The following is a 144,179-nucleotide window of genomic DNA, read 5'->3' as shown; positions in this document are numbered from 1 at the left end:
TGTGTGACAGACATGTGTTAATTTGCTTTATTTACATTGGGGGTGTACAATGTAATTGCCTTTGATATGTGGGTGGGTGTGATAGTTGGTTGGGCCTTTTGGCAGGGGAGGATGGGCATTACGAACATGATTGGGGATTGTTGGGACCCAGGTGCAGGGGGGCATGGATTGGACATGGGTCGGGGCCTGCTGGCAGGTGCCCCACAGTGCTGGGGGGTGGGGGTGGTGGGGAACATGAGTTGGACATGGGTGGGGGCCTGCTGGCAGGTGCCCCACAGTGCTGGGGGGTGGGGGTGGTGGGGAACATGAGTTGGACATGGATGGGGGCCTGGTGGAGGCTGCCCCTGGTGACTGGGGGGGTGGGGGTGCTGGGAGACATGGGTGGGGGCCTGGTGGAGGCTGACCCTGGTGACTGGGGTGGGTGGGGGTGCTGGGAGACATGGGTGGGGGCCTGGTGGACGCTGACTCTGATGACTGGGGGGGGCTGGGGGTGCTGGGAGACATGGGTGGGGGCCTGGTGGAGGCTGACCCTGGTGACTGGGGGGGTGGGGGTGGTGGGAGACATGGGTGGGGGCCTGGTGGTCGGTGCCCCTGCACTGCTGGGGGTTGGGGTGGTGGGGAACATGAGTTGGACATGGGTGGGGGCCTGCTGGCAGGTGCCCCGCAATGCTGGGGGTGGGGGTGCAAGGGGACATGAGTTGGTGATCATTAGTGCAAGGAGACATGTGCCTTTGCTGGGGGGCATGCCCATGTTGGGTGGGCTGCCTGCGGGACATGACCAGGGATGCAGGGTAGTCCCCTGTGGTGTGGGCTGCCTGCAGGGGCGGTGGAGGGTGTACAGGGAACACCTGGGAGGACCCACACTGGCAAATCACATGTAGGACTCCCCGGCACCCCTGAAATACACGTACCCTGCTGAAATCGCGTGTGGAACTTTGCGCGCACCCCTGAAATACACGCGCCCAGGCCAATCGCGTGTGAAACTTCACCCGCACCCCGGAATACACGTACCCTGCTGAAATCGCGTGTGAACTTCCCGCGCACCCCTGAAATACACGCGCCCAGGCCAATCGCGTGTGAAACTTCACCCGCACCCCGGAATACACATACCCTGCTGAAATCGCGTGTGGAACTTCCCACGCACCCCTGAAATACACGCGCCCAGGCCAATCGCGTGTGAAACTTCACCCGCACCCCGGAATACACGTACCCTGCTGAAATCACGTGTGGAACTTCCCGCGCACCCCTGAAATACACGCGCCCAGACCAATCGCGTGTGGAACTTCCCGCGCACCCCTGTAATACCCGCACGCAGCCCAATCGCGTGTGAAACTTCCCGCGCACCCCTGAAATACACGTACCCTGCTGAAATAGCGTGTGAAACTTCGCGCGCACCCCTGGAATACACGCGCCTAGGCCAATCGCGTGTGAAACTTCACCCGCACCCCGGAATACATGTACCCTGCTGAAATCGCGTGTGGAACTTCGCGCGCACCCCTGAAATACACACGCCCAGGCCAATCGCGTGTGAAACTTCACCCGCACCCCGGAATACACGTACCCTGCTGAAATCGCGTGTGGAACTTCCCGCGCACCCCTGAAATACACGCGCCCAGGCCAATCGCGTGTGAAACTTCACCCGCACCCCGGAATACACGTACCCTGCTGAAATCGCGTGTGGAACTTCCCGCGCACCCCTGTAATACCCGCACGCAGCCCAATCGCGTGTGAAACTTCCCGCGCACCCCTGAAATACACGTACCCTGCTGAAATAGCGTGTGAAACTTCGCGCGCACCCCTGAAATACACGCGCCCAGGCCAATCGCGTGTGAAACTTCACCCGCACCCCGGAATACACGTACTCTGCTGAAATCGCGTGTGGAAATTCGCGCGCACCCCTGAAATACACGCGCCCAGGCCAATCGCGTGTGAAACTTCACCCGCACCCCGGAATACACATACCCTGCTGAAATCGCGTGTGGAACTTCCCGCGCACCCCTGAAATACACGCGCCCAGCCAAATCGCGTGTGAAACTTCACCCGCACCCCGGAATACACGTACCCTGCTGAAATCGCGTGTGGAACTTCCCGCGCACCCCTGAAATACACGCGCCCAGGCCAATCGCGTGTGAAACTTCACCCGCACCCCGGAATACACGTACCCTGCTGAAATCGCGTGTGGAACTTCCCGCGCACCCCTGTAATACCCGCACGCAGCCCAATCGCGTGTGAAACTTCCCGCGCACCCCTGAAATACACGTACCCTGCTGAAATAGCGTGTGAAACTTCGCGCGCACCCCTGAAATACACGCGCCCAGGCCAATCGCGTGTGAAACTTCACCCGCACCCCTGAAATAAACGTACCCTGCTGAAATAGCGTGTGAAACTTCGCGCGCACCCCTGAAATACACGCGCCCAGGCCAATCGCGTGTGAAACTTCACCCGCACCCCGGAATACACGTAGTCTGCTGAAATCGCGTGTGGAACTTCGCGCGCACCCCTGAAATACACGCGCCCAGGCCAATCGCGTGTGAAACTTCACCCGCACCCCGGAATACACATACCCTGCTGAAATCGCGTGTGGAACTTCCCGCGCACCCCTGAAATACACGCGCCCAGCCAAATCGCGTGTGAAACTTCACCCGCACCCCGGAATACATGTACCCTGCTGAAATCGCGTGTGGAACTTCCCGCGCACCCCTGAAATACACGCGCCCAGTCCAATCGCGTGTGAAACTTCACCCGCACCCAGGAATACACGTACCCTGCTGAAATCGCGTGTGGAACTTCCTGCGCACCCCTGAAATACACACGCCCAGGCCAATCGCGTGTGAAACTTCACCCGCACCCCGGAATACACGTACCCTGCTGAAATCGCGTGTGGAACTTCCCGCGCACCCCTGTAATACCCGCACGCAGCCCAATCGCGTGTGAAACTTCCCGCGCACCCCTGAAATACACGTACCCTGCTGAAATAGCGTGTGAAACTTCGCGCGCACCCCTGAAATACACGCGCCCAGGCCAATCGCGTGTGAAACTTCACCCGCACCCCGGAATACACGTACCCTGCTGAAATCGCGTGTGGAACTTCCCGCGCACCCCTGAAATACACGCGCCCAGGCCAATCGCGTGTGAAACTTCACCCGCACCCTGGAATACACGTACCCTGCTGAAATCGCGTGTGGAACTTCCTGTGCACCCCTGAAATACACGCGCCCAGGTCAATCGCGTGTGGAACTTCCCGCGCACCCCTGAAATACACGCGCCCAGGCCAATCGCGTGTGGAACTTCCCGCGCACCCCAGTGATACACGTAGCCCGCTTGCCGTGCTGGTACAGGGTTAGCGCAGCCCTTTGCGCTGGATTGGGGATTTGCGCGAGAGGCGTTCTTGGGGGCGTAACTGGCGCTGCTGCAGGGTCGCTGCGCCACTGTGCGCCACGGCTGGTTTTGGTGGCTGGAATCCATGAATACGCTGTGCGCGGAAATGGGTTTTGGCGCACGCGGCTGGTGCAGGGATTCGCACGCGCACACTGTGCGCCAGCCGCGTGCGCCACTTGTGCGCTGAATTCTATGAATTACCCCCTAAATGCCCTGCGGCTCTGCTTCAAGGCTACATGCGGGAGGGAGCCGGGCATTCTTCCTGTCGCTGCCTACGTTGTGTTTCAAAGAACTCTTGTTATCCTCACGGCCCTGCGGCCTTATCCTTTCCACGTGCAGACAACAATGTTTTTCAGTCGAGTAGTGCAAGCAGAAAATATACTGCGAAGCAATAGGGACAGAAAGCAATGAGCATGGTTAGAAAACAAAATGGTGATTCTTGTTACATCAAAATGGTCGTTCATTAGCAAACTCGAAAACCTATATTCTGTCATATCGTGCATGAGACGGTTGGCCCACGGCCACCAAGATACGTTTGCGATCACTAAGTATAGGTATCCATTTTTCTAGACTGACAGCCAGTACTGTAGAAATTTCAAAGGCTCGTCCACGGCGAGACGAGAATGGCGATACTTCAGCACAAACTCTAGACGATGTAGCTAAATCCTTTGTGCTATTTTGGGGGCAAATAATGAACTCAGAAGATATCAGGAAACTAGCGAGAGTACTGGAGAGGACCATCAACCGGACCACTGACATACTCTATAATATGACTTTAGAACAGAAAGCAATAAGGTTAGTAGCCCTTCAGAACCGGATGGCATTAGATGTCATCCTGGCTGAGCGTGGTGGGGTATGTAAATTAGTGGGGTCCGCTTGCTGTTTTTTCGTGCCAGATTCCTCCCCAACTATTTTCAAGGCAATACAGAATCTGCATGTCCTTAGTTCAGAAGTGCATGTTCCCGAGGGAAACTGGGATCTTAGCGCTTGGTTCTGGGACTTCTTGCGATCTTGGGGATGGAAACTACTTTCGGTCTTGCTGATTGTTTTGGGTATTCTATTGTTTCTTTGTTGTTCTGTACAATGTCTTCCAGGTATGTGTTTGATGCTAGGGGGATATTGTGCTCAAGCGATGGGTACATTAGGACACAAAGTATACTCCCCAGAGAAAAGCTCCAATGAATATGTGCTGAAAGAAATCTTAGTATCTGATCTCATGGCAATCGAGGGCCAGATAGCTATCTGATACTTTGTCCTTTGAAAACTGTTCAGTTATAGAATAAAGATCTGTGTATCTTTGTAAGCCCGTGTTGGTGTATTTCCTTTTGGGGTACTCAGCCTCGATATTCTCTTTTTGCTTTTACAACCGCTCCCCTCAACCGACATAAAAGACTGTAAATCCCTCCACGTCAAGATCCAACTCGATGCACAACCCAACATAGTGTTCCTTCTTTTTATTTTATTTTTATTTTATTCTTATCTACAGGCTGCCATCCTACTACACAAACTATGCAACGAAACTCACTGACTCCATCGCCAACCTTTCTACCTACCATGATAACCTAATCATCCTGGGAGACTTCAATATCTGGTTTGAAAGAGAGAACAAAACCACAGCTAACTCCCTCTGTGCCCTCCTGGAAACTCCAATTCAAGCAAATAGTAAACATATCCACGCACAATGCCGGGACACAACTTGGACGCAACATTCTACAGAGAAGGACTCTCAGCATCCGCCCCACCGATACCAATGGTATGGAGTGATCACTACCTGATACAATTCTCCATCAAACTTCAAACCGGCATAGTGCCTGGAAATACAATATTTCATGCTAAAAGGAAAAGAAACAGGAAGAGTCTTGACTTGGATCCTTAACAGATCTGCTGGAATCAACTCAACCGAATGCCACCAAGCTGAACTGAATGACCCTGGACTCAGTGGAAAAAATACTCAACACCTGGATCACAGAGGCCCTAGACCAACTAGCACCAGCAAAACCTTTCAAAGCCAAAGCAAATAAGATGGCAGCAAGGTGGTTCACTGAAGAGCTGAGAGAACTCAACAAAACAAACCGCAAACTCGAAGAAATATGGAGAACCATTACAACCAGCAAGGCAAAATAATCCAATCGGCAACAAATCCGCAAAAAGAGCTCTTCAGAATCATCAAAGAGTTCAAAAACCCTACATCCTGCAACAAAGGCATCATCTCATCACAGGCACTACATGACAACATCACCAACTACCTTAGAACAAAAATGTAAACAATCCAAGAGATCATTCAAGTAAGCTGCGCAACTATAAACCACAGAACCACTGACAACTGGCGATGCACCAACCATAGCAAGATTTGTCTGATTTGAACCAACAGAAAAAGAGGTTTTCTCCACACTAATAGAGGACACCAACCTCGCCGGATCTACAAGCGACCCTTGCCCCACGGTCATCTACAAAGAAGTCCTCAACCACAGCACCCCAGCATCACACTTCCGGCTTTTGATGAACCACCTATCCCTAAACGCAAGAAAAGTACCGAAAGCATTCAAATCAGCTTACATCCAGTCACTGATAAAAAACGAAATGGAAAGCATCGAGACCCCCATATTTACAGAACTATACCCAACCTGCCTACCCAGTGAAAATACTGGAGAACCATTGTTAGGAAAGATATTTCATATTATAGGTAATTTTCCTTCCATGTGGCAACCCCTAAACTTTTTGCTGTTGTTTTTCACCCTGATCTAGACTTTGCCAGAGAAGCGCAGCCTGCCGCCGCACTCCTCTGGGCATTCGCTCCATTCTTACGGGGAAACTGACATGCCTTTAAGACAGTCAGTACCGGGAAACGTTGTTTTCCGTAGTTCTTTTTCTCATGTTGCAGCTTTCGTGCAACATGACACAAGAGGGCACTGTAAGCTAAATTACTGCTCTCTTGGGTCTCTAGTCACTCTACAGGCCCTAGACACTCTCTTTGGATTGTTTTTTTTTTAATACTTTATTTTTTTAATAACACATTTTATTACATTTTGTGAACATACAATACGCAACCATGTAACATTGCATGCAAATGGCAGAGCAGTACGAGCAGGTATTGTTCGAATACAAGCGGTCGAAGAAGCACATATGCTGTAAGACTTAGATGCGGGCAGGTCGACGAATGGTCTTTTATATATTGGTCTTGCTCAAGCAGCCCCAGACCTGGTGTTATCACGTGCGGCCTTTGCAGGGTTGCATGGTGAGGCCCGTCGTCCGTGTTGTATCTGAGTTATAATGTCTGTTCCCATTTTCCCCAGATTTTGTCTGCTTTGGCCGGGCAACCTCTGGCTTGGTAGACTCGTCGTTCCATTAGCATGATGGCATCCACATCTGATATCCATTGGTCGTATATCGGGGTAATTTCTGAGCCCCACAATTGCGCAATGTTCCTTTTGGCAATTCCTGTGGCAGTCGAGAAGAGTAGCTTTTCAAAGCGCAACATTTCTACTGTATCTTCAATGCCCAACAGAAGGAGTTTGGGGTCCATTGGGATCTGGCGACACATGACTCTAGTGAGTCTTTCGCTACATTCACGCCAGAAGTGTTGTATACGTGAGCATTACCAGAGGATATGATAGAAGGTGTGTTTCTGTCTATCTGGAGGTGCGCTTCACGAACGAAGCATCTTATTTTTTATTGCAGCCCATTCCGAGCCCAGCACCACTGCGAGCCGAGCTCTTGCTGCTCCCCTGCTTCCTGGAGGAGGCGGGGCCTATCGCGCACACGTGCGCGATTACGTGACTGGATCCCAGCATTTACTGCCGGCATATCCGCCCGAGTGGCGTGTGTTTCTGTCTATCTGGAGGTGCGCTTCACGAACGAAGCATCTTTTTTTTTATTGCAGCCCATTCCGAGCCCAGCAGCACTGCGAGCCGAGCTCTTGCTGCTCCCCTGCTTCCTGGAGGAGGCGGGGCCTATCGCGCACACGTGCGCGATTACGTGACTGGATCCCAGCATTTACTGCCGGCATATCCGCCCGAGTGGCGTGTGTTTCTGTCTATCTGGAGGTGCGCTTCACGAACGAAGCATCTTTTTTTTTATTGCAGCCCATTCCGAGCCCAGCAGCACTGCGAGCCGAGCTCTTGCTGCTCCCCTGCTTCCTGGAGGAGGCGGGGCCTATCGCGCACACGTGCGCGATTACGTGACTGGATCCCAGCATTTACTGCCGGCATATCCGCCCGAGTGGCGTGTGTTTCTGTCTATCTGGAGGTGCGCTTCACGAACGAAGCATCTTTTTTTTTATTGCAGCCCATTCCGAGCCCAGCAGCACTGCGAGCCGAGCTCTTGCTGCTCCCCTGCTTCCTGGAGGAGGCGGGGCCTATCGCGCACACGTGCGCGATTACGTGACTGGATCCCAGCATTTACTGCCGGCATATCCACCCTTGTAGCGTTAAGCTCTGGAGGCTGTAAGGGCTGGAGTCGCTGTTCTGCTGTTCGGCGGTGAGTGGTCTGAACCAAAGCTCCCAACTGCTAGCCACACTTCCACTCATTTGACAAGTTCTCAGGGTTTGGGGTGGAGAGTCGGACTCTGGCAGCTCCACAAGCTGTCGGGCGTTCCCTTCCCTGGAAACTGAATAACTGCCTCAGACTACTTGGATGAATATCATTGCTTCGTGAAGAAAGAGGAAAAAAAAAAAAAAAATTTATCCTTTCCATTTGAAATAGTAATTCAAGTGCTTCTCTGGGTGGCGTATTAAATGCGCCGACGCTTTTATTATCTTAGATCAAACAAGCTGGCGGCAGCTCCATCCTCTTCCCCTCCTTTAGCTTCTCAGAAAAGAACAATAATGGGCAGTACACCGCGGCCACAAGTGACTTCAGCTTCCCGAGTTCCTAAAATTGCGAGATCTAAAGCAACAGTAGCGTCTCGTGATATACAGGAGATGCTTGCCATTATGGGCAAAGACAAAAGGCCCTGTAGCAGTGATTTACCTGATAATTGTGCTATGTCTGATATTCCATCGTCTATAATGCAGCCTAAACCCAAGCGCTCTATTTCCGATATAACTATGCTGAAAGATAGTGAAGTTCTGATACAACCAGCTTCTTTGACAGATCCCTATACTGATCTGGGAAAATCACTAAGCAACAAAGATCCACAGGCCGCAAAAGAAGGCAGCACACAGTTACCGCTGAATGATAAATTTATGCCCATTAGCAAGCCTTTAGTTACATCTGGGCCAAATGGTCTATTAACTCCTGCCGCTTCGTGTATTCCTTCTATGTGTGGCACACCTTTTAACCCTACGGTTATAGTATTGGCTGATGAGTTTATAAAGGTTCAAGATGAACTTAACCACTGTCCTAATTCATCCTTTGTCGATGCTAATGTGATGCTTGATGTAAACTACGAATTACCAGAAATCTCCCACATATACTCTGATGATGAGAAACATATGTCTGTATCCTCATATTTAGCACCTACTCCCAGACGGTCTGACACCATGCCAAAATCCATTCTTTCTCCTTCCATGCCCTTGCCTTCTTTACCCCTTCCCTCTACTGCATGTCTGTCTTCTACAGTACTAATTGAAACCACCTTGCACGCTATGAATCTGGCTATATCATCATTGTTTAAACTGTGTGAGACCTTGGATGAAAAACTTAAAATCCAAGATAAGCAATTTATTAAATTAATTAGATGGCAATCACAACTACGTTTACAACAGGTGAAATCATATAATGACACTGCCCCCTTCTCTTCTAAAAAATCAAAGTTAACTTCTGATGTATTATTACAGCAGGAAGCAACTAATGATTTTTCCCATAATTCATCAGAAAAACCAAAACTGTCCATGACAAATACGACTACATCTGTTCAATTTTCCCTCCCTACATTTCCACATATTATTCGGGAACTTCATTCCCCTACTGAGAAGTGTGCTCCTATATGTCCATTATCTAATACTGTGTTGCTCCCACCATCAGCGAATGAATCACAACCCTCTAAAGAACTGTTCACAATTTTCTCGGGTGCTGTCCCGGCCAAACAGACTCATACAAGCCCCTTAAAAAAGAAAACAAAAAATCAACCAATGCAGCACATTCCCTCCTCGATCGCCAAATCTTTTTTGAAAGGGCTAAAACCACCTGCCAAAAATAAAATGACCATAGCTGCTAAAGCAGTACGAGATAAATATGCAAAAATCGCTGCAGAGAAAAGCTTAAAAGAACCTGTAAATACACAACCTCCAGCTGAGCATTCACCCCTAAATAATATTGTGGCTTTGATTGACAATAAGTCTGCGATAATTGATAATCACCCAACATCAATCAGTGCTGCAAAAGTGAAAGATCTATTTGATACTGAGTTGTGTTTAAAACGCTCAGAGCTGCGCAAAGAAATATACCTTTATTTAGAAGCTAAAAGCCTTAAACCTACTTCGGCTGAATCTAATATTATTGGTGGATCTAATATCAAAGATAGTGCTCATCCCCAAAGTGGAGCCAATACGTTATCTCAATTTAGATTACCCTCTACAATAAAATCAGTACCACAGTCGCTCTCTTTTCCCTCCTTGGCAGATGCGAATAAAACGGATCAATGTAATTTATCTTCCATGCCACCATCCTTAGATCGTATTATAGCTTCAGCCATTGAACAATACATGCTAAAATTCCACCAGCCCTCTGATAATGGCACTAAGTACGACGAAGGCGGGCAGAAATTACCTTCATCTATTACTACTTCGAATCTAAACCAATCTGTATTTGCTGCCTCATCTTCAAAACAAACTCCATTTGCCCCTACTAAACACCTAAGTCCTCATGCGACACTCACCTCGAATCCAGATAGTACCCTAAATAGACTGAAAAAACCCGATGTGAAACAAAATCTTCACTCATTAATTATTAAATGTAGACCTTTGCCGTATCACTCATATGATTTGAATCGTGCTAGCCTTTTAGCTATTTTTGGTGATATATACGCATTGGAGGATATCAATTCTGCTGATATTGAACAAGTTGAATTCTTAAATAATAACGATCTGTCCTTAGTGCGAATCTGGCTCCGCTCAAGAGTGGTTCTAAACACTCTTTGGGCCGCTCGCGCAGCCTTGTGGGATCTGGGTTTTGAGCTTACGATTGACCATCAAAGAAGCTCTGCTATCACAGTCCCATATAACGATGCACAACTAACATTAGTTACCTCCACTAAAGTGAACTCGAGTGGTTCACAACGTAAACAACAGTGTGAATGTCGGTGTTCTACCTCCCAAGCATAGCGACCCCCCTAGTAAGCATCTTTCATTGTTAAGCTGGAATACTAGAGGCTTCAAACATCTTTTCTCCGATGCTGTCATTAAACTAAGAGAGTACAACTTTATATTACTACAGGAAACATGGCTAACTAACTGCCCATCATGGGATGGATATTATCCCATCTTAAATCCTGCTATTTCTGCTAGTAAAGGTCGACCAATGTCTGGCCTGTTAATCATGCTGAAAACATCTCCATCCATGAGTGTTATTTCACATGAATTCTTGACTCCGTATCTCCAGCTAGCACAACTATCTATTGACGATTGTCAATACTCTTTGATTAATACATATTGGAATCCAGTTGCTCTTTCCACTGATTCCTACTTGCGCTCCCTTGAACGCTTATGGGAAAAAATACATCAATACAAGAAACAAACGCACATAATTTTAGCGGGAGATTTAAATCTCCATTGTCTAAATAGTAGCAAAGTGCTATCTGACGATCGAGTAAGAAGCTGGAATGCGTTTATACAATCGAAAGACATGTTCATGGTAAACGGATCATTTCCTGAGGATTCTCCTCCCCATCCGACATGGAAAAGGGGAAGTTCTGTGGCTATTATTGATTTCATTTATGTCAGCCGCTCCTTGTTCTATCTCCTAAAAGGGTTTCAGGTTCTGCCATCTTCCGCCAGTGACCACAATATGTTACATCTTCACTGGCCACTAAACTGCACTGTTCAAAGCACTGCTCCACCTATGACTCCTATAATAATGGAAGGAACTATTGAAGCGAATCTTGGTCGAAATCGTCTACGATGGACCAGTACGAAACTATTACAATTCACAGATTCTCTTAAAACATCAAGCGAAACCTCGCTAAACCATTGTAATTCTGATATTGATTATACAAAACTAATGTATCAATTTGCCAGTTCTACTAAGATAACAAGTTCTTCGGTTGCAGCACACTCTTATAACCAAGATATGCAGAAAGCGAAAGCTCTATTCCGAAAAAATAAGAAAGCGATTAAATCTCTACCAGTAGATCAGCGCTTAGCTGCTCTTAAAGCAATTAAAACTAAACATAGGAACTGGAGAAGAGCTTATCGTTCTTTATTATACCAGAAAGATGGTGAGGCAATGTTAGTCAAAATGTTGACCAAAAACACTGCAGGATGTTGGACATTAATATCAGATACATATAACACCACTCAATGTCAGATGCAGACTAATGACGTTGCTTCTACCAAATGGATCTCCCATTTTTCTGATCTTTATGCTCTTCCCCCTTCTACTAATTGCGTACCTCCTGTAAAACTTGAGGGATCCTTCTCAATAGATTTTACAATAGACGATATTCTTAATCTTATCCATAAAGCAAGTAGATCCCGTGCTCCAGGCCCCGATGGCCTCTCTAATGCCATGCTAAAAGAATTTCCGGACCTATGGGCCCCCATCCTGTTTGAAATCTTCTCTCAAGTTGTAATTACCCAAAAGATCCCCAAATCATGGTGTACTTCACTGATTGTACCCATTTATAAAAAAGGCGATAGACAAAACCCTGCAAACTATAGGCCAATTGCCCTGTTAGATGCTCCTGGGAAAATCTTTGCCTCATTAATTCTAAGAGATCTCCAACAATGGATCAATTTATCAAATATGAGAGACAGGTTTCAAACAGGATTTGTAGCTGGTAAGGGAACGGCTATAAATATCGTCTCCTTGACTGCAATCAAGGCACTCTGTTGTCAGCAAAAACAATCGCTATTTATTGCCTTTGTAGACTTCAAGGAAGCTTTCGACTCTATAGATCGCAATCTAATGCTGCAAAAATTGCTACTATTGGGCTGCCCCTATTCTTTGGTTAAGATAATTTCTATCTTCCATGAAAATACATCAGTTCATATTCGTCTTACTCGTGACGGGATACTAACCCGCCCCATTTTAACATATCGAGGACTAAAACAGGGATGCATCTTGGCAGCTACATTGTTTAACTTATTCATCCTTGATATGGGTGAAAAGTTTCAGAATGTTAACTCTGATGCTCCTAAATTAGACCAAGAACAGATACCATGGATTCTTTATGCAGACGATCTTGTTCTATTATCAAAAACTCCTGCAGGTTTGCAACGTTTGATTAATGGATTATCAGAGTATACTGCAGAAAATGCTATGACTGTAAACTTAACGAAAACTCAAATTATGATGTGCCAAAATCGTAAAATGACAAAACACTTCCAATACAAGTGGAACATAAAAAAGGAGTCGATTCTTCTAACCTCAACATATAAATACCTGGGCATTATGATCACCCAGGGCAACAATGATAAGGTGTTTAAAAAAGAACTTGAATTGAAATTGCAAACCCTAATTTCCCAATCTAAGGCCATTTTATATAAATTTGGAAAGTTTACATGCAATCATATAATATCATTTTATTCCATGAAAGTAAAACCCATTATCTCGTATGGCTCTGAAGCTGCATCGATGCTGCCCCGTTTAGTGTGGGATCGATTAGAAGGAAAATATTGGCGCTCAATTTTTAATTTGCCTGCCTGTGTCCCCATTGCAATGATTCGTTTTGAATTAGGTCTGCTATCGCTATACAGTACTATTGCATGGAAATTGATAGCCTTGTTGAGAAAATGCATTCTGTCATTACAATGTCTAGACATATCCGGTATCTTGGGTAAATATTTATTGTACTCAGATCATCAATACCCAAAATGCTGGTTAAACACAGCTATAAATATCCTTTCAGATGCGGACATTTCCGTAGATATTCTAATTCATAATCCAACGCAGGCTAAAACCAAATTATATCGGCAAGACTGGATATATACCTTGGAAAAATGTTCCCATTCTAAAGATTGGAACACTGCCCAGTTTGGCCATAAAAAATTTAGAGTTGCGGAACCATACATTTTAAAATACCCATCTCCAAAATTCAGAGATGACTATATTCGTTTTCGTCTAAATTTGTGGCACACAAGGGATATTTTATTTAGGCGAAAACTAATTGACGCCAGCGAGAACATCTGCCGTTTTTGTATGGATCCTGCAAACGTAGAAACGCTGAAACATGTTATTGTCTACTGTCCTGCATTATATGTCATACGTTGTAAATACTATTTCAATTGCTTTGCAACGCAAGCTGTAACTAATATGGAAGAATTATGGCTATTGATTTTTGGTACAAAGAGAATGTCAATTAGATTAGCAACAACGGCCTTTTTAAATGAAGTATATCCAAGGTGATTGTGAATGCTGTCATGAGAGAATGGTGATAGAAGGGAAAGAAAGAAAGAAAGAAAGGGGAAAAAAAAACAAAAAAAAAAAAACAAATGCTGCTGCTACAAAAATGTTTTATATATTGGGTGTCAGGTGCAAAATTTAAAAATGTGTTATATATTAATGAATTGAATTGTAATATGTTTTTGATATGGTTTTATCCATTTTTGTAATTGTTGAAAGGTTGTTTTATACAGCCAAACAATAAAAAAAAAAAAAAAAAAAAGAAGGTCCCTTCTTCTCGTTTGCAGCGTAGCGTAGGCATTTGGGGTCAGTTGTTTTCCCCCAATCATACAGGGCTACTCGGGGATAGTATATCCTATGCAGTATCTTCAACTGAACAAGCCGAATTCTTGCCGAGATCGCAGAGTCTCTAGGATACATCAGGGTCGAAATCCAATCCTCGGGTAATATTGGGCCCACATCTCCTTCCCATTTCGTCTTCAGGTTCAGGAGCTCTTTCGTGGCAAATGAGGAAATAACATTGTACATTGTAGATGTAACCTTAGTTCTCACACTGTCTATGACTATATTCCTTTCCACTGGTGTGCATTCCGGCATGTCCTCCAATTGGGCCCGTGTAAGGTGAGTGCATGTTGTAATTGCCCATAGTGATAGTGTTCAGTGTCTGGAAGACCGTGTGTTGCCACGATCTCGGGGAACTGTGTCAGCTGACCGTTCGTGAATATCTGCTGAATGGTTTGTATACCGGCTGTTGCCCAGTTTGGCCATTTCGGGAGGTTACTGAGGCTCGAGAGGCGAGCATTGTTCCAGATGGGTTGGACTGGAGTAATCTTATCGTCCCACCCTAGGTGTTTGTGTACTTCCTTCCACACCAGGGCGTGTGTGCTACTATCGTGCATTCAGGCGGACGAGTCTGTTTACAGTAGAGGCTTTCAATCGGGGAGATGCCGTGTCGTGCAGCTAGTTCGGCCTTTATGTGCGGGATGGTCGGGTCTCCGTGCAATATGCCATTGACTGTCGCCATTTGAGTCGCCCAGTAGTAGATCTGGATGTTCGGAAGTCCTATTCCCCCCTCCCAGATTGAGCGTTGGAGGGTTTTAAGGGCAATTCTCGGGTGTTTCCCACCCCGAAGGAGTTTACGTGTTGTTCCATCTATTCTGTGGAACTCTTCGGTGGGGACATGGAGCGGTGCGTTTTGGAGGATGTATAAGGACCGGGGTAGGGCCAGCATCTTTAAGAGTGCCGCCCTGCCCAACAATGTCAGTGGCAATGCTAGCCAGTGGGCTGCGTCTTGCTCGTATCTTTTAACTAGTGGATGCAGATTTTGTTTTATGTAGCTATCCAGCCCATTAGTAATTAGAATGCCCGGGTAGCGGAACTGAGTAGTTTCAACTTGATATGGAGAACCCGATGTCGGTACGCAGTCTACCCCCTTTATCGGAAACAGCACAGATTCGGACCAGTTTACCCTGAGCCCACTAAAGGCTCCATAGTCGATTAGTATTTGCGTGACCGCAGGGCAGGAGACTGCTGGGTCATCCAGGTATACTAAGAGGTCATCTGCATAGAGAGATACCCTATCTTCCCAGTTCGGCCCCCATCTAAAGCCAGTCCACGTGGTGGTGTCTCGCAGAAGGGCTGCTAGTGGTTCTATTATTAGTGCGAACACCATTGCCGAGAGTGGGCAACCTTGTCTGGTTCCTTTCCCCAGTTGGATATTACGCGAGGGCCACCCATTTACTCTAACCTCCGCCATTGGTTTATTGTATAGGAGTTGTACCCATTTTATGAATGATTCCCCAAATTGCATCTTGCGCATTATTGCCCATAAGGCCTCCCAGTGAACTGAGTCGAATGCTTTTTCGAAGTCTATGGCCAGCAGTGCAAGTGATTGTTGCAAGGCAGGTGCTCTCTCCAGCGCCAGATGCAGCCTGCGAATGTTCATTCTGGTGGACCTTTGCGGCATGAAGCCGCATTGATCCGGATGGATCAATGACGTGATGACCAATTGTAGTCTGTTGGCTAGTAGTTTGGCTAATATTTTGGCTTCGCTATTAATTAGAGATATGGGTCGGTCGGAGGTGCATTCCTCTGGGGGTTTGCCTTTTTTGGGGATCACTATGATGGTGGCCTTGCGGAGATCTGGTGGGAGCTCGCCCTGGTTTAAGGAGTGTTCAAACATATTGAGCAAGTGAGTGGGTATGTCTAGATGGTTTAGTTTTTTCCAAATGTCAAGTGGGAACCCATTGGGACCTGGGTCTTGCCTGTTTGAAGTTGGGCAATGGCTGATGATATTTCGTCAGTCGTCATTTTGTTGTCTAGAGTGGCGGCTTGTTCTGTGGTGAGTGTTGGGAGGTCGATATCGTTCAGTATGGTGTTGGCTGCGACGTTGGTGGGGGGTTTGTAGAGGTCCTCATAGAATTCAGCGAAGCGTTCTGCAATCTCTGCATCGGAATAGACTAGATCTGCGTTCAACGTTCTGATGCACTTCACCTTCTGTTGCCCTTCGTCGCGCTTTTCCAGCCACGCTAGCATTTTGCCTGCCTTTTCCCCTGTTTCGTACAGACGTGATTTCATAGCAATATGTGCTTTTTTGGCGCAGTCTAAGGATAGATTGTGCAGCTTCTTGTGTGCTATTATAAGGGCTCTGTTCGTCTCCGGGGTGTCGCTGGCAATGTGCTCTATTTCTTTGGACATGACTTCACTTTCGGCTTCTATGATTCTCTCGCATTGCACCTTCTTTTTTTGGGATGTCCATGAGATGATTTCTCCGCGTAGGACTGGTTTGTAGGCTTCCCATAGTATGTTGGGATCATCAACTGAGTCTGCGTTTAGTTCAAAGTAGTTGGAGGTGGTTGTCTCTAAGTGTTCTTGAAATTCTGGGAATCCCAAGTAGTAGGAGTTCAGTCGCCACGAGGGGGGTGGTCGTGGTCTCGCCGTTTCCAGTTCGAGTACCAGTGGGGAGTGGTCGGAGATACCTCGCGGGAGGAAGGATGCGCTGCGTACTTTATGGATATTTTGGTTTGGTAAGAAGAAGTAGTCTATTCTGGACATCGAGGTGTGGGCCCCGGAATGGAAAGAATATTGCCGAGTCTCAGCGTGGAGGTCTCTCCACGTATCACACAGTCCCAGTGCTGACACGAAGGAAGCCAGTTTGGTGGTGTTTGCGGGGTTCCTGTTTCTCAAATGCGTGCGATCGAGGGTATTGTCCATGACCTCGTTGAAGTCCCCTCCCAACACCCATGTATCTGCGGGGTTTGCTGCCAGGATGGGGGTAATTTCTGTTAGCAGATCATGAAGGAGAGTCGGCGGGGAGTACACTGCCATGAGTGCTAGGGTTTGGCTCCATAGTGTTGCTTGGACGTGTACATAGCGGCCACCTCTGTCTTGTAGCGTGTGCGTGATCATCAGCGGTAGTCGTTTATGAACTAGTATGAGTACCCCTCTCGCACCCATAGAGAAACCGGCATGGACCGTTGTGCGGTAGTTTGATCTTTGGAAGAATTTGCACACGTTCCCCGCTAGGTGTGTTTTGGACAGAAAGGCTATATCCGGGGAGTGCCTGTTTAGGTGCTGCAGTACCAGCCGTCTTTTGATGCTGGATCCCAGCCCATTCACATTCCACGACAGGAGTTTGAGCTTTCTTTGGATTGAGACAGTCTCAGGTGTCATTGGCTGTTTGGGGTATGGATTCGTGCATGTGCCTCTTCGGTTTTATGTGCGGTAGGTGTGTCGCGTTTGATCTGTACAATATGCTCATCTTGCCTTTGCATGCTAAACGTTGAATAGAAATAATAAAACCAACTCCCCCCTCCCCATACTCCTCCCCCAACTGAAGCATCCGTCGTCCCGATATGAACTTTTAAACACAAATGAACTCTATACTACATCTGCCCGCCTTATGCCAATCCGATTTTGCAGTACAAGTAATGTGGATTGGGAATAGGTTGGGGCTGGGTAGAAGAACACCGCTTCACGGTGCTCCGGGCTCGCTCTTTGTTCGGTAGGGGCGGCGTTCTGGCTGGCCGCCAGCCATGTTGGCCATTGCATCCATGTGTGCAATGTGTGGTGTAGTTTCCTTGCTTTGTATTGACGGTGGTTCAAACATACGGAGTACCGTCGGTTCATATTATGCTACGACATGTTGTGGGTCCTCGATCTGTTGCTGCTGCTGTGGATCCAGATCAGGCGGCCGCTCAGGATGTGGTCTGTTACGTTCTCCCCTCCTTCCCCCCACAGCACCCCAATCGCTTTCTATATGTCTTTCGGCCCAGCTCCATGCCTCCTTAGGATCTGTGAAATGCACTGTTGTGTTCTTATGGAATATTTTGAGTTGGGCGGGAAAGATTAGCCCATATTTGACACCCATTGATTGCAGGCGTTTCTTGAGGGGATCAAATGACTGGCGTGCCTTCTGCACTTCTTTGGTGAAGTCAGGAAAGAAAGCAATTCTTGAACCATTATATGTGACAGTTCCTTTAGATCTTGCCAGCTGCAAAATTGTATCTCTGTCCCTATAGTTTAAGAACCTCGCGATGACTGTTCGTGGCGGTGCACCTGGCATGGGCTTGCCGGTTGGAATGCGTTGGGCTCGCTCAATAGAAAAAAACTTGGAGAAGGACTGTGCATCATATGTGTCTGCGAGCCACTCCTCAAGGAATAACTCCATGCAAGCTCCTTCTGCCTTTTCAGGAAGGCCCAGAATGCGGACGTTGTTACGTCTGGATCTGCCTTCACTGTCATCCGCTCTTGATTCCAGAAGCTTTATGCGTGCCAACATGCCGGACATCTGACGGTTCATTCCGCGAAGGTTGTCCTCAGTTTCCGAAATCCCGCCTCCGCCTCCCCGGTGCGGGAGGTCAGCTTCTGTAGGTCATGTCGCAACAAGGATACATCTGCACCAATGCTGTCCATTTTTTTCTCCATGGAAGTTCTAGAGCTGGCAATGGCACTCATTATGTCTCTGAGGGAAATGTTCTCTTCCGTGTAGTCCGCGTCAGATAGTGATGGCCTCTCTGGGGAGCGAGTCAGCGGTGTGGTTGCGTATTGCTCAATCCTACTTTGTGTGGAGGTTTTCCTGGGCTTATCCTTCCCCATTTCTGATGTTCTAATGGAGTGGCTCCGAGGGTCTATGTCTCGTCTGGGTGGATGCGTCAGCTGGAGCGTGGAAAGCTACTGTTATATGGGGGAGCGCCCTTCACCTTCAGTATTATGAATGCGGTGGCCGCATATAGCCGTGTCGTGTATGACTTACAGCAAGGATTAAGCACAGGAGGGAGGACTTCGTTTGTGATTGCGTTGGAGATGAGCCAGCTTACGGGCCCCGGTCTGCCGTGGATTTGTTTGTTGTAGGCGCTTTGTTGGAGCCTCAACGGCGATTTTCTTTGGGCATCAGAGGCCAGCCTGCGGTCTCTAGCCAAGGATGGGAGACACCTGTGGGTCTATATGCGGAGGGCACCTTGGCGCACTGCTAATCCATAGAGTCTTCAGCTCTGTCACACAAACATACTTTCGATATTCTGCCTCGTTTCCTGTGGCAGCGGTTGGATCCGTTTGCACAACGTGGCAAGGTCCGCAGTTAACTCGCCATGCACTCGCTGGTTATGTCACTGCTGCTGTTGTAGGGGATTGTGTTTATAGTCGCGCAGTGGGGGTCCCAGGCGTAGGGCCGTTCCGTGGGGGGGGGCGTTCATGAGTGTTACACAGGGAGTATGACCCTAATCTCCCATCCCCCCTTCTCCTTACCACAGGATTGGGCGTCCAAGAATCGTCCGGAGATGAGTGGGGGCCACCCTAGGAGTCTATCGGGCGCTCGACGCAAAGCGGAGTGCCCGTGGCGCCACCTCGGCCCCGGGCGGCTTGGTGATGTTGGGCCTGTTTTCTCTGGGGCAGGCGACAGCAGCGCGCGGGCTCGTAGACTGCCGCGAAGATTGCAGGTCGTCAACGACGGATGTTCGGCGTCCAGGGACACGCCGCCTCTGCTCCTCGGGCCGCAGCGGGGGAGGGAGTTTCCTCGACTCGGGGGATCCCACCGGCAGGAGGCGGGAAGCCACTCACTGGGACCTGCTCTTTCTCAGACAGGGAGCGGCGCCAGGGGCAATCCGCCTGTTCCTACGTTCGCCCTGCAACTCGGCTCGGCTCCTCTCACCCCGCCGACTTATCGCTGTCACACGGGCAGGGTTTGGCAACGGCGTGTGGCACCCTCCGCTCACCCGCAGCTCGCAGCGGCCATTTTGTTTGTCTTGCGGCGGGCGGGCCCGCGTCTTGCAAGCTGTGCCGACTTGGTCTCCCGGCACCGATTTTGATCCGGAACCAGGTAGAAGTGTGCAGCGCAGGTTCCCACGTCAGTGAGGCACTTTTGGTCCTTACAGGTACGCAAAGAAAGCAGGATTATTTCAGGATCTGGCTGGCGGCACGGGAGCGATGCAAGCTCACGTCCTCATCGTCCGCCTGCTGGCCACGCCCCTCTCTCTTTGGATTGTTAACGAACGGTGCAAGTGAATCACGGACGGGACTGGTGGCAGCGATCGTTTCTTTGTGTTTTGAGCTCCTTTTGGCTGTTTAAGCGCGTTCCTCGCGCTAAGCCCAGAATGGTGGCCTGGCTTCCAAAATGGCCAGACCACGAGGCTCTTTGTCCTGTCCGCTGACCGTCTTGCCCCTTCACCTTCCCCAGGTCGAGCCGACCCGGGGCCTTCCTTATTTGGGCATGTACTTTGCCGCGAAACACAGATGCTTTCGCGGGCTTCTACAGGCTTTGTGTATGCCTCCAGGATGTGGGCTGGGATGTCTGGTCCCAATACACATCCTGGGTGCCAGAGAGTCTAGTTTGTCTTGAATGCCTGGGACCACCGTGGTCCGTGATAGGTCCACGTATGGTGTGAGTGTTTTGTGAGCAGATCTCCCATTGGGTCCTCTCCGTTTTGGCGCGAAGGGAACTCTGGATGAGAGGAGGCTGGAAACACCACTACCATGTCGATCTCCTGAGTTCTCACGAACAAAGGAATACAGGAGCCAAGTATCCTGCAACCAAGAGGCTGAACCGAGGAATCGCTGGTGACCCGCTGAAGGACTGCTCCTCTGCACTGCTGTCGTCCTGTGAAACCATTCTGCCTCTGATCGAATGAGAAGGCCTGTACTGGTACTTCGATCCTTTGGAATAGTGGGAACAACTATTCTCGGCATCTTCATCATCTCCTGCACGTAAGCCTTCGGAAGCGTCTCTGGGCCATCCAGTGGACTGACCAGCCTACCCAGGAGTCTTGCTATGTCACCGCCGTCAGGTTGCTGCTGTATTCCGAGTCCTTGACACTCTCACACGATTAGTACACTTGGCATTCCCAGGTCTGAAGTGAGAAGTGTACATTGGGCTGAAATACACACAGCCGCTCCGTTGCCCTGCTGTGGTAACAATCTGTGCGGGTTCACTGCGTTTGGGACATCCTCAACTCTAACTTCTGCTGCCGCGGAATCTACACTACGCCAAGACGTCCCCTGCTCGTATCTGAACCTGCCAGCACTGAAACTGACGCGGAGAAGCCTGGGTCTGCCTGCATCGGGGACCGGTGAGTAGCAACGCTAGGAACCGGGCGCCCTCCTGCAGTAGCCTGTAGCTTTTCCTCGCTGTGTTAAACAGCACGCCTTTTTCGCACTCGCGCTCTGCTTCTGCCCGCAAGTGGAGGCCGCGCTTGAGTAGCGGAGATCTGTTCGCCCTCCTTTGCTCACCGCTCTGAACTGCCTGATTCCCTTGAAGAGACTCCCCTTGGCCCGTTGGTACCAGCGTGTGCAGGTACTTTTGAGCACAAGGCTCCACTCTTCGTAGGGCTCGGACTTCCTTCTAGTTAGGTGGCCTCTGAAGGCGAACTGGGTCTAACGATTCCTTGCACTGCCTGTTTTCCTCCCCATCTAGGTGGTCTGCATATTTCGTGCTTCGAACTCTTTAGACCCTTCGGTAATTGTATATATATTGTATTTGATTGTGATGTGTTGGTTTACTTGAGTTTTACAGTGATTCTTTGCTATGTTCAATGTTACAAAGGCCTTGTAATAAATGTGTCTATATTTTTAATATAACACCTGCTTGGAGTAATTTGTAAGCGGCCTTGCTTTGTGTGCTCATTGCGGGCTTTCAGTCACCCTCACCCCTCTTGAGACCTAGTCTTGACCGCCGCGATCGCTACCTTGATTGGTCTGGCTTGTCCAGAGGTTACCCTGTTCCAAGAAACTAGGCTGGCCTTCTGAACCTCTGCCCCTCCAGGACAGAGTTCAGAAATCCATCTTAACAACCATGTATACAAAGTTCTACTTAGGTCTGTAGAAACAAACAGAATACTTGACCACTAGCAAGTCGGCTTCAGACCCATGAGAGGAACGGAATCGGCACTCCTATCCATGTGGGGCTACTTAAAAATAAAGGCAGACAACAGCACTCAATCTGCCCTCATACTTGTGAATATATGAGCGACATTCAACACAATTAGTCATACAACACTAATCAAAAGACTAGAAGAATGCAGTACTCCTTTGTATGGGTAACATTTGTATTGGGCTAAGGTCATGACTAGCATTTTATTATCTAAGGAGTCTAAAGAATTTGTTTTATATTTACTAATTAATTGAATGGTTTACTTGTTGTTGATTGTTGCATTGTATTTTTATCTTTGTTAGTGTTAATCTAGCTTTGTAAAATGTTGGTAAACCAAACACAATAAAAATAAATAAAATTAAAAAAGAAGAATGCAGTGTAAAATTCTTCCTCACAAATAAAACTGAAAGAACCTACCTACCACCTTTTACCTAAAACACCAAAAACCTCTCCTGCGGAGTGCCACAAGGCTCCAGCCTTTCCCCTCTACTCTTCAACATCTACATGTCCCCCTTGATGAAAATCATTCAAAATCACAGACTGACCCCCTACAACTACACAGACAACACACAACTCATCGTCAAGATAGGCACACCCAAGCAACAATCTCAACAATTGCGTCACCGAAATATACAGCTGGATAGCAACAAACAACCTCAAATTAGACCTGATCACAACAGAAATACCAATCTCACCCCCGCAACCGACTCACAACTGGACTGGCTGCCTGGAATGGGAACCCAATCAGAGACATCGGATGTGGTAAAAAGTGTGGAACTACTCATGGACAAGAGACTCTCACTGAAACCAAAAATTAATGCTATCACAAAGAAATGCTTCCACCTCGTAAAACTACTTAGAGGGATGTTCCCTTACCTCTCATTTCACCATAGAACCCTCGCATTCATCTCCCTAGTATTATCTAGAATCGACTATGCAAACAGCCTCTTCCTTGCAATGTCAGAACAGCATACCAAAAAAGCTCTAACGCATCCAAAACACTGCTGCAAGGATATTCCTGAGACTAAACAGAAAAGACCACATCACACCAGCTCTGAGAAGCCTACATTGACTCCCAGTAAAAAAACCATTATATTCAAAGCCTTCTGCATTGCCCACAAATCATTACACGAACAAGGGGCTGAATTCCTCCAGGCCAAGATCAAACACTATCAACCAGGAAGAGACCTTATATTAAGCGACAAGCTCCAATCGAAACAAAACAATACGAAAAAAGGAAATTCGGAGGAACCGCATTCTCACGTCTAATTGCTAATCTATGGAACATAACACACAAAGGAAATTAGGACGACAGAAGACCACCTCACCCTCACAAAACGACTGAAAACATGGATATTCAACTCCCAATTACCAGCACAAAATGGACACTGCCAGCAATACCAATGGGAGCCAAATGAAAGTCACCATCTACTAACCCCCGGCTTCCAAATCCTCTCCAGCATACCCCACACTTACCTCACACGATCCTTTCGATCAGTCTAATTCCCACTGAAATACACAACCCACACGTTCACCTTGAAATGTACTGCTGCAAACAAAACACCCAATCACTGGACGCTGCCCATCCGGACACAAGAGCCCCAGTGTGCACAATCCAAGCACATTTAGAAAGCAGACATGCACATGTTCCTCACAGTTATACAAGCACTAACAGTAAAGCACAGCCTCTATCCTACTCCCTCTTTCCTCACTGACCTACCCAACCCACTCTCTTAAAGACCCACGTGAGCGCCTGGAGACTATGCCAATGCATCTCAAGTGCTCCAAGTGTGCTGTTGTGGTGTTGACCTGCTCCTCTTACTCTCGTGGACTGACTTTTTGGAAATTCTCATGAAGACGTGGCTGTAAGGGCAAGAGGAAGTGCCCAAGAACCGGCGAGACGAAACGCTGCTCCAACTAGGACTCGCTATCCCAAAAATCCAAGCAAGAGAAGCCCCGCCCCCCGCGCTGATCCGACTTCCCGCCATCCACATAAGCACAGGTGCACGCGCCTCTGCGCGCGCATCTCAAGTGCTCAAAGTGTGCTGTTGTGGTGTTGACACGCTCCTCTTACTCTGGTGGACTGACTTTTTGGAAAACATTGTGAAGACGTGACTGCAAGGGCAAGAGGAAGTGCCCAAGAACCAGCAAGGCGAAACGCCGCTCCAAACTAGGACTCGCTATCCCAAAGTAAATATTTAACTGAACGTGTGTTGCGACTACGGAGTGAAGAGGGGTTGGAACTGCAGGGTGGGCTGGACTCAACAGAGTGGGCTTGTCTGTAGTTCTGTGGGCTGGATAAGAGCTGTGTGCGGATAACGGAACATTACAATTACCTCCCACTGACACACCCACTTGAAGGGGAAGAATACGAGAACATCCCCCCTCCAACCGTATCCGGACCTTGGCCTAGGGGATCATGGCCCAAACACCCCCCACGAGAGGAATTCACCTATTTACCACATGAGACAGTAAAAAACAAAGTATCCTGCTTCAAACTCAAACACACACGAGGAACATGCCCATTAGCACGCCCTGGTCAGGCCGACGCCTGCGCCATGGACCAGCTCCACTAAAACCAACCAAGAACACCACCATCATTAGAGATGCCACGACGACATAGCCAGCAGACGAACAACACACGTGCCACCATGCACATTGGTCACTCACACACCAATCTACACGAAGAACATACCCAGTGCTATGACGTAGGTGACTGACACACACACACTGACATGCATCGTTGTTATTTTTCACATAGGCCTTCTACAGCACCGCAGAAACGCAAGACGCCTGAAAAGCTTGTGTACATGCTTGCTAATGCTTCTCGCTACCTATTCCTATAAGGACACTACCGCATATGCATATAATGCTACCTGTGACACCCAGTCACCCCGCGATCTTTATACTATGGATCATGTACCGCCACCCAGGAGCTAGGCCCAAGTAGGCCGCAAACAAGAGTCCCCAGACAGGAGCCTCACAAACGAAAATCCTCCCAAGACAAAAACCAAAGCGCTGACCGTGCAGAATGAGCCCCAAACGAGAGCTCACAGCCAAGGCCGCAATGTTGCAAAACACACGCCGCGCTCCCAGCGCCAAGGGTATACATGCCAACTTCTCCTCAGAGCGAAAAAGCAAATCTAATGCTCATAATTCTGCTCCAGCTACGGTCTCCTCACACGTGGCCAAGCCGAACTGACAAGGTGCCAACCCCACAAGACAGAGAACCGCCAGGGTCCCACGTCTGTGACACAATCTGCAACAACGAAGCGACAAGTTGGCCACCTACAGCGATGGGAAAGACATGCACACCAGCCCGTAAGCAAACCTGTCCATTGTCCACCACAAACACATAGTTGCACATTGTTGCTAATGACGGTTATGCCGCGAGCTGGGAACGACGATGGTCCCAGGCTTGGGGGCTCGCGGGAGAACCAATCAGATCACAGGGGGCTCATCACTGACGCCATTACTCCTAGCCAATCACAAAGGGGCTCCTTGTAACAATTTCACTGTAGCAAATGTTAGGGACATCCCAAGTGTACCACCTGATCCGTTCTTAGCCACTAACTTTTCCTTCTACACATGACCAAACTAACCCTAGCACTCGGGGATCCAACCCGAGATGGCGATAGGTTTTGTGACGATTTTCCCAGATGACGTGAGTAGCGCGTTATACTATGGTAAAAAGGGCATGCGAGCCCCAAGAATGATGAGTGCGCTTAACCTGATGCATAAGGTCTAAGCGGGTCCCTGCCATTGCTATAATAAACAGCAGTTATTACCTTGCACTTGGGTGTGTCTCATACTCTTTTCGGACACGGGAGGAGTTGGGGCCTCTCCAGCCCCAGAGGTCCGCGGACGGCTCTGCCGGCCCCCGGGAAGATCACCCCGACAAGTTGGAGGCACTGCTGAGATAATTTTTTGATCTACCTAAATTATAGATATTACCCCAAGGCCTCTTGAAACGAGGTATCCCGGCAGCGAGGCCCCCTCTGCTGCTGCCCCCTTTTGAGGACTACAGGACCATCGCGGAACTGCGAGACGACCGGACAGCGCAATCCGGATATTGGCCCTCGGGAGCCGACTTGAGAAGTATCCCGCTTGCGGTTGGCGAGTGTCCAGACGTGGTCCAGATGAAGGGAGGCGGCAAGCTGCTTTGGAGGGGTGCACGCGGTCGAGCGGCCCCGGCTCACGAGAACTTGGTGAGTGTAACACGCCCAAACTTCAATGTAACGTTGTGTGAGTGGGGGGAGGAATTGTAAAAAGGAGAAGGGAGGTGTTTTAAAAGGTGTTTAAAAGGATTTGATTAATAAGTGTTAGATGGATTACTGTGGGAGTAGTAGAGGGGAAAGGCGCAAGGGCCGCTCTCTACCACGCCACAGAAATTACTTTGACAGAGTTAAAAGCTACAACGTGTGGTTGTTAGAAAACACTGGTTTATTCAGATCGGGACACCTGTACAGGGAGGTGTGGCTTTCCTATGAATTGACGTTGTAGATCAATGAATAGATGAGGATCCCTACTAATTGAGTTGAAGCTCGTTAGCTAGACGATGTTTTCCTGCAGGAGGTAGCGGAAGATAATTGGCTGGCTAAGTCCCCCAGGAGAGTGGGCGTATCACACACGAGGCGACGCAGCGGGTGCAGTCTGATTATGACGGATAAGTGATGATGAATTCTCTGCTCCAGTCGTAGCGGAAGGACAGCTGTGGGCTTATAAGGGGATAACAGTATCAAGGGTATCGCGCGTGAAACTAGTTAAAGAACTGTACGTACTTACGGCTTATTGTGAAAATTGGTGACGTCACCAGTAGGGCTTGCATAGGATACAACGACCATCTCGTATCTACCGCGAGTGGTTGGGAACGGGCGGTGTGTAGAAAAAAGGAGGGCCAGGGGAGGTAAAGCGGCCGCGCACGGAGAGCGTCGGCAGCACTCGATAAGGGAGGGGCGAGAAGGGGAGAGGTGGCCACGCACGGAGAACGCTGGCCACGCTCGACAAGGGGAATCACGAAAGGGGAGGGAGAGGTGTGACAGCTAAGAAGCACGTCACACGGGCACGCAGCCGCAGGGGGCTTCGTGCGCCACGGCAGTAGGGGGCCATAATCATAACGACTGAAACTGTTTTTCATTTTTGAGAGGTGTGACAGCTAAGAAGCACGTCACATGGGCACGCAGCCGCAGGGGGCTTCGTGCGCAACGGCCGTAGGGGGCCATAGTCATAACGATTTAAACTGTTTTTAATTTTTTGAAAGGTGAAGACAGCTCAAAACGCACGTCACACGGGGCACGCAGCCGCAGGGGGCTTCTTGCACCACGCCCAAAGAGGGCCACCATTGTCACATTAGAAGCAAAAAAGTGTAAAAAGAAAGTTTGTATTACTGCAACTGCATTACTTTTTTCCTCAGCGGACAGTCGGAAGACCCCAAAAATTACGGGGCCAGGTAAAAGGGTTGGTAACGAGTAAAACAAATTTGTAACATGGCAACCTATTATGGCTCAGGGATAGGTGCTGGAACGGGGATGGGAATAAGCGCTTTGACCACGCCACTCCAACACATTTGCACATCACTGCCGCCACACAAAGAAAAAATAATTAAGTATAGTATTGCATGGACACAAGGGACGGACAATAAAATACGAATACCTTGGCTGCCTAACGGCAGTTTTGACACGTTTACACAGAACTCACTTTTGGCATACATACACAATACGTACAAAGGTAAGAAGCTAGCTCACAACATAGACATTTTCAATTTATGGAAGATGTTCCAGGGAGCTAGACCAGGAGCTATGGGGATGTTTGCAATGGAAGAAGCAAAGGAGGAGAAAGGAGTGAAGGAAGAAAAGGAAATACAAGAGGAGGAGATGAAAGGAGAGGGCGGAGGTACACTGCGGGAGAAAACACCCACAACAGGGGTAAGTAAGAACGAGATTGGAGAACCGCTCGCGGTGCCCGAAATAAAGATGGAAAGAGAGGGGACAGAAGAGAGGCCCACCGCGAAGATAGTGAAGAAGGAGGAAGGAGGATTGTATCCATTAACTGAACTGAGAGAAGTAGCAAGAGAACAACAAACAGCCGCTATAGGATATTCAAACCCAACGTACAGCCCTCCACCATACGCCGCCACAGACAGCTTACAGAGGGGGGCAGTGGCAGCAGGTGCGGTCAGCTCCAACACACCACAAACAGCCGCGGAGGTAGGGAAGGGTACGGTGAGGAACTTCGCGAACACGGGACAAGATGAGTGGATAGCAGCACAGGTGCTCTTAAAACTACACAGGACACTAACAGATGATGAAGAAAGAGCAGTTAGGAGTGTGTGCAAGAACGAGGATAACCACGCACCGACAGAGCACGAGGTAAGTAAGGTGAAGGGGGACACAACACCAAAGGAAGAGGAAAAGATGCTGGAGGAAAGGCTGGCGAAATTAAGGGACGTGCGGAGCGCGCTGATCAGACAGTTCGAGCGAGAAACACGAGTCAAAAGACAGGAGAGAAAGGAGAATAGGGAGGGGGAAGAGAGGACGAGGAAGCTGACAAGAGCGGAAGAGGGAGGAAGAACACATAAGGGTGATAGCAGAAAGAATGTTACGTGCTGAGCAGCGAGAGATGAGAAGGATGGAAGAGGAAAGAGATGAGAGGGAAAAGGAAATGGGATTTTGGAAGAAGAAGATAACATCTGAAAGTGCACAGAGGTACGAAGAAGGGAAGGTAATAGAAAGTATATTGAAGCAGGAGGGGGGATTAACGGGGAGCAAGGAAAAGGATGATGAGGCTATAGCACAAGCATGCGCAGAAATATTGGAAGGACTTAATGGGAAACGGGCGGATGTAGGTGGTGAGGTAGTGGGGTGGAAACAGGAGGGGAAAGAGAACAAGAGAACGCAGTTCAGACATGGATTATACACCTCCCATGACTCAGAGATGGCAACAATGTCCGCACAGAGAAATACGGTCAGTGGAGGTGAGTATAAGGGTACAGACTTAATAGATCTAAGGACAGTAACGGTGGGAGGGAAGTGCACGGAGTGGGGAAAGACACTTTTGGATTAATTTTGCAGCGAAGATGAAGACGGTTCGAGCATCCATGGAAGAGACAGCAATAGGGAAAGTTTGGACAAACTATACTTAACACACACAAACTGTGATTCGCCTTGGGCATGTGAGAGGAGGGGAGAACCACAGGTAGTACGTAAAAAGGAAAGGGAGGAAACGAGGGAGACACCACGCCAGCTGACACCAACTCACACCCCACTAACGCCGCGCCCATTGACACCACCCCCCGCACACACCCCATATGTCAACAGACTCAGGAACCTTTCAGGGCGCACACAGGAGGAACGGGCAAGCCCGCCCGCAGCAGGAGAGGAGGGGCGTAAAAGAGGGGGGGTAGAGACAGGAAGTAAAATACTACACAGTTGCATACTCGATAAAATAGAGGAGTCCACAGACATGGAACTAGATGATGAACTTAATGACGTCAACACTCAGGCTGCAGAAGAAACAAGGGGGTACAATGTAATGCCACTGTTAGAGAGGGGAGGGGCGAGACCACAATATGTCCCCTGGAAACATACTGATAAGGAGAACATAAAATGCAGGCTCCCATCTCTAAGTGGAGGAGCAGGAAAGTGGATATATGAGATGGAGAAACACACTGCGGGGCAAAAACTAGCGGTGGGGGACGTAAAAGGCCTCTTAATATCAATATTGGGGGATGCCGCAGATGACATCTGGAAGAGGGCGGGATTCCCAGGAGTAACAACAACAGATACATCACATGATGGAGCACCATTCGCCAACTGCAGACATGCGTTGTGGCAGGCCTTAAGGGTCCAGTACCCAGACACATCAGACATAGGAGTAATAACGTCACGCAAGATGCATGACAATGAAGATCCTGTTGATTACATCCAGGAGATTCAGGAGAAGTGGCGCTTGGAAACGCGAGAGAAATTGGATAAAACACTACCTATTTTTTACCATATACTAATTCAGTGACTCCCGGAGCACGTACAAAGGCAACTGAAAAAAATAGTGGGCATGGAAGTTAAGGCGTGGCCAGAAATACAACTCACTATAGTACACCATTGCAGGTTATGGCAGGAACAGATGAAGCAAAAGGAGGAGGATAGAAAAGCAGAGGAAGCAAAATTGGTTCCAAAAAAGCTCTCCAAATATGTCATGGAAGGAGCACTAATAACAGCACCCACCCCCTCACCGGTCACGGTTGCGCAAGACACAACACAACAGCAGGTAGTACAACTACAGCAACCACAACTATAGCAGCCCACACAAATCATAACACAACAGATGCCACCGCCCCCACCATACACAGGTAGAGGATACACACAAATGGGGAATGGCTACTCTAACAACTACAGAGGAAGGGGCGGTATGACGAGAGGGCGGGGCTATGGCCAACAACCGCAGCAGCAGGGGGGAGGGTCGAGAGGTTATTACTCCAATGGACAACAAGGATACCAAAATAGCGAAGGGACCTTCCCATGGCAGGCAAGGGAACCGCCAACATGTTGGACTTGCGGATTAGTGGGACACATTTCACGCACTTGCAGGATGAGACCTTACCAAGCTTGGGGGGAGCAAGGACAACAAGACCTTATGGGTGAACAGCAAGTGTACCAACAACAACCAGGGACACAACAACAAGCACCACTACAACAGCCGCAGCAACAGATGCAAACATACGCACAACCTCAAGTGCAAGTACAAGCACACGCACCTCAGTCACAGATGCAAATACAAGCATACGCACAGCAACAGCCACAGCCACAGATGCAAGTGCACACATACACACAGCCACAGTCACAGCTACAAATGCAACCACACACGCCACCAGAGCAACAGACACAAACACAGGACACTACCGTGTCAACCACTGCTTCACCTATACAGCAGACACCGCTGGGGAGATTGACGATATTGGGTAACAACCCCTACACAGGGAACGGTCAGTCACTATACCCACAATAGGACAGCCCACGGATGTCTTTGATGTGTCCCATCCTATCAGTAACACCTGATCCTGCGGAGGAACCACGCATACAGGTGGCGATAGGTGACAAAAATGTTTCCTTCCTAGTTGACACCGGGGCCACTAGGTCTTGTATAAGGGAGGGAAAGTTTACATTGTCAGGCGAAGCTATGAACACTCAAGGATTCTCTGGGGCTCGAGGGTTGGTTCCCATCACTGATAACATCTCCTTATCTGTAGGAGATCAAGAAATGTCTCTTCCACTTCTGTACTCGAAACAGTCGCCAGTAAACATACTTGGGAGAGACATAATGAGCAGATTGAATATGACCATCTCATTTACTGAGAAGGGCATAGTATGTTCTACACCAGGCATCAACATGCTCACGGCACGACAGATAATGCAGGCCTACTGCGGCCAAACAGTAACACGAGCAGAACCAGCAGACAGAGACATGTTCCAATATGGGACAGACATGGCAATAGCATGGCTGCCTGGAATTGAGGGCAAGATTTGGAGGAGGCCAGCCACGTACTTATTCAGGCCCGAAACACCAGCAGATGAGAAGGAGGGACAAATGATTTCAGTGAGCATTGAGAGCATCGTGGCAACTGCAGATTACATCGCAGTGCATGCCCAGGACAGAGAGGGGAGGGCATGGAGAGCGGTAATTGCACTGGCAGAAAGGTGCAGGCTTACACAGGTGTCTGATGAGGAGCTCTTCTCTGACGATCATGGTGAAGGAGAAATGGTGTTTGGAATGGCCATTAACATATGGTTGAAAATAACGTTAAACAGGTGGCAAATAAAATGGCAATGGCACTAGAAGCACCTGCACCCACACCAGTACCATTCTATGAGGAAGACTTGGCAGCAGTACCCACATCATTGTGGACCACTAGTCCATATGACGTAGGCTGCATCAAAAGCATTGGTGGAGTAAAAATAAAATTGAAAAAGGGAGCCATGTTGCCCAGAGTGAAACAATACCCACTATCAAAAGAGGCAGATGAGGGCATATATGACACAATAACAGCCCTGATAAACAATGGCATACTAATACCATCAGAATCACCTTGCAATACTGCTGTGTACCCAGTGCGCAAAGCGAAAGGAGGGTCTTGGTGTTTCATCCAGGACCTTAAGCCTTTAAATTCAAAGCCTCGCAGCCGCAGCTTTTGCAGTAGAAAAGTCATCATCAATAACAATGGGATGCCCTACTACACTATTTGTAGAACACGCCCTCTTTGCGATATTAAACCAACCCAAATCAACCTTGACCACACAGAGAGCAACAGGCTATGAAATAATTATTTCCAGACAAGAGTTAACAATTATGAGATGCAGTAATGTAAACCCAGCAAGATACATAGCAGAAGTAGTTGAAGATGGTGATTATGCACATGATTGCACACAGGCCATTGAAATTTATTCAAGCGCAAGAAGAGTTGAAGAGAATGCACTTGAGGGGGAAGAAATACTGTACATTGATGGGTCTTCAACGATTGATCAATGTGATGGTGTTAGACGAACAGGCGCAGCAGTTGTAAAATTGACAAGGGAATGGATGTATGTACCAGTAAAGTGTGTCCAATTGCCCCCACACTACTCAGCTCAAGCAGCAGAACTAGTGGCCCTGATTTTGGCACTAAAAGAAAGTTACGATGAGAGAGTAAATATCTATTCAGACAGCGCTTATGTCACATCAACAGTCCACTCAGGGTTGATAAAATGGCAGAGGAGAGGGTTCAGGAGAGCAGATGGTACCCCGGTACAACATGCCCTCTTACTTGCTGAACTGATTGAAGTAATTGATGACCCAAAAGAAATAGCATTGGTAAAATGTCAGGCACACACCAATGGAGATGACCCCATCTCAAAATGTAACGAAACAGCAGACGCTCATGCTAAACATGCTGCGTACTTTGGAGCATTATGGACACCCCCAGAGAAAAATAAAGATAGGGGGAGGGTGGGAGCAAGACAGATGCTGATGAGGGATGGATATACTCACATCCCTGACACACAAATAATGGAATTACAGGCAGCAGCGCCTATGGCAGAGAAGGAACTATGGGTAAAAAGAGGATGCACAATGTCACCCACAGATGCATTGTGGCGTCAGAATAATACAGGGAAAGTGGTGATGCCCCTCGCCCTGTTAAAAACAGCCCTGACACAACTACACCATCCCACTCACACAGGAAAGGAAGTGATTGCAGCACGAATAAAAGAAACATGGTTCTGCCCCGAATTAAATTCTCATGTCACAGACATTATCAGCAGATGCCTAACTTGCCAACAGTTTACTGCCGGTCACACGCTGCAAGTGATAAAAGGTATTATATCCTGGCCAGAAGGACCCTTTCTGCACCTACACATCGACAACGTTGACATGATCAACGTATGTCAAGGCCAAAGATACATGATTGTAGTTGTATGCCCATTTTCAAGGTGGGTTGAGGCTGGACCGTGCTCCCATGCGGATGCGTTCAAAGCAGCAAAATTCTTGGTGAGGGAAGTTTTCCCGAGGTGGGGAGTGTGCGAGGTGCTGAGGTCAGACAACGGCCCACACTTTGCAAATGAAATGTTTGAACACATAACTGCACTGCTCGGCATCAAGCATAAGTTTGCCTGTGCTTACCACCCACAGGCTAACGGGATGTGTGAACGCCTCAACGGCCTCCTGAAAGAAGAGATTGCAAAAATTCAGCAGACAACGAAGAAAAGCTGGTTGTACTGCCTCCCCTTGGCTCTGTTTGAACTAAGGAATAGGCCAGGGTCTGATCACCACCTCACTCCCCATGAGGTGGTGACTGGACGACAAATGCACCTACTGCTGACTCCACCTTCAAGGGCGTTCACTGATAACGAAAGCACGGCAAATGTTTTTGGTGAAGAGATGTATGCTTATGTGTCTTCCTTGATTACTAGTGTTGCCTTTATCTCTCAACAGCTCGAGCGCACGCGGGGTGCTCGAAGAACACACCACAAGAAGATACAAACGAAGAACAACACCAGCAAAACAAGTGGACTATTGCGAAGGGAGATAACATTCTCCTTTGTAACTTTAACAGGAAATGGTGCAGCCCTAGGTTCACGGGGCCTCACCAGGTAGAAGAAGTAGCTCCCAGAGCTGTCAAATTAGTTGACAAAAAGGTGTGGCATCACCTCCATGACATCAAGCCCTACAAAGGTCAGACCCGCCCTAGCGTTGACAACAGGGCCACCGCTACAACAACAGCAACAGAAGGAAACGCCACAGCTACACCACCGACAGACAAGGAAGCTGCATCAACACTGAAAGACACTTGTGACATTGCCCCTGTCCCCTCCCCGGACACTGATACATTCAACGACTTTGGACAATTGCCCACAGCCCACCCCATGGTCACGAGGTCTCGGATACAAATAACTGCCCCGGCGAACACGTTCGAGTCACTACCCTAATAAAGTATACTGATCAATAATTGTTATATTGCACCCCACTTTGCAAATACACGTATATGCTCTCTTCTCTTTTTTGTGTCGCACATGCAGGTACCGCATATTACTGTTTAGTGAAGGAATGTAATGTCTCGTTTTGCCCAGGAGTAAATGCTACCCACACATGATAACACCCCGAAGCACTGTCACACCAATTTGTATATGCCTTAAGGAGAACAAGAAATTTAAGAAGGAGGAGGGTACGGGTGTACTACAACACGTTCCTCTTGGCAGTAGAGCGATCATTCCCACATCTCCATGAATATTTACCACCCCTTAGAGACAGATCACTGAGATTTACGTGGGAACAGCTTTTGGCCTGGGCACTAAATGACTATTTGATAGGGAGAGCTTGATTAATAACAACTAATACATAACGCTTACTTTTTAGAGATTTGCAGGTGGGCATCTTTAACATCACAAGTATAAGCTGCAGGACCGCAGCAAAGGTAAGAGCAAAATGCTGGTGTTCTTAGCTATTGTATTAAAAATTTTAGGTGTGTTGGTCATCACAGGTCTACTTGCTGCCTCTGTCTGGCAGACACACTATGCTTCTCGAATTATGGCTGCACCCAAAAGTAACATACCCCGCCCGAATGCTGCAACAGTAACGGTGTCAGGTGGTACGAGTAACCCCAGTAACAAGGGTACTAGAGTTAAACGCAGCACATATGGGGAAAATAAAGGGATTGACTCATATATCACTGATTCAGCATACGTCTCGAACAACATGTGGTATAAGCACATGACCAAAATTGGCAAAGAAACTACTAAGGACAACTGCTATGTGTGTTCCCTCATCCCATATGCCATGAGCTCATCAAGAACATTTGTAGCAACTGAAGTACCAGAAGAAACTGCTGAATGCATAATATATTTGGCGCTATTCCAAACAAAAGGACGGTTCGAAGGGACTGTGGTACGAATAAGATGGAGAACAAGAGATTCATACCCATACGAAAATAATTTCATAAAGACATATTCGATGTACCACAAGAAGAGCTTACATGCAGAATGATACAAATATATGACAGATGGTCCAGAAAAAGGAGAAACGAAAAAAGTAACGTTAAATTACCTGCCGTGTGATTGGTATGCAGAAGAGGTTCCTGGTGAACAAGGGTGTTGGGAAAGGCCCATAATAATATTAATTGGGAAAATATATACGAATGATGGATGGGTAGTTGGAATTGCTGGAAGCAACATGGTGACAAGAGAAACGATCAGCTCCATCAACGAAACGAACCACAAATGCTGGACCACATGGACACAACATGTACCACTATTGACCTGGCTGGAGAGGGACGAAGACCCAATAAATATCCTACCTCTGGCTACACCCACACTGTGCTATGAACACCACAGCGACGTGAATGTCGGAATTAACACAAACTGTGAAAGAACAATACTGATACCAGAGGGGAGTGCCGGGACTGCAGTCTTAATGGACCACTATTGGGCCTGTGGCGACAAAGCATACCACAACCTGCCTCCATCGTGGAATGGAATAGGCACTATAGTACATGTCAACGTACCATCCCTGGTCGTACCCCAGGAGCAAATAAATTTGGACCACTTCCCGGGCATGGATGAAGGTAGAGGAAGAAAGAAAAGATCTATAACACCTGAAGAAATTGACAAGACCACAGAAACAAACGTCCTGTCAAGAGTGAAAAGACAAGGAGAATGGCTAACAGGAAACTACCTGTGGGGGAGATCAGCGACAGCTCTCAGTGACATTCCTTCAGAACACAGACTATTCAGCAGAGCAGCAATGTTCTTTTCATCAGTAATGCATCCTGGAGTACAGGCATATGCGAATGCAAAATGGTTACAAATAACAAGATGGGAGCTGATGATGACAATCAATTCCACTGTCAAAGGATTCAATGCAATAAAAGAAGAGCTGAGGGCGGTAAGAATGGTGGCACTCCAAAACAGATATGTGCTGGACCTCCTCACGGCAATGGAAGGAGGAGTTTGTGCAAAAATAGGACAATCATGTTACACATTCATCCCAGCTAATGACGCAGAAAATGGCACACTCACTGAAGCAGTATCACAACTTGCCCTGCTGCACTCGAAGATGGATGATGAAAGTAAAGGAGTGAAGAATGACACCAGCTGGTTTTCATTTTTGTGGTCATGGATGCCATCTTGGCTGACGGATGGCCTCAAACTAATAGCAGGTTGCATAATATTGGGAGTGGCCATATTGCTGGGAATAAGATTATGGAAGGCAAGAGCAGCACATACGAGTGACGAAATGATCAAGACAGCCGGCATGCACGCACTACTCCCAGTGGAAGACGACCAGCACACAGACATCATTATACAGGAAAGGGAAAGGCTGCGCAAATTAATACTAGAGAAACACATGGACCCGCCATCTGTGAAGGTGGAGAACCCTAGGAACCCGAGGAGCTATGTTGGAAAGTGGGTGTACTGCAAACCCGGCGGTGGCTGCATCTATATGTACTGGTCATTTGAAGATCACGTCAACCACTATGGACACCTGGCTGGTATAACAAAGATTTGGAGAATGAGAGGTGATATGGAAAAGGATGATTTTGTGGTCGACAAGTCGACCAGAGGGGGGACTGAAGGGGAAGAATACAAGAACATCCCCCCTCCAACCGCATCCGGACCTTGGCCTAGGGGATCATGGCCCAAACACCCCCCACGAGAGGAATTCACCTATTTACCACATGAGACAGTAAAAAACAAAGTATCCTGCTTCAAACTCAAACACACACGAGGAACATGCCCATTAGCACGCCCTGGTCAGGCCGACACCTGCGCCATGGACCAGCTCGACTAAAACCAACCAAGAAGACCACCATCATTAGAGATGCCACGACAACATAGCCAGCAGACGAACAACACACGTGCCACCATGCACATTGGTCACTCACACACCAATCTACATGAAGAACATACCCAGTGCTATGACGTAGGTGACTGACACACACACACTGACATGCATCGTTGTTATTTTTCACATAGGCCTTCTACAGCACCGCAGAAACGCAAGACGCCTGAAGAGCTCGTGTACATGCTTGCTGATGCTTCTCGCTACCTATTCCTATAAGGACACTACCGCATATGCATATAATGCTACCTGTGACACCCAGTCACCCCGCGATCTTTATACTATGGATCATGTACCGCCACCCAGGAGCTAGGCCCAAGTTGGCCGCAAACAAGAGTCCCCAGACAGGAGCCTCACAAACGAAAATCCTCCCAAGACAAAAACCAAAGCGCTGACCGTGCAGAATGAGCCCCCAACGAGAGCTCAAGGCCGCAATGTTGCAAAACACACGCCGCGCTCCCAGCGCCAAGGTTATACCTGCCAATGCCAACTTCTCCTCAGAGCGAAAAAGCAAATCTAATGCTCATAATTCTGCTCCAGCTATGGTCTCCTCACACGTGACCAAGCCGACACGACAAGGTGCCAACCCCGCAAGACACAGAACCGCCAGGGTCCCACGTCTGTGACAAAATCTGCAACAACGAAGCGACAAGTTGGACACCTACAGCGATGGGAAAGACATGCACACCAGCCCGTAAGCAGACCTGTCCATTGTCCACCACAAACACATAGTTGCACATTGTTGCTAATGACAGTTATGCCGCGAGCTGGGAACGACGATGGTCCCAGGCTTGGGGGCTCACGGGAGAACCAATCAGATCACAGGGGGCTCATCACTGACGCCATTACTCTTAGCCAATCACAAAGGGGCTCCTTGTAACAATTTCACTGTAGCAATGTTAGGGACATCCCAAGTGTACCACCTGACCCGTTCTTAGCCACTAACTTTTCCTTCTACACATAACCATACTAACCCTACCACTCGGGGATCCAACCCGAGATGGCGATAGGTTTTGTGACGATTTTCCCAGATGACGTGAATAGCGCGTCATACTATGGTAAAAAGGGCCTGCGAGCCCCAAGAATAATGAGTGCGCTTAACCTGATGAATAAGGTCTAAGCGGGTCCCTGCCGTTGCTATAATAAACAGCAGTTATTACCTTGCACTTGGGTGTGTCTCATACTCTTTTCGGACACGGGAGGAGTTGGGGCCTCCCCAGCCCCAGAGGTCCACGGACGGCTCTGCCGGCCCCCGGGAAGATCACCCCGACACACTCTTTGTGTTTTGCATCGAATCCAAGCAAGAGAAGCCCCGCCCCCTGCTGATCCGACTTCCCGCCATCCACATAAGCACAGGTGCACACGCATCTGCGCGCGCATCTCAAGTGCTCCAAGTGTGCTGTTGTGGGGTTAGGGTGTGCGGGCGTGCAGTGAGCGGTATTCTACATGTTAAAATTGTTGTGAGTATAATAGTTACTTGCCCAAATAGAAACGATCTTGTGCTAGTTTCTAGTGCATATTTACTAACGAAATATTTAACGTACACACGCCGCCAAATAAGGGCGAGCGGATTGAGGAGCGGTAAGGGCACAGGTAACACCCTTGTCCATCCTGCCTCATTTAGCTTCCCACGTAGTGGGGAGAAGTCACAGGAATTTCAAGTAGCCAACAAAAACATGAGTGGTGCAACTGTGGACATGCTTACGGAGGACAAAATAATAGACCCTCATGTGGACGATAGTAATCAATCCAATACTTCCGCTAACGCCCAGAACAATAGTTTCTCCGACACTCATTTAGGTGAACAAGTCCCAGGTATTGTATATGACTCAATCGCACTTCCGGTGCACCCGGCAAATACTCTTACAGAGAACCCAGCGGATAGATGTCCAATATCCCCCCATATGGGTTTGCAACAGAACATAAACAGTGCGTCCCCAAATCTATCCGGTGGGTTCGACCTAAAGGAGATGGCTGATCCCGATGGCAAGATCTGCCTATCTATTGGCATGCTAACCCCGTTGATTCCCAGGCAGAGAATACATTGGGACTCACAAGATGAGAACGGTGGTTTTAAGTCCCCTGATGAAAGTGATACAGCGTGTGAGGGGACGGGTAATCCAAAAATGGAAAAACCAGTGCCGTTTAGGAACGGTACGCCTATTCCAGAGTTCAACGAGCAGACTGAACAGTATAATTGTAATGAGGAAGATATTATACCATCACCTACCTCTGATTCCCCTAATGGAAATTCATTTCCGGTTATTATTCGATCCTTGATTTGTTAGACAAGGGCCATGATATTAAACACCTCGAATTACATGACATCAAATTTAACATTCAAGAAATGATGTCTAAACTCAATAGATTAGACGGCTATATCACGGCTAAGGATTACAATACTAAGGAGAATATTCTTCCTTTACAGAATAGATTGAAAATTACCCATGAACAAGGAATCCAATGAGATGAAATAACAGTGATCCCGATGGAGAAAGAACTCCTACTAAATGGACCTGGGATTAAAGATGCATTGGACTCCATGCTCAATGCTATCAGCACAACCAATGCAATTATAGTTGACATAAGAAAAGAGGCTACCATACTACATTCAAATGAGGAGAAGCAAGTGGGGTGTAATAGCGAAGAGCTACTAGATAGCCTCACTGCACTAACAAATATAATTGAATTACAAGCTAGGGCAGATTCACTTATGGAAACATCTCCAGTAAACCAAGGCTTTCTCTATAGACGCCATCGTAAATTACAGAATCGGGCTGTGAAACGGGTGGAGAGAAGGAGGTGATCCGTTAAAGAAAAAATAAAAAAAATAGAAAAAAATGGCAATAATCAGAATGCGATTTTTACAAACACTGAATCGATCGCCAACGGCAAAGAGGATGTGATAGATCTTGATCGGCTCTCAAAAGAAGTCAACATCATCTTAACATCAATAAGGACAAATCAAATAAGGATCAAGGGGAATTAAAATTACAAACTCTGTCAAAAGTACATCGATTGGTGCCTAGGAAGAATGAATCAGCTATGATCCAATCATGCCAGAAAGCGGAGTTAACAAACAGAGATCTTACAACAGATGATATAGGGGTAGATCCTATAAAGACGCAAAAACGACTTGAAAATTACTTCCCGCCTAACGGCAGGAAAAGTACTTCGATTAAAATGACCGTTGATCATAAAGTATTATCCCATAAAGATATCTATGAGAAAGATGCAGAAGTAAACCACACAATTCCCCTTTATTCAGCAATATGTAATAAGACACAAAAGGAGGCAACCTCTAACAATGAGGTAAATTACTACCCTACCATTATGATTGGTACGGGAAGACGTAGAGAATTTATAGCGACTGAAGGAATCTACAAACATGACATTATGGCAAACAATGTTAACTCATCAGAAAGCTATAATTCTGCCTACACTGTAGAAGAGATACGTGTGAATCAAATCCCTGACCAGAGAAATTTTAACCATAAGAATAAGTCAACTAAGCTGCAAAATCACGTTAATTTTGGCAACTCGAATAGATCGATGCTAATGGGAGGTAATGACCGTGTTGAACTAGAAAGAGCATTGAAAAATGGGATAACGACATTAGACTCCGTGACCCAATTGTTAATGCCATCCATTCAAAACACCCCAAATTAATCTTTGAGTATGGATAATACTAATATTAATCAACAGGAGCACAGGCGTATTCAACTTGGATCTTCTATTTGTAATAATTCTAACCCCAAGGTTACCAGTGAGGTTTTCACAAGTAATTGCAACAACAGAGGTAACAGCACTGATCGTATGCGTACAAGTACACAAGGTAACACAGCAGAACTCGAACCAAAAAAGTGAACAAATATGATGGGTTTGGTTAGTCGTTATGATATACTAGGGAATGATCGAATCAATAGAAAATATCTTAGACCTGATACATAAGATTCCATCCTTACGTATTCTCAGGTCTAACGTTTTCGATAAAATTGCTCTGGCTTCCCACAACAACTACAGAATGACGTGCCACCCATACTCATAGCATGTGCTAAAACTCATCTGGTCATTTAGAAATGAACTAGTCGATATGGGCTTTGTTTTGCACACATTTGATGATGAAAAAGAAGCCGCTGAATTCCTCGAATATAAAGCCAGCAAACATACCGCCCCTGTAAATAATGAAACTGCAAATTCAATGGGTGCAAAGTTATGTATTGCCCAAATTGTGGATATTGCTCGGAACAACAACGATTTAGCATGGTTGGAACTGCTATTACAAACAATTTTTGCAAGCAAAGCAGAGTCCGCCAAAACATAGAGTATGGCTCCACTGAGACTTATTGTGGTGTCCTGGAATTCATGCGGTTTTCTCAACATCTTAAAGTGGTTGCACTCAATTTCCTCTGCTGATTTTTCTCCCATATTACTCTTGCAAGAAACCATGAAAACTGATGCACTTAGTGTTAGGGAGAATTCTCCAGAATGGCTAATTTCCATTACCTACTGAGTACCTCAGTAGCTTTGCTGGATTTCTAGGATTTATTTTTTTCACCTGGTAAGAGTGTGAGCCTTTTTTCCCACATTTACATGTGTTTTTGGCTATGTGTTGTACATTTTTTTTGTGTTCATGGACTGTGGAGCCTCACCTACTCCATAGGCATCATCTTGTTACTGTGTGTCACACAGCACCTTCAGTGCAGTGACACAGGATTGTCTTTTTCGGACTTCCCACTCCAAACTCCATTTTCTGGGACTGACTACTGTCTCCCAGAACATGTAAAGTTGCCATTCACTTTATTAGTCTTTTTAAACTCACAGACCCAGTACAAACTATCTTCCATAGAGTACTGGAAAGGGTTAATAGTTATCCCTTTTTGTCTGTTTCTCATTGAACATTATTTCGTTCCCCTTTTGTTAAGATTTGGCTGGTGGCAGTGGTATCTATCATTTTTTCCCTACCGCGGTCTATGAAAATAGCCTTGGTATTGTTTTAGGCTAAGTTAGTAGCCTCGAACTAAAACCCGCTGGACCCCTTTTATTTTATTTCGGTTCCGGCTGGGTTTAATCGCCAATTTTTTTCGTAAAGGTCTTTCTCGTGTTTTACTCTGCGCGCCAAACCAGGTTTGGTTCCTTTGTTCGCCGTCCTTTGGCGGGCTTCTGCACAGAAGCCCTCCTTAGGCGCCTGAATGTCTGAGGGGCACAGGATGTGAGGGAGGGGTTTGAGACTGCCTGCACGGGGTCTCCTTGGAGACCCATGTCGCACTCTGTATGATTGGCTGTGGTGACTGTCCCGCCGGGACAGCCACCCTGCTGTGTGATTGACAGCCAGGCTGTGTGAATGGGGGAAAACTGCATAAAAAGCAGGTCTCTGGGACTTGGAAGGCAGATTCGCCACTGGATCGAGAGAACCGTAGAGAAGCTGACAGAAGAGGACCTCTACCACGACTGAACCTCCCGTGAAGCCCTGCTGCAGGTCCGAATCTCCAAACTTCGACGACAGGGAAGATCTGCAAGGAATCTTCTCCCCTTGAGCTGGTGGGACCAACCAGTTCGCCAAACTGCAAGCCAGGCCTCCCTCCTCTGGTCGAATTTGCTGTGCACAGCTAGAGTGAACCGGATAGCCAGGCGGATCGGACCCTGCTTGGGTTTTAAGGAGTGCACCTTTTATTCGTCGCTTTGCTCCGCTGCTGGTTTCTTCCCTGAGCAGTGAAAAGGATCCTACATAAAGGAAGAGGTCAACAAGATGCTTGATCTCGGGGTTATAGAGCCGCCTACAAGTCCATTGTCTAGACCAGTTGTTCTAGTACCAACGGCAGGATCCAAGGAGTTGATATTCTGTGTGGACTATAGAGCTCTAAATGCAGTCACTAAGACTGATGCCCATCCTTTACCAAGGACAGTCAAGTACCTCAGTACATTTGATCTGACGTCAGGCTATTGGCAAATAGCCCTGACATACCATGCCAAGTAAAAAAACTGCATTTTCAACCCCAGCAGGCCTCTACCAGTTTAAGGTTATGCCTTTTGGTCGAATTTGCAAAGATGCCATTCTATATAGGCTAGGAAGGACACAGCACACTGTATAGGACAGCAAAGACAGCTTTGCTGTTCAGAAATATAACACATTAATAGCCAGTATTAGAATGTGAACCAAAGCATATGAGCTTTGTGCATTTTTCTTATAGGGAAAAAAAGAGAAAAAAAGAAAAAAGGGAAAAAAAAGGAAAAAAAAGGGAAAAAGAACAAAAGGAAGACAAATAGAGAGCCGATGAGAGAGAAAATTGAATACCAATTAATACTGAATCAGAATTATGAGAAACATGACAAGGGTGAGTGTATGTCTTCTTCTCAGATAGAAGTGGTTATGAAACTAGAGGTTTAATGCACTTAAGTCTCTCTTTATATACAATTTAGAACTTGGGATCTATTTTCCTTCACCTGTATTGATAATACAGAGGACTGACCCCACACCTCAGCCCCATAAACACACAATGCGGCAGGCCGGCCTGATAGATGTCAAGTGTGGTGTTGATGGTTAACCCACCCATCGCTAATCCAAACCTGTTTTAGGAATCACAGGTTTGGTTACATTTCAATGCCGTCCCAGCAATGGTCATCCCAATGTGCTTTGTTTTTAAATGTCATCCCTAGATAAGTTCTATTTTGGACCCAATCAAGTTTTTTGCCAGATGCAATAATATGAGGTCCCTTTTTACTGGGCCTGCCAGCACACATAACTTTGGACTTCTTGACATTTATTGACAGGTCCCTGGATCCCATAAACTCGGCATAGCCAGTGAAAAGTTTCTGCAGTGCTGTCGTAGTGCTTGCCAGCAGACCCACACCATCTACATAGGACAGCACAGAGATGTATCTCCCCGCAACTCTTGGTGTACTTCAGGGGGTGATTCACTGATTAAGTCTGTTCTTAAACACCTCAAATTCACAATGCAGACAAAAACTTCCAAAAAGCCGTTAGAATAGAATAAGCAACTCTTTTGGACTCTGGCCCGCTTGATCTCCACCTTCTCCTCTAATTTCCAGTGTTATGCAGATGACACACAGCTCTTCTTTAGGCTGCCATTCTCTGCCTCCTCCCCTCCTCTCTCATACCTGACTGCCTGACTGCTATTCAGGCATGGTGCTTTGCCAATGATCTCTGCCTTAATGACAGTAAGACAGAAATCCTTCTCATTGGAACGTCTGCTCTTTGTTTCCCACCCACTCTATGGCCACCCTCCCTGGGACTCCTCCCCTCACCCACCTGTGAGGCAAAAAACCTTGAGATCATTTTTGACTCCTCTCTCTCTTTCTCTCCTCACATCTTGGACCTTGCCATGAAGTACAACTTTCAGCGGCACCTCCTACCTTTCTTCACCTTCCACTAGAAGCTCAACTTCTCCAGAGCCCTGGTTCTCTCCAGGCTGGACTATTGCAACAGCCTTTTCCTAAAGCTGCCTTTTTCCTCCCTTTGCCCCCTTCAACTAATCTAGAATAGGGCTGCAAGACTTACCATTGGCCTCACACCCAGGGACCTCATCTCTCCAGCCCTAAAATCTCTCCACTGGCTCCCAGTGACTGCAAGGATGAAATTCAAGACCCTTTGCATCATCCACAAGGCTGTCTGGGGCCTGGGACCTCTCTACATCCAGCTTTCCTCCCTAAATACCTCCCTGATAGAGTCATTTCGGTCCTCTGGCTCAAACTCTCTGCAGGTCAAACGCTTCTCCAAGTAGAGAGCGGGAGGTAGATCCCTTTCCTTGGCTGGTTCCTCCCTCTGAAACAGCCTACTCGCCCCCCTCAGAGTTGAGCCTGATCTTAAGTTGTGGAAACACCTCAAGACTTTCCTCTTCTCCTCTTCCTTCCCTGTCCCCTTCTCGTGCTACCATTGCCTCTGCCGCTGAGACCTATTGCTGACACTGGGACCTGGTCCCTTCAGTCACACAGGGGCCAGACCACCCACCCTCCCCCAGCAGCCCCCCCAGCATCCCTTCCAGCATTTGCCTGTGGACACTCTTCCCCAGACTAGCCCTAACCTGGTCTACCCTGTCCACCGCACTTATCCTCCCTCCCCCTTTCCTTCCCCTGGCACTTGCCTTCTTGCCTCCCCCAGTACTTGCTCACCCCTTCGCTTGGGCACCCCACTCCTGCACTTCTCCCCCTCCCCTGCACTTACCGCCTTGTCTTGCAGTTGCAGGGTAGGATTGTGACAGGGGCAATATAACCGTTCTGTTGTTCTACTTCTTTCCTATGCCACCCCCACCCCGTCTTGTGGCACCTGGAAAGACTTGTGTATAGGCACCATACAAATGTCCAATAAATAAATAAATGCATTTTGCTCTTCGCAAGTTGCAGTTTTTTTCTGCCGTTGACTCTGTTACGATAATCGCAAGACACTCCATGTCCTCGGTCACTTGACAAAATCCTTGTGCCTATAAGCTTTTGTACAGTGTAGAATACTTGACCATAGCACATAAAGTGGTCCTTGATTTCATTGTGCCACAATTAATGCTTTGTAGTAATGTGTCTATCTTTCCTATCACCATGCCTTGCTGTTCAGGATGTTTGTTTGCATGTATGAGCTAACGAGTGCCCAGAGTATAGGATGCCGTGTGAGTGCGCTGCTTTCCCTGCACTACTCTAAATTCTTTAATACACAGTTATGTACCCTCCCAATGGTATGTATTTTCCCAACCTATGAAGCCTGAAAAGTAGATCCAAGTAGGCTCATGTGGCCAACTTTGCACCAGACCTGCAGATTAACTGGTTTTCTGTTGAATCTCCTTTAACAGTTTAATGGTATTGACTACAGAGTGTAATTTTCTTTCTGATTTCAGCCTTTCATCCTTCTGAGGTTGATAAATGAGTTCCAACACAGGTTGGGTGATATTGTATGTATATTTGTTCTACATAAAGCGCTTGAGCGTAAGGGCTATATAATAACACATCATTATCATTCGGCCTTAGACATCTGCTTGCATTCACAGTATTTTGGTAATATGGGCCTATACACACTGATATTAACGATACACATGGTGATACATTCTTGTATGAAATGGATATCACATTACAGTGATATCATAACGATATCTTACGTAGTGTACCTAGGAACGATGCTATGTGATGCCCCTTCTTATTTTGTCAAGGGGTGAAAGGTTGTGTTCCATCACTTCCCGTGATGTCATCAGGGTTCAAGGGTCGTGTGATGTTACTTCCGCTATCCCTGGCATTTTTGTGAAATTACGGCCCTGGGTGAATTCATTCCATACATACAATTAAATAATTTGGACTTTGATGATTACTAAGGTGTTTTTGAGATGCGAACTATCTTGGATTATGTGCTAAAAATGCACTGTGTAAAAAGGTAATAAAAATCAAGTGTTATATTATGTTATGTTGATTTATACTGCGCACTGCTACCATTTGCATGGTCTCCAGGTGCTCACGTGGCTCTTTAAGAAAGTGGGCGGGGTAGGTCAGTGAGGGAAGAGGGATAGGATAGAGTTAGAGCTCATTTGTTGATGCGTGCAGAACCAGGAGAAACTGGCATCCGAGCATGTGAGCTTTCTGGGTGTGCTTTGTTATGTGCACTGGGCTTGTTGTGTCCGGAAGGGTGGCATGCCGTGCCAGTTGTTTGTTGTCTGCAGCTATTGTGCTTGTAGCATTGTTAGAGAGGGGTGTGTGGTTTGCATGTTTTGGTGGGTTGTTTCACTAGCCCTCTGGGCATTTTGTAGTTTGGGAGAGTTGTGGGAGATGGAGAAGAGAAGGGGGGCTGGTTAGTTGGCTTCTGGTGATCTCTGGCTGTTAAGTAGTGCGATTAATTGTATGTTTAATGGACCCTTCTATCTGTCTCTGTCACAGGACTGGGTTAGAACTTTCATGTGAAACGAACAGCCTGGTTCTGGCAGGTGATGCTGGACAGATTTCAAGGTTGGTTATATTTGACTGTTCAACCACATTTTACTCTGGTCCCCAAGTATTATGGTACAGGCTATTAGGTTTCATTGGAGCTGAAGTGTTTGCATTTTGCATTTTATGGACATCTTCATCAGGTTATGTATTGTCACTGGCTCTGAATGCAGTAGTATCCACCTGGGTAGTGTGGGATGTTTTTACCCATGCATACAAGTCCTACCATAAAACTGTGCAGTACTGGCATGGAAAACATCATGATGGCCAGAACTCCCCAGAGAGTGCACAGGGAAAACATGAAGAATAGGCTGCCACCCATTTTTGACTATGTTGTGAGCACAGGAGGGCACTGCCTAAAACCACCATTGGGCTACACACACAGTAGCCTGAAACCATTGGGAATGGCAATGCTGATTGCCAAAAAAAAAAGCAACTCAGAACTGTGGGGAATTCATTTTCTTAATCCCAAAAATGGTTGCATTACCAGTACTCACCACTATCAGAAAGCCGGCGTTTTAAAACCACCAGACATTTGTGTAAACTGAACAAATGAACCGAAACCAGGCCAAGGAAAGACTTGCTAAGAGGTGGATACAATGTAAAACTATATTCTGAAATGACTTGAAGGAAGTAATTATTTAATGTATATGTAAAAATTGTAAATTTGATTTAAACTGGGAACTAAAGTGACATTTAGCTGAATTCTGTCTGACAACTACCCCCGACAGGAGAAACCTGTTCAGCCACTCTTCCCAGGCCTAGCTGCATCCTGCTGCCCCTTGCCAAAAGGAGTTGTCACCTCTCTGATTAGATTAGGGGTGGAGCACCTGGGAACTGGAAGGAACAGAACAATGCAACTCCCTTGACTCAGGCAAATGTTATATTGGGGGCGTCGTTAAGTGGCTTCCTCTTAGGGGCAACTGGGAGGGGCAGTGCCTCTGCTAGCAGCTGAGCTTGGGGGAAGTGGATAAACCAGTTATTCCACCATGTGATGTGGGAAAGCACACCCCTTTTTGACCAGGGCATAATTTTAAAAAGATAGATAACTCATAGTGCGGACTGGTCAAAATTATATAAATAATATCATTATTCTTGTGATTTTTCTGTGAACATTTTGAGAGGCGTTAGGACCCTGTGGTGTATTCTGGGGGGTTGCTAGCGGAAAATAGGGTCTCACTCCAAATGTCTGCATGTTAAAAATCTGACACTTCATCAATTAATGTCCATACTCCTTGCGCACATGTGTGTAATTTTGGGTAAATGTCCGATATTGCAAAACCAGTTAAAAAGCGCAAAATGTTGTCATTTTTGAATGCAAGCCCCCAGGAAGATCAGAGGCGGACAAGCATGGACCATAAGGAATATATAATGTGCACATGTAATTTCAACAAATTGTACATCTGGGAAAGATGTATTTGAATCAAATATAGATTTGTGTGCACGTTGACCAGGGGAGGATCCTCTGACCCATAAACAGACCTCATCATGATGACAATCCATTTCCTTCCCCCAATCATGGGAGAGGGGAGAATTGGGCCAATGACAAGTAGAGAGGGGCAGGCTTAGCTAGGCCCAGGCACAACCCCATTTTCAAAACACATAAAAAGGAACATTGAAACCCAGGTAGGGGATGCAATTCCATTTCCTGCGGGACGCTTTGCCGGGAGACTCCAGACTTCAAATCCATCAACCTCCAGAGACCAGACTCCAGACTTCAAATCCATCAACCTCCAGAACCTGTAGCAGAAATTAACTCCAGAATTTGTAGCAGAGAGGCCTGAATCCACAAGCTGAATCCTCTTCAGCAGGCCTCAAAAACCCACCAAACTATTCAACAGCCGGGCGAACTGTTTGAATTTTTGCCAAGAACAATTGCCAGAGACCAGGCCAGAGATCCAGAGAACCACAGGCCGCTGTATCCAGACCAGACCCAGAGAGCCGTGCAGACCCGTGCCAGACCAGACCGCTGTGAGCAGAACCGGTGCCTGATTGACCCGCCGAGCAGAGAGAACCGCTGCTGGACATGTTGACCAGATCCGTGACGAGGCCCATTCATTTCAAAATTAGGAGTGAGTATCCGCCAGAACTGTGCAGAACCAATCTCTTAGTTAAAATAATCTAATCCAAACTATTTTAACCTAAGTAGAACTGCCTCCTAGAAATCGTGTCATCTGTCATTTGTAAAGCTGCACAACTGTCACCTGTCAATTCTGCAGCTGCAAGCTGTCCCCTGTCATTTTGAGTTTACTTTAAATCCGAAAAACTACCTTCACAAAATCGTCCGTATCTCCGGAACCGTTTGTGCTAGGAACGATATTTAACTTTCCTCTGAAAGCTTAGAATCTAAGCTTTCCAACAAGCCTATAACCGCGATTTTGGCTCAATTTCTCCACTTGTCAAAATAGCAGCTCCATTCTTTCTTTTGTTAAAATCCGTTGCAACTTGGTAATAACTCATAGAGCATTGCTAAAGTGAGCCTGAACTAATACCAACACGCATCTCCCACTCACCCTGAATCTCTAGAGGGAATTAAAATCAGTTGGCACATTTTCCCATCCATTGCCATCACATTTAAAAAGCATTTTGGGCCTGTCTTTCAAACTCCTACCTGTTTCCTCTAAGCTTGCTGGGGGGGAACTGAATTTCGTATTGTCTTTGATTGCATTCCTAAGAACTGTGTGCTCCTCTTTCCATCTCCTTCCATTTCTTACATTGCATAGGGGAGGGGGGTGAATTGCCAGAGAAAAAGTGATTATCTTATCTTTTGCTAAAATCATATCAAGTATTTCTGTACTGCATTTTATTCCTCATTGCTTTTCCCTTGAAATCATAAAAGTATTTTTGCTACTTTATCCATTCTATACTAACTCCTCATTGATTGTAAAGAAGTGTGCTAGTGCCAGATTACCCATTGTTGATCAACATCATATGTCTAAGTGTACTATCAGATATTAATTTATTATAAAGTGTGATATATATATATTGTTTAAATTCTCAAATAAACCTTTTTAATTTGCAAAACAAACCTACTCCTTGGCTCAGTGGGGTCAGGGGGATTCTAAGAGGGGGGTGTTATACAAGGGTTGTCATCCAGAGTACTGAACTAGACATAAAAATACATCAATAAGGGTTTTCCTCAGCATCCCAGACTAGGCATTGACTTAGCTGTAGTGTTGATTGAATATCGCTTACATAAGTGGGGGGTCGGAGCCGGGATATTCTGGGTTAGATTTATCACTTGTGCAGATTAATACAGTGTGCTAACTGACAGGAGACATACATCCGGTCGGATCACCACGCTGTGTTACGCTGTAAAGCACTCCTCAAAGGAACGCTCTAAGGAAACGGTCTGTTTTGCAAAAATAAAATACAAACTTCTGTAAGTCAGGAAGGAACTCAAATTCCAGAATGACGACACTGGTAGACATCAAAATAGCCAGAGAGCACCTCTTACATAAGCTATTTGTGAGAGGTGAGTGGACTCATCCGGACCAGGCGGTCTGGTTGCAGGCAATCGCGCAACAGGTCACTGAAAGAGGGTCAGATATCTGGAGAGACCAGGGTCCCCTACATGTGGCCCTGAGTGAACTATATATGGCCCCTAAGGCAAAAAATGAACACAATAAGATTGCCAGGATAGCGGCATATTTGTATCTATATATGGAAGTCATGCAGGACAAGTGTGCTGAAGGCCAAGATCTGGCAAATAGACAACAGATGGCGTTAGAAAAGGCCCAATATGACCTGGTCTCTTCTGAGCAGAGGCTGCAGAGGAGCCAGGAGTCAGAAAATGGTAGCAGACAGTAGATCACTAAAATAAAGGAGGATATGGATGTGCTGCAACAGGAAAAGGCGGACCAGGATACAAGATTTCTGGCCTTGCAGAAGGAGTACCAAGAAGGTTTGGACTCCCTACTGCAGAGCCAGAAAAAGCTGGAGCAACAATTAGATTTCAATAGGGCATGTGCCGAGCAGGTAGTCACCCTGCAAAGCCACCTAGATAGGGAGAAGGCAGAGAGCAATAAACTGATTTTGAAAGACCTGGATACCCAGGCAGAGTTTGACCAGGAGCGCCAGAAAGCTGGTGCCTTCCAAAGGCAAAGGGACGACCTGGCGGCACAGATGGAGGCTCTTAGTCAGGAAAGGGATACCTTAGGCCAGGAAGTCTGCCACTTAAAAAGGAAAATGGAAGAAAATCACCTGGCCCTCCAGGGACTGGGTGACCTCCAAAAAGAACACCAGAACTTGTTAGAGCACACCAGGAGGGTGGAGGATGCTGTGGCAAGAAGGGAGCAGGCCAATAGGGACACAGCTCAGGAGGTAACCCTCCTGCAGCAGAGACTGGCCCAGTACTCCAGGACAAATCAGGAGGCACAGAGAGAAAATGAGGCTCTCTGTCAGCACAATGATAGGCTCCAGCAACAGGTAGCGATGCAGGAGAGACTGATAGCGTCTAGTAATGCCTTAACTGAGGAACTGAAAGCGCAGGCTCTTGCATTGCAACGGGGAACAGGGGCGGATAGAGATGAGGTTCGCTGGGAAAGGGAAACTCCAGAGCATAACCTCAGGAGCCCTAGTACCAGAGGCCTTCATCTCTCCCAGTCCCTGGACTCTGCCACCCCCATGTCCCTTCGCGCACATGAGCCCAGGGCCACGGGGATAGCAGATTACTATCCAGCTAGAAGTATGGGGCTCATAGGCCAGTACCTCCCAGGAAGGGATGGGCGTGCATCCGGGTATGGGCACCCAAGCACAGTGCAATTTAGTGGGGAACCCCAGGAGAGTAGGCCCATTAAGGGCATCCTGAAAACCTCTGCCCAGTTAGGTCAGTGGGGGGGTACCCATCAAATCCTGGCAGCAAGGAGGGATCTGAAGACTCCTCTGAGCATTACCTGTCTGGAAGAGCACTTTTTCGAATTACAGCTTACTGAAGCAGCTCCTTCTCTGCCGGCATTGCGAGCTGCCTGAGGCTCTTGCCGTGAACCGAACAACAACGCGCTTCCTGGAGGAGGCGTGGTCACAGCGGCACGTGATCTCATCACGTGATTTTGGCACCCTTGAAAGGACAGAGGCTGCCGCCCGCCCAGTGTGTCCTTACCTGTCTGGAAGAGCACTTTTTCGAATGACAGCTTACTGAAGCAGCTCCTTCTCCGCCGGCATTGCGAGCTGCCTGAGGCTCTTGCCGTGAACCGAACAACAACGCGCTTCCTGAAGGAGGCGTGGTCACAGCGGCACGTGATCTCATCACGTGATTTTGGCACCCTTGAAAGGACAGAGGCTGCCGCCCACCCAGTGTGTCCTTACCTGTCTAAAAGAGCACTTTTTCGAATTACAGCTTACTGAAGCAGCTCCTTCTCCGCCGGCATTGCGAGCTGCCTGAGGCTCTTGCCGTGAACCGAACAACAACGCGCTTCCTGGAGGAGGCGTGGTCACAGCGGCACGTGATCTCATCACGTGATTTTGGCACCCTTGAAAGGACAGAGGCTGCCGCCCGCCCAGTGTGTCCTTACCTGTCTGGAAGAGCACTTTTTCGAATTACAGCTTACTGAAGCAGCTCCTTCTCCGCCGGCATTGCGAGCTGCCTGAGGCTCTTGCCGTGAACCGAACAACAACGCGCTTCCTGGAGGAGGCGTGGTCACAGCGGCACGTGATCTCATCACGTGATTTTGGCACCCTTGAAAGGACAGAGGCTGCCGCCCGCCCAGTGTGTCCTTACCTGTCTGGAAGAGCACTTTTTCGAATTACAGCTTACTGAAGCAGCTCCTTCTCCGCCGGCATTGCGAGCTGCCTGAGGCTCTTGCCGTGAACCGAACAACAACGCGCTTCCTGGAGGAGGCGTGGTCACAGCGGCACGTGATCTCATCACGTGATTTTGGCACCCTTGAAAGGACAGAGGCTACCACCCTTGCGGCGTTAAGCCCGACAGGGGTAAAGGCCAACGGCTGTTGTGCGACTGTTAGGCGCTGACGGCGTGACTACTGGACGGGAGACTGCGGAGGTGTTCCCTCTTTGATCCCGACCCTAACATAAAGTTGACCACTGTCCTGTACTCATCCTAAGCCCGCAGCAGGAGAGCAAACTGCGAGCTGTATGCTGTGTGCTGTCATTTGACAGAATCATCACAATGAAGGTACCCACGCTTGTTTGCCCCCAGGCTACGGAACAATACGATGCCGGGCCACAAACAAGAGGTAAGACCTTACAACAAAGGCGCCTTCTAAACCCTTGGACACTTGCCAAACCAGCGGGAAAAAGCGCACAAGCAAATCGACAACGCATGAGTGGAAACATTAATCATCTAGCGAACGAAACGCTCACTACCCACCACGAAACGGAAGAGCCGTCAGTGATTAGGACTAACACACATTCGATCATACAGATCCCCTCCCTCTACACCCTCGCTGCGAAAGCAGCCGGTATACGCGAAGAAAAAGTGAAACGCCCAGGTCGAATAAACTCGACACAAGTATGCAAATTACTCACGTTACCCTCACAGATCAGGAACTCAGCATCAGACTTCGGTAAGTCAGAATTTTCCCCACTCAATATCGATGCAGTTGAAATAAACTCGGCCCTGTTCTTATCTCCATTTGAAGTTACTGACCTTGAACTGCTAAACGCAACCAGGCAAACTTGTAAACTATCTGGAGCCAATACCACTATTGATAATGATCAAGTGATCACTGAGGTACAGCGCATTGACGACACGAGCAGTCTCACGATCTCAGACTCGACACCCCCCTTAAAACAACCGCTCACAAAAATCAAAGCAGAGATGGACATTCCGCACATAAATGAGCGACTCAACTGAAACACAGTGCAGTCCAACCTAGAATAGAACCGACAAAGCAAAGTTCTTCCCCTGATTCTGCTAAGAAAAGAGAAATCTTACACAAAGCCGAATCGCAGCGACGGACTGTCCATGAAGCGCGAGATAAACGCCTGATGGAAACACTAAAAGCTGATTATCTTGCAGTCGAAGCTAAATTGACAGAAAGCTTTCAAAATGAAGCAAATAAAAAGAACGAAGACAAAAGGCTGTCCGACTCGAAAAAATCGCGCTACAATTCGGAAGCTCGACACCAAGCCTCTACCAGCACCCCACTACCCAAATCTCACGATCTGAAAAACCTGGAACCAAAAACAATACAACAGTGCGATACAACATTAAACTTGTCAACTGCAGCCACCAAACCGCACTATGTAAAAGAGGAAAATGAAACTAAACATGGCCAAAACAGACACAAAACGCATGAAGATGAAAGCCAAACAATCGCGAATCAGGAGCCAAACCCAACCTTTCAACAGCAGCAGCGATCCAAATACACAACAACGTTCTGGCAGCGACAACTTTAGCGTTATGCCCATTCATCAACCTTTATCAGACTTTACACGAGACCATGAACAAACAAACGATCATGATGACAAACTTGATCTCGAAAATAACGGCAATCGACAAATTCACAAAATTTCTGCACTGCAAAATTGCAAACGAGGCAGAACATTCAACACAGTGGCAAGCAATTCAAAAAGAGCAGATGCTAAAAGACCAAGCCTCTAAAGACGACCTAATGGCAGCATTACTTGAATCCATAAAATGGATGCACCAAAACGAAATTAGAAAAGATTCCCAAGCTACACTCTATTGCTCTAGTAGAGCTTGTAAAGATCAACTCCCAACACCCAAACCTGGTGCTGAGCCAACTAAAAATGACGAACCACCCCAGAGACCGTCAGCTGGCCTATATCCGACTGTCACGATGGCATTGAAACCCTCAAATATCACTGACCAAAACAAATCCAATGGCTGCTCTCAGGATAAAACAGTGAACACCCCAGATATAATCGTTTTGGTGGACAATCAAAAATCCCTAAACCCAACAAGTATTCCCCCTCAAATATCTCTCTCAAAAACACACACGGAAGAGAGTGACGGAATAACACAAGATGGCACCTCCAACTCATCGAAAACAAAAACCAACGAAATTGCTGTCCAAACGGATACTTCTGAAAAAAAGACCTCAGCCTCATTTGGAATCTTTTCAGGCTCTGCGAAAACAGGATACTGGAATGTGAAAGGTCTAACAAACGAGACAGCACTGCCAAACAAAAAACCATTAATGCCCGCGCACAAAAACAACCCAAGGAAGCCCACGCGTCAAGCCGCCAAATCTTTTATCCGCAACCTCACCAAACCTAAGAAGTCAGCGCTGTTTGAACGTACAAACCCTCAAGAAAAAGTCTTCGACTCCCAAAAAACATCTGCAGCAACAGAACAGATCGCTGCTGGCGAAACTGTAACCAAAAACTCCAATAATAAAAAACGCTGACGATTGGCTTCTGAAAGCCAAGCAAGCCTTTGCTCCTCAGCATTGTCAATCGACCTATGTGATCTCTCAACATACTCAGACGACCAGACTACTGAAGTATTAAGCACGCGTGAATCTGGAAACAACACATGTCAAAAAGACACAAGAAATAAGGTAGACACTGTGGATAAATTTAAACTTGAAAAAAAAAAAAACACTCTTCAAAGATCAACCCCACCGCCAGATGTGAAAAAACTAAGCAATCTCCACAGCCACACAAAGGGAAACCCAATCCGAGTTATAAACTAAATCCCAAATTCACACGACAACAACAACAGAAAGTTTCCATTCTACATTCAAATTCGTCTCAAAAGCTAGAGCCTCCAAAAAACTGTACCCAAATAAAACTACGATTACAGAACATCCACCCAGATGACGGTGAGGTGAACCTAAATCGAAGCAACATCATGAAACTATTCAAATGCATTCCTGCACTACGCACAGTAACCTCTGAAGACATATTGATCGTCGAATATGCAACAGAAAGAACTTGGGACCAAGTTCTGCTACATATTAACTCACTGGCTGTCAGGAGAACGCTTTTAAATGCCCAAGACGACCTCCTACTGTACGGATTCGACCCCTCTGTCGAACCACAAGACTACACCAAGGCTGACCAAACGCCCAAAATAAACCCAGTCCAAGAGACCCGAATGGAACAAAGAAGAGCACAACTAAGACACCATCTATCTAAGTCAAGCCAACAAAAATCGAACATGCATTCAGAATATCAGGACTCAAAGCGGAAATACCACACAATTACCCGGAATTAGCTAGAGACAGAAAGCCAAACCCAGGACCAGACCCTAATTTCATGGAATACAAGAGGATTCGTACACCTGCTAAACACCTTCCCAGTAAATCTCGAGGGAAATTTTGCCATATGCCTACAAGAAACATGGCTACGAGAACCCCCTACTAAAGACGGATATAAGATCTTATTAAACCCCGCTGGAAAAAACAGGAAAGGAAGACCTTTCTCAGGTCAATTAACGATGATAAAACACTCAGCACTCTGGCAACTGATAGAAACATTCAATCCTAATCTATTTGTGCAAGGAGCACTACTTGAACAGCAAAAAAATTCATCTGCCAAAAAAAATCAGATGCTGCTCATAAACACTTACTGGAACTTAGAAATGATCACCCCTGACAAATTTGTCAATTCAGTAACAACAATAATAGACACCCACCTAACACTTGGAAACAACCTCGAAATCATGATATGTGGGGACCTAAACAACACTTGGTTTGAGAAAGACGATCTGACGTCCAATCAAAAGCTTAAAACGTTTCAAAAACTGTCACCAGATGCCAAATTATGGCACACGGCAATGAAGATCCGAAACTGTATACTGCTTAACGGACAGGTGCAAGGAGATGTACCTGCCAATACAACCTGGCACCAAAATCAAACAAAGAAAACATTAGATTACATTTGGACCTCTCATAATCTATTAAAAAAAGTCACACAACTAAAGGTGACCCAAGCCTTTAACAGCGACCACAATCCAGTGAAGCTGACTTGGCAAACGAGCAAGCAGTCAGAATTGGCCAAATATGACAACGAGATTTGGTCCAATGCAACTGGAACACGTCTTCGGATCAATGGACAGCAGATTTCTCAACTCACTGCTATGTTCGACCAAATCACAGTTGGAAAAGACACAAACTACGTGCCACTGTTAAGCAAATTCATGGTGAAAACGACCTCAAAAGGGATTGCCAGCCACCGTCACCAACACAAATTCAGTAAACAGCTAGTAAAGAAAAAAAAAAACATTGCTACAAGACATCAGAAAAATCAAGAAATCGAACCATCCTAACCAAGACGAGCAGTTGCGCCTTCGACGACAACATTATCGATATTGGGTCAAAGCGTTCTCCATCCAAAGAGATCAAGAACGAGCAGAAACCATGCTAGATCTATTTCAAAAACATAACTCGAGGGAAATATGGGCTATTTTGAACGCAGGTAACACCAAAAGCAACCAAATGCTGATTAATGAAGTAGACCCCCAGCGTTGGGAATCACACTTCGCTGGATTATTTAACGACGATGCCAATAAAAAGGAAATTAAGCTAGAAACACCAGCTGTCCGATGGAACGTAACTGAATCTCGGACTGACATCACGAATGCAATCATGCAACTAAAGATTTCAAGAGCCCTAGGACCCGATAACATCTCAAATATGATGCTTAAAAAAGAACCAAAGCGGTGGGCTCAGTTTATCGAAAAACTATTTGAGAAAATAGAAACTACCCAAGAATTACCTTCCTCGTGGCGAACAGCAGTGGTAGTGCCAATTCACAAAAAGGGACCCAGAGCTGACCCGGCAAACTATCGCCAGATAGCGTTGCTAGATACAATTGGGAAATTATTTGCTTCATTCCTACAAAAAAAATTGTCAGCTTGGGCCAAACAAGAAAAGATCGGTGACTGGCAAACAGGTTTCACTAAAGGCGTGGGCACTGAAGTAAACTTACTACTATTAAACCTTCTAAAACTAGCCTCACTAAAAGATCAGAAACCTCTTTTCATAGCATTTGTGGACATGCGGCAAGCCTTCGATAAAATAAACCGAAACCTCATATGGCAAAAACTCACACAATAGGAATGCAGTCCACAAATATTGAACCCGATCAGAGCATTACACGAAGAAACATCGGTTCATATTCGAACAAATCAGAATGGAGATCTGACACACTCAATCCCGACGTCCAAAGGTGTTAAACAAGGATGCCCGCTGGCTGCACTGCTATTCAAATTATTCATCTCCGACTTACCTATTGAGCTAAAAGAAGTAAGATGCTTTCCTCCAAGAATAAACAATCAAGAACTAAATTGTATCCTATATGCAGACGATATCGTCTTGGCTGACCAGACAGCAATAGGACTACAACGGCTGCTGACTAAACTAAACAGCTACCTCGAAAAGAATATGCTCGAGATCAACACAGCCAAAACCAAAATCATAAAAATGAAGAACTCGATAGGTCAGAAATCAAACCACTTTAAATGGCATGTGGTAAACGAGGAAATCGAAACAACAACGTTGATACGGTACCTCGGAATCATTTACAGTACTTCCATCAGAGAATGGCCATGGTACCAGGACCTGCGAAACAGAATGCTAACATACGCCCTACAAGGACTGAAAATTCACAATGAATACGGAACATTTTCTGTTCAACCGGTACTCACATTCTATCTAAATAAAGTATTACCTGCAATTACATTTGGAGCCGAATGTGCATGGAACCTTGACTTTAAAGTATGGGATGCCCTGGAAGGGTTGATTTGGCGCAAAGTCCTACGTATACCCAAATACGTTTCGATGACGAGCCTGCGATACGAACTGGGAATAAATTCCCTGTACGATTCAACAATCTGGGAAGCTTGTACACTGCTACGCAAAATAAGAGAACATCCTGGAGAACCAGCATACAAAATACTCAAACAAGATACAACCAGCCCAAACTCTCAGATTCTAAAGGAGTGGACTTACAAAGTAGACTAAATAATGACGACCGCTGACATCGAAATAGAGTCCTTGCAACTCCGCCCGCAGATCGTCAAAAAACGTCTTCAATGGTGGGGATGGATTCAGAATACCGAAAAAAGAGCACTCCTTAAATGTACACTCCCGTCAGGACCCGCATCAAATAGACTAAACGTACAGCCGAAATACTTACTCAAATGTCCATCCCGTCACCACCGAGATCAATTCTTGCAAATGCGATTAAATGCACTGCAAACAAATGAAATGAGATGGATGAGAAAAAACCTGGACCAAAAAGACGACTTATGCACACACTGCAATAAAGAGACGGAATCACTTTACCATCTGATCATAAACTGCGATGCAATCTCGAATCAAAGGATCCTACATCTAGACTTTTGTTTTCCAACGGATGGAAATAGAGAAGAATGGTGGTCGCGCGTAACAGCTGGGCACAACATGAAAATAACCTGTGCGATAATTAATTTCTTAGACACAATACTGAAAGAACAATAGAAGTTCCAAATGCTAAACCCTTGAACCAAAATCACACGTGCTTAGGAAGACTTTAACACTCAATGATGAATACTAACCATATAGAGACTCAGTGATAAAAGTTTGAATAAACTAAAAGATCACACAAAAAAAAAAAAAAAAAATACAGGACACAGGAGACCAGGTCCCCACATTCTGCCAGCCATTCCCAGGCTCGCAGAATCCGGGAAAACCTGGAAGATCAGACGGGCACCTCTGGGAGCAGTGCTTCTGAGTCAGAGGATGAATGGACCAGGGTTACCCGAACCAAAAAGGCCAATAAGGCAAAAAGGGCCTTGCTTAAGGACCCATTGAAACAAATAAAGGCAATAAGGAGTGTCATCACGCCTTATCATAAGAACGCCAAGTATTCTGTTTGGGAACACTTGGAGCTCTATGAGCAAATGATGGAGACTTTCCATTTGAAGGACAGCCAAAGCTGTATTCAATATGTAAAGTGGATCTTATCACCAGAATACTCCAGTTTCTTTGCGGGGCTGGAGGATCAAAACCATTCAAGGTGGTCCACACACAGGGCGGCCATCTTGAAACATTTTTCTGTGCACAGAAATCCTCAAGAGGCTCGCAAGGCAGCCTACAATTTGCAATGTGGGGAGGATCAGGCCCCACAAGAGTTTGTGCAAGAATTAAAGCGTGCTTTTGCGCAGATCACCAGAAGGGTGCGCACGGATAGCAGAGAATTGATCAATACGTTTTTCCATGCCTTACCCAAATACATAATGACCCAGCTCGTGAGAGATTTTCATGAGAAAAGATCTTTAGACTGGGTCATTGAACAGGCTACCCGGATCTATGAGGTGCAGAAGCCCATCGAAAATAAAAATAACGCGCCGGAAAACCCCAAAACCAACAGCACCCCTGCTGCTGTCAAGGTGGCAGAGGTAAAGGTTGCCCCCGTTTTAGATTTGGAGATGGGGTGCCTAAAAACCTGCCTGCACCAAATAATTCACAGCCCAGAAGGCCCTCGGGCCAGTCACAGACAGGGAGTCGAGGAGGTAGTCCCACAAATGGGGTCCCCCGCTCCCCTGACTATGTAAGTCCCCGCTACAAGGGAAACCGACCAATCCTGGGTTATGTGTGGACTCCTCCAGCCCAAGGGGGGAGATCCAGCCAAGCACCTAACCCAGGGAACTTCCCTCCCAACTTCCCACAGGAGGGCAGAAATTCTCCAAATCCTGGGCAGAACTTTTTCCCCAGGTATCCACCCAATTTCCAGCCCCAACATCATCCATCCTTCTTTCCCCAATTTCCTGAGCCCAGACAACCTAATCCGGGAGAGGGGAGGCCAAGGGTGGAGGGGTACCAAAATCTTCCCAACCAGGGGTACTACCAGAGAAGGGATAGCTACCCTTCCCGGGATCAGCCCAGGGGAGAAAATAGAGCCCCGTATCAGCCTGAGCGGGTTTCACAACTTGAGCGCCAGGTCCAAAATATGGCACGGGATCTGGGTCACATACTGAGGGCTCAACAGAACCCTCAGATGTGCATGCGATCGCAGAATGCTCCAAACTCTGGACCTGGTGCTCCAGAACAATGACGGGGGCAGCACCCCGATAATCCACCAGTTCCCAGGGAGGAGGCACAAGGGGAAGGGGGGTGTAAAGCCTTGGAGGAAGCCTCCTTCCCAACTTGTAAACAGCCCCTGGAAAACCAGGAACCGGAAACAAAATCTCCTACCCCTGAAAGCCTGCCTCCCAAGGATCAGAGGGGGGGTAGGAGAAACAAAGGACCCAAACAGACCCACTTAGTGGAGGAGGTACAGATCTTCCAATTTGAGGGAGAGGGATCCTCAGAGGATCCTGGGAAAAGGATCTTCTCCTTCAGAGCTGGGGAACTCCTCCCAAGGAAAAATGGGTCCCAAGGGATGTCAATTCAGACTCGGGAGATGTGGAGACTGAGCTACCGCCGCCCATCATCTCATCCCAGAACCGACAATACCAAAATCCCCTGGTTCAAACCCATCCTGGTGACTGCCTCCAAAAAGGGGGGGGCGGCCCAGAACCGGAACCAGGGGAACCCACAATGGCTCTGATTTCCAGTTGCCAACTTTTTCTTTCAGATTCCCCAGGCTCTTCACAGAATTCTGCCCAAATCTCTTCGCTAGCCATGTCCAAAACCAGAAAGTTAGCCCACCAGTTGTCCAAAAATGTGCATTATCTGTGCCCCCTTGAGGAGAAGGAGGGAAGATACTATGCCCCGGTACAAGTACAGGGGCAGGGTACAATTTTGGCGCTGGTGGACACTGGATCTCAAGCTACCCTTCTGTCCAAAGGGGCCTTTGATGAGCTAAATGCAGGAAGGGGGGCGAATTACCGTATTCCTCTCACCTCTCTTCCTGGACAACTCCAGAACTTTGACCGGAAGGAAATTCCCGTCGAGGTGACGGCAGATTTGGACATAAAAATTGGGCGACACAAGGTGAAACACCCGGTCATAGTAGTGACTCCAGAGGGCACCCCTTGTTTACTAGGGAATGACCTCCTGAGAAGGTTGTCACCCCTAATAGATTGTGTAAACAAGGTCCTCTGGACCCAGACTAGCCGACCAATAAAATTAAAACAGAGTGTCAACCATGTTAGTTTAAATGGCACCTGCCACATGGTTGAACAAAAATCTGACCAAGTAGAATTTCACTTCCAGAACAACTAAATTCCAGACGTGACAGTAATAGCAGTAGGACAACAGACGGGTGATGGGGGGTCCTCTCTATTTCTGAAAATCAACCTTCCTTCTAGTCTAAGGTGGTATTCCACGCTGGAAGGAAACACTCTGAAATTCTTTACCAATCCACAATCAGACACTCCCACTCCTATAGTCCAGAAAGAGGTGAAATCAGCTCAGAGCCTGGCTGATATTCAGCAAATTGGAGAGCAGTTGTTCATCCCTGTTCAGTTAAATGATGGGAAGGACTCTGTTCTCGCCCGAGTGTGTGTGAACAACGGTAAGAGCTTCATCAGCGAAGCCATGTTCCGCCAACTCCCAAAAGATCCAGCCATTCCCACCTTCAAACTGATAGACGAATGGGAAATGGACCTGGAAGCACCCAATTCGAAACATCTCCTGCCAAGCAGGTGTATGCTCAAAATCTCCATTGGCAACAAGAGCATAGTCCATAATTGTTGGGTCGTGCGAGATGTCACTGCCGCATTTTACTTAGGCAGTGACATTCTCAATCGCTTCGCCATTAGTTTGGACCTAATAAACTTCAAAGCTTGGTCCCGATTAGCGGATAATCCCATGGGCTTTGATGATCCAGAAAAAGCATTTAGGTCAGCTCAATTGCTACCTTATGCAGTTGAAATTCAGATTAAAGAGGAAGTCACCATCCCAGAAAGGACCCGACAATTCTCCCTGGAAGTGAAAGTTAAAAGAGGACAAAAATTGAAAAACCCTGATGCTTACATACATCTAAATGCTTCTCTCCAACAGCAAGGGTTGGGGGTAAACCCAACTCCATTAGTCAACACAGAACATGACACCATTCCAATAGAGGTGGATAACAGCGACTTAAAGAGTATTACTCTAGCCGCAGGCACCATTAGTGGAATGGCGGTTGATGACCGACATTTCTCCATTGATTTAGGAAATGAACTGTTAGGACCAATCCCCAAGGACTGTTTTGACAGTGACAGTGAGGACAATACAACACCAGACAGGATTTTCACCCGGCATGGGGGGAACTTCCTGGTGTACACTTCTTGCCCTTATGGTAAGGAAGATGTGACTTGTGACTTCAGGAGGGATGAGGTGAGTTTCCAGGTCCATGAGGGCTGCCTTTCACACCTGAAGCCTCCAGTCCAAATCAGCACTCTGACCAGGGACTTCTCCACCCAGCTGGAGGAGGCCGCTGAGATAGCCAAACCAGAAGTCTTTCCAGGCTTCAGGCAGATGGTGGAAGAGAGAGTCAACCTAGCTGATGCCTGCGTGACTCTGGAACAGAAGCAAAAGTTGAAACAAGTTTTCTTGGATTTCCAAGATCTCTTTGCGGTAGACTCATATGACTGTGGTCGCACCGACATCCACACAACAACAATCCCCACGGACCCTGGCATGACTCCAGTGTTTGTGAAGCAATATCGCTTGCCTCTCGCATCCATTGCGTCCCTTACTGAAATAATTAAGAACCTTGAGTCCCGGGGAATAATCCGTCCAGTCCACAGCACTTTCAATAATCCGGTGCTGAGAATATTGAAGCCAAACGGCCAGTGGAGACTCTGCGCCGACCTTAGGGAGCTCAACAAACGGGTCCATACTTCCCGATGGCCTCTGCCCTACATCGACCAAGGGCTGGCCCAGATTCAGGGGTCACAGGTATTCACTGCAATAGACCTGACCAATGGATACTGGACGGTGCCTGTCAGTAGGGAGGACCAATACAAACTGGCTTTTACCTTTGGGGGCCAGCAGTACACATGGACCCGGACTCCCTTCGGATACCTCAACTCCGGAAATGAATTCAACATTTTCCTACATAAGGCCATGCCCGACCTGGGTGCCAGGGGTAACCTGGCTTATGTAGATGATGTCCTCATCAAAAGTTCATCTGTGGAGGAACACATAGCGGAGATCCGTTATGTTCTGACACAGTTGAGGGCCGCCGGAGCAAAACTTTCCTTTCAGAAAGCACAGTGGTTTAGAACCTGTGTTAATTTCTTGGGGCATGAGATTACTCCTCAGGGTCTCTGTCCCCAGGAAAAGAAAGTGGAAGCACTTCAGAAATTGAAGGATCCCACAACTCTGCGGGAACTAAGGAGCCTCCTTGGACTGACTAACTACAGCAGAAAGTTCATTGAGGGCTACGCAGAGATCACCAGACCCCTGATTCATCTCTTGAAGGGGGGGGTCAAGTGGGAATGGGGTCCAGAACAATCCGAGGCAGCAAGACAACTCAAGAGAAGCCTCTCACAAGCGCCTTGCCTAGCTTACCCTGTCAGAAACAAGGAGCTCTTGCTGGAGACAGGGTTCTCTAATACGTGCTTGACGGCAGTATTATACCAAAAGCATGACAGGGTCAATAAAGTAATCTCCTATGCGAGGAAAACTTTATCCTCTGTGGAGGAAAAATTCAACGATTGTGAGAAGGCACTCCTGGCCACGGTGTGGGCATTGAAGAATTACCGCCCGTTCATCCAGGGGGAACACATCATAGTGGAGACTCCACACCAGCCTCTGCAATATCTCCAAAGTGACAGAATCCGGGCCGGAAATGTGAGTAATTCCCGAATTACTTCCTGGATTCTGTCAATGCAAGGCTTTCCTGTGGAGGTCAGATATGGCCAAAACAAGAAGAGTCCCCTCGCGCAAGGTTTGGCTGACTTGCATGATTGTGCCAGAGAAAACTGTCTCGAGGACGAAAGTCTGAAAATCAAGGACAACATGGAAGCATACCTTAATTCCCCACACAAAGTCTTTGAAGAAGACAAGTGTGAGGGAATGCCCACTGTCTATGTGGATGGATGCTCTTACCATGTTGACAACAACGGGGAGAAAGAACTGGTGGCCGGCATAGGGAATGCATGGGTGAAGGAGTTTCCAGAACCCTCCGCTGGATACAAAATTGGTCCCCGAAGTAGTCAGGTGGCAGAATTGATGGCTGTGCATCAGGCCATCCTCACTGCTGTCCAACATCAACTCCACGAACTAGTCATAATCACAGATTCGGATTATGTACGGAACGGGTTCGTGGAGCACCTGGTTAATTGGAAAATCAGAGGCATGTTATGTGCTAATAACAAACCCCTGAAACATGGGAAGTTAATCCAAAACATTGATGATCTGGTCACCTCGAATGGGATGACCATCTACTGGAAAAAGATCAAGGGTCATTCCAAAGTAGAGGGACCAGACAAAACTGGAAATGACTTAGCTGATCAGCTGGCCAAAACCGGGGCCATCCAAGGGGAGCTAATAGAAATAGAGTCCCTGTTGGGGGCAATCCAGGTCACTGCTATCACTAGATCCCAGACAAATGCTCACAATGATCTTTCAACTGCACAATGGAGTAAGGCGACCCCTGATGCCGATTTAATCACGGCTCAAAAGGGGGATCCAATAATTGGTAAGTTTTACCAACACATTGAGGACCCTGAGAACTTTCCCCTGACGGATACCGATTACATTGGGAAAGAGGACCTAAGAGTGTTGATGAAATGTCCAAAGATGTTCCGGATCCAAGACGGGTTGTCGGTAAGGAAATCCCAAGCTGGCCATGATCAGTGGGTGGTTCCTACCTCATTCCGAAGCCTGATGTTAAGTCACGCCCATGATGCGGCCACAGCCGGTCATAGGGGGTTTCACACAACACTTGAAATCTTAAGAGAGGTTGCAGAATGGCCACACATGGGGCAGGACCTCAACCAATACTTGAAGGGGTGTCTTGTGTGTGCACAATTTCAGCCATCATCCCTCACACACCGTGCGCCTCTCCAAAAGAGGGGGATGACACTGCCATGGTCAGATTTGCAAATCGACTTTGTAGGCCCTGTAATCCGCTCGTCTAGAGGAAACAAGTAGTTGTTGACCGTTACATGCTTGTTTACCAAGTGGGTGGAATGTCTCCCAGCCCCAAATTGCAAGGCAGAAACTGCAGCTGCCCTGATGATTAACCACATCTTTTCCCGTTTTGGTCTACCTCAAAGGATTGAGTCAGACAGGGGTAGCCACTTCACCAGTGAAGTAATGACAAAGATGTGGGAGATACTGGGGGTCAAAAGGAAGTTACATATTGCTTACAGGCCAGCTTTTTCTGGAGCAGTGGAGAGATACAACCGAACCATTGTGAGGATATTAAAGAAGTTTGTGGCAGATTCTGGGCCAAGTTGGGATATCCGATTACCTCTGGTCCTAATGGCCATCAGATCTACCCCTTCATCTGCAACTAAAATGTCACCATTTGAGTTGATGACTGGACGCAAGATGGTGCTTCCCCAGCATTTGCTCTACAGAACCCAAGAGCAAACGTTGATAAATGCCTCCACAACTCATGAGTATGTGGAGAATTTAAGGAAACACCTTCAGCATGCTTTTGCCTATGCTCAGCGGAATCTAGAAAGATCAGCCTAGAGCATGAAGACCCACTATGATTTAAAAACTACCCGAAAGGAATATAAGGTGGGTGATCGGGTCTATCTATACAATTTCCAAAGGAACCAGGCCAAACAGCGAAAATTCTTGCCTACATGGAAGGGACCCTTTGAAATTATAGACAAAATCTCCCCTGTTACATACAAGATCCGCATCCCCAAAGGCAGTTTGGCGGAAGGGGAAAACAAGTGGGTACATATAAATCAGCTAAAGTGTTGCCATCCCAGGCACACTCTGCAGCAACTGGAGGAATCCACTGGAATCCTAGAGGGGGCCGCTCCAGAGTAATTCAGTTCCAACCCTAAAATATTCCACATATAGCATATAAAATTCTGTGATCCTTGTATATATATGTTCTTGTCTCCTAATTTAAAAAAGAAAATGTATATGTTCATATCTTCTGATTCATAAAATGTATATGTTCGCCACACCATTAATCGTGGTGAAGAAATGTCTATGAATAGGTATTGCCGCTTTGCTTTATCATCCCAGGAGAGATGAAACCATGGAGACTGACCAAGGAGGACGACCGGGGACCGGGAGCAGAGACCCGAGGGGCCCGGGGTACCGCCCAATCCTCCCATCAGGACAAGCAAGGAGAACTGATTGATCGACTGGAGGGAGGAAAAGATGCTGAACTGTGCCATCCATGGAATTGGAAGAAGAGGAGGCGAACATCCCAGATCTTGCGAGTTCCATCAGCGAAAGGACAGAATGGCCATCGCAAGAGGGGGGGCTTGTGGGATGTTTTTACCCATGCATACAAACCCTACCATAAAACTGTGCAGTACTGGCATGGAAAACATCATGATGACCAGAACTCCCCAGAGAGTGCACAGGGAAAACATGAAGAATAGGCTGCCACCCATTTTTGCCTATGTTGTGAGCACAGGAGGGCACTGCCTAAAACCACCATTGCGCTACACACACAGTAGCCTGAAACCTTTGGGAATGGCAATGCTGATTGCCAAAAAAAAAGCAACTCAGAACTGTGGGGAATTCATTTTCTTAATCCCAAAAATGGTTGCATTACCAGTACTCACCACTATCAGAAAGCCGGCGTTTTAAAACCACCAGACTTTTGTGTAAAACTGAACAAATGAACCGAAACCAGGCCAAGGAAAGACTTGCTAAGAGGTGGATACAATGTAAAACTATCTTCTGAAATGACTTGAAGGAAGTAATTATTTAATGTATATGTGAAAATTGTAAATTTGATTTAAACTGGGAACTAAAGTGACATTTAGCTGAATTCTGTCTGACAACTACCCCCGACAGGAGAAACTTGTTCAGCCACTCTTCCCAGGCCTAGCTGCATCCTGCTGCCCCTTGCCAAAAGGAGTTGTCACCTCTCTGATTAGATTAGGGGTGGAGCACTTGGGAACTGGAAGGAACAGAACAATGCAACTCCCTTGACTCAGGCAAATGTTATATTGGGGGCGTCGTAAAGTGGCTTCCTCTTAGGGGAAACTGGGAGGGGCAGTGCCTCTGCTAGCAGCTGAGCTTGAGGGAAGTGGATAAACCAGTTATTCCACCATGTGATGTGGGAAAGCACACCCCTTTTTGACCAGGGCATAATTATATAAATAATATCATTATTCTTGTGATTTTTCTGTGAACATTTTGAGAGGCGTTAGGACCCTGTGGTGTATTCTGGGGGGTTGCTAGCGGAAAATAGGGTCTCACTCCAAATGTCTGCATGTTAAAAATCTGACACTTCATCAATTAATGTCCATACTCCTTGCGCACATGTGTGTAATTTTGGGTAAATGTCCGATATTGCAAAACCAGTTAAAAAGCGCAAAATGTTGTCATTTATGAATTCAAGCCCCCAGGAAGATCAGAGGCGGACAAGCATGGACCATAAGGAATATATAATGTGCACATGTAATTTCAACAAATTGTATATCTGGGAAAGATGTATTTGAATCAAATATAGATTTGTGTGCACGTTGACCAGGGGAGGATCCTCTGACCCAAAAACAGACCTCATCATGATGACAATCCATTTCCTTCCCCCAATCATGGGAGAGGGGAGAATTGGGCCAATGACAAGTAGAGAGGGGCAGGCTTAGCTAGGCCCAGGCACAACCCCATTTTCAAAACACATAAAAAGGAACATTGAAACCCAGGTAGGGGATGCAATTCCATTTTCTGCGGGACGCTTTGCCGGGAGACTCCAGACTTCAAATCCATCAACCTCCAGATACCAGACTCCAGACTTCAAATCCATCAACCTCCAGTACCTGAAGCAGAAATTAACTCCAGAATTTGTAGCAGAGAGGCCTGAATCCACAAGCTGAATCCTTTTCAGCAGGCCTCAAAACCCACCAAACTATTCAACAGCCGGGCGAGCTGTTTGAATTTTTGCCAAGAACAATTGCCAGAGACCAGGCCAGAGATCCAGAGAAACACAGGCCGCTGTATCCAGACCAGACCCAGAGAGCCGTGCAGACCCGTGCCAGACCAGACCGCTGTGAGCAGAACCGGTGCCTGATTGACCCACCGAGCAGAGAGAACCGCCGCTGGACGTGTTGACCAGATCCGTGACGAGGCCCATTCATTTCAAAATTAGGAGTGAGTATCCGCCAGAACTGTGCAGAACCAATCTCTTAGTTAAAATAATCTAATCCAAACTTTTTTAACCTAAGTAGAACTGCCTCCTAGACATCGTGTCATCTGTCATTTGTAAAGCTGCACAACTGTCACCTGTCAATTCTGCAGCTGCAAGCTGTCACCTGTCATTTTGAGTTTACTTTAAATCCGAAAAACTACCTTCACGAAATCGTCCGTATCTCCGGAACCGTTTGATATTTAACTTTCCTATGAAAGCTTAGAACCGACTTGCTACTCCTTATACTTTTGCCGTAATCACGATTTACGCACTCGCGAAATTTACCGCGATTTGCGATTTTGGCTCAATTTCTCCACTTGTCAAAATAGCAGCTCCATTCTTTCTTTTGTTAAAATCCGTTGCAACTTGGTAATAACTCATAGAGCATTGCTAAAGTGAGCCTGAACTAATACGAACACGCATCTCCCACTCACCCTGAATCTCTAGAGGGAATTATAATCAGTTGGCACATTTTCCCATCCATTGCCATCACATTTAAAAAGCATTTTGGGCCTGTCTTTCAAACTCCTACCTGTTTCCTCTAAGCTTGCTGGGGGGGAACTGAATTTCGTATTGTCTTTGATTGCATTCCTGAGAACTGTGTGCTCCTCTTTCCATCTCCTTCCATTTCTTACATTGCATAGGGGAGGGGGGTGAATTGCCAGAGAAAAAGTGATTATCTTATCTTTTGCTAAAATCATATCAAGTATTTCTGTACTGCATTTTATTCCTCATTGCTTTTCCCTTGAAATCATAAAAGTATTTCTGCTACTTTATCCATCCTATACTAACTCCTCATTGATTGTAAAGAAGTGTGCTAGTGCCAGATTACCCATTGTTGATCAACATCATATGTCTAAGTGTACTATCAGATATTAATTTATTATAAAGTGTGATATATATATATTGTTTAAATTCTCAAATAAACCTTTTTAATTTGCAAAACAAACCTACTCCTTGGCTCAGTGGGGTCAGGGGGATTCTAAGAGGGGGGTGTTATACAAGGGTTGTCATCCAGAGTACTGAACTAGACATAAAAATACATCAATAAGGGTTTTCCTCAGCATCCAGACTAGGCATTGACTTAGCTGTAGTGTTGATTGAATATCTCTTACAGTACCTATCAGCTGTGAGATCACAGGTCAGACCTCATTGCTGTCACCAGGTTATGCTGGTATATGTAGACTAGCTGCGGTTGGTCGGTATTAATGGATATTGCATGTTACCTGCATAAGAACCCATCAACTACCTCAGCGCTGTGCCATAATACAACGGAGGAGGACAGCTTTTCTACTATTTGTGGCTAACAGAGGAGTGGATATAGAATAGCTGTCTACACCTCTCATGACATGGCTAACAGAGGAGTGGATATAGAATAACTGTCTACACCTGTCATGACATGGCTAACAGGGGAGTGGATATAGAATAGCTGTCTACACCTGCCATGACATGGCTAACAGAGGAGTGTATATAGAATAGCTGTCTACACCTGTCATGACGTGGCTAACAGAGGAGTGGATATAGAATAGCTGTCTACACCTGCCATAACATGGCTAACAGGGGAGTGGATATAAAATAGCTGTCTACACCTGTCATGACATGGCTAACAGAGGACTGGATATAGAATAACTGTCTACACCTGTCATGTCATGGCTAACAGAGGAGTGGATATAGAATAGCTGACTACACCTGTCATGACGTGGCTAACAGAGGAGTGGATATAGAATAGCTGTCCACACCTGTCATGACATGGCTAACAGAGGAGTGGATATAGTGTCAGTCTAGAAAAATGGATACCTATACTTTGTGACTGCAAATGTATTTTGGTGGCCGTAGGCCAACCGTCTCATGCACGATATGACAGAATATATGTTTTCGAGTTAGATAATGAACGACCATTTTGATGTACCAAGAATCGCCATTTTGTTTTCTAACCATTGCTCATTGCTTTCTGTTCCTATTGCTTCGCAGTATATTTTCTGCTTGCACTGTTCGACTGTAAAACATTGTTGTCTGCACGTAAAAAGGACAAGGCCGCAGGGCCGTGAGGATAACAAGAGTTTGTTGAAACGCAATATAGGCAGCACCAGGAAGAATGCCCGGCTCCCTCCCGCATGTAGCCTTGAAGCAGAGCCGCAGGGCATTTAATCATTTTGCATCTGCCAGCCAGTCTCGTTATATGGTAGAATATGTTAGAATAATATAGCTAAAGGCTTGAATTATGCTTTTCTTACGGCTCCCCTTTGCTGAGCCCGCTAGAGCGTGTCGGCTCCCAGGACACGAATAGCACCTAATAGATAGCAAGGTCCGGAAGCAACTCATTCCCCCGTATGTAGCTCGCTTCCAAGAACAGAAGCGCTGTGTTCTATTCAATAACTGAAAGATGCCTTCGCACTCACAAATTGCAAATTGTTACTAGAATAGATGTTTGAAGGTGTCATAGTTGTCGGAGATGTCCATCATCACACCAAGTTCAAAGGAACCCAATAAAAGGGGGCGGGGGGTGTTAAACATGTAATTGCTGATTGTTTGATATGTATTTTGTATATATGTAACTGATGTACGTAATTCACTCTCTTGCGTCCCTCGAGGTCTAGAGATATAGAGATACACGTCGCGGGGCGTGAGACCGAGTTGGCCAACTAAGACTTTTGCTTTGCAATAAACCCTAGCTTTGGGAATACAACCTCGTGTCTGGCGTATCTATCGTGTCTGGTGACTCGCCTTGTTTCCATAGACGTCAGGGTCTCCTAGGGGCCCCTTTCAATAGAATTACTGTCTACACCTGCCATAACATGGCTAACAGGGGAGTGGATATAGAATAGCTGTCTACACCTGCCATGACATGGCTAACAGAGGAGTGGATATAGAATAGCTGTCTACACCTGCCATGACATGGCTAACAGAGGAGTGGATATAGAATAACTGTCTACACCTGTCATGACATGGCTAACAGAGGAGTGGATATAGAATAGCTGTCTACACTTGTCATGACGTGGCTAACAGAGGAGTGGATATAGAATAGCTGTCTATACCTGTCATAACATGGCTAACAGAGGAGTTGATATAGAATAATTGTCTACACCTGTCATGACATGGCTAACAGAAGAGTGGATATAGAATAGCTGTCTACACCTGTCACGACATGGCTAACAGAGTGGATATAGAATAGCTGTCTACACCTGTCATGACATGGCTAACAGAGGAGTGGACATATAATAACTGTTCACATCTGTCATGACATGGCTAACAGAGGAGTGGATATAGAATAACTGTCTACCCCTGTCATGACATGGCTAAGCTCCTGATTGTTTTATGGCATTATATGGCCATAAAGCAACACTGCTGCAGAAGTGCAGAAAGGTGACATGGGATTGATGGATGGACCCCTGGTCTTTCATAGGCGTTAAAATGATGGGGATGTAAGGTCTTGGTTTATCTTGAATAAAATGTTTCATTGTAAGAAGCCAGAATAATCCATGACTACACAGTTGGAGAATAGACCCAGAAATACAGCCTTTCAGGGGTTGGGGTATCACAGAATGGAGCAATATGTGTGGTTTCCCCTTTAGGTTTGCAGTATTCAGATGTCTTGGCGATTTGCGCCATCTGATCGAAATAGAAGCTTGGAAGAAGTGAAAATGCAGCTTTATACATTGTACTGCGTTTGCTGCTCAACAGCGTCCATATTACCTATGTATGCCGAGTCACTGATAACCAGCAGAAAGCAGGCGATCGCAGGTACGAGTACAGCCTTCATTCTGTTGATAGAAAAATAATGGTTTAAACTCACAATTGGAAAGATAAGAGGTAAAACACTCAACACTACCACTCGCAAATCCCACATCCTAGCAGGGAAATACCAGGAAGACGAGGAAAAGAGTCCTTGGTTTAATACACTCAAGCTAAATACTAAATATACGTTATTGATGAAGCTGGATAAGACACGTGATGTTCACCCTTTGCCCCATGGTGCAGGAGTAGGAGGAGAGAGGAGGGCAGGGCGCATAGAGGAGGGAATCATATTGCCAGTTGGAATGCCCACGATGACGGGATTAGGGAAAGCCTGATTCAGAGTAATGATCAATGAATGGAAACCTCAAATCAAAGGGGGGTCGTGGATAAGCTCCACCTCAAATATATCTCAAAAGGCAACAGCAGAGCAAGTGTATCCAGTACTATAATACACCCTAAAACCACCGTGCAACTCAGGCTAGTCCTGGTGCATTACAGTATTGTGCACTGTCCGACCAGCGCTGCTGCAACCAAACAGCCCACCCTGTGTGCTGCACGTGCACATACTACTGAGCTGCACTTTACATTTATTTATGCACAGCTGATCTGTTATAAGTTGTATTTATAGTATGGTATCATAGCACTTAGGAGCCAACCATCGATGTGCATATCTATTGAAGAGTTCTATTATGACGTCATACTTATGCATAAGCAACTTCCATTAAGCTGCAGTCAATGCCTGTTCTAATGCCCCCTGATGATATACAGGTGTCAGGCTTAGATGTGTATCTATGGCTGCTGATGATCCAGTGATAGTCAACATGTCTCCAGTGTGTTGTTATATCCTCCAGTTCTACACCAGCGTCGCTGATCTGCATGTGCTACTGATCAACAAGAGTTGCCATGTATTTGCCACTGGTTGTGCTTACGAAGGACACCCTTTCCCCTTTCCCACCCATCCCCATCCACCGCAGACCACACGACATGCAGTTCTTGTCCCAGGCTCTTATAGGCAGTATTCACTCCACACAGGGCTCTATTACATCACCAACTAACCCACTCCACACATTCCTCAAGCCCTTCTCCATCCTTCAGTAGCCACAACCCCAGAGGTCGTCACCTCTGGCAACTCATTGAATGTGGTGATCTGTCCGTACATGCCCTCTCTTGCATTATTCATGACCCATCATCCACACACTGCTTCCAGGACTGACTCTGAGCTGTTGACAGTGTTAACTACATTTACTGCACAATACATCCATCTGCGCCATACATTGTGCACTCAGAATCCCCAAGTATTTGTAAACAGGTCTTCCAGCAGAGGTGATGCCATAATTTCAATGATACTTTACACACAGAGGCCCTACTAAAGCCTTTGTGGATAGACGCCTTTATCAAGATTAGCCCCCACGCATCTCTACAAAATCTGAAGCACCTATAAAAATGCACATTGTCCAACATCAAACTGAAACTCTCAAACAAAATGTGACAATCCTTAAGCATGTTGGTGTAAATTCCAGTTAAACTTACCTTCAAATTTAATTCATGCATTTATCGCTGCACTGACATCTTTCTTCGAAAATTGTATTGTTACAGCTGTGTAAAGTGCACCGGTTTAATATGTATGTAGGAAGAATGGGGAACTCTAGCGACCACATGGATCCACCTGCAACATGATACCATGTCTGGACAAGGTGTAAGGAGATCACCCAGGGCTCCCCCAACCAGTGCAGCCATTGTCAAAGGTAGCAAAAACACACTCTATCATTCAGGGGCAATGTGCTTCATGAGGGAGAAAAGTAAGGCTTAGAGGCCAGAGCCGCACCCACTGGGAGGAACACTGAGACAGTCGGTTGCTTTGGCACTTCACTTGGCACCTGGTAGTGGTTCCATGTGTGGAACTGGAATAACTAGACATCTCATGTCAGGTGCAAAAGCTCCAGCATGGACTGCTATGTAGAGCCAAACAGAAAGTGCTAAGGCACTGGAAGCAGGGAAAGCAATACAGAGAAGCACAGGGAATCTGAAGACCTGGGTCCTCAGGTGGCCACAATGGCTCAGCTTGATAACAACATGGCTAACTGAGTTCTTGTAACCCCACGACGTAGAGGCTGAGGCATGAGCCAATTCCTTTCAGTAACACACAAGCACAACACCTGGTGGCAAATGAACGCACTGGCCACACAAATTGGAGAAGGTGGAAGCATTAGAGATAGACCTTCCATGAAGCAGACCCCATTGGGAAAACAGACATAAGGATCTGATCACTCACTGGCACAATCCCGCTATCATCGCCTGTAGCAAAAGAGGCACAAGTCTCCTGAAGTTGAGGGCATCAGCTGGCATTTCAGAGAGCGAATGGTGTTATAGTGAGTAGAGTAAGACACAGAATAAGCGTGCAGAAACTGTGTTTGGCAAGCCAAGAGGACCTATTAGCAACGGAGAGTTATAGAAGGAAGCAACTGCAAGCAGCAAGAGAGGCCATATTCAATGGGCAGGAGATAGGTGTGCTGCAAACACTGGCCCAAAGCCTGGCAGCGGGCAGTGCTTTAGCAGAAGCACTTGTAGAAAACCCAGCTGAGAGCCCTAACCCAGTCTCCGGTGGGATTTGTGGGGCCACAAGCCCAAATAAAGAAGTCCTAGCCACATAAGAGAAGAGAAAACCGATACCCAGGAGGTAGGGGAATAATTCCTACCCATATCATCAAAGCAGAAACCTTTGGTCAAGGGTTTTGGGGAGCTTTAATTGACTCTGTGGAAAATGGACGAGCATACTCCTCCTCAGAACTGAAGGGGTTAAAGGTCTTGGCCAATTAACACAGTGAATAAACCACTAGGGCAAGAGGGGTCGTCCAATAAAGGAAGTTTCCCAGTAGCAGTTCAAAGGCCATTGCCTTGTTCTAAAGGCCAAGACAAAGCCAAGGAGTGGGATTCTTAAAAATCCCTGTGACTGTGAGATACGTGCAGAACACTGTTCCGGGCCGACTCCCAGGAGCTTGGAGCCTAGAATAAGGAGTAGACTCTGGACCTTTGGTCTGTTAGATTAGTCATTTAGACTGAACTTGTGTTAGTCCTCCGTTCTCCCACAGTTTTGTTTAGAATTAACTTTTTGAGGGTATCCACAACCCCACACGTATTTCCACCCAACCCTATCTTTACCCAGCAGGCCAGGAAATGGGGAAACAAGGGCTGAGCGGGTGACTGCAGGCTCCAGCACAAGGTATTCCGACCCTCCGTGGGCCGTGTTTATTTTTAAAAGCTTGGTTTTTTTCCATATTTCTCCCTCGTGTGAGCTCCCCTGCCCCCTCTCCCCTTCCGTGGTCTTGTTGGTGTTCCCTCCCTCCCGCCCTCCCAGCCCACCCTGATTGGCTGGTGCACGCCCCCCTCCTCATTACAGGCGCTACCAGGGCAGCCCCTGCCCGGCTAAGGGCCCCTAAGGAAAAGGGCGGCTACCACGGTTGCGGCTCCTGTTGTGTCTGCAGGGGACGCCAGTTGCCAGTCAGTCTCCACAGGTTAGTCCCACTAGCCTCCCTTCCTACCCCACCTTTAGACTCTTAAACACGGCTGTGCTGTCCCCCGTGTTGTTGTAATACGCACTGTATCAGTAATTAAAATTTACATTGTGAAACTAGGCCTTTTTCTCCCCTTTCAGGATTCTCAAACTTAGGTGCCTTCTACACATGTTGTTGTAATACGCACTGTATCGGTATTTAAAATTTGCATTTGAAAACTAGGCCTTTTTCTCCCCTTTCAGGATTCTCAAACTTAGGTGGCTTCTCCACATGTTGTTGTAATACGCACTGTATCAGTATTTAAAATTTGCATTGTGAAAACTAGGCCTTTTTCTCCCCTTTCAGGATTCTCAAACTTAGGAGTGGCTTCTCACTGGTTCTAAAGTTGTGCATTTGTGAGCTCTTTAACCCTGAGAGTCTGTCCTATTGCGCAACTTGATTGCCGCTCGCTATTTTGTCTGCCTACTTTCGCCAGTGTCTCCCCCTCTCCTTCCACCCCCTCCTATCCCACCTACTCTATGGTGCTCTCTGTCTCTCCTATCTTCTCTAACTGCTTCTCTATTGACTATCCTGCTCTCCTCACTAAATCTGGTAGGAAGAAGTTTAAAAAGGACATCCTGGTCTCTAACCCAGGCCTCCCTATCGCTGACACCTACACCAGTGCCTCCTCCAAGGAAACTCTCACCGACATCCTCTTGCCTTCACCTGACTTATGGACCCTTCATATGGTCTCTGTGCTCTCTCCTGTCTCCTCTTCTCCCATTAATGGCGGCACCCCTTGGGACCCCCTCCTGGCCTCCTTCCATTCCTCTAAGGTCATCATTAATGTTCACTCTAATGGGCCCGTCTTGGTCAAGGCCCTCAGGCCAACCTTCACCTCTTTGTTAGACGCTTCCCACGCCTCATCTACTTCCTATCTTCTCTGGCTGCCCCCCTCCCCTTTCCTTGGCTCCTTTGCCTTCCCCCTCCCTCTCTGCCCCCTCTCGGGCTCCTTCTACACCTCCGCAGGGCGTACCTCTGATCTGTACCCCTCCCCGGAAATCTTTCAAGGATAGCAACCTTCTCCACATTGCCACTCTTAACTCTCGCTCTGCTGTCAAACATTCCTCTGATATCTGCCGCCTTCTTGAAGAACTTGACCTCGATGTCCTCGGTCTCACTGAGACATGGTTCACGGCCAGCTCTGTCACCAGCTTTGACACGCTCCTACCTGATGGCTACAAGATCCTCTCCGCACCCAGGCCCAACTGCTCTGGTGGGGGTGTAGCCCTTATCTTCCCTGAGTGGGTTCCTGCCTCTGTCACTCCTACGCAGACCTACTCCTCTTTTGAATGCCTCGTCTGCAGGCTCTCTCGTTCTCCTAGCCATTCCCTTACTGTGGCTACTATCTATCGGCCACCTGGTCAGATTTCTTCCTTCCTCTCTGAGTCGGCGGACCTCTCCTCCTCACTCCTGGCCTCAACCACTCAACTCCTCCTTCTTGGAGACTTCAACATCCACCTGGATGCCTCTTGTCCCCCCTCTGGACTCTTTCGCGACCTCTGCGACTCTCTCTCACTCACCATTCTCCCCTCTGGCCCGACTCATTCTGCAGGGCACACTCTCGATGTTCTGATGTCCTCAGACCTTCCCCTGTCCCTCTCTCCACTCCTCTCTCCTGGAGTGATCACTTTCTCCTATCCTCCCACCTCACCCTCCCTACCCCTCAGGCCAAGCCACCTCCATCACTGCCACCCACCTTCTCGGTCATCCGGCCCATGAGCGTGTGTCATTTGAGGCTTTGCCACCACCTTCTCACCCCCTCCTCCCCCTTTGGCTGACTCTCACCCTGACACAGCCCTCTCCACGCTCCACTCTTCTATATCTGATACTCTTGATATCCTTGCCCCTGTCATGAGAATCCGCCTGAAGCCCAAAGCCAAGTGTAACTCCTGGTATGTCTCAGACCTCGTCACCCTAAAACGCAAGTGCAGGGTGGCCGAAAGGAAATGGCGTGCTTCATGTTCATCCTCTGACAAACTGGCCTGCTGCAAAGTCAATACCGGCTCTCCGTCCTCACCAAGAAGAGAGCTCATATCCAAGTCTGCATCTCTCCGGCATCTAACAACTCGGCTGAACTCTTTAAAATCTGCAAGGAACTGGCCAATCCTGCCGCAGTCTCTACCTCTCCTGTCCCTTTCCAGGCTCTCTGCATGGCACTGGCTTCTCACTTCATTAAAAAAAATCAGGACATCCTGTCCTCACTCTCCTCCTATCGACTCCCTCCCTCTACTCCCTGCTCTCCCTCTGGCCCTTCTGCAGCCTCCCCCCCTCCCTCCTTCTCTGCCTTTCCCCTTTTCTCTGCAGACAAGGTTTCTAGACAAGTCCGATCTATGAAAGTCTTGTCAAAACAGGTTCACCCCTGTTCCTCCAAAACTATCAAGGACCACATCGACTCCCTGGCTCCTGCCCTGGCTGATTTCTGCAATTACTCATTCGCCACTGGAGTCTTCCCATCCCCCCTGAAGCACTCCCTTGTGCACCCTCTTCTTAAGAAACCCTTTGCCGACCCCTCCTGCCCGGCTAACTATCGCCCAATCTCCATCACTCCCTTCCTGGGCAAGCTCCTGGAGAAACTGGCCACCTCCCAGCTTAATCTCCACATTGAATCTGTTGGTTATCTTCATGACCATCAGTCTGGCTTCAGAGCTGTCAGAAGCACGGAAACTGCTCGTCTGAACATCTGTGAAGACCTGCTCTCTAACCTTGACTCCAACACCCCTTGCGTCCTCATCTTGCTTGATCTCTCTTCTGCCTTTGACACTGTCAACCATGCCATCCTGCTCAACCGTCTCCGTGATAACCTGGGTATCACTGGTCAGGCTCTGGCTTGGCTGACTTCTTTCCTCTCTGACCGACCCTCCCAGGTCCAACATGGGTCCTTCCTCTCCGCTATCTTTTTCTCTACCTGTGGTGTCCCCCAGGGGTCTAACCTCTCTCCCTGGCTGTTCAACCAATACCTGGCACTCCTTGCCCACTGCATTGCTGCTCTCTGCCCCAACTTTCAGTGCTATGCCTGATGACACCCAGCTCATTTTCAGGCTGCCCTCGGCCTCCTCCTCTCCCTCCCTTGTCTCTGACTGTCTGTCTGCTATCCAGGAGTGGTGTGCCGCCCATGACCTCTGCCTTAATGCCAGTAAGACTGAGATTCTCCTCATCGGCACACCCGCTCCCTCCTTCCGTGTAGCTCTCTGGCCAGCCTCTCTTGGCCCTCTTCCTGCTCCCACCTGCAAGGCTAAAAACCTCGGGGTAATCTTCGACTCTACTCTCTCCTTCTCCCCTCACATCTCTGACGTCTTTAAGAAGTCACACTACCAGCTGCTCCTCCTGAGAGGTATTCTTCCTTTCCTCTCCTTCCCCCAGAAGCTCACTGTCTCCACAGCTCTGGTTCTCTCTAGGCTTGACTATTGCAACAGCCTCTTTCTAAATCTGCCTGCTTCTACTCTCCGCCCTCTGCAATTTATCCAGAACAGGACTGTAAGACTTGTCCTTGGCCTCAAGCCCAGGGATCGTATCTCTCCAGGACTGAAATCTCTGCACTGGCTCCAAGTGGCTGCGAGGATTAAGTTCAAAACCCTCTGCATCGTCCACAAGGCCTTCTGGGGCTTGGGACCTCAATACCTGCAGCTCTCTCTTCCTAAATACCTTCCTTCTCGAGATCTTCGCTCATCCGCCTCCAACTCCCTCAGGGTCAGTCGCTTCTCCAAGCAACGAGTTGGTGGTAGATCTCTTGCCTCGGCTGGTGCCTCGCTCTGGAACAGCCTCCCTGCCTCCCTTAAACTTGAGGAGAACCATCTCCGGTTCCGGAAGCACCTCAAAACCTTTCTCTTTGCTTCTGCTTTCTCTCCTCCTCTCCTCTGCTGACCCCCTAACTGGAACTAGAACTGCACTTGCCACCGTGACACCCTTTGATCTCGGCACCACCTGCACTGCCCACCTGGCAACTCCTGCACTTGGGGACTGTTTCTGTATCCCTACAGTCCCCCTCCCAGCCCTTGACACCTGTTGTCTGCACTTATCCATGCACTTGCCACATGCTGGCTGCTACTTACTAATTGTTATTATCTTTGCCATGTACTGCACTATCCCTGCCCCCTTCCCATGCACTTGCGCGATCTGAATGGCACCTGGCCTAGTAGGATCGCTATCCGTCCTCCCTTTTCTTCCCCTCCTTTGCCTCGTCGCGCCTTGAAACACTTGTGTATAGGCGCGTTATAAATGCCATATCATTTCATATCATATCAAGCTTTGGGGAAAATACCCATTCAGGGTAAGACACACAGGGTGGCCGTAATGCCAGTAAAATGGAGATCCTTCTCATTGGAACTCCTGTCACGCTTTCCCTCTCTCACTCTGGCCACCCTTCTCGGGCCCTCTTCCTTCGCCTTGGTGTCATCTTCAACTCCACTCTCTCTTTCTCTCCTCACATCTCGGATGTTGGCAAGAATTCCCACTACCAGCTGCACCTCCTCAAAGGTACTCTTCCCTTTCTCACCTTCCCTCATAAGCTCACTGTCTCCAGAGGCCTGGTTCTATCTAGGCTGGAATACTGGCACAGCCTCTTTCTCAATCTGCCTTCCGCTACTCTCCGCCCTCTGCAACTAATCCAGACCAGGACTGCAAGACATATCCTTGGCCTCAAGCCCAGGGACCGCATCTCTCCAGCCCTGAAATCTCTCCACTGTCTCCCTGGGGCTGCAGGGATCAATTTCCAGACCCTTTGCATTGTCCACAAGGCTTTCTGGGGCCTTTCTACATCCAGCCAGGGCCATCTTAAGCACTTTTGGGGCCCCGGGCACAGACATCTTTGGGGCCCCCCTCACCAAACCAAAGAAATTAAGGGATCAAGAATACTGGTCGGGCTCCCAACCCGTTGTGCTCACAACCTATAGGTTGATATTCTGCCTTGCGGCATAAGGACATTTACTCCCTTTAAGTCCCCTTGCTCTCTTCATTCTTGCTCTAATCAGAATGATAAACAAGTAGCATTTGAAGACCGACATTAGCAGTCTACAAAGGGGTTACTGTTTTAGTACATACAGGATACTTCTTATCAATAACATCCAGGAAGGTAGATGTAGTATTAATGCAGGACCGAATGTAAAAGGTACATGTAAATCATAATAGACAGAGAACTCACATTAGCTGCCTCACAGAATGCAAAAGTGCTCATGCATGGAGGGAGACCACCAATTGGAAGGAAGGAGAACGCTACACATACCGTAGCATGGACAGTGGAGGCAGATTAGAAGCTACCAGGAAGGTGTCTTTATCCAGACAGACTGAGATTAGAAGTGGGATATGGTTATCAAATAGTGTTCCCATTAGATATCAAAGGAACAAATGCCTGTGGTGTGCACTATAAATATGCTCACTATTAACACAGTGAAACCATGAATAAAGCTTTTATGAAGATCATACCATGAGAGGGAAATCACTCAGAAGGGCTGACAATTTTGAAAGGTTTAGGGACTGGCAGTATTGAGAGGTTCGGCAATACAAGATTAAATGAGATGCCCAGGATCACACATTGGGTTAAGGGGTGAAAGGCTGAAGCTGGGATTTGTGCCAACTATGCAATTTCTGCATCTGGACACTTTCTTTCCCAGTTCTTACCATGAACTAAAACAAACAATCTCATTTAATTTAAAAACGGACTTGGAAAGTACACAAATCAAATTACCAACCATGACCATTTTTAAACAAAATATTATAAAAGTGTGTTATGCAAAATGGGAATGATTCTAGCTTCATTCTCTCCATCATCAAGGGAAGTATATCAGAACCAGCATACCAATCGATGTGATTTAACAAATTTAATCTGGATTTTTCTTTTGTATTTTAAAGCTTTAAATACTTCCAAAACAATGGCTTGTGACATTTTCATTTATAAACGTGCATAAAAACCTTTGACTTTTACCAAAAAGCAAACCGTTTTTTGTGTCAAACAAGCAGACTTTAAAATATGCTTGCCGGAGGCCTGCAACATATTGTCCACTCTCTTCTGTCTACCAACCCTTCCACCCAAATGGCCTACATAAGAAGAAAGATCAAGTAATGGGCTAAACGATACCAGCAGCATGCAAGAAGGCAAACCTCAAAGAAGACAACACAGTAATGTAAAATATATTAGATGATTTGACCAGAATCACTGTGTCGTATGCTGGCAAATCCAGGATACAGACATGAACACTGTTGTTCCACAGTCTTGAATTTGGATACTTATTCACCTCTTGGACTAACAGTGTATGCCATCGTTGGAGGCGATTGCCTAGGTTTTACAACACCCCATCTGAACAAACCAATTTCTAGACCTTCACCATATGGATGATATGTTAGTTTTTATTGCAACCCCTATCTGGTACAGGAACATTGCTGATAATAGCAGATGTTGTTCTGCAAAACCAAGTACTTATGCAGGCAGGTTTATAAACTTCAGACATAGGAAAGGCTCAGCCAGCTTTGCTGGAATATATTCTAATTTTGCATATGAACACATATCTCTGCAATGGGTGTTTCACACACTGAGCTAACTTCTGAACCATTGTGGCACTCCATTTATCAATATGCAGTTCACCATTGCCTATTGCACATGGTCAACATAATTCCCACCGGAAGGAAAGAATGCTACAGAGTTGTGCCGTAAGGAACACACACACGATGTATACCACAGTGAACACAGAAAGCAACACATGATGAACTTATCAAGGCAGAATGCACTTGCCAAAACAGAAAGCCAAGGGGCTTAGACCCTCAGTAGCACCGCATAAAATATCCTCACATGTGCTATTTAAAACTGGTGAACAATGGAATCTTACTTCTTCAGATCAGCTAGCCTTGTGGGGCCCCCTCCAAGGTGGGGGCCCTGGGCAATTGCCACTTTTGCCCTCCCATAAAAACGTCTCTGCATCCAGCGCTCTCTTCCCAAATACCTCCCTTCTCGAGCCCTTCGCTCCGCTTGCTCCAACTCTGTAAGGGTTAGACGCTTCTCCAGGCAGAGAGTGGGGGAGAGGGGGTAGATCTCTCTGCTCTGCAGGTGCCTCCCTCTGGAATGGCCTCCCTGCTGCTCTCAAACGTGAGCTGGACAACCCGATGTTCCGGAAGCAGTTCAAAACTTTCCTCTCTGCTTTCTCTCTCTGCCTCCCCTGCTGACCTACCCTACCTACCTGTCTGCCGCACCGACTGGTTGCTTGGCTACCCTCAGAGACTCACTGCATACCAGGCTCCTCCATAGTCAGTCTCCCCTGCTCTCCCTCCAGGCCTTCCACGCACTTAGGAGCTGTAACTGTAACCTCTACTTTCCATTGCCTTCTTGCACTTCCCAGAGCCACACTGCCCTGTGCTGCACTTACCCAGAGCCACGCTGCCCTGTGCTGCACTTACCCAGAGCCACACTGCCCTGTGCTGCACTTACCCAGAGCCATGCTGCCCTGTGCTGCACTTACTCAGAACATTGCTGCCCTGTGCTGCACTTACCCAGAGCCAAGTTGACCTGTGCAGCACTCACTCAGAGCATTGCTGCCCTGTGCTGCACTTACCCAGAGCCACGCTGCCCTGTGCTGCATTCACTCAGAGCATTGCTGCCCTGTTTTCCCGGTCCCTCTCCCTGGCACTCCCCCCCCCCACCCTTCTCCCTTGCATTTCTCGTTCTTGCACTTGCACAATCTGAATGACACAAGGCCCAGTAAGATCGTTTGTCTTGTCCTCCCCCTGTCCTCCCTCCCTTCTCTTGTCGCTCCTAGAAACACGTGTGTACAGGCGCGTTATAAATGACTTATCATATCATACATGGCTGCTGGCTGGCAGGCGTCTATTTGTAGTTTGCTTTAGTGTCGCGGGCTGAAAGCGCTTAGTTTCAGTGATGGACTAAAAAAAAGTCATCCTTTCCCAAATGGAATTTAAAATGGAATTTAAAATATGTTGTCTAACATCACTCTCTCCTTTGATTAATGTCTCTAAGTAAGTGTCGATGGGCAACAGCTCTGCCGCGTGACAGCTGGAGCCTGTTTCCCAGAAGGCAAGGCATCTAAACTAGTGCACAGGTTACACTTTTTTTTGCGATACCTGATTATCACGAAGGTGACCTGCTCATTTCCGGGGCGGTGGGGTGGGTGCACCAGTGCAAATGATCTGCTGGCCAGCCCTGTTGCAAACAAGCATGTTGGGAGAAGGGTCCCGATACTCATGTATGACATGTTTCTGGCACCCTGGGAGTGTACATCACAGCGATGGACCCTTCAAGGGCCGGTCATTGTGAAATGATAAAAACAATCCTATCCCTGTTTGTGTAATAGAAATGCAGCAACAGTTCATTCTGCTGGTGGCCCATTTTAAAAAAAAAAGGTTGGAAACGGACAGAAATTGCCCACTTATGGATTCTGTAGCCCCCTGAGCCTGTTTGGAAAAAACACAGGGAGTGCTTCTGTTGTTGTGGGTTCGAGATGTGCTTTAAAATGCGATAACCCCACCCCCTGGATTTGTGCAACTGTGCATTGAGGGTTAAACAAGGCATCTATGACGCCCATTTTCAGATGCCTTTTTTTGTGAAGTCTGCACAGTATTTCCACACATTTAGCGCAAGCACATCCCATCACTCGCACTCACATTTATCCGAAGGATGTAGCCCCTGCTGCTAGCACTGGTAATCAGAAGAACGGCCATTTCAGAAGCGACGGGGCATGCTGGGGAAACACTGAAAGATGGCGCCATTATGGGTAATGTTTCTAAAATTCGTTACCTTTTTCTCTGTCGGTGACCATGACTAAGAAAATAGAAACAAAGAAAATGAGCCATCCAATGAACAAGACTTCCCGGCAGACACAAGATTTACAATCGAGGTCAAAGGATAGATGCATCCCTGCGATTGGTCAATGCTGCAACTGAATAATAAGGTGCATGATTCTCCAAATGCATCTCAAGTAATTGCCTGTGGGCCATGCATCAGTATTGCAACCACTGCGCAGGTGCATGCTTCCCTTGGGTAAAGGAATGCCACAAACCGGCTGGTGCAAAAGGAACCACACACTGTAGAGTATTTAGAGCCATGGCCATTACCTGGCCAGGTGAGTCGCTGTCTCTAGTGTCTCTAGGGAAGTGCCTCTCCACGCGTCTTCGCATTCAGATCCTAACTTGGCTCTCTGAAAGCCACCTTATATAGTTAAAATGATCGATTGCATTTACATAATTGACTGGAACTTCTCTGAAGGAGGAAAGAGATCCAGGGTCTGTTTGTTTTTGATAAAGTACTTCCTTCTCTGCACACCCAGTGCTGCTCCATGGAAATCCTTTGTGGGGTGCGGGATGTTTGCTAAAGGCTTCTTGGACGTCCAAATGTTAGATTAAATGTGGAGAACATACATCCCTGTATACACTACCTTTGATAACCCCTTGGATCTGCTGCCTTCAAGATGATTCTCAAGAAAACTATAAGGAAGAGTCGGAGTCGGAGGTCAGGAAGATTAGAAGGCACTCGTTCAGCTACCATGCCTTCTGCTCTGTAGACCATGGCCTCTCTAGTAGTGAATGGGAAAGGCACTTACCTGTGCAGGGTGGGACACGTCTCTGCTCGACGCGCAGCTGTCAGGCTCCTTTCCTGCAGGTCACTCAGTGATTGCAACCTGCCTGAACTTCACTTCTTACACCTGCGAGAGATCTAGTGCCGTTTTTCATTGATTCGGGCCGACCAAACTCTTTCAAACTTCCTCTGAGGTTCCGGCTGGGTGATTTGGGCGAGTTACACCACAAGGGTTCTATAAGGCATCAACTTTGGCAGTTTAGGAACCATCTTGCAGGCAGAGGTAGGAGGTTCCTAGGGCAGTTGAGGGAGAATAAAAACATTCAAAAATGATCTGTTGGGCGAGAGTTAGATATTTGAAATAGGATGTTATTTAAGACATTGTAGAACATTAAAATCGGGTCACAAAGCTAGATTTGATTGAGGGCAGGCAGTACATGACTCTTTAGTGACTGTTACTGAGTGTGCTATGTGTTTGTGACTACTCGGGAGGAGAGAATCCGAGTGACTACCTTGCATGGTATATGTGCAAGTGACTGTTGCGTTCAATGAGGCAGTGACAAGAGAGGAGAAAATCCACGAGATTTCTCTTCAGTGGATGTCACTGAGTGTGCAACACACATGCCAGAAGTCATGATCACCTTCACTTATGTGGCTAGAGGGTGTTTTACTTCAGACACAGCAGCTGTTGTGTGCACCAGGGATGACACAATAGTGTGAGGTACCTGAAGGCATCGATCTTGCACTCAGCAACATCTTACGCCACACATTACTCTGGTGTGGAAAATGAAGAAGCACCTGCTCAGATATTGCACCGTGAGGAGGAGGAGCAGGAGGAGGAGGAGGAGGAGGAGGTTCAGTCCAATGGCTCTGGGGCACAAAGGGGAGAGGTGCAAATTGTATCTAATGATGCAGTGGAAGAAACAACACAAAGTGCATAGGAGGAGAATATTGGAAGCTCTTAGTATTTATCACAACTCACAGGCACCGATCAGTCTGAGATATATAGAGGTTATGACACCTCCACTTTCCGGAAGCAGCACATTATTCTGGAAAAACTGATACCAATGAGGAGGAAAAGTGTAGGATATGGCGGATAATGACACCTGAAGTGCAAAGAAAAAGTTAAACGCTGTTTTAGCCCAGTTTTAAAATTACACAAGATGCAGGTTTTTAACACTTTTATTGGACCAACTGAAAATGCTCTGCAGAGATGGAACAAAGCATTCGCTTTCGAGGTCGAGGGTAACCAGGGCCTAACTTAGCAGTTACATGTGAATAGGATGTGTTTTCCTTATTTTTGTCAAATGCATCTATCAGAAAATGTGTACTGTTATGTGTTCCCTGCTCCATGGAGTTTTATTGTCCTTTAGACATGACATCAGTTTCCAAGCCCACATTCCAGGCGTATTGTTCCTTCAGTCAATAACATGTCAAATGCCTCTTTTGCTTCCCTTTGAGAACACACTGTACTGTGACGTGCTCTTAATGAATCATTTCACTCCACACCATCTGACAAGGAAACCTGTGGGATTTCAAAAGTGAATGCTTCGTTCCATCTCTGCATAGTATGTTCAGTTAAACCAATACAAGGTATCAACACCTGCATCTCGTGTGAAACCTGAGGGGAAGACACAGGTTCTCCTCCTGGGTCTTTCATCCGCAACCTGGCAGATCAGAAAGTGAAAAATACACCACCAGCACGACCACCACGGCTACCTTCGAGGCCCAATGAGCATAGTAGGACATAACTTGTTAATGATGTGACACTACAACCCGTAGTTCTATGTGTTCTACTACCAACTACTACTGAGGGTGTTCCCACTAAGAGCACATTGAGACTGTAATAATGGTAAAATGCGCGACACAAATGACAAGTACAATACTATACAACTATGAGAAGAATTTGAGTCTGGGTTTAAAATAGTGCAGTTTTGATTTTTCTCTGGAAGGCGAGTAAATCAGCAGTGCTTTGAACATCAAAGGGAAGCGAGTTCCAATGTTTAACTGCATGGACAGAGCATGCGCGAAGCATTCAACGGAAGTTGAATTGTGCAATTTCTTCACAGAATGATCACATCTGACCACCTGCACTCTATACAAGAGAATTCTGTGCGGCAGGATGTCCGGGCTCAACTCAGGCACCACACCTGTGCACTCCCGCAGGATGCAGCACCACGCACAGCTCTGAGATGACCTCACAAGACCTTGATGGCAGCCCTCCCAATATCAGCAGCCAATCACCCTACCACCCCGATCCATACTGCCACTTCAGGAAACATTGCTGGGTGCCATCATCTCGGATGCTGCTCACTCGGCCCGCATGAACAGCAGCAGGGCATAGGTGTTGAGGATAGACAAGCATCTCATAGGCCGCAGGATAGTGTGTGTTTGCTCAATGCTAACCTGGCTGCAATGTTTTCATTCCACCTCTTGCCATGTTGTTTCTTTTTCTTATTTAGAGAAACCTAGTTTCCGTCAGTTATGGGAAATTTCCAGTCGCTGTTAAAGCTTTCGTGCAAGCTTTACCAGAGATTTACTTTGAGATTAATTTCCTAGTTGGGTTTGTTCTAGATCAGCCCAAGGACATGCAGACTAGTGGACAGGGCATTGACTGCATGGCTATCATGGCACAGTGTGTGGCCTCCCATTCCCCTGCCAGACAATAGTGATGCCAATCCCAACTTAATCCTGGGGGCAGCATTTTATACAGCCAAGAGCCTGACTACTGAGCATGCAAGTACTTGATGGCAAAGGTCTCAGGGGAGTTGTTATCGGGCAGACCTGCAACTGGGCTTTGTTGCTGCGAGCATTTAGTCTAATATACTAGCTGCGGTACAAATTGGCAATGCCATGCATGTCCCTTCTTTTGTGCAGGTCCTACATCTTTTGTTGACACATTTAATCAGCAATTGTCAGCTTGTGAAGGGAATGTATTCCGTGGTCCAGAAGATGATTTTACACCTCAGCTGAGCCTAGAGTCCTGGAAATGTGCTGCGCCAACTAAAGGTGTCCAATCCTCTCCCAAAGAACAGCTTCTAGACTCCAATGTCCTCCTTCTGGAATTCCACTTTGCACATGTTATTTCAGCTAAGTGGAAAATACAACATTCACAGCCAAGCATAAGGAAGTCAATTCTTTACTTCAAGACATCAGTGGCTGATGTATGATGCCTGCTCTGTCCGACTGTCTTTGACAAGGCAATCAAGCATGTTAGCTGGCACGCTGCATCACTCATTGCATGTTAGCTGGCACGCTGCTTCACTCATTGCATGTTAGCTGGCACACTGCTTCACTCATTGCATGTTAGCTGGCACGCTGCTTCACTCATTGCATGTTAGCTGGCACGCTGCATCACTCATTGCATGTTAGCGGTCACACCGCATCACTCATTGAGGTCCTGTATTTGGTGTAGAACTGAATCTGTCCAACATATCGGCACATGGTTTGGTTGGCAAGGCTGAGGGAGCAGAGCTGGCAAGGAATGCACTCTCAGCTTTTCCTGCTGATACATGCATAGTGTGACAGAGTTCATTGCCTGGAACTTTGTCTCGTGGCCAGGAGCCAGGCGCATGCCGGATACTTAGCCAAACCAGTAATTGAAAACTACATTTCTCATAATGCCCCTTAGGAACAGAAACAAAATCCAGACTGGATCCTTGAAGTTGAATCAGGGACCGGGAACAGGGTACACCTGGCTCAATACTCAGTCAACTCACTAAAGCCAGGGAAGACATCACGAAACCTGTCTCAGTACCCACACCCTGCAATTGTACAGGCAGACCACCATTAGGTGGACTACAGCTCCCACAATGCCCTCCTCGACCAACCAGAAAGGGAAATTCAATTATTAATATTCCTTCTAGGACAGGAAGGCCCTGGGGGGAAAGCTAAGCACTCCTACGTCCCGCTGATACACAAACCTTCCCAAAAGCAGAATTACATGATATCCTCAACAAAAGCAGGTTATGCAGCCTCTCCATGCACGCAGGGTTTCAAAATGGCCACCAGGGTTCTTATAGAGTCAGTCAAGACCATGCAGACACACCAGGAAGCAAGGGAAATTAGCCGATTGCAAAGCTCACACTGTTTAGCCTCACAGCTGCAGATCATCAGCCCTAGTCTGAATCAAGGGAAAGGACATGCCACTATATTCAGTGAAAAAAAACTTTGGTTAAGAGAGAGTTGAGGTGATCAGATTTATGCAACAAAACGCCTGAAATTCAGCAATCGCATTTTCAGAAAGTCCACCTTAACTATGCACCCCTGTTGCGCAGCGTATGACCACAATGATGACATCACAGATGCTGAATTGCAGGGGTTTTGCCACTGTACATGTTGCACCAATAGGTTTCTTCAGGTCCACTCGCCATGGCTTTCAGCCATGGTCATTGGACCTGAGCCACTATACATGTTGCACCAATAGGTTTCTTTGGAACCCACTAGCCATGGCCTTTGGTTGTGGACCTTGTACATGTTTCACCAACAGGTTTCTTTGAGGCCCACTAGCCATGGCCCTTGGACATGGCCAGTGGCCATGTTGCACCAATAGGTATCATTGGGGCCCACTAGCCATGGCTTTTGGCCGTGGCCTCTGTACATGTTGCACCAATAGGCTTCTTAGGGTCCCATTAGCCATGCCCTTCGGCACAGAGACCCATTACCCCTTGCCCAGGAGATGTGATCATCGCAGGTGCAAAATTACTTTTCATATTTCATTCCCTCCCCATTCCTGCAGGGTTCCCCTCATATTCCCCCAATAATGGCAACAAGCTACACATACTGGGGCATTGTATTCCCCCGATAGCGCTTGAAAATTCAAAACGCTTCCCTGTCCTCACAGGCACTCACCAAGTGCCCCTCTCTTTCCATGGTCACCCCACACCCCCCAATTGCTTTTTCCTCCCTGGCCCTCTGCTGGCCATTACCCTGTATCAATGTGTGGTTCGTGTGATGCATTTTATTTTCTGGGGTAGACTTCATTGAAATGCGAGTGCTGAATTTCAGGGGTTTTGTTTTGTTAAATCTGATCACCTTAACGCTCTCTTAACAAATGGTTATTCACTGACTTTCAAGGCTTTTGCTATACATTAGTTTCCTCAGGGCCCCCTAGCCATGGCCTTCTGTGGCCACTATACATGTGGTACCTATAGGTTTCTTTTGGGCCCAGTAGCCAGTAGCCATGTCCTTCAGCCATGGCCAGTGACCGCGGCCAAACTTGTTGCATAGTTTCCTGAGGTCTCACTAGCTATGGCCGTCATCAGTACCCTCTGTTCATGTTGCACCAATTTCTTTCTTATGGGTTATGACGACTGGCCATATCACACCATTCATTTGTTGACACACAACCATTGGTCCCTGCCCAATAGATGTAGGCACTGTAGATGTTGAACCTTTTTTCTAACTCCTTATTCGGGTGATAATTTTACAGTAATAATTTCCAATAACAGAAATTCCTGCAGTACACTGGCGGTTCGCTGATTCCTGCGATAACGTGAAAAATTGCTCAGAATTAAAACGTCTTCCATCTCCTCACAAATTTCATCCAAATCCATCCAGCAAATCAAACATTCTTAGAAATAGAATTTAAGGAAAAATGTGCTGCATTTCCATTACTGAAAAGCCTTTCAGCCTCTCTGCTGCAAAGCACCATGAGCAAAATAGCTATAAGTATGGGAAAAGGGGGCCCCTTCTCCGTCAATTATTTTAACAACTACTGGACAGAATAACCCTAGACTCCTCCAGTTTATCGAGTCAACTCTTTGTGCCCAAGTTGTTTTGTTCCTGGTCCAATTCCATCCAGCAGTTTTTACTGTTCGCAGCGCAGAATGTTTCCTCCATGGGGAAATAAATGGGAGTAGGACGAAAACAGCGTTTTTTGCCTCCTTAATAACTTTTGAATTTTTAATGAATATTTCCCAAAATGTCCATCCGTTGGGGATAGGAGGCTCTGTGACAAACGTTTTGTTTGCAAAATATCGGCCAAATTTATCATGCAAGTCAAACGTTATTAGCAATTCAATTTTTGGGTTTCCTATGGACCTTGATACTCACCTTAACCAGGTAGCCCAGCCTAGTGTAGTGGCTGACAGGAGCAGGTGGCTTGTGTTTGGAGATGGCTGGAGAGTGAAGACTTTGGGAGAGGAAAGGTGCTGCAGAGACTTTGGAGGGAAAGAGGAAGGTAGCAAAACCAGGAGTAGAGTGGAAGCAGGTAGTAGGATCAGAGGGAACGAGGGAAGAATAAAACCAGGAGTGGCGTGGCTGGAGGAGACAAGATCAGAGTAAAGGAGGGAGCCAATAAAACCCAGAGCGGAATTGAAGATAGCAATAACATTAGAAGGTTGGAGGGAGGAAGTAAAACCTGAAGTGAAGTGGAAGGTCATGACAACAGGCCAAGGAGGTAGTAAGGAGACTGTGATGAATCAACAGTAGGGGGGGTATGTAAGAGTGAAGAAACTGAGGACGATACCTCATCAGATGAGAATGAAGACGGGGTTGACGAGTATTGAAAGAGAAATAAGAAAGCAAAAAAAGAGGGGCGAGGAACCAGAAGCAGGCTAGGCAGCTAGATGTAGGAGTTACCAGAGGGCCGGATCAGGCCCTAGGCAGGTCTAACAGGTGGGAGGAAGTTCCAGTGGGGGTCAGGGAGCCAAGCAACAGTTTAAAGAGAAGGTGGTGAGAACCGAGTCATGAAGGAAGGCTAATAGAGGATTTTTGCCTTTTTCCGGGCTTACCCCAACTCCATCTCTAATAGAGCCCAGAGACTCCTGTGAACATCCAAGACTGGATTACGCTTAGGGTATGGGACCCAGGAATGCCCGCAACTAGTCTCAAATTGAGTAGAATAAGGGGTTGGTACATCCTGGAGCCCGTGTTAATATGGGGTAGTGTGGCAACTTCTCCGGGTCTTTGGAAAAGTGACAGCTGAGACATGAAAGCCTGATCACCCAGCCTGGAAATGCGAGACTGCATGAGAGACATTTCTGAAAGAAGCCCCTCCTACATTGTATTTCTTTGGGTAAGATCCTGTTTCTATTTAAGTTGGCCCACCCCTGTATAGAGTCCCTAATAAAAATCCTGAACTTCAGAGAGCATCATTGTTTCTCTGGCCTCAGGTCTAGTGCTTTTAAACGAGACCTTTTTTGTAAAAATCATCAAATGTATGAAATTACTGCAAACTTTTATTTTCCATGAAAAAAGGTGAATTTTGTGTAAAAAAGTGATTTTACATGTTTTTTTCACCAGACTAAGTTTTTTGCTCAGAATCATGTTAGGCTTTGGGCAAGTATGTTTTTATGATTTTCAGTTATCATCAACAAAATCCTCTGGAGGGCGCAAGCATCACATGATGCTCTCTGGAAAAAAAAAACACCCTCAATATTTTTTACAAGCAAAGTGGGGTTCAAAAGAACAGGGGGGTCCTAAAACATTAAAAAATGACTTATTTTTCTGGACTTGAGTTGGTCAGGCTACTAGGTTGACTTTGGTTTCATATGTGTAGTTTGGGTTGCACTCTTGACATCTCTGTTACACATGTGCCGCTTTCCCGAAATTAGCTGATACACATGTGTATCAAAAAATGTGTTTTTATTCCTGTGCATTTTTTTTAACATTTGGAGATATACATTTAATGCAGCTTGTACTAAAGCCACTGAATACAGTCTTTCTTTTGCATTTCGTCAATTTCTCACAAAAAGTTTGAAAATGTTCGCACTTTGCGTCACTGATGACAAAGAGAGAAAAATGTGTTTTCTCTGTGAGGGAAACACTTACGGGGTAATTCATAGATCCCCGTGTAGAAGTAGCTGTAACGCTCACCTGATTCCCGTAGAGGCGCCGGTCTTGACTGGGCGTATACCGTATCTTCAAAGGTGATGTGTAACACACGGCTGGCTCTTTGGGCTGGACCTCTGTGCACTGTATGTCTGACTCGAAGGGTAAGATGTCTGCAGATAGAAAATATGGGATTAAGGAACTGGGTTATTGAATGTCTCTCTCTTCTTCCCTTTCTCTTCTCCTGTAGAACCCCAAAGGTTAACGCTCTCACCTTAGGTAAGTGAACGCCGTGCTCTCCATCTGCCTCGGGGCAGGGTGCTGTAACCAGTTTCTTCACTGGATAAGGGGAGCAGGCCTCTTGACTTCAGAGGACTGCTGTCCGTCGTTTACTGCACGAACGGTAAGTTTCGAGTAATTCTAATGTCTTTAAAGTCTTTAGTAATGATGTTTCTTGTTTTGCAGGGTTCCGGCGATGGCGGATGACGGGCTGAAGTGAGTTGAAGATGGAGCCCGTGTGATGAATAGAAGCGCCTGGAAGCACGTAAGTAAGCGCTTGTTGCCTGCTTCACGATGCGCTCTAACTGTCTTTTTATTTTGCAGGTACAAGTTCGGAGCGGCTGCAGGGTGCCGGAATACCCACTGGGTTAGATGTGGAAAGGAGTAATGGCACGTGAGTATTAAAGTTCCCCAATGTCTTTAAACGCACCTTGTTTTGTCTTTCAGATGCGGGATGCAGCGCCGAAGGCCTCCGGAGCGTGCGAAGAGTTGGTAAGCTTTTGTCTTTCAGATGCCGGAATGCAGTGTGAAGACCTCCGGAGCGCACGAAGAGTAGGTAAGCCTTTGTCTTTCAGATGCCGGAATGCAGCGCGAGGCGTTGGTGACAGCCGATGGACCAGGTAAGTGAAGAGCTGTCACTGAAGACCGTAATGCTAACCTGTTCTTTCTTGTCTTTATAGGTGTTGCTGAAGACTGGATTCAGGATGGTAAGCCTTTTTCCTTAGGCCCAGGATCAGATGCAGAAGACACGATGAGCGTTCTGCTGCAGAGGATGCAGAATAACGCAAAGCAAGATTCATCCATCGGGTGTGGTTTAAATAGCCTCCTGTAGTGCTTAGGTGTCTCCTTCCACAGCCACGCCTAGGTAAGAAAAGAGTTCCATCTTTCCAGAAGAGTTCCAGTGTTCTGAATCTAGGGAGTGGCTCCTGCCCCACCCAACAGGAAAAGTAGTTCCAAACAGAAGAGGATCAGAGGCTCAACTGGCAGGCAAGTAAGCAGCATGGTCTGCTGCAGGTAAGTCCACCCAAGCATTATGAGCCCGGCGCTTCCAGCGCTGGGACTGGGCATATTTATGAGCCTGGTGCCACTGGCGCCAGGACTGGGTCCAAAAGGTCCCAATTGGGACTGGTTGGCACTCGGAACCTGGGTTATGGATCTGCTTCCAAGGGAGTTGGGAAAACCCTGACCTTTTGGAAGCAGAGATCATGACAGTACCCCCCCTCAAGGCCCCTCCCAAACCGGCTTCTCCGGGGGTTTTGGCTTGTCAGGAAATGTTCGGTGAAATCTTTTGATTAGGCGAGGAGCGTGGACATATTCAGCAGGTTCCCAGGATCTCTCTTGGGGGCCGTAGCCTTTCCAGTCAATTAGGTAAAATAGTTTAGATTTGGAGATCTTGGAGTCCAGAATGCTTTTGACTTCAAACTCGAGTTCTCCATCAACTAGGATAGGTTTTGGAGATTTAGTTAGTCGGGTTTGAGGTTGCACGGGTTTTAATAGAGAGACGTGGAAGACCGGATGTATCTTCATGTGCGGGGGCAAGTCCAACTTGACCGCTACTGGGTTTACTATGGTAGTGATGGAATAGGGACCAAGGTATCTTGGGTTGAATGTGCGTGGCCCTTTTAGAGGTAGATATTTGGTGGATAACCAGACTTGATCCCCTACTTGATATTGAGGGGCTTCCTTCCGATGTTGATCTGCTCCTTTCTTGTATTGTTCTTTAGCCCTTTGAAGGTGAGAAACAGCTTCCTTAAAGGCTTGGGTGATTGTAGAATGCAGGTGTTTCAAGATCTTGGAGGGGATCCAACTCCGAGGTTCGAGGGTGACTGCCGTACAAAAGAAAAAACGGGGTTTTCCCAGTTCCCGAATGGACAGAGTTATTGTAGGCATATTCGGCTATCCAAAGGCTGTCTTTCCAAGTTTTTTCAGTTTGTTGCAGCATGCAGCGTAAATACTGTTCCAGAGTTTGATTGGTCCTCTCGGTTTGTCCGTCGGTCTGAGGGTGGTGACTGGTCGATATTCTCACATCAATTTGAGCCGACCGACAGCAACTTCGCCAAAAATGAGAAATAAATTGACTACCTCGATCCGAAATTAGAACCGAAGGAAAACCGTGCAGTCGGACGATGTTTTCGAGAAATTCTCGGGCCAGAGTTGCTGCTGTTGGCAAACCTTTGAGCGGAATGAAATGCGCCATCTTGGAGAATAAGTCCACAATTACTAGAATCGTATTGTATCCGGAGCATGGAGGTAGATCGGTGATGAAGTCCATAGAAAGCGTATGCCAAGGGCGAGGTGGGATGTCAATAGGGCGTAAGAGGCCTGCTGGTCTTTCCTTTTGACTCTTGTTTTGGGCGCATACTCCACAGGACATTATAAAGTCTCCGATATCTTTTTTCCAAGACGGCCACCAGAAGTAGCGCTTGATCTTTTCTGAGGTCTTGGCCATACCGGGATGTCCTTCCATTAAAGAATCGTGATAAGAGAGGGCGCTAGAGGGCCATCCAAGATGGCCGCTTAGGTCAGAGCTCCCTCGCAGCCCCGCATCAATCCTGGCTAATCCTACGGATCCGAGCACCACAGCCCCCCTGTTTCCCGGTACATGAACTCCTGAAGTCCCCGGCGGCGCCACCTCGAAGTCTCGAGCGAAATCGGAGCTCTCGACCTGAGACGCGGCCCGAGAGGCCCGGCTGCCGTGACTAGCGGGGTCGACCACTTGGCCCCGTGCTCCACAGGCTGAGCCTCCCCACTGTAGACTCTGACGCACCCCCCCCGGGCAGCCCACGAGACGGGGGGCCAATATCCTGGCGAGGAGTCGACGGCGGCCGGGGAGAACCGGCGTGGGTCCCTGTTCGCCGTCATCCCCCCGCCGGAAGCCATCGCCGGAGCGGAGGAGTCGGACGTGAGACAGGCTCCTGCAGATCCGGCACCCAGCCGCACAACAAGAACCGCCCACACCCACCGGGCGGAGACCAGGCGGCGTCGGCCGGAGGGGTCGGCCCGGGGCCCTGGCGGGTAGGGAGCGGTGGGGTAACAGCGTTGTCCCCCCCCCTTCTTCCGCCTCTGGGACCGGGTGACCGCCGTACCAGCAGCGGCAGAGCTGACCAAGCGGCACCTCCCAACTCACGGACGACCTGATCCCCTCTATCGCAACCATCACACTGCCCTATACTCCGAGCCCCCGGAACCAAGAGGAGCCGGCAGAAAACCACTGTAAACATCTCTCGTCAAGGGCCAGCGCAGCATCGAAACAGCCAACCCCCCGGCTCACAGCGAACATCCTATATCAGCCTCCAGGGGGGCCGCGCCAGCAGTGCAACCCGGCGGCTGCCTCGACCTCACCACCGGCAGCCAAGATGGGGAAAAGCGACAAATCGCAGAGGAAGCTAAACTTTGAGAGCGGTCTGACCCCCAGAGCCCCCCACCAACCCGAGGAGCAGGCGGCACCGTCGGAATGCCCCCACCAGGAAGGAACGACAGAAAACCCCTTTGAAATTAAAGAAATCCTCCTCGACCTAAAAGCAGGGATCGGCAGCCTGAGTAACAAAATGGACGGCCTCGCGTCCAAAGTCGATCTGATGCAACACCGCATGGACTCCCAAGCCGAACGCCTAACCGAGGTGGAGCAGAGGGTGTCAAATCTCGACGACAGCTCGGAAACCCTTACAAACAGAGTACTACAGCTGGAATCACAAATGAAACTAACAGCCGCCAAGTGCGAGGACCTCGAAGGTCGGTCGAGGAGGAATAACCTCCGGATAGTCGGGGTGAGAGAACATCAAATGCAGGGGAAAATGGAAGACTTCGTGGAAACCTTATGCATTACGTTGTTCGGCCGCGAGGCCCTTTCTCGCTTATTCATAATCGAGAGAGCCCACAGGATTCCTGCAACAAGACCAGCACCAGGGGCCCCTCCGAGACCCATAATAGCGAAGCTGCTAAACTACAGAGACCGTGACTCCCTTCTCCGGCTCGCCAGGGAGAAAGGCGATCTGAGTCATGATGGAGACAAAATCCATTTTTACCCCGATTTCTCCCCGGCAGTCCAAACACAAAGGAGAACATTTACAAGCGTTAAACAGAGGCTCCGCAACAGCCAACTGCCATATTCTATGCTCTACCCAGCACGCTTAAGAGTCCAGCACGAGGGAAAGGTCCACTTTTTCCAAACCCCAGAGGAGGCAAATCTGTTCCTCGACCGCCTGGGGCTCCCGGATCAGAATCAGGCTCGCCCCAGACCACAAAGGGATAGAATCCCCAGGAACCCTCCTTAAACGGGTGGATGCGGTGGAGCATAAGACCCGACACAGCTGAATTGAGTGGGCCGGATCAAATACAGCGGCACAAGTCGGGGCTGGGACACTTGGGAGGCCCCAGGCACCCCCAGCGCAGCTACCGTTAAGTTATTGTTAGCCTGAGTGGGGTCGGCCTGCCGAGGAGTGATTCCCGCGTACCGGCATGGCGACCCCTAAGGCCGAGTTTGTTCTGGGTGGGGTAAGTTGGAACCTCCCGGTGGGCATGTTCGTGGTTGCCCACCCCTGGGAGAACTACGTTACGGGCCAGTTGGGGATTGCCCGAAGTTCGAGTATTACAAAGTTGATAGAGGAATCCAGCGCCGACAATTCCTGTTCGTCCCGCACGCTGCCTGCCCCCTACCAGACGCCGTCCTCTCCGTTGCACTGTGACCCCCAGCCGCTACACACAGACCCGGTTAGCGGCTCCCGCTCAACCAGAACGCAGCTGCCCGTTGACCTGGTCACGGGACCTGAAATAAATGCAAAGCCGCCCCGTTCAACGTCCTAACATGGAACATCAGAGGGGGTAACATCCCAGCTAAATCTAGGAAAATCCTACACTATCTCAGACGACATGAGGTAGACGTGGCAATGATTCAAGAGACACATTTCACGCCGACGAGTGGCCGCCTGTGGGCCAAAAGCTGGGGCTGTCACAGATACTTCTCGTCTTACTCCACATACTCGAGGGGCGTTGCAATCCTCATACACAGGCGGCTCAACTTCCGGCTACTACACACTGCAAAGGACGAAGAAGGCAGAGCACTTCTGGTGAATGGCATCATCGCCGGTCAGAAAGTGACCTTTGTCAACTCATATGCCCCGAATGTGGATGGCCATAACAACTTCAGCTGGGTGATGACACAGCTCTCCGCGCTCGGCCCCACCACGGTCGTGTGGGGCGGAGACATGAACACAGTTATGGACCCTGCGAGGGACAGATCTTCAGCTAAACATCAACCAACTTCGAAAGCTGCTAATCAAATAATGGAAATCTGCAAGGCATTTGACCTACACGACACATGGCGAATCTCCAATGGCAAAAGGCGTGAATACACCTTTCACTCTACAGTCCATAACACAAGCTCCCGAATCGACTACTTTTTCACCTCAACCAATAGCACTCTGATATGTGGCCAGTGCCTCATCCACCCGAGAACACTCTCAGACCACTCACCAATTTTCCTCAAGCTTCAGCCAACCAGCCCCACCCCGCCGCTACAACGCTGGCGCTTCAAGCAGGGATCACTACAGGACGAGGTTTTTGCCTCAGAATTAAGAGAAGAGATAGACGTGTTTCTACAAGCTAACCTGGGCTCAGTCCCTTCAGCAAGCATGATTTGGGAATCCTTTAAATGTTTTATCAGAGGTGTCTGCCTCGCCAAAGAAAACGGCATTCTCAAACTCATCAGGGGCGAGCTCGCAAGCTGTGAAAAAAAACTAAAACAGCTCGAAACCCAGAACGTGAACAACGATGACCCTGTAGCTGCAGCGACACTGAGGACAGAATTGCAGAAATTCAACGACACGGCGGAGCGCGAGGCGAAATTTCTCCAACGCCCCAACCAAATCCGCCAATATGGCGAGGGCCAGAAACCAGGTGCCTTACTGGCAAATCTAATCAAAGCTGACAACAAACAGTCCCAAATCGAAGAGATCAGAACCAGCCAAGGGGTAGTGGTCCACACTGACGAAGAGATAGCGGAGGAATTCGGCACATTCTACCAAGACCTTTACAGTGCCAAGCTGCCGAAAGACTCGCACCTCCCCCTGGAATACCTGGAAGGCACTGAGCTCTACTGGGTCGAACATCACCTACGGGAACCTCTGAACGAGCTAATCTCACAAGAAGAGATCAAAGAAACCATAAAGGCACTACCGCCCTCCAAAGCTCCAGGCCCGGATGGTCTAACGGGAGAATTCTATAAGGCCTTTGCAGAACCCCTGGCTCCATTGCTGGCAGCAGTGTACGAGGAAGCGCTTGAGCTTGGAACCCTACCTCCAACTTCCCGCCTGGCCAACGTCGTCCTTTTGCACAAATCAGGAAAGCCCCCAGACAATTGTGCATCTTATCGCCCGATTTCCCTGCTCAATTTGGACAATAAAATCCTTGCTAAGATTCTGGCGAATAGACTGTTGCCCCTGATGCCCGCCCTAGTGCTAGCTGACCAAGCTGGTTTCATACCCGGCCGCAATACGACCTTCGGCATCCGGAGAATGTTTGGAATCATAGAGGCACTAGACCCCTCGGACCAGGCAATAGCGGTCCTACTTGATGCAGAAAAAGCATTTGACTCCGTGGAGTGGCCGTTCATGTTCATGGTCCTCACCAGAATGGGGCTGGGAGCCCGCTTTATCAAACTGGTTTCTCTCCTGTACACCAACCCACAGGCCACCATCATAGTGGGCAAAGCAAAATCAGCAGCAATAAACCTACAGCGCGGCACGAGGCAAGGATGCCCCCTGTCGGCGCTAATCTTCGCTCTGGTAATGGAGCCACTAGCTTCCAACCTGCGGGAACGGCGCCAACAAATGGGGCTCACTATCGGCCCACACAAACTCATTGTATCCCTATATGCCGACGACGTTGCACTATTTATAAGAGATCCTGAGGCTAACCTGAACCCGGTCATGAGGGAAGTCATCAAATTCGGGGCCTCCTCCGGACTGAAAATCAATCACTCAAAATCAGTCGTCTTCCCACTGACCAGGGACACGAGGCAATTCGCTGACGACTTCGGACTTGAGTGGAAATCCTCGAGGGTACGATATCTTGGCATCCAACTGTCACTGGACCCACTGGAGGTATTCCGAGACAACTATGAAGAGGTGTTAAGGTCTCTCCAAGACAAGATCGCACGCTGGAAGACACTCCCACTGACACTTTGGGGTAGGACCTCTCTAGTCAAAATGGTAATGCTGCCAAAACTGCTGTATCTCTTCAACAATATCCCGCTGTTACTGCCACAATCCTTCCTGAAAAAGCTGAAAACCCTGGTTCTGGATCTACTGTGGGCTGGGAAGCCGGCCAGAGTGGCATACACGACGCTGACACTCCCCGTGTCTAGCGGTGGTCTGGCACTACCAGACATGGAAAAATACTTCTGGGCAGCCCAGGCTCAGTACCTTAGCCACTGGTACGCAAAGCAAATGATTCGCCCCCATGTACAGGTCGAGAGGGCCTTGGCAACGCCCAACTTCTTGACCGCTGTGGTGTTTGGTCGGCTTCCCGTCCCCAATCGCACAATGAACGTAATGCTCACAACATACAAGGTTTGGAGGTCGCTAGCTAACAAACTGGGGATACAGACAAGATACTCCCCCCTCTTGCCAGTCAAGTATATTCCTGGAATCCCCTTGACATCGGAGAGTGTGTTTCACCAGTGGGTCGACAAACTGCAGATACGATCCCTCGGAGACCTATTCACAGAGGAGGGCTTTCTGACCCCTGAACAGGCCAAACAGAAAGGGGGTAATTCGGCCCTAGACGTGTTCCTCTACTTCCGGACCCGATACACTCTGCAGACCCACCTGCCTGGTTTCCCGAGGCAACCACCGACTTGGCAACTACTACATGATGTCATTCAAGCTCAGGGAGAGGGCAGGCTGGTGTCGCTAATCTACAAAGCGCTGACCACCGGATCACCCAACGTGAATGCAAGAGCGAAAACGAGATGGGAACGGGCACTATCCACAAGTATATCGGAGGCCGACTGGTGTCACATTCTGAAGCAAACTCAAAAAATTTCACTTAACACCCGGCTCAAGCTTATTCATTTTCATTTCCTCCACCAAACCTACTATACGCCGGAAAAAGCTAACAAGCACCATCCCGAAGCCCAGGCAGAGTGCAGGAGATGCGGGACTCTATCAGCGAACTTTATACACCTCGCATGGGAATGCCCGGAGGTAGCCCCATTCTGGAACCGTGTGTTGGACACGACAGCCGCAATTGTCGGTGAAACGATACAACCCCGATGCACAGCAGCGTTGTTGGGGATGACGAGATTGCTGCCCATGCCGTCAAGGAAGCTGACCGGACTCCTACTAACACTAGCTCGCAGAAGAGTCGCCATGGCGTGGGGCCGCGGCCCGCCACCATCGTACACTGCATGGCGGAAAGATGTGCTTTATTGCCAGGACACAGAAACTGATTTCATAAAATGCTTACCACTTCACGCTCGCCCGCCCGACATATGGGGCCCGCTAATATCCTTTCTAATAAGTGAGGCCGACACCACCTCCTCAGTGGACCCGTTGGTCACCGGGAACACACCCTGATACTGTTTTAACTCAGACTCTTGAGATCTTCCACTGGTTCACCAGAGGGACGAAAATATGGGGATGCAGCGGGGGCGGAGGGGGGAGTCGCAGAGGGAGGCGGGGAGGTCGGGGCACTGGTTGAAGGCGTAAAGTTAAAGCCACCCTAATGTGGGTGAGAAGTTGTTTGTTGTGTCGAAAGACCAAAAATAAAGGTTTTAAAAAAAAAAAGAATCGTGATAACAAGAGATTACTTTTTTCTGTAAATCTGTGCTGGGTAGGTATAATCGTTCTTGGAAATACAATAAGTTGTCCTTTACTGCAAAGTCCTTTCCCTGCAGATGCCAATTCTGTATGTCTGCTGGAGTTACAAGTTGCCTGGCTTTATCCTTAACTTCCTCTATGGATTCTGTGGCGATTACACCCAGAATTCTTTGTTCGGGAATGATTGGTACAGGTTTAGGGTTGATCAAGTGTTCTTCCACTCCCATCCGAGAAAGGCCATCAGCTTTACCGTTCTTTGTACCAGGTCGATAGGTAATTATGAAGTCAAACTCGGCAAAGAATAATGCCCAACGGAGTTGTCTAGAGGATTGGGCTTTTGCGGTTTTCAAATATTGCAGGTTTTGGTGATCCGTAATCACAGTAACGGTGTGTCGGGCCCCCAGCAGATAATGCCGCCAAGCCTTAAAGGCAGACTTGATAGCCAGAAGTTCCTTGTCAGTAATCGTGTAATTGATTTCAGGAGGCGAGAATTTGCGGGACCAAAATGCCACGGGATGCAACTGATTGGTTACCGGGTCCTTTTGTGATAGAACTGCCCCCATGGCAAGGCTTGAAGCATCAGTTTCCACGATGTAGGGGAGTTCGGGGCGAGGGTGTTTTAAGATTGGTGCAGACATAAATTTAGTCTTCAAATCCTGGAAAGCTTGTTCCGCCTCGGTAGACCATTCAAAACGTTTGTTTTTCTTTAACAAGGCAGTGATGGGCTGGACTATTCGAGAGAATTCGGGGATAAACCTCCGGTAAAAGTTAGCGAAGCCTAACATGCTTTGCACACCTTTTACGGAGGATGGTGATGGCCATTTGAGAACTGCATCGACCTTCTTTGAATCCATACGCACTCCGCCAGGTGATAATATGAATCCCAAGAATTCAACTTCAGTCACGTTGAAAACACATTTTTCCAACTTAGCGAAAAGTTTGTGTTGACGCAATCTTTCGAGGACCATTTTCACGTGTTTCCGATGTTCAGATTCCGATGAAGAATAAACGAGGATGTCGTCAATGTAAACAACAACACACACATCTATGAGCTCTCTGAGGACATCGTTCATAAAATATTGAAAGGCGGCCGGGGCATTGCAAAGTCCGAAGGGCATGACCTGATATTCAAATAGCCCATACTTGGTGCGGAAGGCCGTCTTCCATTCATCGCCCTCTTTTACTCGTACCAAGTGGTAAGCTCCTCTAAGATCCAGCTTTGTATATATGCATGCTTTTCTGACTTGGTCCAGGAGTTCAGGGATCAAAGGTAACGGATATCTATTCTTAACGGTGATCTGGTTCAGGGAGCGATAATCTATACAAGTTCTAAGGTCTCCTTCCTTTTTTGGAACGAAGAACAAAGCTGAAGAAGCAGGGGACTTGGAAGGACGAATAAACCCATTTGCCAGGTATTGATCCAGGTATTGTCGAAGGTGAAGGTTCTCAGGCTCGGTGAGGGCATAAATTCTACTACAAGGAGGAGTAGATCCAGGGATCAGGTCTATCTGGCAGTCATAAGACCTATGAGGAGGTAGAGAGTTAGCCTGATCCTTCCGGAAAACATCTTGGTATTCTAGGTATTCGGGAGGTAACTGGGGAGTCTCTGAAGAAATTGCTGCCAGTGCAACACCAGGTGGAGGGTGACAAGTAGAGACACATTCTGGAAACTGGACCGTTCTTGCTCGCCAATCGATCAGAGGATTGTGTTTCTCTAACCAAGGTATTCCTAGAATAATCTGAAACTGAGGGGCCTTGATCACATCGAACACGATCTTCTCATGGTGTCCATCTTGACTTACTAGCGTCACCTCTTGAGTGGTATGCGTTACTGGCCCGGAGGCTATCTCCGTACCATCCACCGTAGTAATGACGTCCTTTACAGCCTTGGGACAAAGAGTTAGATTCATCCTCAAAACCATTTCATGATCCACATAATTGCCGATGGCACAGCTGTCGACGTAAGCTTCAATTGCATGTAATCGATCTGGAATATCAGGGCTAATGAGGACCATAGGTATCACGAAATGCGAGGTCACGGAACTGATTTTCACGCTCGGCAAGAGGACCTCTATTCTTGTCGGGCGAGGTCGTTTCCCTGCTCAGAGTTTGTAACTTTGGTAACTGCAGCTCCTACTGCCTTCTTGGCAGGTTTCACCGGACAGTCTCGAAGAAAGTGCCCTGAGTTTCCGCAATAGAGGCATAATTGCAACTGTTTTCTCCTTTCCCGCTCCTTTTGTGTTAGAGGACCTTTCAGACCCCCTATTTGCATGGGTTCCCCGGAGTCTACTCCTTTGGAAGGAGTTGGCGGTTTGGAGAATACTCGAGCATCAAACTTGGAACGATCGGCCTTCCTGTTCTGCAGTCTGTGATCTATTTGAACGACTAAGTCTATATAGTCCGAACAATCTTGTGGGGGATTCACTACTTGGGCTAACACATCTTTGAGCTCTCCACGTAGACCTCTATAAAACAGCGTAATCCTTTTGTCCTCAGGTCATTGAGTTTCCACTATCAGTCTGTTGAAAGACGCAATATAAGCCAAAAGGTCTTGATTACCTTGTCGCAACGAAAGAAGCTCATTGTCCAAGGCCTGCCCCTGTGAATGTCTTGCGAACAGTTTTTCCATACTGAGCTGAAAAGCTTGAAAATCATGGAGGACCGGATCATCTTGATTTACTAGAGGGATCGACCAGTCTGCCGCATTGCCACTAAGGTACGAAAGCACAAAAGCTACTTTAGCTTGATCAGTTGGAAAGGCTGCTGGCCGGCATAAGAAATGCAACCGGCACTGATTGATAAATACTGCAAACCTCTTTGGGTCACCAGAAAATCGTTCGGGCGGAGCCAGAGGGACATTCCCAGGTAGGTTGATCTGCACTGGATTCATAGAGGATGTAGAAGGAAGATTTCCCCCAGATGCGGGTAACGGGGTCTGTCCGGCTTGTGACTGTAGCAATTGTCTAGCGAGATCATCTGTTCGCTCCTTGGAAATAATCAGTTCCCTTCTTAGAGCGTTCGTTTCCTGACGGGCTGCATGCACTTCTGCCCTTAGTTCCCCAAGTAACTGGGCTAGCTGGTCGGTATCCGAGGTTTCCATAGCGCCTGGACGGGAGTTTTGTGGTAGGCTTTGCGTTCTGTAACGCTCACCTGATTCCCGTAGAGGCGCCGGTCTTGACTGGGCGTATACCGTATCTTCAAAGGTGATGTGTAACACATGGCTGGCTCTTTGGGCTGGACCTCTGTGCACTGTATGTCTGACTCGAAGGGTAAGATGTCTGCAGATAGAAAATATGGGATTAAGGAACTGGGTTATTGAATGTCTCTCTCTTCTTCCCTTTCTCTTCTCCTGTAGAACCCCAAAGGTTAAAGCTCTCACCTTAGGTAAGTGAACGCCGTGCTCTCCATCTGCCTCGGGGCAGGGTGCTGTAACCAGTTTCTTCACTGGATAAGGGGAGCAGGCCTCTTGACTTCAGAGGACTGCTGTCCGTCGTTTACTGCACGAACGGTAAGTTTCGAGTAATTCTAATGTCTTTAAAGTCTTTAGTAATGATGTTTCTTGTTTTGCAGGGTTCCGGCGATGGCGGATGACGGGCTGAAGTGAGTTGAAGATGGAGCCCGTGTGATGAATAGAAGCGCCTGGAAGCACGTAAGTAAGCGCTTGTTGCCTGCTTCACGATGCGCTCTAACTGTCTTTTTATTTTGCAGGTACAAGTTCGGAGCGGCTGCAGGGTGCCGGAATACCCACTGGGTTGGATGTGGAAAGGAGTAATGGCACGTGAGTATTAAAGTTCCCCAATGTCTTTAAACGCACCTTGTTTTGTCTTTCAGATGCGGGATGCAGCGCCGAAGGCCTCTGGAGCGTGCGAAGAGTTGGTAAGCTTTTGTCTTTCAGATGCCGGAATGCAGTGTGAAGACCTCTGGAGCGCACGAAGAGTAGGTAAGCCTTTGTCTTTCAGATGCCGGAATGCAGCGCGAGGCGTTGGTGACAGCCGATGGACCAGGTAAGTGAAGAGCTGTCACTGAAGACCGTAATGCTAACCTGTTCTTTCTTGTCTTTATAGGTGTTGCTGAAGACTGGATTCAGGACGGTAAGCCTTTTTCCTTAGGCCCAGGATCAGATGCAGAAGACACGATGAGCGTTCTGCTGCAGAGGATGCAGAATAACGCAAAGCAAGATTCATCCATCGGGTGTGGTTTAAATAGCCTCCTGTAGTGCTTAGGTGTCTCCTTCCACAGCCACGCCTAGGTATGAAAAGAGTTCCTGCTTTCCAGAAGAGTTCCAGTGTTCTGAATCTAGGGAGTGGCTCCTGCCCCACCCAACAGGAAAAGTAGTTCCAAACAGAAGAGGATCAGAGGCTCAACTGGCAGGCAAGTAAGCAGCATGGTCTGCTGCAGGTAAGTCCACCCAAGCATTATGAGCCCGGCGCTTCCAGCGCTGGGACTGGGCATATTTATGAGCCTGGTGCCACTGGCGCCAGGACTGGGTCCAAAAGGTCCCAATTGGGACTGGTTGGCACTCGGAACCTGGGTTATGGATCTGCTTCCAAGGGAGTTGGGAAAACCCTGACCTTTTGGAAGCAGAGATCATGACAGTAGCGCACGCGGCCGGCGCAGAGAGGGAGCGTGCGTCAGCGTGTGGCACTGGCGTGCGCTTAATCCCATTTTAGCACATCACATATTCATGGATTTCCCCATCCATATCCAGCCGTGGCGCAGCGACAATCCAGCAGCGCCAGTTACGCCCCTAACTCCACCCATTGCGCCAAAAACAGCCGCACAAATCCTCAATATGGCGCAAAGGCCAGTGGACCAGCATTCAGCCCCCCAACAACGTAATTACGCAAAAAATGCGCACTCACCCCTCTTGCACCAGCCAAATCGCTTGAAAAACTCCTCGAGCACCCCCCGGAATACGCGTACCCTGCTCGCGCCAGCCAAATCATGTGTAAAAATCCTTGCGCACCCCCGCTTACGCGTACCCCGCTCGCGCCATCCAAATCGCGCGTAAAAATCCTTGCGCATCCCCCGGAATATGCATACCCCGCTCGTGCCATCCAAATCGCGTGTAAAATTCCTCGCGCACCCCCCGGAATACGCGTACCCTGCTCGCGCCAGCCAAATCATGTATAAAAATCCTTGCGCACCCCCCCCCGGAATACGCATACCCCGTTCGCGCCAGCCAAATCGAATATAAAACTACTCTCGCACCCCCCAGAATACGCGTACACCGGTCGCGCCAGCCAAATCGCGTGTAAAACTACTGCGAACGCACCTCGCAAGCATCCCACGCCACAACGGACCTCCATCACCCGTGCACATGCCAACAGGCAGCTCACGCCACAACTGACCCCCCATCACCTGTGCACATGCCAGCAGGCAGCCAACGCCACAACGGACCCCCCCATCACCCGTGCACATGCCAGCAGGCATGCTCCGACTCATGCCCCCCCCCAGTGACGGCAACCTGCCAGCAAGCCCCGACTCATGTCCCCCCCACCAGTGATGGCAACCTGCCAGCAGGCCCCGACTCATGTCCCCTCTACCCCGTCCTCCCCCATTGAAGTCAACACAGACCCCAGAATTGGATGCCCACCCAAATGTCGCCCCATGCAAACCCCCCACAGTGCATAACCACAACCATCCATCGTCCCCACTCCCCAGTACATGCCCCATGTCATGGCATTCCCATAAGCACACATGCATGCACTCCTAGACATGTACAACATAGCCACACAGCAGTGATACATGACTGAGACAATGCCGACTGACACATGCACCAAACAAATGATAGCAGACCACACCAACACTGGACAAAATGTAAATGTATTAAAAAAATAACAATGATAAAATCAACATGTAAAAGACAATGGGCCTCATTACGAGTCTGGCGGTAACCGAGGTGGTAAAACCACCTGGTTACCGCCGGACTCGTATTACCATTCCGCCTCCGTGATTCCCAGAATTACCGGGGCATTACAACCCCGGTTTCCCGGGAATCACGGAGGCGGAATGGTGTTAATCCCCATTCCCATTGAGTCCTATGGGACTCAATGGGAATGGGGATCATGGAAACACCGGTAGCATCTCGTGATGCTGCCGGTGTTTCCTGGTCCGCCTGCAGCGGGCGGTGTTAAACCCGCCAGGTCAAACCTGGCAGGAACATCACCTCCCGCCTGCAGGAGTCGGGATCAGGCGGTCCGGAAACAACGGTGGCGGCGGGTTTACCGCCACCGTTATTTCCGGACCGCCTGATTTGTAATGAGGCCCATTGAAAAAATAAACAATGCAAAGTGAACAGAAATGCATGAAAAAAATATATTCAAAAAGGGTGCATCGTCCATGAATGAAAACACATATCCATAATGAAAAAAAAAGCCAAAAAACATTTCCTCATGGTAAAAAAAAATGAAAGAAATCCTCAACAATCCAAAATATGTACATGTAATCCGTCCAAGGGTCCATGATCCCAGAAAAGGTCCAGAAAGAAGTGCAAACAAAAATCCAACTATTCACAGAAGGTGGAACATTGTCCAATGACTCCAAATTAAAATAAAAACGAAAGGAAACTTATACCTAAATAACTATTCACAATGGCGGCGGGCTAGTCCTACAGCTCAGTTTTGCTGTTAATGTCTCTGGCCAGGGCATCCTCAAACTCTGAGTCTATGGCCCGGAGGCGGGCCTCTGCTCTGTCCTCGAGGGCTCGCAGGGACTCCGCCATGCTCTCCTCCAACTCCCTGCGAGTCTCCACGAGGAACTCTGCCTGCCTCAATGCCTGCTGCATGGAGTTCTCCGCCTTGACCATTGTGAGCTGTGCCCTCTCTGCCCTTTGCCGCTCTGCACCTATCCGCTAGCCCAACCGCTGCCACACGGAAGACACACTTTGTCCTGGGTCCTCCTGCCCTTCGGCCGATGCCTGCCCCCGTGATGTTGTCCGCCCGAGTCCTGACGCCTCCTACGTTGAGCCTGCTGCTGCCTCATTGACATCTGCCTGTGCCACCACGACAGCCACCAGGATGATGGTAATCCCCGGCGCCGTCGTGCACGTGCCCTGCATGAAGATGCCTGCACATCCTCCATTGACTGGTGTCCAGTTGCTGGGGTGACCACCTCTGCTGGACCTCCGACTCCCGACTGTGGCAGAGATGAGATCTCCACCAGCCTGGCTGCGGTGTATGGGGCAGGTCCACAGGGGGCCCAGGTGGCAACTGGGCCAGAAGACGTCATGGAGGACGACTGGCGCATAGTGGGAGCAGATGAGGAGGGGGTCGCATAAGAGCGGCCAGCACATGGAGGAACCCTGTGCCAAGGACCTGTCCTAGGCAGTACACGAGGGCACACAGGTGTTCGAAATGATGTGCATTGTCCTGCCTGGGACCACGCACATCATCCCGAATCCCCTGTGTACGCAATGGGACACCGACTAGGACAGGCTCAACACGATCATGGAATGCCACGTCTGCAGGTAGAGAAATGTCAGTTGTTGTGAACACATCCTCTACCTGCGCACGGGCCTGGACGGAGGCATCCCTGCTGGTGCAGAGTGATGCAGTCAGAGGATCAGGGACAGGATTACACACAGGCATCTCCACGGCGACCTGTAATGCCTCCTGCCCCGGCCCCTGCACTGCACCACTTGCACCAGTGGAATCACCCCCTCCAGGCCCCATGTGTGGGTCTGATACGGCCTCCTCCTCAACCACACCCCCTACCAACCTGGATGACTCCATGTCGTCTTCTGCATTTGAATGCCCCTGTGGGGGCTCACCTGCCCCTTCTGCTGCCGAGGAGCCCAAGTCCAACCTTGCCCTCTTAGGCATCCCCTCGGCAGCTGCGGCAATGGACGCGGCACCAGTCCCCTCACTCCCGGAAGATGAAATTACCTGGGAGGGGGGCAGGGCCTTGCGTCTCCGGCTGCCGGTGGCATCCCTGCTGCTGGGCTCCACAGCGCCGTCTCCGCCCTCTTCCTCATTTGAAGCTGCAGACAGGGAGAGACAGAACACAAGCATCAGGGCACTGTACAAAAGTCTGCTAGACACATAGCAATTGCACATGAGTGGCAGTGTCAAACATCACAGACTGCATCACCCTCCACAACACTCAGGTCATTGGAGTAGACATACATGCACAAACAAGCATGGCACATGCAACAGGCATCTGCATCCATGTCCAGGTAACTGTTTGATCATCAGAGGGGGGCTGAACGTCACATGCATCAGGGTGCATGCCAAGCACATGCACACACACTACCGGACACACGTGCATCTGCCCATGACCACCTCCTGTCACAGAGCGCTCATTGCCAACAGTGCCGCATCAGCCATCAATCTACCAAGATGTCCGTGTGTCATGCATCCATGGCGTTTCACAGTTGCACTACTACCAAACAGTCACACACACATGCACACTGTGCACGTACATGAAGGTGAAAAGTGCATCGATGTCTCACACCACACACATGGCCGAGTACAGACAAAGGCATGCAAACATGTGTGCATTCACACATGCTGGTGCGCAACATACATTGCAACACATACACCATCAATGAGGTACACGCCTGAGTGGACTCACATGCAGCAACGTCATGTCCCTGCACACACACATCCATACATGGGCCATGTCAGACATATGTCCAAGGTGCACACTCCTGCCACACCTCAACATGCACTGTGTCGAATGGGAACGCATGGACACTTACCGCTCGACTCCAGGCGGGTCTGCCTCTCGAGGACCTGGTGGTGAAGCGCTGGGCGAATGCGCTCCAGGATCCTTATCTGGTTGGTGGTAAGCAGGACCCGGCGCCCTACTGCATTCGCTGCGGCTAAGAGGCGCTATGCCTTACTGAGGGTGCTGGACTTGTAGTCCTCCCAGCGGTTATAGACGTGTTTGAAGTCACAGGGTGCCACCCCCTCCGCGTTGATGGCACCCACGAAGTCCGACCGGATCCTCTTCCGTCCTTCCTTGTCGGCATGCGATGGTGAGAAGAGGGCATCATTGTGCCCCAGGACTTTCTCGACCAGGATGCCAACTTCTTTTGCACTGAAGCTGGCAGCCCTCGGCATCTCTGCTGGGGGGTTGCCACTGGTCACAGATGGAGTCTGGCCCGACATGGCAACCCCCGAGGCAGGTGTGGGTGGGCAACTGGGTCCTGGGGCTGGGCTGTGGAGTGATGGAACGCCAGTTGGGAGTCTTCTGTTCCAGCAGGGGTGGTCACAGCAACTGGACCCCTGGCAATTGCTGATGTGCAAGCACCAAATAGCAGGGCAATTTGGCAGCAGGCAGGCAGGCAGCAGCATATGGCTCATAGGAGGCTGCTCTGGGCTCTGGGGGGCAGGTAAATGGCCTTCTGGGCAGGAGCGTGGTCTTCCGTGTGTTGTCGCGTGGCCAGCTCAATGCAGAGTGATTCAGCACGTGAAAAAACAGCACGTGAGCGTGTAATTCGAGGAAAGGCCCTTAGTGCGTGAGTGACGCGCGTGGGCGTTTCCCTCGACATGGGTTAAAGGTGAGCGCGAGCCAGCAGTTCGCTGTACGTGCTTTTCGTGGAGACCAAAGCGTGTGTTTCTTCTTCTTGTGGTTTCACACGCAATTACTTCACAGCGGATAGAGTTTGTACTTCTTCTTTTGGCAGGGGTGTTGCCTACCCGCACAAGCACGTGTGTTTTTCTTTTCCACGCAAGGCAGACAGTGAGTCGCGCACACGATTTTTCCCACTGTGGGTGCCCCTGTGTATCGCGTACCCATTTTCGAGGTCAGAGTAGCCTGCGTGTTCCACGCGTACGCAATTTTTGTTTCCCTGGGTGCCACGGCGTACAGCAGGAGGTTTATTCCACACACGTGGGCTACCGGGGGTTGTGTGCATGTTTTTATTGTATTTTTGGGGTGCCTGAGCGTTGCGTGACCCGTCATTTTACACCAGGGGTCACAGACAGCCTTGCAGGAGCACAGGGGTGCGTTTAACATCCCGTACCCTGCCCCCTTCACCCCAATTGCCCAGGACAATTGTTGTGTGCACCTCCCATTGGCACTACTACATCTGTGCCATGGTTGGGAGGCCACCAAAGGTTAAGGGCGGCAGAGCTGGGCGTCCTCCCAGTGTTGGGCGTGGTCGGGTACGTGGCCGGGGTGACCAGGGAGGCCAGGGTGGCCAGGGTGGCCGCAGAGGGGGAAGAGGCAGGGGTGCACCACAGGGGCAGGATGTCCAGCCACTTGCTGGTGCAGCCATGCCACCACCCCCTGCGACTCAGGGAGATGCAGCTGTTGCATCCAACCCAGGCGCCTGTATGACCTGACAGTCAGTTACATCTGCTGTCACGGGCCCACTGGTCGTGGAAGCTGCAGGTGCAGCTGTGGCGACCACCACCCAGGCTCGTGGTTGGCCAGCACATGATGCGTTGGCACTTGAGGACTCCCAGGCAGAATTCCAGGTGGTCAGGAAGTCCAAGACACGTGTGACCAGGGTTGCTGTGACCGAGGCACATGTATCTGGGGCAGTGGTGACATCTGCTGCCCCAAGCATCCAGGTGGTGGTAGCTGCAGGGGCAGATGCAGCCAACACCACCCCGGCTGTGAGTCTTCCAGCCAGGACTGTATCGGTCACAGACCTTGGCACTGCGGCAGTTGTGTTGCTTGGTCCTGGCAACAGCACCCAGCAGCCACTGACTCAAGTCAGGGCTTCCGTCCTAGTTCCGCCAACCACGCTCTTGGTCCAGTCCACCAGCGCCACTGCCCCTACTGATCAGGGCGGCATTTTCCACCCAGGATCTGCACCACCGCCCAAGAGGAGAAAGGTTGCTTCTGCGCAAGAAGCTGTGACCCCAGACACGGCTCCGGCCTCCAGCACGTCAAGGAAGAAGCCTTTCACTAAGCAGGAACTGGACTTCCTTGTGGACTATGTGTCGGAACACGAACGCGATATACTGGTGGGCCCACAGTGCCATACTACGCCTGCCCAGCGTTGGGTCCACTGACAGCGTATTGCGGATGGTGTGAATTCCATGGGATTACAGGTGCGCACAGCTCAAGACTGCTACAAGCGTTGGTCTGATCTCCGACGCTGTGCAAAAAAAAGCGTGCCTCACATTATGCCTTAACTCAGGTGACTGGCAGTGGGACAGCACCAGTGGAGGATGCACTCACTCCGCACGAGGAAATCGCTGCAGAGTTCATCGAGGCAGAACTAATCCATGGAGTGGGAGAGATGATTGATTATGATGCATCGTCCGAAGAGTGTTGATGCGTGTTTGTCCAGCCCATGTGTGTTTTGCTTGTGTGATGTGTTGTGCTTGACTGCCAGTACATGCTATGTATACATGGTTGTCATGTGTGAGTCATGCAATGCTTCACTGATGCGTGCCTGTTTTGATGCATGCAGGATATGTGATGCACACGGGGAATGCCCTCATCACCACACATGCACCCTACTCACATGCAAGTCACTCGGCTGCCCCTCCGGTCCATGTTCCAGCTCACTGACATGTCTGCATGTAGCCTGTGGTGTTGTTGCACTCAGCACTCGGCCTATGTCATCACATGACTGCCGGGTATGTGTGGACAGGCTGCAAGGTGGTCTTCCTCACGGGCACGCTTCCTTGCCTCTCCAACCCCCTGCAGCTCAATTTCACCATAGCACTGATGAGTTACATGTTGGACTACTGCAATTGCCTGTTCCCCGTTCCTGTGTACATGCACACTTCCCTCTGCAAACCTGCAAAACACGTACTGTGGGTACATCCTTTGTCCTTGGTGCAGGGTGTCTCACTCAGACTGTGCAGATGGCATTGGCTCCCTGTGGACATGAGTGCCCATTCATGCTCCATGTGCATTCCTTGTATGCCCCTATGGGTCCTTGGCAGGCTGATCATTGTAGTACGTCTCCAGGATTAATTAAGTATCATGGTATTTGGTCATCCATTTCATGCTCCCTCTGGGTCAGTCCCTCATCACGCACATGTTTAGGGTCTCCTTGTCTGTGTCGGACACAGGCCTCACCCTGTTACTGGCCCCCTGCCTCTGTTGAACTGGTGTTGTGGCTTCTGCATGCATGGGTGTACTACTGATGGTTCCTCATGTGTCCTGCCTAATGCCCCCTTCTCATCTGCTGTAGTCTCATTTGACTGACAAGATGCAATTGATGCATGCCAACACTGTCTGCCAATGCACAGTTCTCTGGTCAACCTTTCATTGCCATGCACTGCCTCCCTGCGATTCCCCAAAGGGCGGGAGGGGGGTTCTCTGTATCCATGCAACACAGTGCATGCACTTTGCACATGATGGCTGCACTTGCCCTTACACTGCCGTCATGTTAGGAGATTGAGATCACTACGTACGTGTTAATGTTGGAAGTTGAGGTGGTACACATGTACTGCACTGCACCCACCCACTTCTGCACCATGTCCCGCCCTTCAACATGCCTACACACTGCTGCTATGTCAAAGTGACCTGGCATGTATGTTCCCATGTTCATCCCTTCACTGTATTGAAACGCACTAGCGTAGGTGCATCCTGTGACACATATACTCTGTATTGGTGATGGTTGTTGAGTGCTGCATGTCAACATGCATATTACATGTGTCATGGTTGGTTTGGTTTCACTTGCAGCTGTGGCTATTTGGGTGTTCCGCCATGCTTATGCTACGTGCCATCTCATTGTTGCCATCTGTCATTTCTGCCTTGGATCTGTGCCTGCCAGAGGTTGTGTGTTATGCAGGTGATATGCAACATGCAGTGCATGTGTAGGCTTCACAATTTACACGCATCCATTTCTGCTTTCGAGATACCCTTGCATTTCGATTCCACCGGATGCATGCCGGAGTTTGAGTTGTGTGTGACATGTCTGCTTCATGTGTTTGCTGTCGATGTTGTGATGTCTATGTGTGTGGTATGTGCTGCTGACATGTGTGCTCATGTTTCTTTTGTTTACAGGTGATGAGGCACTGGAGGCAGAGGATGAGGATGTGATTCCAGACATGGTGGTGGGTTTACGCCAGCAACCTAGCACCAGTGGTGGTCATGGGGTGGTAGACCACGAAAACCCATTGGTGCTCCAGACCATTGTGTCCAGGGCTAACTATGAGTCATGCTCTGATGAACTCTCTGACCCCAATGTTGAATTGGATGTGCATCATGACATGTCGTCGGCGGTGAGTGATCCTGCAGTGGATGATGTTCTGTCCGCGACACCTGCAGTGAAGGTAGTGCCCTCAAGGGGCCAGGCAGTGTTGGAATGTCCGCCTGTGGTGGTTACGGGTGCAGGGTCACACTCCACAACAGTTGCTCATGTTCCTGAGGCATCAGGTCGACAGAGGGATGCAGTCCTGCAGCCACAGGCAGTGCCAACCTAGCAAGGACCACTTCTCCTTGGGCCCAGCAGGTGTAGTGTCTGGCAACACGGTGGCCGTGCGCCTCCAGGGAACACTGAGGGAACACTGAGTGGGAGCATGCCATGTATGCCATTGCACAGCAACAGGGGGAGCTATTGAGATGATGGCTCAAGGCATGGAACGTGTAGCTGTAACGCTCACCTGGCTCCCACGGAGGCGCTGGTCTAGTCTGGGTTGCTGTGGCCTCTTCAAGCGTGATGCACAGAACTCGGACCACCGATTGAACAGGACCCCCAAATCTTGCTTGTCTGGCCCGTAGGAATATCCTTCTGCAGATGAGAAAGGGGATTAGCTGTCTGCAGAATAGTGTGCTTGCTCCCCCCTTTCCCCCTTCGTTCTTCTTTGACTTCCTCCAAAACCCCCGGTTTAAGCTCACCTTATGGTTTGGAAGGATGAACTCTCCATCCTGCTTCTGGTGCAGGGGAGCGCGTTCGTCCAGTTACTTCACTGGTTTTCATAATGGCGCTGGCAAAATCCACTTGACTTTTCTGAGCGATACGCCGTAAGTATGAAGATTCAAAAGTTCAAGTGTGAGCCTCTTTTTATGTTGTCTTCCTAACCTGTGATCTGTCCTTTATTTCAGGTGCAGAACGAAGGCGATGCGTTGAGGGGTTAAATTACCGATGGTAAAATCAGGTGAGTTAGTGATGAGGGCGACCCCTCTAAATGTAAGAAGTTTGAATAAGTTCTTGGTTTTCACCTTTCTCTTCTCTTCTTTCCTTACAGGTGTTCCAGGTTCGAGGCGGGCGTGGCTGGAGTCCAGGTGCAGGAGCAGACACAGTGAGCGTTCAGCTGCTTGGATGCAGAACAACGCGAAGCACGTGTGGCTGTCCGGGCGTGGCTTAAATAGCCTTGGAAGAAGTCCTAGGTAAGTATTCTTCCACAGCCCCACCCAAGTAACAAAATAGTCCCTTCAGTAAAATAGTCCCTCCTAAGCCTCATTTGGTTTGGGTCTTCATGCAGCATGGTCTACATCAGGTGAGTATGCAGCATGGTCTGCATCAGGTAAGTGCACCAAACACTTTCCTTTATGAGCCTGGCGCCTATGGCGCCAGGACTGATGTCCAAAGAGCCCCTATAAGGGGCCGCTGGGCTTTTACCCGGGGGCATGATGCCTGCTCCCGAGGGTGCTGGGCCTGGCCTGGTGCTCCGGGGGTAGGCATCATGACAGCACTCCCCCCCAAGGCCCCTCCCAAGGTCGTTCCCTCTGGAGGTTTTGGTTTGTTTGGGAAATTCCGATGGAACCTTTTTACTAGCCGAGGTGCATGTACGTGGCCGCTGGGTTCCCAAGACCTTTCCTGAGGCCCGTACCCCTTCCAATCAATTAGATAGAAAAGTTTTGATTTTGAGATCTTAGAATCCAAAATGTTCTTCACCTCGAATTCAGGCTCCCCATCTATCTGGATTGGTTCTGGTGGCTTTATTAATCTGGTTCCTGGTTGCACTGGTTTCAAAAGTGACACATGAAAAACGGGGTGAATCTGCATGTTAGCTGGTAGATCTAGCTTGACTGCCACTGGGTTAATTATAGCTTTGATCGAGTAAGGGCCTAAATACCTTGGATTAAAAGTTCGAGGTCCCTTGAGCGATAAGTGTTTGGTAGCCAACCATACTTGATCCCCTATTTGGTATGGAGGCGCCTCTCTTCGATGCAGATCCGCATTCTTTTTGTATTTCCCTTTCGCCTGTTGTAAGTGTGCAGTTGCATCCTTGAAGGCTTGAGTAATCGTAGAATGCAAATGGTCCACTGCGGGCATTTCAAGGCTCAAAGGTGAGTCCAAGTCTGAAGTACGAGGGTGATGTCCATAGGGTATAAAAGGGGCTCTGACCAGTTCCAGAGTGTATCGAGTTATTGTATGCATATTCAGCCACCCATAAAATATCCTTCCAATTACCCTCCGATTGGTGCAACATACATTGTAGATATTGTTCAAGGGTCTGGTTCGTTCTCTCCGTCTGACCATCGGTCTGTGGGTGGTGGCTGGTTGAGAGTCTTACGTCGATTTTTGCCGGTTGACAACACTTTTTCCAAAAATGAGAAATAAACTGGCTTCCCCGATCGGAGACTAGTATGGACGGGAATCCATGCAAACGGATGATATTTTCGAGGAATTCCTTGGCAAGAACAAAAGCTGAAGGTAATCCTTTCAACAGAATAAAATGGGCCATCTTGGAAAATAAATCCACCACAACCAGAATAGTATTGTATCCATTACAAGAGGGCAGGTCCGTGATAAAATCTAGTGACAAGGTGTGCCAAGGTGCTGGTGGAATGTCTAAGGGTTGAAGAAGACCGGCGGGTTTTGTTTTTTGACCTTTGTTTTGGGCGCAAACTCCACAGGACATCACGAAAGATTTAATATTCTTTCGCCAGGAAGGCCACCAGAATTGTCGTTTAATTTTTTCCTCTGTTTTGGCAATGCCAGGATGTCCTTCCATCAGAGTATCATGATGACGGGAAATAACCAGTTCTTGCAATTCCTTTTCTGGCAAAAATAAGCGTCCTTGGAAGTAAGGTAAGCCATCGTTGACTGAAAAGTAAGACCCCCTTTTGATCCAATCCTGCAAGGCTGAAGAGTCCAGGAATTGTTTTACCCGTGCTTGAATGTCTTCAAGGGTTTGTAAAGTGGTTATCCCCAAAATTCTTTGTTCGGGAATTATCGGCACAGGTTCTGAGTTTGTGTCCATTTCTCCCATTCCAATTCGAGATAGCGCGTCCGCTTTGCCATTCTTACAGCCGGGACGGTAAGTGATTACAAAATCGAACTCAGCAAAGAACAAAGCCCATCGGAGCTGTCGTGAAGACTGAGCCTTGGCAGTTTTTAAATATTGTAAATTTCGGTGAACAGTGATCACGGTGATGGTATGCCTGGCGCCAAGAAGATAATGCCGCCAAGCCTTAAAGGCGGACTTAATGGATAATAATTCCTTATCGGTGATTGCATAATTTATCTCCGGCGGTGAGAACTTTCTGGACCAAAATGCTACGGGGTGCAGTTGGTTGGTTTCGGGGTCTCTCTGAGACAGGACAGCTCCCATGGCTAAGCTGGACGCGTCGGTTTCGACTATATATGGGAGATCGGGACGCGGGTGTTTCAAAATAGGTGCGGACGTAAATTTAGCTTTCAATTCCTGAAAAGCCTGTTCAGCTTCCTCGGTCCATTCAAAACGTTTATTTTTCCGCAAGAGTGCAGTGATGGGTTGCACCACACGTGAAAATTCAGGGATAAACCTGCGATAAAAATTGCCAAAACCAAGCATGCTTTGGACACCTTTCACCGAACTAGGTGATGGCCATTTGAGGATGGCATCCACTTTCCGTGAGTCCATTCGGACCCCTTTAGGTGTCAGGATGAATCCAAGAAACGCAACCTCGGTGGTATGGAAAACGCATTTTTCCAGCTTTGCAAACAGTTTGTGCTGGCGCAATTTCTCTAGGACGGCCCTGACATGTTTTCTGTGATCTGATTCCGAAGAGGAGTACACCAGAATGTCATCGATATACACGACAACACAGACATCGATGAGTTCCCGAAGGACATTGTTCATGAAGAATTGGAAGGCAGCAGGCGCGTTGCACAACCCGAAAGGCATCACCTGGTATTCGAATAGTCCATATTTTGTACGGAAGGCCGTTTTCCATTCGTCGCCTTCTTTTACTCGTACCAGATGATAAGCCCCCCGGAGATCTAACTTGGTGTATACGCAAGCGTCCTTCACCCGGTCAAGGAGTTCAGGGATCAAAGGCAGAGGGTAACGATTTTTAACAGTTATCTGGGTCAATGCGCGGTAATCGATACAAGTTCTAAGGTCGCCTTCTTTTTTTGGCACGAAGAACAAAGCCGAGGATGCCGGAGACTTTGACGGGCGAATGAAACCATTGGCTAGGTATTGATCTAAATATTGTCTCAAATGCAGATTCTCCGGTTCAGTAAGGGCATAAATCCTGCTACAAGGGGGTTGTGCACCGGGCACCAGATCGATTTGGCAATCGTACGATCTGTGAGGAGGTAACGTGTTGGCCTGTTCCTTTTGGAAGACGTCCTGAAATTCTTGGTATTCCGGAGGTAGGTGCATGGAGACAGAGGTTACTGATGCTAGACTGATCTTCAGATTTTCTGGGTAGCAGGTTTGTGCACAATCCGGGAAGGTTATTCTCTTCGCTCGCCAATCAATTCGAGGATTATGTGTCTCTAACCAAGGGATTCCGAGAATAACCTGAAACTGTGGAGCCTTGATTACATCAAACACAACTGCCTCCCGATGGCCTTCCGGACCTACAAGTGTCACCTCAGCTGTGGAATGTGTTACCGGTCCAGAGGCAATTTCGGTTCCATCAACTGTGGTGATGACATCTTTGCTGGTTTTAGGACGCAGAGGGAGGTTAACCCTGGAGACCAATTCACGATCCACATAGTTTCCTATAGCCCCACTATCGATGTATGCCTTTATTGCATGCAACCGCTTAGGCTGTTCCGGATCTACGAGGACCATTGGCACAATGAAATGCGAGGTCTGAGAGTTAGTTTTCAAGCTCGGCAAGCGGACCCCTACGCTTGTCGGGCGTGGTCGTTTCCCGATACAGAGTTTTCATGGATTTTATCAGCGGCTCCTACCACCCTCTTGGGCGGCTTTGCCGGGCAATCTCGTAGAAAGTGTCCAGAGGACCCACAATAAAGACATAATTGCATCTGCCGTCTTCTTTCACGTTCCTTTTGAGTTAGAGGTCCTTTAACCCCTCCGATTTGCATTGGCTCAGAGGCTTCAGCCCCTTGAGGTTAGCGTGGGTCTTGACCAACACCCGGGTCTCAAACTTGGACTGATCTGCTTTTCTGTTTTGCAGTCTGTGATCCAATTGGACCACTAAGTCTATATATTCTGAGCATTCTTGGGGCGGATTTACAACTTGGGCCAGGACATCTTTAAGCTCTCCGCGTAGACCTCGATAAAATAACGTGATTCTTTTATCCTGTGGCCACCCAGTTTCCACAATTAGTCTATTAAAGGTTGCAATGTAGGATAGGAGGTCTTGATTGCCCTGTCGCAGAGATAGAAGTTCGTCATCCAGAGCCTGCCCTTGGGACTGACGAGCAAATAACCTTTCCATGCTTGCTTGAATTCCTTGAAAATCACGAAGAATCGGGTCATCTTGAGTTACCAGTGGAACTGACCAATCGGCAGCACTGCCGCTGAGATATGACAATACAAAGGCTACCTTGGTCTGGTCATTAGGGAAGGCCACAGGTGTGCATAGGAAATGCAAACGACACTGATTCATGAATACGGCGAATCGTTTGGGGTCCCCAGCAAAGCGTTCGGGTGGGGCCAGCGGCATGTTTCCAGGTAGATTAATCTGCACCGGGTTACTGGAAAGCACAGGAGCGGGGTTCCCCCCGGAACCGGGTAAAGGAGTTTGTCCAGCTTGACCTTGCAAAAGCTGTCTAGCCAGGTCATCAGCTCTTTCCTTTGTTACAATCACTTCCCTCCTGAGAGCATTAGTCTCTTGACGAGCGGCGTGTACTTCGGCCCGTAATTCCCCCAGTAGTTGGGCCAACTGGTCAGTCTCAGAAGTTTCCATAGCGCCTGGGTGGGAATTTGTAGGAAGGCTTCGCGTTCTGTAACGCTCACCTGGCTCCCACGGAGGCGCTGGTCTAGTCTGGGTTGCTGTGGCCTCTTCAAGCGTGATGCGCAGAACTCGGACCACCGATTGAACAGGACCCCCAAATCTTGCTTGTCTGGCCCGTAGGAATATCCTTCTGCAGATGAGAAAGGGGATTAACTGTCTGCAGAATAGTGTGCTTGCTCCTCCCTTTCCCCCTTCACTCTTCTCTGACTTCCTCCAAAACCCCCGGTTTAAGCTCACCTTATGGTTTGGAAGGATGAACTCTCCATCCTGCTTCTGGTGCAGGGGCGCGCGTTCGTCCAGTTACTTCACTGGTTTTCAGAATGGCGCTGGCAAAATCCACTTGACTTTTCTGAGCGATACGCCGTAAGTATGAAGATTCAAAAGTTCAAGTGTGAGCCTCTTTTTATGTTGTCTTCCTAACCTGTGATCTGTCCTTTATTTCAGGTGCAGAACGAAGGCGATGCGTTGAGGGGTTAAATTGCCGATTGTGAAATCAGGTGAGTTAGTGATGAGGGCGACCCCTCTAAATGTCTTTATAATTCCCCAGTAATGTCTTTTGTCCTTTCCCCATAGGGGCCGGGGTGCGGTACCTGCCAACGAAGCGGCGCCGACCCGAAATGTGGAATGGTTCACCAAGAAAAACCGGTAAGTATTATGGCTGAAAATTCGGCTTTCCTCCTGTGTGCCCTCTGCTCACCTTTTGTCTCTTCTTCTCTCCCATAGGTGCAGAGATGTGGCGACCGGTGCTGACAGCCGCGATCGCCACTTCACTCACCTGTCCACATCGCCGAGATGTCTCGAGGACAGGTGAGTGAAGCGCGGCGCTGCAGCGAGCAACGCGATGCTTTTAAATGGAAGTCTTTCTTCAAGAATGCTGGCGTGAAGATTCCGGATGCAGGTAAGAAGTTTGAATGAGTTCTTGGTTTTCACCTTTCTCTTCTCTTCTTTCCTTACAGGTGTTCCAGGTTCGAGGCGGGCGTGGCTGGAGTCCAGGTGCAGGAGCAGACACGGTGAGCGTTCAGCTGCTGGGATGCAGAACAACGCAAAGCACGTGTGGTTGTCCAGGTGTGGCTTAAATAGCCTTGGAAGAAGTCCTAGGTAAGTATTCTTCCACAGCCCCACCCAAGTAACAAAATAGTCCCTTCAGTAAAATAGTCCCTCCTAAGCCTCATTTGGCTTGGGTCTTCATGCAGCATGGTCTGCATCAGGTGAGTATGCAGCATGGTCTGCATCAGGTAAGTGCACCAAACACTTTCCTTTATGAGCCTGGCGCCTATGGCGCCAGGACAGAGTCCAAAGAGCCCCTATAAGGGGCTGCTGGGCTTTTACCCGGGGGCATGATGCCTGCTCCCGGGGGTGCTGGGCCTGGCCTGGTGCTCCGGGGGTAGGCATCATGACAGTAGCCCATTCTATCCTCCCCCTGAGAGGCAGGTGGAGCTCCAACAGCAGGCAACGCAGTCCATGTGCCGCTCACTCAGGCTGGGCATGGCGGCCTCTAACAGGGCACGCCGGGCTGAAATAGTGGCTCTGCACGAAGCTCTTGCTGCTGAGGCAGAGGCACACAGGGAGGGCCTGAGGGAAGAACACCAATCCCTCAGATCTACTCTGGGTGTGCTCATGATGACCCAGAGGACGCGGTCAGAACAGAGGATGGAGCAGCTGGAAAACACCATCTCGGCTAAACTCCATGCAAGCCGGGCGGTGGTCCGTATGTCATGTGAGGCCTTGCAGGCAGAACTCCGTCATACACGTGAGACGTTGCAGGAGGAAGTCTGTGTATCACGTGATGTGCTGCATGCGGACCTGCATGCTTACTGCTGTGGAGGGGCTTGCTGCGGATAGGCGTGGTCAGGCAACTGTGCCATATCCACCTTCTGATTTACATCCAGAGGGTGACAACGACGTATCTCGCACACAGGTCGGGCTGTGCAGGCGTTGAGCCCATGGAGGATTTTTTTTATCTCAACATCAACACTTGTGGGTGTTGAGGTGCACCCTGTACCTCCTCCCTCCTGGGTGCCCCCCCCCCCCGGTCGTATGTGGCCATTTTTATTTTTGTTTTCTCTTATTGTTTGTCTATTGTGCATTCATGTGACAGTGTGGTGCTTTGTGGCATCCGAAAGCATCCACTGTGTGTTCCAGCTGGGTCCATACAGGCTTGTCTCGTGTATGTGTTTGTGGCTTGGGGAAAGGACACATATGCCACTCCTGCTTCCCCTTTCCATGGGCTCACAAGGATGGCTCAGTGGGACATCATCGTACACAGGGGCATTGGGCTTCCATCATATCTGTGGCCAGTCTGCAGTCCTAATTGTGTATACATCCCTAGTGGGTATTCCGGATAGTTTTTCCAATGCATGTCTGCACTTCATTTTGGTGGGTTTTTTGTTGACTGTCTTGACTGTGCATTTTATCATGTTGCTTGTGATGTTTTGTATGACTTGCCTGTCTATGTTGTTGATGCATTTCCTGCTGTAGGCGGTACCCTGCACCCTTATGCTGTCAAAGACACACTGATGATGGGAGGGGGCCGTGTGGTGACAATGTCACATTGGGACACTTGGGCTACAGTGATTGGTCACTGTCTGGCATTGTCGATGTGGGGTACTCTGTACATGATATGTTCTGCTGGTCAATGGATGATCCTGTGTTGGGTTTGCTTTTGAGGTGTCAGGGGATTAGTGTGGTTTAACACACTGGGGGTCCACAAGGGCAATGTTCACATGTGATGTGTACAGAACACTAAGGGTCACTTCATTTCACATGCATGTATTCAGTGCATGTCCCTACTGACACAAACACTTAGACAACGCACCCCCACACCAACAACGACCACAACATGCACCCACGTGCACCCAGATTGCCTTCTCAGGCATGCTGTGTCCCTGCAGCGCATGATCACTTTCAATTCCGTGATCGTGTGCATGCATCACAGGGTACTTTTGGTTGATTGTACTTATTTTTAATGCTGCTCAAGGGGTTTCCCCAATGCAAAGCCCACTCACTGTGCTGTGTGGTGAGCGGTGTGTTGCAGGGGACACAAACGCAGCACACAGTGTTTGTATTAGCAAATTTCTATTTCCCGATGTGCATGCCAACAGGCATTTGGACCTTTGTTGCTTGTACCGCTGGTGGCATGCATTTGTGCCACACTTTATATGGGTGGGAGGTTTTGGTCAGTCATTTCATCAGATTCCATGTCAGGTGTAATTGTCTCGTGCCTGTTTACGTTTCTCACGTGGCACTTCATGACGATTGTGTCATGTGTTGTGCATTTGTTTTGCTGTTTTGCTGTTGCATGCCATGGCATGGTGTGGCGGACGAGGGTCATGGGGGTTGGGAGGGTTTAGGTGACATACCAGTATTTTCATCCCTGTTTTTCAGGGGGGTGGTGGGATATGCACTTTGCATGTGTTCCTTTTGGTCACACAGGATTGGTTATGTTTAAGTAGCTAGGGATGCACACAATGTAGCACTTCCGTGGACACATTCTCAGGGTGGTAAGGTTGTGACAGTTGACTGTCCCTTTGTCATCATCGATTGTCACCTGGTATGTGCCAGGCCTGTGTGCACTGTGCATGTGGTTGGGGATGTGGGGGCACCACCATGTCCACCGGTACGCCCCGCCGTGTTGCAACGTTATGCAGGACACATGCTGCCACAATGATCCTGCACACTACTGGGGGCGCATATAGTAGCTGCCTGCCAGAGTGGTCAAGGGAGCAGAAACGTGACTTGAGCACTCCGAATGTGCGCTCCACTATGCCCCTGGTTGCAATATGGGCTGCGTTGTATCTTACCTGGGGTGGTGTGGTGGGGTTCCGTATTGGCGTCATCATGTGGGTGCTCAGAGGGTAGGCACTGTCCCCTGGGGAGGCGATAATGGTTGTCATTAGTTGGGTTGGTGTATTTGTCTGTGTGTGACATGCATGCATGTGCACAGGCATTTGTACTCACCAATGAGCCATATGTTGCCATGCTTCGCAGCTTCCAAGTCCCGGCTCAGGGCGGACATTCTGTATATGAAACTGTCATGGGTGGACCCTGGATAGTTTGCATAGACAGAGGTGATGATTCCCTTGGCATCGCATACAACCTGCACGTTGATGGAATGCCAGTGCTTGCGGTTGCGGTAGATGTTCGCAGTGGCCCTAGATGGACTTAGGGCCAGATGGGTGCCAGCTATGGCACTGAGCACTTTGGGGAAGTGTGCCACCCTGTAGAAGTCCTGGACCACGGCCTGCCTTTCTGCGGGTGTTCTAGGTATGTATATGTGTCTGCGGACTGAGGGGCGCTCAGTCATGATTGCCAACACCTGGTGTAGGCAGCGTGACTGCGTGGGCTGTGAGACGCCCCCGACTATGGCAGTTGTCCGCTGAAATGACCCAGTGGCCACAAAATGCAGTACATTGAGCACCTTTTCCAAGGGGCTCAGTGCTTGGGAGCACAAGGTGGGTGATGTGAGGTCATCCTCCCACTCAGTGACCAGGTCTAGGATGATATGAGGTAGAAACCTATACCGGCCATAGACCTGGTCAGCAGGCATCCCAAAAAGGCTGGTCCTGGGCAAAACAAAGCGGGGCCTGGCTATTCTCCTCCTCCTGCGGCGTCCCACGATCACTGCTGCGAGAAATGGGACATTCATCATAGCTGTATATACTTGTTTGTTATTTGCGCACACTTTTATGCTGCGCAGGGGCTCTTCCGCCTGCTTTCGTGTGGCGGACGTGTTTACGCCTGTGCGTGTCTTTTGGCATGCGTAGGTTTTCCCTATTTGATTCCATGAATACGTGTTGTTCGCAAGCGTGTGGGCGTTCCGTGTATTTCCCAGCAGTACTTCCCCCGTTACGCCCACATTTTCACACGTTGTTCCCCATTCCGCATATTCCGCCCCCTTTTTGGTGTGTGCGCTACACGTTGTGCGCTTTCGCTGTGCGTGTCGCGCACAGCGTTCGGTATATCGCACTGATGTGTAAAATGAGCACGGATTAGGCGCAGCTCCCCAGTAAGCCTCGCGCTGAGCCTTCCATGAATCGCTTGCGTGCCATTCGCACGCGTGCACTGGCTTTTTCACGCTTGCAAATTAACAAGGGGGGTCCTGGGAGTCCCTCTGCCAGACATTAGTCCTGGTTGCGAGAGACTTACCCAGAGTCTTTAGCTCACTATCTTTCACAGAGAAGAAATATCCCAAACATATCAGTCTTTGTCCTGCCCTGGGGCAGTCCAGCACCGAAATGCTAGGCAATTTTTCTCTGAACAAGAGTACAAACAGCATCCACAGACACGTGTTTCGGTCTGGTTGGACCTCATCAGTAGGGAGGAGCTCTGCCTCTCTAAGAATAGTGAGCAAGGGGTCCACGTCTGGATTCCCCTAGTAAGCTAGGGTGAGACCAAAACTTACTCAAATATGCAAATTAACAAGGGGGGTCCTGGGAGTCCCTCTGCCAGACATTAGTCCTGGTTGCGAGAGACTTACCCAGAGTCTTTAGCTCACTATCTTTCACAGAGAAGAAATATCCCAAACATATCAGTCTTTGTCCTGCCCTGGGGCAGTCCAGCACCGAAATGCTAGGCAATTCTACTCTGAACAAGAGTACCAACAGCATCCCCAGACACGTGTTTCGGTCTGGTTGGACCTCATCAGTAGGGAGGAGCTCTGCCTCTCTAAGAATAGTGAGCAAGGGGTCCACGTCTGGATTCCCCTAGTAAGCTAGGGTGAGACCAAAACTTACTCAAATATGCAAATTAACAAGGGGGGTCCTGGGAGTCCCTCTGCCAGACATTAGTCCTGGTTGCGAGAGACTTACCCAGAGTCTTTAGCTCACTATCTTTCACAGAGAAGAAATATCCCAAACATATCAGTCTTTGTCCTGCCCTGGGGCAGTCCAGCACCGAAATGCTAGGCAATTCTGCTCTGAACAAGAGTACCAACAGCATCCCCAGACACGTGTTTCGGTCACGCTTGCACCACCGATTTCGGCGCACAATTATTCCATGAATTACCCTGTTAGATTGCTGAAAATTCAATTGCAAGCTCACTAGTACCATGCCATTGCAGCCACCTAATTTAAATTCAGCAAACATGTAATACATCTTTGAGGCTCCAAGGGGGACAAACTCAATATTTTACCCGACACAGAGGTCCATGGCATCGGAACGAAAAAGCCCTTTGACACAAAAAGTTGATTTCTTTTCCTGTGCACACTTTTAACATTTGTAGATATACATTCAATGCAGCCTGTTCTAATTCCCATGAATACAGTCTTTATTGTGCATTTCTCATAAAAATGTTGAAAATTTTCGCACTTTGCATCACTGTTGACACAGAGATAAAAATGTGTTTTTATTGACGAAGGAAAAACTTAGATTGCTTCCATCCCCAGAATTGTACCCCACACAGAGTTCCATGGCATCGGACCAAAGAAGCCCTATGATACAAAAGTGAAAAAGATACATAGGAACACCCCATCTACACCAGTGGTGGGTTCTGAGTTGTACTAACGCCACCAGAAACACAAAAACGATATTTTGCCTTGACATGGAAATTAGTGACATCTTGGTCAGAATGACATATATGGCGCTCTGACCAAGATGTTACTTTTTTCAAAAAGCTGCTTTGATTGTCAAATCTTCTTCATAAAATCCCAAGTACTGCATATATTGACTAGTACGCACAGTTAAACTGCAAATATGTAAAATTAAGTTGTACGGTGTCAAGAGATGTTGGTTTCAGAATCAGTCCTCAACAGTGAACCGAGTAATAAGTCCTCAGACTGAAATTCTCAAGTTTTCAACAAAAAAATAAGAAGTTGTAGATATATGTTAGATACATATGCAGGACACTCCATCAACACCAGTGGTGTGTTCTGATTTGTACTAACGCCATCAGAAATACAAAAACTATATTTTGACTTAACATGAAAATGAGTGGCATCTTGGTCAGAGCGCCATATATCGTGCTTTGACCAAGATGTAACTTTTTTCAAAAAGCTGCCTTGATTGTCAAATCTTCTTCATAAGATCCCAAGTGCTACATATATTGCTAGCATGCATAGTTAAACTGCAAATATGCTAAATTAAGTTGTACTGGTGTCAACAGATGTTGGTTTTAGAATCAGTCCTCAACAGTGAACCAAGCAATAAGGCCTCAGACTGAAATTCTCAAGTTTTCAACAAAAAAATAAGAAGTTGTAGATATATGTTAGATACATATGCAGGACACTCCATCAACACCAGTGGTGTGTTCTGATTTGTACTAACGCCATTAGAAACACAAAGACTATATTTTGCCTTGAAATTAACATGTGTGACATCTTGGTCAGCGCGCCATATATGGCAATTTGACCAAGATGTCACTTTTTTCAAAAAGCTGCCTTGCTTGTCAAATCTTCTTCATAAAATCCCAAGTGCTACATATATTGGCTAGCATGCACAGTTAAACTGCAAAGTAAGGTGTACTGGTGAATAAGGCCTCAGACTGGAATTTTTAAGTTTTTAACAAAATCAGTTGTATATATGGGTTAGATACATATGCTGGATACGCCATAAACACCAGTGGTGGGTTCTGAGTTGTACTAACGCCATCAGAAACACAAAAACTATATTTTGTCTTGACATGAAAATTAGTAGCAACTTGGTCAGAGCGCCATATACCAGTTATTGAACAAGATCTTTTTTGTAAAAATCATCAAATGTATGAACTTACTGCAAACTTTTATTTTCCATGAAAAAAGGGTGAGTTTTGTGTAAAAAAGAGATTTTACATGTTTTTTTCACCAGACTAAGTTTATTTGCTCAGAATCATGTTAGGCTTTGGGCCACTATGTTTTTATGATTTTCCATGTATCATCAACAAAATCCTTTGGAGGGCGCAAGCATCACATGATGCTCTCTGATAAAATACACCCTCAATATTTTTTTACAAATCAAGTGGGGTCTAAATTAATAGGGGTGTTCTAAAACACTAAACAAACACTACTTATTTGTCTGGGCTTGAGTTGAAGGTCAGGCTATTAGGTTGACCTTGGCTTCATATGTGCAGTCTGGGTTGCACTCGTGACATCTCTGTTAAACATGTGCCGCTTTCCCGAAAAGAGCTGATACACATGTGTAACAAAAAAAAATGTGTTTTTATTCCTGTGCATCTTTTTAACATTTGGAGATATACATTCAATGCAGCTTGTTCTTAAGCCACTGAATACAGTCTTTTTTTGCATTTAGTGCATTTCTTACAAAAATGTTGAACAATTACGCACTATGCGTCACTGATGACACAGAGAGAAAAATGTGTTTTTCTCTGTGAGGGAAACACTTAGAGTGATGAAAATTAATCTGTGAGCTCACTAGCACCATGCCATTGCAGCCATCTAATTTAAATTCAGCAAACCTGTAATACATTTTTGAGGCTCATAGGGGGACAAACTCAAAATATTACCCGGCAAAGAGTTCCATGGCATGGAACCGAAAAAGCCCTTTGACACAAAAAGTAGATTTTATTTTCCTATGCACTTACAAACATTCAATGCAGCTTGTTCTAGATCCGCTGAATACAGTCTTTTTTGTGCATTTCCTATAAAGCCCCTGCACATCATCAGCAGGGCCTGATCGTATGTGAGACTGCCTATTACGGGAAAGAAGCACATGTGATGCACAAACATCACTCAGAAACAAAAGGTGACTCCCAGAAATCCTGACCTTCGACTCAAGTCCAGAAAGAAAATCGAGCTTTGTTTTAGGACACCCCCATTGTTTTGAACCTCAGTTGATTTAAAAATATTGAGAGGTGGATTTTTTCAGAGAGCATCATTATTTCTCTGGCCTCAGGTCTAGTGCTTTTAAATGAGACCTTTTTTGTAAAAATCATCAAATGTATGAATTTACTGCAAACTTTTATTTTGCGTGAAAAAAGTGTAAAAAGGTGAGTTTTATGTAAAAAAGTGATTTTACGTGTTTTTTTCACCAGACTAAGTTTTTTTGCTCAGAATCATGTTAGGATTTGGGCCCGTATGTTTTTATGATTTACCATCTATCATCAACAAAATCCTCTGGAGGGAGCAAGCATCACACAATGCCCTCTGAAAAAAACACCCTCAATATTTTTTTACAAACAAAGTGGGGTTCAAATAAACGGGGATGTCCTAAAAGATTAAAAACACTACTTATTTTTCTCGGATTGAGTTGAAGACATCTGATTGTTACCCAGGTCATTACACACAGTGGTTGCTGCCCATTCATTCAAAGTGAAATATTAAAAGTCAGTTTACTCTGATACCAGCGGCAGGATCCTCTTGTGTCTCATTTTAAACAAATGTCCTGTGTGATTAATGCCTTTCATTCATGATGGAGGATAGCCACCATGAACGTCTGTCCATTCATGTTGTTACCTGTATGCGTACATTGTTTTCTTTATGCCATGACTAGCTTTTATTTAAGGCAAGGCCTCCATGCTGCCACCTTTCCTGGTACTGTTCACCTCCTTGGTTCCTCTCCAAGTCATCTTTTGCTGCAATGCAGTGCTCCACTACAGAAGGCACTCCTATCCTGATCTAGTACACATCAGCAGTGCTCTCTGACTCCTGTCTCAATGTCTATTGCTATCGTCCCCACATAGCACAGCCCACACAGCCATGTAATCAGGTATACCATATACTGAGAGTTGCAGTTGATGATCACTTTCTGTTGCTAGAGAGCACATAGATACAACTCAATGTTCTATTTCCTCTGGGTATCTCCCTGTTCCACAGAATGTGTACATTTGGGACATGTTGGTATTGGTAATATTGTGTGTGTCAGTTGTATCTTAAACGCCTGGTCCATTGAATGCAATGTGTGAATGTGCACATGGTTGCTTCACCACACTGGGCATGTGCCAATTGTACTCAATGCATGTCTTCATCTTGTTCACCAAGGGTAAATATGTTAGTACACATGCCCGCATTTCAGGAGTTCATCCTCTAATTAGTTTGTTTGGGGTATTCTGCTGGGGGAGGGCCTTGGCGTGTTTGTGGGAATGCTTGACCAGTTTTCTGGGGTATCCTCTCTGCCCAAGGCATATAAAGCCAATGCTGCTGCCTGTCTCCCATATTCCTCTGCAGTAGAACTGTCCCTCCAGCCATGGTGATAGATTCTAAGTATCAGGAGAGACGTTGGGTTGTTTTCTAAATATCGTAGCTGTCAGAACACAGTCCAATACCAGCTTGAGGATGATACAAACAGAATTTTATGAATATAGGACAATTTGATAAAACTGTTCTATCCATTTAACCATTTGAAATAGAGTTATACAATTTTTTCTGTCTGATTCCAGGTAATTAGTGTAGCATAGCCACGTCTCAATGTACTGTAAGGATTAGTAACCAAAAGGTGATTGGTGGAAGGTTTTGAATACATCTGAACATCTGGCACTGCTTTCGGCAACCTTCTACACCACTGTTTTTAGCCAGTCTGCTCCATTGCAAAAGGGGTCCAGCCATATGCAAATCAGTCAGGTACTGCCACCAATGGGAGCAGCCCAGCCTGAACTGCTAGGCCAAGTCCACTCTGCACGGAAACACAAGTAACCTCAGGCATGTTTTGGCCTTGTTGGGCCATCAATGAGGTGCAGTTTGGTCCCTATGGCTCAGCGAGCAAGGGACCCACGTCTGGGCATACCCTCTCTCACACAGGGAGACAAACTATAACCAAAAGAAGTAATGGGTAGAAGGTTTTGAACAAATCTGGACCACTGGCACTGCTCTGGGAAACCTTCCACACCACCGATTTTTAGCCGGTCTGTCGTTCTAGAAAAATAGGCACCCCTCGATCATAAGGATATGTATTATGTTGGCCGAAGACCAACCTTCTCATGCATTCAATACTAGAGATATATTACCATAAGCTTGACTAAAGTGCAGCCATTTTAAGGTGACTGAAATCGCCATTTTGTTTTTTCTAACGTTTGCTTTTTGCTTTCTGTTAAACTGCTTCGCTGAAAGAATATTCTGCTTTGCTAGTGCACAATGCAAGGCCAAGGGAGACATGTTGAAACAGAACGTAGCAACCAGATAGAAATGCCCGGTCCCCTCCCGCGCGCCATCCTTGAAAGAGAGCAGCGAGGGATCCTAATTAGCTCACAGGTGCCCTCGAGTCTCGAAAACATGGTAGAAATGCTAGAAGCGAACATTAAATGACTTGAATTATGCTCTTCTTTGCGGCCCCCCTTTCCCGAGCCCTGTAGAGTCCTGGAGAGCGAGTTGACCCTCAGGACCCAATGGAAACTAGAAGATAGGAAGGCCTGGAATGTGTTTCTTACCCCGCGCGCAGCTTGCTAGCGAGAACAGAAGCATTATGTTCTCTTCAACAAAGACTTATGCTGCAGTCTCACAAAATTGCAATTGTTGCTAAACGAATGTTTAAGGTGTCATACTGGTCACCATTGTCAATCATCGTGCTCAATTCAAAGGAAAAGTACGAGGGGCGGTATTTATTTATTTATTTATTTATTTTATTTATTTATTTGTTACACGCCCAGACCCTCGGGTGTCACGGCGTGGTTATAAAACAGCTTAGAAATTAATACAACGATCATTTCATTGGTAACATTACATCATTAGTGGACAGTTGGTGCAAAGATACAAATTACAGATACAAACAGCAATATCCATTGGAACGGAATCCTGTCTATGTGTGCTAGTATTGGTTGAATAGCCAAGTTTTTAGCAGTTTCTTGTAGACCAGGAATGAGGATTCTTTTTTGATGTTAATGGGTAGGGTGTTCCAGTGGTTGGGGGCTAGCATGGTAAAGCTGCTGCCCCCCGCTCTAGTGGATTTGAAGCGAGGGGGGGCCAGGAGGAATTTATCGTTGGATCTTAGTTATCTCTTGTCCACTTTTCGGTGTAGGGTATTATCGAGATAGATAGGTCCTTTTTTGGTCAGGCATTTGTGTGTGATGCATAATGTTTTGAAGATAATTCTGGCTTTAATGGGGAGCCAGTGAGCGTCTTTCCTGGTCTTAGGAATATGGTCTGATTTTTTTATGCCTAGAGCTGCCCTCAAGACTTTGTTTTGTAGGAGTTGCATTTTGGCTAGGTTAGTGTTGGATGTGCCTAGTAGTAATACATTGCAATAGTCCAATTTCGATAAGACCAGTGCTCTAGCTAGGGTGAGGCAGTTAGTTGGGGTCAGAAATTGTCGTCTAAGGGCGATAAGTTTGGAAGTGTAGGCCGTGGAAGAGGCAAGAGCGTTGATCTGTTTAGTCATGGTTAGACTGGCGTCGAAGTACACGCCCAGTGTTTTGACTTGCTTCAACATGGGAATTTTTGTGCCATCGATATTGATAGTGGAGTATTCTGGGCGGAGGGTTGCTATTTTGGCCGGCGATCCTACGATGAGAATTTCTGTCTTCTCATCATTGAGACATAGGCTATTTAGTGCCATCCAGTTTTGTATGATGACGTAAATTTTGTTGATTATTATGGTTTCCTGGTTATAGTTTCCTGTGATGATGACGTATGTATGATGTTTTTGTATGATGACGTAAATTTTGTTGATTATTATGGTGTCCTGGTCATAGTTTCCTGTGATGTGACGCTACTGATTGCAGGATGCTTGTTTTGTATATATGTAACTGATGTATGTTCTTCGCTCTCTTGCGTCCCCTGAGGTCTGGTAAAACATACGCGCGGGGCGTGGGACCCAGTTGGCCAACTGAGACTATTTGCTTTGCAATAAACCCTGGATTTTGTGAATACAACCTCGTGTCTGGTGTATCAGTTCGTGTGTGGTGATTGTGCCTTGTTTCCATACGCGAGGGTCCCTCAGGGGCCCCTTCAGGTCTGCTCCATTGCAAAAGGGGTGCAGGCATATGCAAATCAGTCAGGTTCTGCCACCAATGGGAGCAGCCCACCTGAACTGATAGACCAGGTCCACTCTGCAGGGCAACACAAGTAACCCCAGGCATGTTTTGGCCTTGTCAGGCCTCATCAATGAGGTGCAGCTTGGTCCCTATGGCACAGTGAGCAAGGGACCCACGTCTGGCCATACCCTCTGTCACATAGGGAGACAAACTATAACCAAAAAAAGTAATGGGTCGAAGGTTTTGAATACATCTGAACCACTGGCACTTCTCTGAGCAACCTTCCACACCACTGCTTATTAGCCAGTCTGCTTCATTGCAAAAGGGGTCCAGCCATATGCAAATCAGCTAGGTACTGCCACCAATGGGAGCATCCCAACCTGAACTGCTAGGCCAGGTCCCCTCTGCTATGAAACACAAGTAACCTCAGACAGGTATTTGGTTTGTGTTTCAACACACTAGTGTAACCAAACATTTACCTTTCCTAAATTAATTAAACTAAAGTTGACACCTTAAGATCAAAATAAATAAAATATCTACCTGGCTATCTGTAGTGCATTAGGGCATTTGTGATCTCTCTGTCAACAACATCTCATAGCCTTCCCAATGCTATGGCGCCAGGAATCAGGTAGTCTGCTATGTCCCGATGTAATGTAATGTTGATTGTCATTATCCCATCACAGGGTCCACCCACTTTCTGGAGCTCTGGTGAGAAGGCGTGGGTGAACAAGTTTGAACGAACCTCAAAAACTGCCCGAATATTTTGTGCCGTGAGGTACTTCAACTATCAGACATTTTGGGGTATTAGATTAAAAAAGTTCAATATTTACCCATGTTCATGGCCTTGCGAGGGAAAGCATGCTGTCATACTCTACAGGCCTCTCTAGCGTGCCCCACTGCTCTACTAGAACCTTCCATTGGGCTAAATATGACTTCAGCAAACAACAGCAGAGACCCATCGGCAAAGGTCACTATCAAAAGAGAGTGGGAATAGTTGCATACATTAATCAGAATATCAGTTTTTAAGACTTGTGGTCTCCTAAACTCCTCGACACAAAGGGGGTAATTCATAGAATTCAGCGCACAAGTGGCCACGCGGCTGGCGCACAGTGTGCGCGTGCGAATGTCTGCGCCAGTAGCGTGCGCTAAAATCGATTTCCGCGCACAGCGTATTCATGGATTTTAGCCTCCAAAACCAGCCGTGGTGCAGAGTGGCGCAGCGACCCTGCAGCAGTGCCAGTTACGCCCCCAAGAACGCACCTAGCGCAAGGAAAAGCCATCAAAATCCCCAATCCAGCGCAAAGGGCTGCGCTAACCGTGGACCAGTTTACAGGGCTGCCAAACAGCAAACGCCAAGCGGGGAACGGGTATAACTGGGGTTCGCGTGAAGTTTCACACGCGAAAGGGCATGTGCGAGTGGGGTACGTGTATAACTTGGGTTCGCGGGAAGTTTCACACGCGATTGGAGCAGGGTACGTGTATTACGGGGTTCGCGGGAAGTTTCACACGCGAAAGGGCCCTGTGCGAGCGGGGTACGTGTATAACTGGGGTTCGCGGGAAGTCTCACACGCGATTTCAGCAGGGTACGTGTATTACGGGGTTCGCGGGAAGTTTCACACGCGAAAGGGCCCTGTGCGAGCGGGGTACGTGTATAACTGGAGTTCGCGTGAAGTTTCACACGCGATTTCAGCAGGGTACGTGTATTACGGGGGTTCGCGGGAAGTCTCACACACGATTGGATCCGGGTACGTGTATTTCGGGGGTGCGCGGGATGTTTCACACGCGAAAGGGCCTGTGCGAGTGGGGTATGTGTATTCCTGGGGTTCGCGTGAAGTTTCACACGCGATTTCAACAGGGTACGTGTATTACGGGGGTTCGCGGGAAGTCTCACACACGATTGGATCCGGGTACGTGTATTACGGGGTTCGCGGGAAGTTTCATACGCGAAAGGGCCTGTGCGAGTGGGGTACGTGTATAACTGGGGTTTGCGGGAAGTTTCACACGCGAAAGGGCCCTGTGCGAGCGGGGTACGTGTATAACTGGGGTTCGCAGGAAGCTTCACACGCGATTTCAGCACGGTACGTGTATTACGGGGGTTCGCGGGAAGTCTCACACACGATTGGATCCGGGTACGTGTATTTCAGGGGTGCGCGGGATGTTTCACACGCGAAAGGGCCTGTGCGAGTGGGGTATGTGTATTCCTGGAGTTCGCGTGAAGTTTTACACGCGAAAGGGCCCTGTGCGAGTGGGGTACGTGTATTCCTGGGGTTCGCGTGAAGTTTTACACGCGAAAGGGCCCTGTGCGAGTGGGGTACGTGTATTCCTGGGGTTCGCGTGAAGTTTGACACGCGAAAGGGCAACGCCCGTGCGCATTACGTCACAGACGCGCTTAAGCCCTAAGGGCCTTTGGTCCAATGAAATCGCGTATGCGTGCTGACGCGCTTACGCGCTAAGGCCCTTTCCTCGAATTACACGCTGACGTGCAAGATTTTCACGTGCCAAATCACTCCGTATCAAGCTGGCCAAGCATAAGCACACGGAAGACCACGCTCCTGCCCAGAAGGCCGAATCACTGCCCCCCAGAGCCCCGAGCAGCCTCCCACCTGCCATATGCTGCTGCCTGACTGCCTGCTGCCCACGTGCCCTGCTATTTGGTGCCTGCACATCAGCCATCTGCAGGGGTCCAGTTGCTGTGTCCACCCCTGCTGGAACAGAAGACTCCCGACTGGGATACCATCGCTCCACAGTCCAGCCCCAGGACCCAGTTGCCCACCCACGCCTGCCTCGGGGGTCGCCATGTCGGGGCAAACACCATCTGAGACCACTGGCGACCCCCAGCCAGAGGGGCAGAGGGCCGCCAGCTTCACTGCCACCGAAGTTGGTGTCCTGGTGGACCTTGTCCTGGGGCATTATGATGCCCTCTTCGGATCATCACGCGCCACAAGGAAGGACGGGAGAGGATCTGGGACGACGTAGTGGTTGCCATCAACGCGGAGGGGGTGGCAACCCGCGACATCAAGCACGTCAAGAAGCGCTGGGAGGACTTCAGGTCCAGGACCCTCCACAAGGCCCGGCGCCTCGCTGAGGGGGGCCGGGCACGCATGAGTAACATCCAGATGAGGGTCCTGGAACGCGTAGCCCCAGCGCTCCACGCCCAGATCCTTCGGAGGCAGACCCGTCCGGAGTTGAGCGGTAAGTGGCCAAGCATTGCTGTGTGAGACAGGGCATGTTGCAGTGTGCTGGTAGTCTGATGCTTGCCTGTATGTGTGACATAGGCCATGTATGGATGTGTGTGTGCAGGGACATCATGGTCATGCATGTGAGACCAGTTATGTGTGAACCACATGGTTGATGCATGTGTTTTAATGCAACATGGGGAGCTCTATGCGGAATGCACACATGAAAGCATGGCTGTCTCTGTTCCTGGACATGAAGGGGGGATGAGGAATGGGTCCTGATGTCATGTACATGTATGGTGCACATGTGTGTGTGTGGACCAGAGAAGTGTGTGCGTGACTTTGAAACGCCATGGCTGCATGTGACTTTGAAGGCAACATCTTGGTTTACAGGGGTCCTTCTACATGGATGTTGATGTTGATTGCAGGCGCCAGGACTGTTTCTGCATGTGTGTTGTGTGCATTCACCCATGTGTTGTGGAATGACAGAATGGAAGTGACATTTGACAGTGCCACTCATGTGTTATTGCTTCCTGTCTAGGGTATTTTGTACTGTACCCTGATGCTTGTGTTCTATGTCTCCCTCTACGCAGCGTCAAGTGAAGAAGAGGGCGGAGACGGTGCTGTGGAGCCAAGCGGCGGGGATGCCTCCACTGGGCGGCGACGCAAGGCCCAGCCACCCTCCCAGGAATTACCATCATCCGGGACCGAGGGGGCTGGTGCTGCGTCTGCCACAACGGCTGTGGCGTAAGGGCTGGGTGAGCCCCCACAGGGGCTTCCAATGGCGGAAGACGGTGTGGAGACATCCAGGTTGGTGGTCTCCACAGAGGAGGAGGAGCCCACTCCTGAGCCGCACATGGGGCCTGGTGGGGGTAGTACCACTGGTGCAAGTGGTGCAGTCCAGGGCCAGGGTCAGGAGGCAGCACAGGTCACCTCGGAGGGGCCTGTGCATGTCGCTGTCCCTGACCCTGTGACTGCACAACCATGCACCAGCAGGGAGGCCCCGTCCCAGGCCCGTCCGCAGGTAGGGGAGAGTGCCATGTCATCTGCCTCTCCACTACCTGCGGACGAGGGGTCCCACGAACGTTTGGGCTCCGTCCTGGTTGGTGGGTCCCTACATGTGTCGCGCACTCTGGCGGACCTCTCCTCCTCTGTGGAGACTATGCGCCAGTCGTTCTCCACACCGTCTTCCGGCCCAGATTCCACCAGGGCCCCCTGTGGACCTGGCCCGACCAACACAGCCAGCTTGGTGGAGCTCACATCCCTGCCACAGTCGGGAGTCGGCGGCCCAGCAGGGGTGGACACCACAACTGGAGACCAGCTGATGGAGGATGTGCAGGCACCATCAGACACGGCACATGGACAGCAGCAGCAGGAGCAGGCTCTAGGTGGGAGCAATGATGGCTCGGGCCATCAACATCGGGGGGGCAGGCATCGGCCAGAGGGCAGGAGGACCCAGGACTGGAAGTGTCTTCCGTGTGGCAGCGGTTAGGCCATGCTATAGATGCAGAGCGGCAGCGGGCAGAAGAGGCACGGCTCACGATGGTCAGGGCGGAGAACTCCATGCGGAGGGCCCTGAGGCGGGCCGAGTGCCTCAATAGCAATTCGCAGGGAGTTGGAGGAGAAGATGTCGTCGTCCCTGCGAACCCTCGGGGCCATGGAAGAGGACCACCTCCAGGACATTGAGCAGGAGTTCGATGATGCCCTGGGCCGGGACATCCAAAAGTGAGCCGTCGGACTAGCCCGCTGCCCTTGTAAATAGTTTTTAGAGTTAGGTTTCCTTTTCGTTTTCCTTTTATTTGTGGTCAATGGACAATGCCACACAAATTTGTATATAGTTATATTTTTAGGTAGTTTGTTAGGTAGGTTTCATTTGTTTGGTTGGGATCATGGACCCTTTACATCCTTGGACAATGGATTGTATATGGTTTCATCATGTATTCATTTTTATTTATTTTTTGCATTATGGACATGGAGCAATGGACTTATTTTTTCCAGACAATGGATTGTAAATAGTTGGACTATGGATTGATTTATCTTATTTTCTGTATTATGAACATGAAGCAATGGAGATTATTTTTTACATTTCCTTTGGATTTGCGTTGTTGGATGGTGACTTTGGACTGTTTTTCTTTCTAATTTATTTGGATTGGTTATCATTTTCATTCAGTCATCTGTTTCACATGCTTTTCAATTCATGTTTCATATTTTGGTATGCTTTCATTTCATTGTTGATTTCATGTACATAATACATTTTCATTTTTTAGTTCCATGTGTGGGATTCACTCATTGGGTTGATGCATGTGAAAATGTGGGTTTACACAAGCAATGCCAACCAGTGTATGTGTGTGACGGTCATGTGTTGATGTACATAGTTGACTTTTGGTTTGTGTCATGAGATTGGCATTTCACTGCTGGGGGGTGGGGGTGCAAGGGGACATGAGTGGGGGCCTGCTGGCAGGTGCCCTGCACTGCTGGGGGATGGGGGTGCAGGGGGACATGAGTGGGACATGAGTGTGGGCCTGCTGGCAGGTGCCCTGCACTGCTGGGGGGTGGGGGTGCAAGGGGACATGAGTGGTGGCCTGCTGGCAGCTGCCCTGCACTGCTGGGGGGTGGGTGTGCAAGGGGACATGAGTGGGGGCCTGCTGGCAGGTGCCCTGCACTGCTGGGGGGTGGGGGTGCAGGGGGACATGAGTGGGACATGAGTGTGGGCCTGCTGGCAGGTGCCCTGCACTGCTGAGGGGTGGGGGTGCAGGGGGACATGAGTGGGACATGAGTGGGGGCCTGCTGGCAGGTGCCCTGCACTGCTGGGGGGTGGGGGTGCAAGGGGACATGAGTGGGGGCCTGCTGGCACAAAAAACAGGATGCTGGATTCCAGGTGCAAAAGTGTGTCCTGCATTTCTGAACACACCTAAGTATGAATTTGACTGGGGTGCGGCACAGTACCCACATGGGATCAATAGCATTCATTTGCAGTGAAGTGTCTTGAAGGGCCATGACTGCAAATCTATTTTAACATTACATCTTCTGTGTCATCCATGTTCTTTTCTGATAAACCTGTCCCATTTCTGTGATTTACTGTATGTTAAATAATGTAACCACAATACAATAGTACAAAAATATGTGCAAATTAAAGTAACCACAATACGATAGTCCAAAAATATGTGCAAATTAAAAATATTTATGATCTGACTTTACAAAAATTAAGAATATTAAGCAAAGTTGTTGTTTCCCCTAATGCATATATAAAATGCAAAAAAGGGATCTATGTTATTATTGCGACCCTCACAATTGCGACGGCCGAAAATGACAACCTTTTTTTTTAAACCCCTTTACACCACATATATATGCAGGGGGAGACCCCCCCCGCTCCTCCCTGCCCCCATATTAATATTATATTCTATACCCCCCACATATATATGTGGTGTAAGGGGGGGGTCTAAAAAAAAAAAAAACTTTTCGGCTGTCGTAATTGTGAGGGCAACATTTTGGTACGATTCGCAAAAAAGTAAGTTCCAAACAGTTTCAACAAAAAAGAAACATGAGCTGAAAAATGATGGGCAAGATTGCCATAAGATTTTCCTGAATTGAATGTGGCAGGTGCACAATAGGGGTGCTGGACTGTCCTGAAAACAGTCCTGTATGGCACTTGAGTCTCTTAGGGTGGTTTCTCCCCAACCTGCAAGAATTCAGGACCTTTTCTGGTGCCTCAGAAATCACCTCCGATTTCAAGAAGGGGTTCTAACTCTGTGGTCCAATAAGCATAAAGCTCGAAAAGGGAACTTAACCAGCCAATCAGATGCCTCAAATTATAAAAGAAGGTTCTGAGGGTCTGTAAACGTCCCAGCACAATGCCTGCTTCCTTTGTGTGTTTGTTTGGCTTTCAGTAGGAGTGTACAGAAGAGAGTCACAAAACAATCGCTTATGAAGAGTTTTGGAGTGGTGTAGGAGACTTTTAGTGGGCTTGAGGACTTTATCCGTGTCTGTAGTTGGTGGCGGTGGTGTTGGTTCTTGTTGTTGCCAGGCACTCAAGGGTTAAGGAGTGCGGCCCCCGCCGTTGGGAAGGCGGAGCTATGTCATGGGGAGTGGGAGGAAGCAAGGGGAGTTCTGGGTAAGGCGCGAGGGCGCCAGTTTTTCCTGTTGTTACGAGAATAAAGGTTGTGTTTGTCCTTCACTCCCTCCGTGTGCGCGTCCTCCTTCCTGACCCCCATAAGAGGGTAACACTGGCGACGAGGCCGCTCCGTAGGCGCAACGGAGTCCTCCTCCCGTGGCATTCCGCCACCTCCGTGCTTGGAGCGCATCCAAGTCTCCTCCTTTTGGCATTCCGCCGTCTCCGCGCTGGGCGCGTATCCGAGGTTTCCTCTGCTGGCAATCCGCCATTTTCCGCACTCAGGCTGCATCCGAGCCTCCTCCTCCTCCTGTCTGGGGGCTGCTGACCGCATAAGCGCGCATTCACGCGCCACACTCCACACCGTTCTCACTTCACTGGGAAGTGCAATCCCGGGTCCTGGCAGCCCGCCAGGCCCCCACGTGGCAGCGCAAGCACTGGGAAGCGCAAAGTCGGGTCCTGGCAGTCCGCCTGGCCTTTCACCGCATCGCGTGCCGGTGATCCCACCCACGCCCTCCAGCAGCCTCATACGGACGTCTGGCGTGTCCTCCTGTCACCAGAGTTCGCCACTAAGGCCCGACGGAGCTGTGTGACGCCTCCGCCCCGCAACTGCCCACTCCTAACAACAGGCTCCCAGGTGGGTGTAAACACACGCTCGCTCAACTGGTGAACACGCAAGGGCGGAGTGCGCACCCACTAGCTCCCACTACCAGGCGTCATGAGCAGACGGGGCTCCAACTCAGGGTCCAACCCTGGATCGCCTCAACCGGCCCGCACAGCACAGCCAATTCAGCTGCGACTACCCCCGCCATTCACCATGACCCCACAAGCCACGAAGGGGCCGAGATGGACTGATTGGATGGAGGACTTGCAGCATTATGTGAGAGGGTCTGGTGATGGTGACTCTCCCAATATCAGGGATATCTTCCTCAACCTGGTGGGGGGGAGATAAAGACCGTGGTGAAGACCATCCCCGCAGCCGAACAGATCACTTTCAAAAACTTGATCAAGGCTCTAGATAAACTCCTCAACATAGAAGTCAACCGTGACTATGAACGTTATTTGTTCAACAAGTGCACCCAAATGCCACAAGAGACAGTCGACGAATTCATAACCCGCCTAAGAGTGAAGGGCGCAAACTGCCAGTTCGACGCATTTTCATTAGAAGAAGCAATAAGATTGAGGGTCATCGAAGGATGCCTGTCCCCTGCTCTCAAAAACAGCTCCTAAAGAAACCACTCACCATCCAAGAAGTTAGCGAGCTCGCTCGCATACACGAGAGGGTTGACGCTCAAGCCACATCCATGGGAAATCCAGGCAACCCCAAACAAGACACTGCTGAACTTGTCGCAGCCATACAGCCATCTCGTCCAGGTGACAGAGGGTCACAACCATACAGAGCACAAACCACACAAGTTCCACGCCAACAGAGACAATGCTATCGCTGTGGGATGTCCTTTCCACACGCAGAGTCATGCCCAGCTCTATCCCAACGATGCACAAACTGTGGAAGAGAGGGACACTTTCACTCGGTATGCCGAGAAGGCATTCCATTCCCTCCGATGAGGCCCCAAGCGCCTGTCAGGATGCCTTTCCACTCACCGCCTCCGCCATATAACCAACCCAGATACTACCAACAAGGGCAGGGACAAAGGCGATATGTCAGAGCCATTGACGAGTACCAACCACAGGGGTACCCACTGCAGCCAGACCAGGCAGACCAAACCAGGTATCTCAC

This window comes from Ambystoma mexicanum, chromosome 4p (genome assembly GCF_040938575.1).
Source record: "Ambystoma mexicanum isolate Mex_15411 chromosome 4p, UKY_AmexF1_1, whole genome shotgun sequence".
In the NCBI taxonomy this organism is placed as follows: Eukaryota; Metazoa; Chordata; class Amphibia; order Caudata; family Ambystomatidae; genus Ambystoma; species Ambystoma mexicanum.
Note: the sequence above shows the minus strand (reverse complement) of the source record.